Source organism: Callorhinchus milii, unplaced genomic scaffold (genome assembly GCF_018977255.1).
Source record: "Callorhinchus milii isolate IMCB2004 unplaced genomic scaffold, IMCB_Cmil_1.0 Scaffold17, whole genome shotgun sequence".
NCBI lineage: Eukaryota > Metazoa > Chordata > Chondrichthyes > Chimaeriformes > Callorhinchidae > Callorhinchus > Callorhinchus milii.
The window spans coordinates 3,083,540-3,195,821 of NW_024704758.1; the positions used below are offsets into that span (position 1 = coordinate 3,083,540).

Consider the following 112,282-nt stretch of genomic DNA (forward strand, 5'->3'; position numbering starts at 1 on the left):
ACCCAGCCCCTGCTGGATTCTGATCAATATCAAGATCTTCAGCCACACCCATTTGTGTCATTTTTTAGGACCCACTCTCTATTGGTCTCTAAATCATAGCGCATGAGCAAACAGTTTCCTCTCCTGTCCTCCCTCCCTGTGAAGTGAGTCATCCCCCTACGCGTAGGGCACTATATCAATACAAGTTTTGTTTTCAAACTTTTTACATTCATAGACACTGAGCATCTCTCAAGTCATCGCAACGATCTTAGATTAATGTTGCAAATGTACAATCTCATCCGCACCTCATAAAACTCCCCCTTGGTTTCCTGCCCTACAATTCCTGGAATTTTCTTTATTTTGGTTGCACATTTCAGTTGCCGCTCGCTCCAAAGCCTACTCTTCAATCATCAGCCAATGCAAAGCGCTCTCTTGTCAGATCCAATGAATCGTGTAAGGTGGTGTGCGGTTACTATAACTGTGGAAAATATCTGTAGAAAATGGTTTTCTGTAAGCCATTTGCCGCCCGCCTCGATTACGCAACATGTGAGAATGTGTCATCTGATTACGAATGGCTCTGTTAGGGATTGGAATACCGTATTGAGGGAATTTCTCGGTAGGAAATGCTTAAATGGTGCCTTTATTTGTGTGTAGTTAGACCAAAGAAAAGGATATTATAATAAACCTAGCTATAGACATGTCATAAATTTGACAGCTTGTTAGCTCTGGTGGACTGGGCCAGCATTGCTACAGAACAATAGCACAAATAACTTTCAAAGCCTTTTAACCTTGTGATTTATCGGAAGGAATTATTAGACTACATTAGCAGAAAGCTTTTCTGATCAAAATCGTAGAGCTCTGAAACCCTATCCTGCATAAAGGGCACTATATAAATGCAAGTAGCAATAAGTAAGAACCCAGTTGTTAGTCAATTGGTGGATCGCTTTCTGTGGGTAAGAATCCCTCAAAAAAAATTGAGTCACTCAATCCACGACTGTTTGTGGGACACTACTGTCCGCAATTGGCTGCTGCCTTTCGCCCACAAAATATACTGTCACTACACTTTACAGTATATTCTGCGAAGCACTTTGAGGCGCCTCAAAGATGTGATAATAATAATCCTTGCATTTGATACAGCGCCTTATTACGTCTTCTAGACGTCTCAAAGCGCTTCACAGAATATACTATAAAGTGAATTGGCTATATATTTTGTAGGCAAAATGCTGCAGCGAATTGCGCACAGCAATGCCTCAAAAATAGTCGTGGATTGAGTGACCAGTTTATTATTATTTTTTAAAAATGTTTACATTTTGTATAGTAAAGTAGTTTTGACACAGACAACACCTAACATGCCCAGAATTAAACAGATTACATAATAAAGCCAGTGTCTCAGTTTACATAGAGCCAACGCGCTGAGTAGTTAAACTACTGAACTAACAATCACTTACTGGGGTTCACAAGATCAGTCTGGATGAAGAAGGCTCTTCAGCTCATTTGATCTCATCGTTCCAAAATAACAACTCTACCATCATTCCAACACAGCATTGAGCTGCTTTTTTTTAAAAATGAGTCTCAGCGTCCTGGCCTCTTTCTGGCCAACTGTTCCAGTTGTTAATTACCTTCCAGGTAAAGAAAAGCTTCCTTTTCTGGTGTCTATCCTGAAATTGGTCCTTTCCAACTCGAAACCGGTGTCCTCTTGTTATCTTGTCTTGGTGGTTCCTAAACTAGTGTTCTGTTTTTTTTTCCAATTCCATTTAAAATCGCATTACACACCTCGGTAATGTTCCCCTGGAGACGTCTTCTCTCAGAACTGAAGAGCCCTGGACTGTCTAATCGCACTATACATGAAGAGAAACACGTACGAAGAGGGGATCAGAGGGCAGCCGGCCGGCACTATTGGACATTATCCCAGAACAGGCTTGCTGCCTGATAATCACTGCAGTGCTCGCTCTCTCCACTCATCCCTGTTTAGCACTCACAATAGGCAGTGGGTGATGATGGAAGGAGAGGTTTGGTGATGCAACAAATACATTTATAGCACAGGCTCGGAACACCGTGGGCAAATGTAAAGACACTGACAGGTTTCTCACAACCAACGCCTTTTTCCTGCCAACGTACCGGGGATCTGACAATGTGTGTGCGAATCAATGGGATTTCTCATTGTAAACGCAAACAGAAAGGTCTTTCGTTCTAACCAGAATTGAGCCAAGCCATTTCTTACATAAGTCCAATGTCTTCAAACACGACCACCCTTCTTCGTTAACCTGCCCTGGCCAACAATTCTTCAGATAAATTGTGTCATTCATCTCACAGCTGTTTGTGGAGATTTCTTGTGTGCAAATTAGCTGCTAGGAGCGGGATGGTGGAGGGTAGAAGGGTGGCCGAAGGCACGGTCGATGAGGATGGTCTTGAGACGTGCCTTGGAGGAGGCAAGGAATTTGCAGCAACACCAAAAGCCTTTGCAAAGCTCACTGCTGCTGTATATGGGAGCACTCAATCATAGTGGACTAACACTCAAGAAGAGTATCAGACATGACATTCAGATAACATCAGACTGGGTCCATTAGACCAGGTTTCCACCAGGGTTCCAGTGAGGAGGGGAGAGCCTAGTTTGTACTGCCTACACCATATCGTTCTCAATCAGGGCAAAAAAGAAAACAAACTGTCCTGCCTCGGGGGGTGCTCTGAATGCCAAACAAAATTGTTTTTTTTTGTTTGTTATAGCATTATTAAAGAGTCAGTCTTCAACAACATCGCAAATGTCCTGCTTATCCCGCAAAATGGCTCAGATCTTCAAACTCTCCCATCCAAACACTGGCGTTTACAGTGTAAAGGGGAGGTCACCCCCGAAAAGAAGTCTCAAAGCGCTTCACAAAATGAGAATCGTTTGAAATGAACTCAAGGTTAATTATAATAATAATCCTGGCATTTGATATAGCGCCTGATCACCTCGTTGAGATGTCTAAAGCGCTTCACAGGATTTACTGTAAAGTATAATGCAAACTATATGTTTTGTGGATGAAAGGTTTGTTCAGATAAAGAAGGCTCTTCAACCTAGCAGGTCTCATCTTCCGGAAACCATATCCACCCTACCGGAAAGTCTTCTTTCTGGTTTACTTTTTCAATCTCACTTAAAAATATTTTTTTGCCTGTCTGCATGTACGTACCCTCGAGATGGCAGCTTATTATTGTTGTCGGAAAAGGCAGCAGGTCATTTGCAAAATTCCACAAGTAGTCATCTAAACTGGGAGTGTTCTGGTCGAGGTTTGGGACAAGGGAGTTTTGGACATTATGCAGTGAAATTCCTATTGACCCTTTTCCATTGCCATGCAGATTTATCATGCGTGGCTTCATCTACTTGTTTTTGTTAGGAATAATCATTCATAATCCTTAAAGCGTTTCATGGAATATATTGTAAAATGGACTGACTGACTATGTGTTTTGTGGGAAAAACCCGGCAGCCACAGTCGTGGATTGAGTGAACACATTTGTTTTGAGCATTAATGGAGAAGAGCTATCCACCAATCAACTAACCGTTAAGTAAACATAGGCGTGTGGAGTAAGGAAACTTGCCTAAGGTTTCGCCCGGCCCGGGCAAACCCATGTCCCTCCCAAACCAAAGATTACACGTGTAAAGAAAATTGCGATTGCATTACCTCCTCCATGTCCCACCTTCCCCCCCCACCCCTCCCCTCCACTAACCCCAGCAAAACAAGATTATATGTTCCTCCATCCCCTATCCTGTTAGCCCCTGATTTATGCCTTTGTTCATTCTTATACTGTTCCACATTGAGCACAAGTCACTTATTTATTTCCAGTGTTATTCACTTGGGGTCCTTCTGCCTTGCGATTCAGCTGGTGGCAGATTCAGATTAATTTGCTGCTTGTCTCCTTGTTGTTTAAGGGATGTCGCTAACATGGATTAGCTGCCTTATGGTACCCTACGTAATAGATATAAAACCCCACTACTATGTATGTATAACAACAAGGTAGCGAATCTGCTAATATGTGATAGATAGGCAGACAGAAAGACAGCCAGATGGGCAGTTTCATTTCTGCAAATGAACAATTCTTGGCCATTATTTATGGGCTTTTGCCCGCGAACTACACAGTTACAACACCTTACAGTCAACTCCTGTGAAGCGCTTTGAGATGTCCTCCTGACATGACAAGCATTGTACCGAATGCATGGATCATCATCACTATCATTAATGCTGCTACAGCTAGGCTGACAGTAACATCTTAGTAACAATATCAGCCCGTATCGTAATATTTCTATGAGAGGAGTCTCTTCCTGTGAGATTAGAAAATGGGTTGTAACCAGACTGGATCGGTTCCTGCCTGTACCCTATATCTCTTCGTCCGTATTTCCTTTAAGAACATGAGGAGGCACAGAGCAAGAAAACAACATCATATCTTACCACAAATACTGCACAGAATCCTTTTTATAGTCCCCTCCTCCACACATGCTGTGCACACACACGCATGTACACTCCCAGTCCCCTGGGAAATGATAATTCCCCCACATTCCCTGTTGATGATCACAAGAAGTTTCAAATAAAGAAGACCCTTCAAAACCATTTATCCTCAGCTTTCCAAAGCAAAAACACCAGAATATTCATAGATTTACACAAACTGTACATGATGGAAACGAGCCCTTCGGCCCAACTAGTCCGGGTGAGTGTATTTATACTCCAGGAGTGGATCCTCACATCCCCACAATTCAACCCTGACTCTCTAGGCTCCATTCCCCGTTCTCTGTGGGGCTATTGAAGCCTATTTTGCAGATGATGGAGCAATTAACATGAACACGAGGATACTGGCATTTCCTTCTTCTTGGTTAACCATCAAGATTTTCGAAAAGAAAAGGGGGTTTGTCCCGGTGTCCTGGCCGGTATTCCCCGATAAACATAACGCAAAATACTGCACATGCTGGAAATCTGAAACAAAAATAGAAGTCGCTAGGATCACTCAGCAGGTCAGGCAGCATCTATGGAGAAAGGAAAGTCAACGTTTCGGGTCTATGACCCTTGCCCTGCCTACCCCTCCTTTGTTAGTCCTTAAAAGCCTCTCCCTGCCAACGTGCCCCAGGTTCTGATGAAACGTTGACTCACTTTCCTTTCTCCATAGATGCTGCCTGACCTGCTGAGCGTTCCCAGCGACTTCTGTTTTTATTCTCCAGATAAAATTGGTCAATGACTCCATGGCTGTTTGATAGGCATCGCTGAACACAAATTGGTTGCCGCATTCGTCTACAAAGCACACAGTTACTTTGCACGTTATCCCGTGAAGCACTTTGAGATGTTGCCACGACATGATAAGGCGAAACAGCAAATGCAAAGATTATTATAACAAGTCGACCTGTTATAATAATGCGGCCTCCCACACCCCCCCCTCGCTCCGAGCGCTGAAACTACTGTGTGTTGTGGAGCCTGTGTTCATGTCAATCTGAGCTCCATCTCTGTACCCTTCAATACTGTTCACTCCAAACATTTATCTGCCTCCTTTTGAATAGGGTTCAATCAAATGCTGCATTGTTTGCATTTGCTGGGAGTCTGCTTTCATCCTAGACTTTGCTGCACTAAAACATTCAGACCTTTCTAAATGCAACCCCATTATTAAGGGTTACCTGAGAGCGAGGGAACAAGGCCACGATTTTAGGTGGGATTCAAACCACCAAGTCGCTCACCAAAACTCCAGCACTTTAGGCTCAACCAACCCGGCTGGCAACACAACTCGCTCTCCTGCTGTTATAATTTCCCCAGTTTGCTGTTGTTATAAATCTGCACCGAGGAAGACTAATATTTTTATGGTTTGTATACATTTCTAGGATTGCTGCTGTGCTCGGGAGCATTCCACAGTTTCACTGCACTAAACCTCAGTCCACAGACATATTCTTGTTGACAACAGCCCTGCAGGTCTATTGGAGCCTACTTTGTGGTTGGCCAACGCATGGGTATATTGGATATATATCACACTGTAACAGCATCCCTAGTATTCAGCTGACACTTAACAAGTCGGCCTGTTAGATGCAGATAATGGGTGCTTTGTATTGAAATATCCGTGACCACACAGCAGAGCAAAAGCTTGATATTGGAGCAACTGCCTGAAATAGTTTATTTTACATCCGGGTGGGGGGTGGGGTTCTGGACCTCAAGTTATTTCTTGTGGTGGTGACACAGTGAGATAGTGACCACACTCCCTTCCCCACCCCCACCTGTGTTATACATATACAGATATATACTTAGATGGGAAAGAGTAATAAAAGGCCTTGTGTCCCAAGTGGAAGCCTCCACTCCCTGGGACTTTACAAATCATGTCAGGAATTCAGGATAATGGCAATCTTTGCGTTTGATGCAGCGCCTTTCACATTAGGAGGACGTCTCACAGCACTTCACAGGAATTACTGTAAAACACAATGACTATTTTGTAGGCCAAGTTAGCTGCCAATTTGTGCCGAGCAAAGTCCCACACACAGCTATAAAGTGAATGAACGATTTTTTCCGGGGGATTGATGGTCAGGACAGTGGGAGAGAGAAACTCCCTTCTTTATTCGAATAGTGGCGTGGGGGAATGTTTAGCATCTCGAACACGGAGACAGGACCTCGGTTTAACGTCTCATCCAAAGAGACGGAGGCCACCTTGAACCAATGCAGCACAACCACATCTCTGAATTGAAGCATCAGCCCAGACTGTACAAGTTCACAGGGCCCAATCTGGGGCTTGAACCCACAAGCCTTCTGACTAAGAGGCTAAGAGTGCTGAACCAGGCTGACCCTGTTGTATTCAACAAAACTGTACTTCCAACTGTAGCAGGCAAAGAAACGGACTCAAACCAGGGCTCTATCCACTCTTCAAACACTGGCAGTTTTCCGCCTGTGCTGGAAACATGAATAGAATGAGTCTAAAGAGATGGATACTATCCATGTCTATTTTTAAGCAGTTATTTCAAATAAAGAATGCACTTCGCACTCCAAAACATCCACATCTGAAATAATTAATTTGACACTTTAAATTCTTACTGAATGCAAATTCCATCATTGGAATTATAGCCATAACAGATATACTGCAACTCTTTTCCTTGCTAGGGAACCTGGCAGCCAGTAATGCACTGAATTAAGGTGATAGTGAGAAAGACAGCAAGGGATACAATAATAATAATAATTCTTGCATTTGATACAGCACCTTAACACATTGTTGAGACTTCTCAAAGCGCTTCATAGAATATATTGTAAAGTGGATTGCCTGTGTATTTTGTGGGCGAGATGTGTCAGTCAATTGTGCACAGCAGTGCCTCACAAACAGTCGTGGATTGAACAGTCATGAGGGATTAATACCAATCTGACAATCGATTTACAACCGGGTTCCTATTTACTGCTAGGTAAACAGGGAAGTGTGGAGTAAGGAAATGTTTCTAAGGTCTTGCCCCGCCCGGGATTCGAGCCCAGATCCTTTCAATTGCGAGTCGAGCGCGTTAACCACTATGCTATGCTACAGGAATCCCAATAGGGAAGGCAGATGATCCAGGCTTGAAGCTTCCCAGTTTTGGAACCCAGACAACATGCCTTCCTCGCAGTAGGGAAAGCATATTTTGTAAATCAAATCGAGGAACACACGGATATTAAAGAAAATTGAACTCACCACAAGTCCTGATGCCGGCAGTCACTGGAGATTAATAGGAAACTTGTTGGATTAATGACTGTGATGAGTGCATCTGTTTTAGAATTGCATTGTTCCTCACTCAAGTTTGCTGCTAAACTCAAGCCAGGACAAAATTTGTCCGGGGACTGTCCCCAGGAAATTAGGGACATATAGTGACACTACCTATCTGTATCCCTGGCAGAGGACTTGACATGCATCCCCTGCTGCAGGTCGATATTCAGATGCTTGTGTCAGCCAGGCAGCCAGGGCTTGGGGAAAATAACTGCTCTTACAATGCACGATCTTCCTTGCTTTACATCTCAGTGCTTTCTCTCTTCTCTCTCTCTTTTTTTTTTAAAAAACACAGGCACACATACAACTGACTTCCAGTTAGGTCATGGCATATCCCTCCAGGGAGGAGGAGGAGGAGGATAGAGAGTGGGGAGTGGGGAGAGAGGGAGAGAGAGAGAGAGAGAAACCCACAAAACTGGCTTCCCCAATGTAAGCAACCACTGAACGAATAGAGAAAACACAACTCTTGGTTTTTTTTTTGCTGCTACATTCACTCTATGCATAGTTTACCAGCTGTTGAGGCAAGCTGCTTGATTTGCAATCAGGCAAGTCTCTCTCCTCTACAAGTTTCCTTGCACTGACCAACGACAACAGTACTATACCTTTATAGGGACCAAAGTTTCAGAAGGAGCCTTGTCTCCAATGCAGCCCCCACCGGCAGATCAAACACTGGGATGGATCCCCTGCTTATTCACATCAAAACCCCTACCTACAACCGACTGACTTAATTCCTGCTATTCTGAGAAACAGCCTCTCTCTCACTCCTGGGAGCTTTTACCATTTAAGGTCATTGTTCCATCTGAAACTTTTGGCTGACTGAAGCGACACAAACCAAACGTCTAAGAAGAAGAAGAAAAAAAAACTGTTAAACTTTATATAACAAGCATCTGCTTCTCTCTCTCTCTCTCTCTCTCTCACCCCCCCCAACACACACACACACAGACTGAATCCTCTACCCCCACCCCCACCCTTCAATTTGAAGGATAAATAAGTTCCCACAAGTGAGATTCCTTCACATCCTCTTAACTTGTTCCTCTCAAAAAAAAATTAAGTTTAGCAAAGAATAGTTTGGATTAGCGCAGTCTATATTTAGCATTCGCTGTACATTTTGCCTCCTCTGCCTCTGAGTTGATGAAAGTTAAGTTGTGGCATTGAAAAATAATGTTTAAGGTGGATCCCTCACTGATCCCTCTTTGAAGCAAAAGGCACGGACAAGGAGCAGAGATTTCATCTTCAGTTTACTTTTTTTTAAACACAAAAGAAAGGGCTTTACTCCGTTACCTTTTGCAGACGAAAAAAAAAAAGGACAATTGGAGGATAAAATGTCTTTGAAAACAAAAACGGCAACAATAAAACACAACTTGACAACGCTATTCGCGAAAGAGAATGAATTACTGATAACAATCAAGCGGATTTTTACATCCCCAAGTTGGAAAGTGGATGAATCACATTTGGATAAATAAACAGTGAGGGAAAAGGCCGTGTGAGGAATGCACCATCTTGTGGGCCAATTCCACATTTTTCTCGTGCTTTGCAGTACCTTTTGAAATATCTGGTTTGGGAACCTGGTGCGCTGGGCGAGGAGAGGAGAGAAGCTCAGCCATGTGAGCGTTCAGAATCCAGAGAAATGCGATTTAGAGGATGAATATTATTATTATTATATTATTATTATGGAATCCCTCGGCGTAGCGGTTAACGCGCTCGCCTAGCAAGCGAGAAGACCTGAGAGGGTTCGATTCCCAGGCAGGGCAAAACCTTAGGCCAGTTTCCTTACTCCACGCGCCTCTGTTTACCTGGTAATAAGTAGGAGTTGTTAGTTGATTGGCGGACGCTTTATGGGGGCGGTGGGGGGGGTTGGGGTGGGAGGTCACTCAATGCACGACTGTTTGTGGTACACGGTTGTGCGCAATTGGCAGCCATGTTTTACCCACAAAAGGTAGAGTCAATTCACTTAACAGGATATTTTGTGAAGTGCCTTGAGAGTCTCAGTGACGTGATAAATCTCTATATCAAATGCAAGGATTATGCAATGTAATAAGGCACTGCATTTAGGGAGCAACAACGAGGAGGCACTCCATGGATGGGATAGAACTTGATCATCTAGAGGTGTCAGTTAACATCCCTCACTGCTGAGGGTCAGGATGCAAAGCTGGTGAACTCTGAAGGATGAAAGGAAAGGTCTTGAGGGTACATTGGAGGGGGAAAATCGTGAAATAGAGTGTGTCCGAGCTGATGTCTTTAAAAAGAAGACAGCAACAGCAACGGAACAAACTTGACAATGCTATTAGCAAAACAGAATGAATTACTGCGACGTATCAAGTGGATTTTTTTTGCAAGTGCATGAATCACAGCGTGGGAAAGGCCGGGCACGCAATCAGATGAGGTTGAGGGAATGGGGCTAAGGTGTTGATTCAGGACAGTTTTAACACTGAAAGGCTGTTTCATCACATAAATGCTTTATAATGGTGAATGTTCGGCATAACATTTAAAAGCCACATTCGTGCTTTAAAGTTCAGGGAAAACTGATGTCAAGTTATGAGGATATTGAGAAACTTTATCTCAATTATTCCATCATGCTTTTCCCCCCACCCCACAAGTTTACAAACTTTTCTCCCTCCATACGTATTATTAGAGAGTCAAGATTATTTTGTGAGTGTTCACAAATAATGATGTTTTTATCTTGTAAATGTTTCACGGAAACAGTTTAATGGAGTTGGCTTGGATCTCAATGGAAACAAGTACAGGGTGTTCACAAAGTCCCATTTTTTTCTCACAATGAATTTTTATTTTCTGTTGTAGATGAATCTGATGTGCAATAATGTCTGATACCAGTATTTTCCTCGTCACTGACTCCATCCAATTCACGGAAAATGTGGCACCGAACATGGCGACAGATCATTATTTGCCATGAAAATGATGGCGCCCACACACACCGATCCTCTGGACGTCTAACTAAATAAGTTTTCAATTGAGGACTTGGTGATACAGATGGTGATCAGACTGTCCTATCACCTCTCAGGATCCAGATAGCAATCCTCAGTCTTTCTGGTGGCAAAATGGGTTCTGTGGAATGTGAATTTGGATGCTCCTAGTGAACATAGGCAGACAGCACAAAGTGACCACAATTCCCTGCAGTCTCTTGGCCGTCTCACTTGGACACTCAACAGGGATGGTTGTTGTAGAAATGGAATGGAAACATTAGCAGGAAGAAGTGACCAGTTGTCTACAGGGAAAAGGCTGGTCAGCAATGTGCACATGCGAATAACTCAAGTCAACCTGGCTCAGTCAGTAGCACTGATGCCTCAGAGTCAGGAAATTGCGAGTTCCAGCTCCACGTCAGGAATTTGGACTTGCCCAATCTAGGTTGACATTCCAGTGCAGTGCTGGGGAATGCTGCATTGTCAGAGGTGCTGTGCTTCTGATGAGATGTTAAGAATCGAGGTCCCCCGTCTGCCTTTTGGGAGTGGAGATCCTAAGTGGAGCCGAACTGGACTGGAATCCATTTTCTGCTGCAATTTCATAACTGACCAACAGTGTCACTGTCAAGCCCCTAACTCTCACATGTTTCACAAGATCACAAGATAGGTTTGGATGAAGAAGGCCCTTCGGGCCAATCAATCTCATCCTTCACTCACCTTACCATCTCCCCCCCACCACCCCCCTCTCCCATCACGACATCAAACTGCTTTTTAAATGAGTCTCAGTGCCCTGGCCTCAACAAGGCTTCCTGGCAACCCTGTCCCAGTTGCAAATTTCCCTCTTACTTTCACAATTTGGGAAAAAAGCCACTTTCAAAAACCTTTTGACATGCGCGTTAGTTTGTTGGCATAGTTTGCTTGGTGAATCAGGGCTGCTGGATTATACAGGGTGACCCAAAATGTCAGGATACCATTACAAAGTCTTCAAGAAATGATGATATTTGTTTTTTTTTGGTAATAGGGTAGTTATCAGGACTTTTTGGTGACATTGGAAATATGGGAATTCTGATTGTTATTAGTGATGCCCAAATACAATTCCTCTTCTTCCTGCGCTCCCAGGAAATGCCAACTCCCAGAAAGAAACAAGGTCAATTTCAGAGCCGGGAAACATGTTTTATTCCCACTGTTGCCTCTAACTGTGTCACTTAATGTTCTTCTTTGAACAGCAAAGCCCTTTGAACATTGCTGTGCCTGTATCCATCTACAAGATACTCTAGGCACTGCGCTTTACAGTAAAATTCTGTCAAGCGGTTTGAGAAGTCCTAATGATGTGAAGAGAGCTAGATCAAATGTTAGAAATAATAATAATCCTTGCATTCGATATGGTGCCTGATCAGGTCACTGAGACGTCTCAAAACGCTTCACGGGATATACTGCAAAGTGGATTGTTTGTGTATTTGTGGGCGAAATACTAATAGTAGTTATAGTAATATATACAATGGGCATCTGCAGCCTATACAAATAAGGATAGGAATTCCAGTTGGGTCCCGTTTACTCTGTTGGTTTAATTTCTGAGAATTCATCATTCACTTTGAAGGTCAAGTTTCTTATGTGCTTATAAGAAATTCACAGAGTTTAAAATGAAGACCAAATTCATCATTCATTAGAATTTGTCAAATTCTGATGAATGATGAATTCGGTCTTCATTTTAAACTCTGTGAATTTCTTATAAGCACATAAGAAACTTGACCTTCAAAGTGAACGATGAATTCATCAATTCGCCAGAATGCCCCCCTAAATGAATAGAGTAAATCTAGACCTGGGTGGAATTCTTTCTGCCCCAAGTTGTCAAACGCAAACTAATAGTTGTCATTAGTGCATGATAGCATCTGTAATTCATGCCTCCAACTCTGCATTTTTACCCCATTATCTTCATCATCAACAACCTCTCCTAACTTCCATAACATATTTAATAAATACTTCTTTCTGTGATTGCAAAGCTCGAGAAAACTGTGACGCACACATCATTTTTTTTCGTTGTTTGCAGAAGGAACCATATGGGTTGAGTGAAAGGACCTGTTGGCGAGGCCTGTGCTCTCATGTCTGTCCAGACAGAGAGTCAGTCAAACAGCGATGGGTCTACATGACCTGCAAATGGCAGATCTAATAACATTTAATTAAATTCAATTCGGGAACGGCCTTGGAACAGGTTTTTCTCATAACTAAGCACATCGCTCTCGATAAACCGGCCCGGCTTGTCAACTCGAGCTCAAGCCCCCCAACCCCCCCCACCCCATTGGTTGATGGGGAGTAATAAGAAGCACTAGGAGAGACCACACAAGGTGTAACCAGGAGATGGGGTCGCAGATCCAATCAGATTTTTTTTTTGCTGCTGCTCCCCCTTCGAAAGTTATTTGAAAGCACAGTTGGAGCCACATCACACTGACAGTTCCAGCCATTTTCAATAAGAAATACTAGGGGTCAATTTTGCTGTATTTCCTAGCAAGATTTCCTTCTCCTTCTCTGATTTTTCCTCCCCCACCGTAGAAAAAACTGGCTGGTCTGCAATCAGGTTCTCTCCCGATGACTCAACCCACACCTGGAACATGCCAATGACGCATGACCCAACTTTGGGGTTAATGAGCCCATAGCAGCACTAAACAGGGAATTATAATAATAATGTATTTGATATAGCACCTTATAACGTTATTGAGATATCTCAAAACGCTTCACAGAATATACTGTAAAGTCAATTGACTGTGTATCTTGTGGCGAAAAAACATGGCAGCCAATTGCACCCAGCAGTGTCCCCCAAGCAGTTGTGAATTGAGTACCAATTTTCTTTTTTTTAGGGATTATTACACCCAGAAAGCAATCTGCCAATCGACTAACGACTGGGTTCCTACTTACTGATAGGTAAACAGAAGCATGAGGACTAAGGAAACTTGCCTAACGTTTCTTCCTGTCTGAGAATGAAACCCAGGTCCTCTTGCTTGCGAGGTGAGTACTCTAGCCACTATGCTACAGGGCTCCACTTAAAGCCTTGATAAAGATTGGAAGAAAAAATATGAAAGGGCATGAGGATAGAGCAGGGGAATAGGATTAGAATAGGTAGCTCCAGTAGGGAAGTTTGCACTAACACCGGTTTAATAGACCAAACGGCCTTCCTTTGTGTTGGGAACATTTTAGGAATGCACAATGGTTGAGAGAATCAGGGCTTTAACATGCTGCACTAATCACTCTGTATTTCTCTTGTGGGGATACATCCAGGGTCATAGCAATTCCAGCTATCAAAAGGGTACAGCAAATTGGCATTATATTTAGATGCAAGTCAACAAAAGCCTAGATCGTATCTGTAAATCATTGGCATGGCAATGTCCAAACAGAAGATTGCCTGGTAACTGTTAACTCCTGGTTTGGCCACAAAATCTCTCGGATAAATTGATCATCCATTTCATTGAAGTTAGCGGGACATTGCTGTAATCTAATTGCCTGCTGCATTCGCCTACAAATATGCAGTCACTCCACTTGGCAGCAATCACAGGCTAAGCATTTGCAGAGTGAAGGACATTATAGGTGCTCTGCATCGAACGTTAATAAAGATTGTAACTCTTCATTAAAATTCTCTTGCTCTTAGGCACGCTCCCCCTCTCGGCAGCACGCAATCTCTCATGAAATCGTTTTGCTGAATTCCAACATGTGCTCTGATTGTTATCAGCCTCAGAGAACTGGAAGCCCAGCCCGCCACAGATGCCTGAGCAGTGAGCTGCACACTACCAAGTGTGTGCACAATGCAACCCTGTCTTATTCCTTTGGAAACCACATCACTCCAATGCAACTCAATTCACGGGTGCCTGCAATAACGGCCAATCCCACACAACGCAACTTGAGATACCAGAGAGGTGGGTATATTTGAAGACACTATTGGGAAGAAATTTCCACCTGGTTCCAGATTCACTCTATTTAAGTAGCATTTTTCAGAGAGTCCAGAATTTGTCAAATGTCACACATGAAATCTCATGAAATCGTTCTGCTGAATTCCAACATGATAATTTTTTATTATCAAGTCATGATAATTTTTTATTTGCTGGATTGTCAGCAAGTTCACCGGGAGAATCTCCCTTATCTTTTTGAATAGTGCCACGGGTTCTTCAACGTCCACCTGAACAGTTTAATGTCTCATCTGAAGGACGGTACCTCCGACAAAGCAGCATATCCCAAGCACTGCATTAGAACATCAGCCTGGACTATAATAATAAAAATACTTGCATTTGATATAGCGCCTTATCGAGATGTCTCAAAACGCTTTACAGACTATAGAATTGACTGTATATTTTGTGTGCGGAACGCGGCAGCCATTTGTGCACAGCAGTGTCCCACAAACAGTCGTGGATTGAGTGACCACATGTTTTTTTTAACATTTATTTTTTGAAGGGATTATTACCCCTGGAAAAGCAATCCACCAATCGATTAACATGCGGGTTCTTACTTACTGCTAGATAAACAGAGGTGTGTGGAGTAAGGAAAACTTGCCCAACGTTTTGCCCTGCCGGGAATCAAATCCAGGTCCTTCGCTTGCGAGGCGAGTGCTCTAACCACTGAACTACAGGACTCCACCTATTACAGGGTGGACTAGGCTCAAAGGGCCCACATGGGATGTGAACCTTTTGACTCAAAGGCAACAGTACTACCAATTGAGCAAGGCTGAGCTAGGTGCTTGATTTTAATGGAGATTTAGCCAGTTGTTAAAGGGCTTGTCATGGAGTTTCTGATCACTGCAAATTCATTCATTTGGGGAATCCAGGGTAAAATATTCATTAAGCTTTTCTGCTGCACAGTTTCTTACATACGTCGGACTGTAATGCAGAAGGCTATTTTTCCCAGAATGTAAAATGTTACTTTCACTGCGTGTGCAGAGCTTCTTTGCACAAGTTTGCATAAAGGGTGGTGCATAGCCTGGTGAAACCTGCAACACGCTCTGTCATACTAGTAACACACACCCAACAGGTACATTATCCTGTCTGTAACATGATCTGGGCATTCCACGTGCTATTCTATAATCACTCTAATCTTTATTTATCCACAAAACACACAGTCAATCCACTTTACAGTATATTCTTTGAAGCGCTTTGAGATGTCTCAACGACGGGATAAGGTGCTGTATCAAATGTAAGGATTATTGCTATTTATTACGATGAGTCTCTGTTATCTCCATTGAATTGCATTGAAGTGGTTAACATTCACCAAAACAAGATGAATCAATGAAGCAACATTCATAAGACATGACGAATGTTATCTCTCTGGACATGTACAAAGTTAACAGAGTGCGGCAGGAAGCTGCGCACACACTTTTCAAAGCTATAAGCTGGAAGGTCGTGGGAGGGATCACTATAATGATCAAATAGTTGAAGGCTGCTGCCAAAGCTCTAAGATCCAGGCCCTGTGTAGTGAGGGTTCAGTCAGCTGAGCACAATTCAGTCTGAGATCGGAACACACAGCCAGCTTGTTTTCCTTTCCTTCCAACCTCTCGAAGCAAAATGGGCAATCATTCCCCCGAACCCCCACCCCCCCACACCCCCCCCCCCCAAAAAGAAAAATCATCAATGAATCAGAACCGAAGACATGGCAAATATTACTTCCCTCGTGTGAACGCATTCAGTGTTTCAAGAGTACAAAATGCCACTGAGAGCAACAAAGAAATCCAGACCACTGGATCCCAAGAGATCAGAGGAGAGGTTCAGATAAAGAAGTCTCTTTGGCTCATTTGATCTCATCCTTCTCTGAATACCCACTTCGCCTCGAGACTCTGAAACTCTGCCTGAATCCCTTTGTCTCTCCCCCTCCTTATCTGTCTTCAGATCATACCTGAAGACTTTCCTCTTCGACCGTGCCTACTGCCACATCCCTTCTTTCCCTGGCTTGGGGTCAAATTCCGTCACAGTTTAGCGCTCTGTGATGCTACGGTACGTGAAGGGTGCTAATATAAATGCAAGTTGTTGTTGTATCCACTCTACCGTTCTTGCATTATCACAGCTAACTGTTGCCAGAAACAGGAGACGCTTCCTACGTGAATCTGAAAGCATTACACATTGTAAACAGCAGACACCGTGGATTGATTTCAAGACTTTAATCTAATCTCTGGTTTGAGATAAAGTGTCTAAACTTCTTGAGCAGACACTTGTACTTTATACACCATCTGAGTCCCTCGATCAGATTACAACCTTGTAATCACTCCCATATACGCCTGGTTCTCTCTAATCTACCCAAACCTTTCAATCAGATTGTTGCATCCAAGTGACTCCCACATAATGCCTAATTCTGTCTATAATCCATTTGAACCACTGGGTGAGTAAATCACTGCCAAACCTCACTTATTCTCTGTACGATTTAAACATTAAGAACAGATGAAAGCATGAAACAAAGCAAGGCAGCTTGGTACCTCAATCATTTCTCTACTGGAAATGGAAGAATTTGGGAAGGAATTTCAATCCTTCAAAAATGTTCCTCCTACCATGAGTCTCCAACTCACAAATCTTTTTCTCTCTGAACCCACTCCAACTTTCAATGTCTCTTGGACGGTAGGGTGACCAAAACAGCACATACTACTCAAAATGTGGTCTCACCGATGACACACAGTCAAATGTCTTCAAGATGCAACCCAGCACTTAATCAGCTTTGGACTATAAAGCTTCAGGAAATGGTCAATAATAGCCAATAATAGTCACTGAACCCAGGGCCCAGGTAATTTGGTGGAGTGCTATCTGCCCTGTGTGTGTACCCCCACACACGCAAACCCACACACGTCACTGCCCTCAGGAGAGCAAGAGCAAGGGAGAAAAATGGTTCCACAGATTTGAGCTCCCGAAATCAGGCGGTCCCGTTATATTTCCGTGCATTTTTTTCTTTTGTACCTTGACTTTGCTGTTGTCATTCCTTTCTCCACCAACCCCCTCCTGTTGTCTGGGTTCCGCTCTTCCTGTCGGAAATCACAAACTCCAGGTCAGCACCAACGCCAAGGATGAACCACGGCACTCACACACACACACACACTCATACACATCGCAGACTCATTTAGCAAAACACTTCAGCAGCCTGGGCAGAGGAGCAATTTCAAAGCATGACGCACAAGGCAGAGGTGTGTGCGGGGGGGAATGGGCCCACACACTGTATGACAACATCTGACTACTGAACCACCATGTTTTTATCATCTGCACCCCTCTGTTCCCATTACTCAGGGCAACAATAACCAAGCAACCAGCTCCGCACACGGCCAATCAAAGGGATGCTAATTAATTACATCCAACAAGAGATTCTTCCTTTCTCTTTTCTCTTCCTTCATTCTCTTTCTATTGTTTCTCTCTCTTTCTCTCTCTCTCTTATTTCTTTCCCTCTCTCATTCTCTATCATTTTTACGGGATCGACATCTTTATTTCTTTTTCTCCCATTCTCAGTGCAACTTTACAAGACTGGTATCTTTCTTTTTTTCTTTCTCTCTCTTTCTCACTCTGTCCAATTCTTAATCCACCTTTTTTCTCTTGTTTCAGCTCTATTTGATTTTCGTGCAGGGCTGATAGTATTCCAGGTCCCTTATTTCTCCTCTCTATCTGTCCATTTCTCAACTTTATACAGGACTGACAGGCATAGGAGCACAAAATAATCAGTCAATGGCCTTAAAGCCGTATCCCTCCCATTGATGTGAACTGCATCATTTCAATTTACGTTCTTAATTAAGCATGCTATAAAATAACTAAGATGCATAAGTGTTAGCCTGGCTCAGTTGGTACCATCTCGACTCTGAGTCAGAAGATCTTAGGTTTAAGTGAACTCACGAGAGCAAAGAGTTAAGATGGACCTTTGGTTTCTTGCACTTCCTTAGCTCCTTCTAAAATTGTGCCTGCATTCTTTAATCCTCTATAGTCATTGCCCTCTTCAGAGCAGAAATTTTTGATTCGATAGCAGAGCCTGACGAGATCAAAATCAGAACTTTTTTTTCTCATGAAACCAATTATTTTTAGAAATGGTTCTTTATCCTCAAGTGGTACAAAAAGGATGTGGTTAGTGAATCCAATGGCCGAGTGAATAGGTCATGGTTTTCGTCTTATATCTTGGATCTCCAAATATTTACAGTAGATGCTACCTCCCCCACCCCCTTCCTCCACACAAATAGAAACACTGAATATTTCACAATGATCCAGAGGAACAGAGAATGATTCATCTTACAATGGGGTTCCTTCCAGCAACAGCTGGGGCCAACGGCTGCCACATTTGGGGGTGGTGGGATGGGGAGGATTTGTTGCTGTTTTGCTCACCGTCCGTTATGTTACCTTCTGATTGCTGGCTGCTGGTCGCTAGCGGTGGGTCCCGCTTGTGCGTGGTTGAGGGCTCCTCCCGGAGGGTTTCGACCGACTTCGCCGTGGAGCCCTGGGTGCCGACCACCAAGGACGGACCACTTCCCACAGACTGCGATGTTGGGCCAAGAGAAGAAGATCATTTAGAGCTCATAGCACGAACCTGTCTACACACAGCATAAAAAACGAGAAAGATGAAAACATGCGGTCATTCGTTGTCACCAACTTGGCTCAGTCGGTAGCGCCCTGGCCTTTGAGTTAGAAGGTTGTGGGTTCAAGCCCCACAACTCACCATCCAGGCGGACACTCCAATGCAATGTTGAAGGTGCTGGATGCACTGTCCTTCAGATGAGACAGTAAACTGTGGTCCCCTCTGCCTGTTCAGGTGAAGGTTAAAGATCCCTTGCCTCCTGAGAAAAGAGTTTCTCCTCCACGTCCTGGTCGACAATCCTCAATATATTCATTCACTCAACGGCTGTTTGTGCGACATTGCTGCACTCGATTTGACGAGTTTCAATGTATTTCAACATCTAAATCTTTCAACACAACAGCACGGCACAGCTTAGAGGATAACCAATGCCCAAAATCATAATTTTGAGCAGTAAAACTAAGCAACGGTATTAGTTACAACGATCACTTTGCCTTCGTTGCTAAGTTACCAGCACTCCAAAATGACAATTGACATTTTTTGAGGTTTCAAATGATGATATTATCAAACCAACATCTTTCTGCAAACATTTGTACATTTCTGGTACATGAGGGTGCAGCGGAGATGACTGTAGTGAAGGAGAGATTATCTGGTGATGCTTTGACCCAACTTGCTTGGAAGAGCCGAGGACAGCCATTAAGATTAATAATAATAATAATACTCCTTGCATTTGACATAGCAACTTTCACGTCAGGAAAACGTCTCAAAGCCCAAGATGAACTTGCACATAGATCTTGCATATCCTTCACGCAGGATGATAGTGCACCCTGGAATGTCTTTCCGCCATGAAGGGCGCTATACAAGTGTAATTTGTTGCGTCTCGGAGTGCCGCACTGTTGTGAGATTGGACACCAAGCAAGGATATTTTCCCATGATTTTGCATGTACACTCGCAAAACGTTATGATATAAATTTAGTGCAATATATATATATTATTCCTTGCATTTGATTTAGGGCCTTATCACATCGTCCTGACGTCTCAAAGCGCTTCACAGAATATACTGCAAAGTGAATTGACTGTATACTTTGTGGGCGAAACACGGCAGACAATTGCACACAGCAGTGACCCATCATGGATTGAGTAAACAAATTATTATTTAAAAACAATTTTTGCACGCCACAAATTTTTTTACCCCCAGAAAAGCAATCTGCCAACCAGGTTCCTACTTGCTGCTAGATGAACAAAGACATGTGGATTAAGGAAACTTGCCCAACGTTTCACCCTGCCAAACCCAAGGCTTCTCGCTTGCGAGGCGAGTGCTCTAACCACTGAGCAATAGGTACGCTGCACAGTGGAATTCATGTGAGCGGGGGGAGGAGGAAGAAAATCCGTGACTTAACAAAAAAAAACTCGTGGATATTTATCGTGGGTTAATCTCCCAAATAAAGTTTTTGGTTACATTTAAAATGTTGAAAACAAACAGGAAGCTATGAGTAATAAAACACACAGGCTTTATTAGCTCAGAGCTTCCAAACACTGTTTGTAGAATGTGATAAATGTTTTCATGAACTTTGACAACAACAGACATTATTTATCCTCGAGTTCAAATAATAAATGTTTTCTTTTTAAATGAACTCTGCAGTTTTGTGCTCACTCCATCGCAAACATTTCACTTCAACGACCTTCAAAGGTTAAAAAAAAGCCTTATGTTTCTTATAGAAGGGAATAAAACACATTTAATAATTTTTCTTCTTTAAAAACAAAATTCTAATGCAAATCACGTCAGCAAATCACAAATGCAGTTTCAATGTTTAGTCAATGACTAAACTGAACTGCAAATACAAATAATATCAATTTAATTTTCTCATGTTATGAAAACAAACACGTTGCTCAGTGTTGCTTATAAAACAATAATAACCCTTGCATTTGACATAGTTCCTTTCATGTCAAGAGGATGTTTCAAAGCGCTTCACAGGATTAACTGTAAATCCTGAAAGTACAAAGGCAGAGCCAATTTTGTGCACAACATCATCCCACAAACAATCAATTAAATCAATGACCAGTTTTATTTGGGGTAATGTTAATCAGGATACCAAGAAAGAGAAATTCCCTTCTCTTTTCAATTCAGATTCCACTGGACTGTTGATAAGTTAAATGTCAAAAGGTCGTTAAATTGGATTGAATTGAATCCATGTTACTTAACACCATAGGTTTTAATTAACCTGTCATAACATAAACCTTTGCCAAATATTTTTCTTCTGAAAATTATGTTTAACACTGAAATATGTAAATTGAATATAAATGCAGTGCCTTCATTTTGTATTGAGGGTACATTGATACAGAAACTCTACTGTGCTTGGCTGGATGGCATAGGGATTGGATATCTCCCCCTTCCTAACTCTTATCAGTCATTTGACTGTTTCTGGGACATTGCTGTGCGCAAATTAGCTGCCTCGATTCACCTCTGAAATACACAATCACTGCACTTTACAGTAAATACTATACATAATCAGTTACATTTATATAACTCCTTTCACGTCAGGAAGATGCCTCAAATCGCTTCACAGCGCTAATTCCCACGAAGCGCTTTGAGACTCCTTCCTGATGTGAAAGTCGCCATTATTAAATGCAAATGCAAGGATTGTACACAACTGCAAAATCCTACAATAATTCCATACTTCACTTCTTCCCTAATTCCGGTGGGGGCTCCTACACTCTAAACATCAGGAGGGGGAAAGCTCAGTATGGGGATCCTATGGCACATACAAGGCCTGGTTATTTATTGGGGAAATGGACTTGGGTTCAGAGTTTGCAGTGTGACTGAACAACTGAGCAATTGAAATCACAACTACTGTTTGCTACCATCAGTTTATGTTGCAAATGACTTCTCTTATTGGCAGGATCCCATGCTATGACATTCTGTAGTGTGCTGTTAGGAAACAGTCTATTTCAGTCCTCATTGTGTTTCTTTACTGGAAATTAAAATGTAACCTTAACCCACACGAAAAACTAAGCCCAAACAGTTTGAATGCAGCGCCTAAAAGACTTCAGAGCTCTTCCCAGATACAGTGATTGTTACCACATGCAGTGACTCTGTATTTGTAGGCAAACAAGGCAGTCAATTTGCATTCAGTAAAGTCCCACAAACAGAGTGAGGATGGAATGGGTTAATGTACCTGTTAATGTTAATGCTAATGTTTCACTCACAAAATATATAGTCAATCCATTTTACAATCTATTCTGTGAAGCGCTTTGAGCCGACTCAACAAAATGATCAGGCACTTTATCAAATACAAGGATTATTAGTATTATTATTACTATTTTTATTACCTAGAGGGGGACGCATTGCTGGCTGGGGCAGGCGCCGGGAGAAACTCTCTTCTCTTTTCGATCCGATCAGAGGACAGACAACTCTCAGCTTAATTTTTCATCTGAAGGACTTATCTCTGACCATTCCTGTTCTCGCATCACTGCACCAGAATGTTAGCGTGGACTCTAAACTCAACTTGACATTGCCAGTGAGGGATACAGGTTTTGAGCGACAGGCGACATTCAGACCTGAACATGGAGCCTCTGTGATGAGAGGAGTTGGGCTCTCTTCGCACTTCCACTCCCATCACTGTGAAACGTTAAAAGCGCGCCACGCACCTGCTTTCCTTCTCCCACGTTTCCCGCTGGGGTTTTCTTCCCACTCTCTGAGCTCGCAGCTTTGCCCAACAGGCTTTCATCTGTTGCGCCCACTGTACCTCTGCCCGCAGACACCGTACAATAGGGTGAGCTGACCATCCGTTCCATCCCAGCATCTTTGTGTTCCATTTCGATTACTTTCTCACTGGTCTCCAACAGGTTCTGCCTGGCTCCTTCCTTCACCCTCTCCATTTCTTCCATCGGGGCCCCATCCTCTTTCCTCCCTTCCTCCCCTGCCCACCAAGCCTCTGCCGTCGGTCTCGCCGCCCCATCGGCCCAGTCCCCAGGCTGGGCGCTCCCCTCAGGCCCCTCCGGAGCAGCCGCCATACTCTCCTCCATCCTTCTTGCCAGTTTCTCGGCTTCACCCACTTTCAGCCTGGCCTCCAGCGACGCACACTCCGAGTGCAGTGACTCTTTCTTGGTCTCGGCCACTATCCCGCCCGACTCCTTGACCGTCTCCTCTATCACCGAGATGGCTGCCTCGTCCTTAACTTTCTTCGCGTCTTCCATACTCTTCCTGGCCTGCTGGTCCTGGCTGGTTCTGAGAACCTCTTTAGCCTCCTCTGCCCTGCGCTGGGCATCAGCAGCTTTATCTTCCACCTCTACCTTCAGCCTTTTCTGAAGTTCCAATTCTTTCGTCCTAAGCAACAACAAACAACAACAACTTGTCAAGAAGAATAACAACTGCCGGGGCTAGTGGTGGGTACGGAGCAAGGGGGGAAACAGGGAGGTGAAAACAGGCATGTTTGAAGAGTTAGGGCAGGACTTGAAGCTAGATAGAGATAGAGAGGGGTTGAGGGAGGGAGTTCCAAAGTTAGGGGTGTAGAATTGGAAGCTTAGCCACTAATTTTGAGGAGGAATGTGGAGCAAGGTGAGGCGAGGGTGGGGGGGGGGGGGGGGGGGGGTGGAGCTGGGGGTAGGATAGGAGGCTAAAATCATGAGGAAAGTTTAGACAAAGAAAGCTCTTCAGGCCATTTGATCTCAAATGATACTAAATGGCAATGAGAAAATAAACCCAGAACACTATTTCCAGATACCCCAAGGCAGCAGAAGAAGAGCTTTGGGTTTCAAAGGGGCAATTTCAACACAGACATCAGATTCCTACTTACTGCAAGGTGAACAGAAGTGTGTGGAGTAATGAAACTTGCCTAAGGTTTCATCCTGCCTGGGAATCAAACCTTGGTCCTCTCGTTTGCGAGGCGAATGCGCTAACCACTACGCCTCAGGACTCCACCTATTGTCGGTCCCTGGTGTATTACAGTAAATCACTCAGTTAGATGATTTAGTAGGAATTCACATACATGTTTGTCAGGTTGTGCTTGGCGTTGAGGTACTGCTGGTGGCATTGCAGACATGCCTGTTCCAGTTTGCCGACTGTTTTATCCCAAGACTCTTTAATTGGCGACAAGCGATGAAGCTTCTGCACAACACTCAGCATCAGCTGCTTGAGCTCCTTCTTCAGCTCCTTAAGATGGTCAAACAAAAGAGGGTAAAGGTCATGATACACCTCACCACTTAAAACTCGAAACCAAGTCACGTGTGGTTGTCAGGTACTCGAGGGCTGTCTGCTGAGCAATAGGCAAAGGCGATGGGCGAGTCTCCTTTCTGGAGAGACAATTATGGCTGTGCAAAGATTTCTGAAAAGCACAGGCCCTTCATTTGAGCTCAAATTTCCACCTGATCCTCGGCTATTTGAGACCATTTTGCCACCAAGCAAGATTGAACATAAGAACATCGGAATTTGCTAGACAATAAAAGACCAAGGTCCATCCAGTTCGCCTTCCACCATCCTGCCAATCGGCTGTCATGTCATGTCCCAAATTATATATTATATCCCGAGATAATATTTCCTAACAAAAATCTATCTACACAGATTGCACAGAATCATGGAAGATTCTTACGTTCAGCCTCAACTTGGAAACTCTTTAAGAACTGCAGGCAAAAAAACAACAGCCTCTGACCAGGAGCAGGTGGAGACTCGTGCGGAATATAAATACTAGTGTGGACTGGTCGGGCCCAGTGTCCTGTTTGCGTGCTCCGCAGTGTGCGTCTAAGACTTAAAACCGAACATTCTGCAGTTCTGGGAGACCAACATTTTAAGTCAAAATGGTATGGTCTGAGTAAGCAGGCTTAGGACTAGATGGAATTTTGGGCCAATTGTTGCCATGGATTATTACAAGGCATCTCATAAGGCCTCATGAACATTGAATATTAATTTACAACCGTCGAAAGAGGCCTGGCAATCTGATTGAATCTAAAATGAGCAGATAATAATCCCTCCAAAACCAAAAACAATAATAAATTGGTCATTTTCAATCTACGACTGTCTGTGGGACATTGCTGTGCGCAATTGGCTGCCGCGTTCGCCCACAAATATACAGTCAATTCACTTTACAGTGTGTTCTGTGAAGCGCTTTGGGACGTCCTCCCGACGTGAAAAGCGCTATATCAAATGCAAGGATTATTATTATTATACGACAGACTGCTGGCTTATTTCTGACCCCCTCAATGAGCTGCAAACATCATCGAATCCTGCTAGCTTCTCCATTGAGTCCTTCAGAATGCTACTGCACTCTTGTTCCACAGTAAAACAATTCAAGGCACAAAACAACACGTTGGAAATCAGCAGCTTCTATTTAACGCGGAAATAATTTGCCCTAGAATAAAGCATTATATTAGCAACAGGTTTATTATTATTATTCATAATAATACTGTAACGTACAACTCACCTCTGAATGTTCACATCACTGCCTGTGAAACTGAGTGGATGAATCATGCTTTTGGGTGGGACTAGTACAGGCTGTGAAGTAAGGGGTTTATTGGTGCCTGTGACCTCCATCTGCTCTGCCGTCATCATGAAGGTCACAGGTATGACTTTTGCACCGCATTTCGTGAACGTGTTTTCAAAAGGAATGGTCCAACACAGTCTGGAGTTCCATCACCAGTGCGTCACCTCCAACCATGTTCAGTGAGGACTGCACACTGCCTTGTTATTACAAGACACCGGGGAGAGTGGGGAGGGGGCCGAGAAGGGAAGGGGGTGGGTGGGGGTGTGCGGGTGGGTGGGAAACGGCCCATATTCAAAATTCTGTTGCCGTGACAGCAATCTCGACTGTCACGTCTCCAGAACGGTGGTGTCACCTCCAAAACGCGATTAGTATTTCTTTTGTTCCTCTCTGCCAAGTGGAATGCAAAAGAAAGAAGGAAAGAACGAAAGAAAGAAAGAAAGAAAGAAAGAAAGAAAGAAAGAAAGAAAGAAAGAAAGAAAGAAAGAAAGAAAGAAAGAAAGAAAGAAAGAAAGAAAGAAAGAAAGAAAGAAACAAACCAACAAACGACGGCTTTGACATCTTGCCTTGTCACATTTCACAGCATCGCTCTGAACGGGGCAGGTTTTAACAACCGTCCGTTGCCATGACAGCAATCCGCCACTTCTAAAGCCAGTGAATGCTGCCAGAGTGGTCCCTGCAAGACGACTGACAGGTATTAAAGCAACCATGAAATTGCTGTTGTTGACGATGCTGCGGAACTGTATGGAACCTCATCCTTGCGTTAAGCGAATAACTTCAGGAACGCAGTGACCGTAGGTGACGGTAACAAGACGTAAGTGAGGCACTGCATTGCAGTGATTAATACCAACACTCTGCCTTTTAAAGGTCCGCTCTTCAAAGGGTGAACGTGGCAACCAATTTGCACACGGCAATGTCCCATTAACATCCACAAAGCGGGCGACCGATTTTATTTTTTCTGGGACCAAACGGACGGGCATCTGAGGTGGCATCTGTCGCCTCCTGTAGCCAAAGCAGTCGACGTTATACTTCACAGGTTACTGATCGGGGTGCTAACAGCGGAAAGTTGTTGCAAAGTTCAAAGCTCAAGCACTCACTCCTTGCATCGATGAGCACAAAATTGCATGCCCCCGCGCACAGACACGCGCACACATAAAAGCGAAAAAATAATAATCTTTGTATTTGATATAGCGCCTCGTCACATCGTTGAGAAATCTCAAAGCTCTTCACAGAATCTGCTGCAAATGAATTGACTGTGCATTTTGTGGGCAAAATGCATCAGCCAATTGCACAGCGCAGTGTCCCACACACGGTAGTGGATTGACACCACATTTTTTTTAAAAAAAAAGGAAACTTGCCTAAGGCACCCTGCCCAGGAATCGAACCCGGGTCCTCTTGTTTGCGAGGCAAGTGAGCTAACCACTCCTCTAGATGTCCCAAGATGGTTCATACAAACATCAAAGCAGATGAAAAGTGTACTGGATTCTGGAAATGTACCCCTTAGGACTTGGAGAATGTGGGATAGTTCATTGGGGTCTGCTATTTTCAAAGTGGTTTTGTTGGTTGCCATGGAGCCAGGCAGTCCGGGGACTATCTGATGTGACAGTTCAGATCGTAGTTTGCACAATGATGACGCGATTGCAAAACAATGTTGTCTTTGTTGTAAATGCGGCCTTTATTTTATCAGCTGAGAAAAATAATATAACGTTTAATTAGTGCATTCGATATAGCGCCACTTAACGGTTGTTGAGTCTGTAACAGCAATCGAGAAGGAAATAGCGTAAATACTTGGAGAAAAATAATATTGAACAGCCAGGGAATTGGATTAATGTGAATAGTTCCAGTGGAGAAGAGAGCACCCACGCAGGCTTAACGGGCCAAATGGCCTATTCCTGCGCTAACAATAATAATCCTTACATTTGTTACAGCGCTTTTCATGTGGGGAGGACGTCTCTAAGCGCTTCATGGGATCTGCTGCAAAGTAGAGCGGCCGTGTGTTTAACATTCTCAGTTCGATGTAAAATAAATTTGGGAGGTTCGTTATTTCATAATTCTGTGTGATCTCAAACGTTTAAGGCAAAATGTTCCCACCAGACTCACAATTGTTGTGCTAACTGCTAATTCCCAGAACTAACAGTTAGCACAACAACCGTGCAATCCACTTTAAGCAAATATATCCTAAAATTGTCACTGAGTGTTGCAACGGACACCATTATATTTGTAAAACAGGCTTTGAGTTTACAGATCACCCCACTTTGGCAGTTCTTAAAATCATAGAATATTACAGCACAGAAGGAGGTCATTCGGCCCATCGTGCTGTGCTGACTCTTCGGACGAGCTACTAACTAGTCCCACTGCCCCGCTCCTTCCCCATAGCCCTGCAAATTTTTCCTTTTCAAATATCTATCTAATTACCTTTTGAAAATTGTTATTGAATCTGTTTCTAGGCAGTGCATTTCAGACCGTAACAACTCTCTGTGTAAAATTTCTCCTCATTTCCCCTCTGGTTCTTTTGCCAATTATCTTAAATCTGCGTGCCTTGGTTACCAACCCACCGGCCAGTGGAAACAGTTTCTTCCAATTGACTCTATCAAAACCCCTCATAATTTTGAACACTTCTATTAAATCTCCCCTCAACCGTCTCTGCTCTTTTCAACTTTCAACTTTGCTTAAACTTTTGACTCTAAAGCTCCCACTGTCATCGCAGACAGCCTCAATTCTCCGGGGGTGGTTTTCTTTTGAACTGAATCAAACCTGTGTCCTCCACTGCCCTCTGCTGTCCTTTACCTTAAGGTTAATTGCCGTCGGCTGTTCGCTGCCGCTGTATGCTGAATCCACTCTCTGAAGAGATGACATGAATGCCTCGGCTTGCACGTTTAATTGGTTCACCTTAAAGAAAAGTCACGCACACGATACATTAGTGGACCGGGAATATAAACGGAGAATCTTCATTTAAAGCTTAAAGCGAGAGAAACACCAAGAGAAAGGAAAGGAAAGTTCCTTGTGAACCCCCTGAACATCATTATTGTGGTTCATCATGCCACCAACGTTATTCGATTCACTTTACAGTATATTCTGTGAAGCGCTTTGAGATGTCTTCAATGAGGTGAAAAGGCGCTATATTAAATGCGAGGATTATTATTATTAATATTATTCAACAGGAGGAATAACACCATGTCAGTGTGGCCCTTTACCTGACAAAACAATATTTGCATGAATTGGCATATGTATTTTAAAATAAATAAATAATAATTTGCTTTCTCAATCCATGACTGTTTGTGGGACACTGCCGCGATTTGCTCATAAAGTATACATTCAATTCACTTTACAGTATCTACTGTGAAGCACTTTGAGATGTCTCGAAAACGTGATAAGGCGTTAAATCAAATGTAAGCAATATTATTATTACATGTCCCTAAACAATGCACAATTACTTAAAGCAACTAATATAAGCGAGTGCTATCATGGGCTTTGGCTATGGATTCATCCCTCACCCCCTTACCATCTCTTCGATAGTCGTCTGGAAGAGTGTACTGTTCCTCTCAATTTTAATGTGACTCAGGGCTTGTTGGAAAAGATCTTCTTGCTCTTCACTGAGCAGCAGTCCACAAACAGGGCTGGACAGCCCTTCGACACTCTCTATCTGCTGACACAACAGGATCAAAATACCAGTAAGTAACCAGTCATTGCCAAATGGTGACAAAACTTTGGTGTGTAGATGTCATTGGGTGAAGGAGTGTTGACACTCACTGTGTTGGCTTGGGGAGGTATGTGTGGGGTTAGTGGGTGGTCAGTTTGTGTCTTTCATCTGTAGCTCTCAAAAGTGTTGATTAATACACTCCTGGATCGCTGTTCATGACCCACCCAGTTGTTGGCACATTGATCAGCCTGGGACTCAATGCCGTTCCCTTTTCTTGATCTTGATCAGCACCTTGGGATGTCCTTCCGATGTGAAAGGCGCTATACAAATGTAATTTTGTAATGTACAGCAATAAGAAGGCCAAGGAGTGGTATCAAGATCCAGGATCCACAAAGTGGGTGAAAGGGCTTAAAACCATCCAACTCAGGCTCAACAATAATTATTGTCAAGCGCTTTGAGCCATCTTGACATGATGAGTTGCTATTAAAATGCAAGTTCACTCCCAAAATATAGTCAATCCACTCTACAATATATCCCGTAAAGCGCTTTGAGATGTCTCAACGACGTGATAAGGTCCTATATCATTATTATTATCATCAATATTACAAGGATTATTGTAAGACTTTTTTCTCAATGGTAAACCCAGTTAACCTTGCGCTTATGTTGTTGGATGTCAGCTATGCTGTTGTGTAACAGCCGTTATGGAAGCCCATACTGGGTCCTGTATCAACCTTAGAGAAGAAGGATTTGTGACCCTCGTTAGAATGGCCTGAAAGATTTACCTGAACTGCTTGTATTTCGGACTGAAGCGAGCTCCGTGGCCATGCAGGGAAGACGTTAGAGATTCCAGCTGAGGGTTTTCCCAGACCGATTTTACATCTGTTCCCAAAGGTGAAAACAATATTTTTTTTAAGTGCACATGTGACAACGATAACAACAACTTGCATTTATATAATGCCCTTCTCACGGGGTAGCGTCCCAGAGCACTTGTCAGTGACGAAGTCTGATGCCGAGTCAGGGGGAGAGAGAGGGGGGAACGTAATTGTAAACACGATCAAAAAGGAAGGTGTTCAGGCGGGATTTTAAGGTAGGGAGGGAGAAGCTTCCAGTGCTTCTGTTAACAGCCCATCTAAGCCTGCAGTCGGTGTGGACAAGAAAGTGGCACATTGTCAAAGTTGGGGTGATATATTCATTAACAGTAGCCAATTTCTCATTCAAACCATGAAGGTAGATATCCTGCATTGTGAGGAATAATCTCCCCATCTTTTTCTTTCTGTTTGAAAAATTCCCCTCCGTCCATTGTGAAGTGCTCTTTGAGATGTTCATCTTATGTAAAAAGGCGTTATGTAAGGGTAAGTAGTTGCTCAGAGGTGTACGGCTCGTGAGCTCTGACAAAGAGGCCCCTGCAGTTCACACAACCCGTCTGATATCTGTGCTTGCTGGGAGACTGTCACCTGCATCTGTTTTGAAAAAGTAAGAGTCAATCTCTGAAAGCTGTCTGCGTCAATCACCGTTTGTTTTCTGTGGTACCTCGACATAAAAACCACAGCGACAGAAGCAAAGCTACCACAGCAACACCATGTATCTAACCATTACCCTGCTCATTGGAATAAGAGCATTTTTGTCTTGTGCAGAATCCCAACCTTCTTTCCTTACCTCACACATGTACGATTGGCGGAAGGTCACTGTTTAAAACCTGAATATTTCAAGCGCCAGAGCTCATTTGAAAGGCGGAATGGACGAGAAAATAATAAGAATCCTTACATTTGATATATTGTCTTATTACGTCGTTGATACATCTCAAAGCGCTTCACAGAATATACTGTAATTGACTGTATATTTTGTGGGCGAAATCAAAATGCATTGATTCTGCGCGTCCGTTGGTCTAGACTCTGTGACTTGCAATTTTCTCAGTTCAATAAGTTTGATGTGTTGTATGACACCCAATTTTGTTATTTTTCCCTTTCTCTCTCGGCAATACAATTTACATGGGGGTGGGGGGGTTTTCGGATCGAGAGGACGTCTTAAAGCGATTTACGCAAATATTGGCAAATTTAGTGGGAAACTAGGGTATGGGTGGGGTGCGGAGTGGGAAAGACGACCAAAAGCACAGTCAGAGGTTGTGTCGAGACTGGCTTTGAGAGTGGGGTGGGAGGCAGTGTTACTCTGTACATCATGAGAAGGTGAGGTGAAGGTGTGTGTGTGCGGGGTGGGGGGAGGCAAGAGGAGTGAGAAAAATGATTAAAAACACTAATGGATTACTTGACAAAACTCGACAGTGCGGAATTGTGTTTCTTGGCATTGCAGCTGCTGTCAGACTTACGTAAAGAAATCTTGACAAATCTTTCCTCGTGACCTCTCAACTCAGTACGCAATCCCTGAAAGCAATAAGCGTAGAGTTATTCCTTTCGTGAATTACTCGTGGATAACAGATGAAACAACAATGCTAACTCGTTTATTGTTGGCTTATACATGGAGTCCTGTAGCACAGTGGTTAGCACACTAGCCCCGCAAGCGAGAGGAACTGGGTTCGATTCCCGGGCAGGGCGAAACCTTAGGCAAGTTTCCTTATTCCACACTCCTCTGTTTGCCTAGCCCTAGGTAGGAGGCCGGTTGTTAGTCAATTGGAGGATCTCTTTCTGTGGCAAAATTCCTTAAAAAAAATGTTATCATTCAGTCCACGACTGCTTGTGGGATCCTGCTATGTGCAATTGGCTGCTGTGTTTTGCCCACAAAAAATACACAGTCAATCGACTTTACAATATATTCTGTGAAGCCCTTTGAGATGTCTCTGTGACGTGATAAGGTGCTATATCAAATACAAGGATTATTATTATTTTTATTGTTGGCTTAGACATGTAAGACATTCCTTTTCATATGGGAACAGACTATTAACAGTCGTTCAGGCTTAACTAGAAGAAAGAAGGCAGCCTTATTTAAAGACAGCTGCATCTGTTACAAAACCCTGGCACAAGCTCTGTCCAAAACTACTCCACTTACCTCGATTACTCTGGAGCTTTCTGAAATGGAAACCTTCAGTTCTTCGTTCAGAATGGTTTTCTGCAACATCGTAAAGGAGAGAAATTGCTATTTAATAGTGACGTTAATGGGTGAGTCTCACATAAGGCGCCACCAACAAAGAAACAGATCAGAAGGGGGCTGGTGGCATCCACTTGATCAGGTCATCCATTTCTGCTTGGGTCAGCAGAAACTGATCGAGAGTTGCAAACCCCGCCCCCCCACCCCTTCTTAGCCAGGGAATGTTAAAGCAAAACCCCTTTCTGTACTGGTTAACTCTGGCTATTTAACATAGGGTCTCCTTGGCTCCCCCAGCCTTCCACAAGCCACAGCTTCAATCAGCTGAACCATTGGGGGGGAGGGTCCAGTACCCACTTACCTGTAAAAGGCTGAAAAAATTAAGGCATTACATTCCATGCATACCTCGAAAATCAGAGCGTCTTTTGAAATCAGCAGGCTCTGTGCTTCGTGGATCTGCTTCTGTAAAAGATCCCAAGTGAAACTTGCTTATTAATCTGAATATTAATTGCTTATCGAGTCACAGCTTTTGAAACGTCCTCCCAAGGTGAAAGGCGCTATATCAAATGTAAGGATTATTCTTAATTGATATTGGATACATTCATTCCCAGTATTTTCTTTCTTCACACAATCAGTAAAACCCAGGCTCAAACCCTGCAAAGATTTCCTTACTGTGAGCTCTGCGTTGACTGTTAATAGTTCGTCTACCCGATACTTCAGCTGCCGTTTCCCCCTCATGGCCTTTTCATTCTGCAACGGAAAGAAAGTACGATTGTTTTATAACAAATAGAATTAATTGGCCAAAGACTTTACCCGATAGCAGACAAAGAATCCCTTGCATCTGATGTAGCACCTTATCACATTGACGGAACATCTCTGAGTCTTTCACCGGATTTTTACTGTCAAGCAGTGACTGTGTATTTGTAGGTGAATGTTGCAGCTGATTTGCACACAGCAGCAATAATAATAATAATAATCCTTGCATTTGATATAGCACCTTATCAAGTCTGCGAGATGTCTCAAAGCGCTTGAAGGATATACTGTAATGTGTAGTGACTGTATGTTTTGTGGGTGAAAGGTGGCAGCCAATTGCGCACAGCAATGTCCCAATGAAACCTAACCGAAAAGTTAAGTCTTAAGGTAGGTTTTTTAATAGCAAAGAGGGAGGGGGTGAGGCAGAGGGACTCTGGGAGGGAGATACAGAGAGTGGGGCAGAATAGCAATTCAAGCGGGAGGCGTGAAGCAGGCCAGTGTTAGCTGAGCAGAGGGCTAAGTAGGTACATAGGAACAGGACGAGGCCATTCAGCCCTTCTAGCCTGTTCTGCAATTTAGTAGATCATGGCTGATCTGGACCTCAACTAATCCTTTCATTTCCAATTTCCTGCTTTCTCCCCATATCCCTTAATCCCCTGACCTACCAAAAATCTATCAACCTCTTGAAGGTGTGGATGGATCCAGGATCCACGACCTTTTGCGTGAGAGAATTCCAGATTTTTACCATCCTTTGAGTGAAAAAATGCTTCCTGATTTCACTCTTAAATGGCCAGGTTCTAATTCTAAGACTAGACCCCCCCTGTTTTGGATTCCCCCACCAGAAGAAATAGCTTCTCTGTATCTATCCTATCGAATCCCTTTGTCTTCTTAAACACCTCAATCAAATCACCCCTCAACCTTCTAAACTCAAGGGAATACGATCCAAGTTTACGCAGCCTTTCCTCGTAACTTAACTCTTTTAGGCCTGGTAACATTCTGGTGAATCTGCGCTGCACCCCCTCCAAGGCCAATATATCTTTCCTGAGGTGTGGTGCTCAAAACTGAACTCAGTACTCCAGATGGGGTCTGACTAATGCTCTATACAGCCGAAGCATCATTTCTTCCCCTTTATATTCCATGGCCTCTTGAGTTAAAGGCCAACATTCCATTCGCTTTTTTGATTACTTTAGGAACAGATGGCAGTTTTTCTTAATACTGTAAATTCCTGGTAATTCATCACTCCGAGGGAAACAGGCACAGGGACGAGTTATCCAGAGTGACGAGTTAGGCATATTTCATAAATACATAAGTAAACAAGGCCGTGATATTGACAGCATGATGACTTAAGTGGTAGTGACAAGTTAAACCAGGATCGAGTTATCAGCAATTTATTGCCTGCATTAGGGATTGGATTAGAGTCCTACTCCTTTTACTGCTCATATTAACAGCAGGCTGACCCCACTGATGTAGAAACAGTACCCACCTCTTCACACAGTAAACACATTTTGGCAACCAGAGTCTCATTCTCCTTTTTCTAAAACAAATGAGAACATGATTATCCACAGCATGCACGCACTTTATTAACACACCGCTTTTACTAAACCAATAGGGATTTCAAACTAAAAGCTAGCTGGCTTCCCTATGATTCAACAGCTCAACAACTACTTGAATTTATATAGCACCCTTCGCGCCAGGCAGCATCTAGCAGTACACCCCTCTCCCGTTCGTATCTTATTAGCCCTCTGGGATGCTACTCCGCATGAAGGGCGCTGTATAAATGCAAGCTGCTTTTGTTGTATTCAAAAAAATTTGTATTGCAGTTAAACGCTGATGTCGGTATTGTACTTTGCTGCTTGGGGCCGAGTCGGAGGGGTAGAGAGAGTTCCAGAGGTGACTAGCGTAGCAGCTAATCATTTTAATGTGACATTAGTGAGCATCTCTCCCTATGTATCTATTGTGTCCAAAGACATCCCCACTATGACGTGGGTTAGGCAGGCAGGACTATCCACAGTCTTTGTCTGGGACTCGTACCAGTTCTTTGCAGCACGTCTGCAGGTGGTAAGCTTTCTCTTGTGCTTCCCTTGCTGTGCTCTTTACATCTTCCAACTCTTCCGCCATGGACCTTATACTGCGCAGCGTCTGATGAGAGCTGAAAGGTATAAGTCACACCTTTACCTCGGTAGTGAGTGAAAAAACCCAATTCTCTCCCTTTCCCCCACTTTACTTCTCTCCCGAAAACTGTGACATATTGCGACACGCTTCCCAAAGCAGGTTTCCAGCTGAAACTAGACAGTGGGGCTATTTTTGGGGTCCATGACAGATGTCAGTCAATGTTTGCACAGCAATGTCCCTCAAACTTCAGGTTTGAAGAGGAAGATCATTTGATGCAGGGATGCATTAGTCCTGTGAGACCCAGAAGGTGAGGAAGCTGATCTGAACACAGCTGGGCCTGCCTCTACTCATTTTCAGGCCGGGGCAATAGTGTCACAGTGTCCGATACGACAGGATATCTATTGCATCTGTCACTCCCACTGATACAGAGAGGCAGTGGGAACAAAAAACTGAGATAAATCACTATTTTTGTAAGATTGTTGCGCGCGCACACAAACACACACAAACACACACACAAACAACAAAAGTACGCATCTTCTGGAAAACTAAAAGTACAATTTACTCGCGAGTGGCTTTGTATTTTTTCTTTGCAGAATGTTGGCGACGTTTCACACCACTTTCCTTTACGCTAATTACAAGACGCGAAAAGAAAGCCCCAATTTCAGCCCAACAACAAAAACAACAACAACTGGATCTGGTCAGGGTCAGTAGGAAACAAAATAAAACCAGACACGAGTATCATTGTCGTCAAGGTACCTGGTCAGCTGGTTCTTCAGCTTTGCAAGTTCCTCGGTCAGTTGTAAATTGGCCTCATCGGACATCTCCATCGCTTTCTGAAGGCTTCGGTTTTGCTCCGTCAGTTTCTGCTTTGCAAATTGCAGATCTGCAACACTGTTCATCAATTCATTCCTTTCTCTATAAAGAGAATGAGAGATTGCTCGAAGGAGAGGCAAATTACACTCTGCGTGTAATAGTTATTTCTGTGAGAGCATCGGGAGATATAGAGAGAGGGATCTATCTACGACAGCAATAACAACTTGCATTTATATAGCGCCCCTTGTGCAGGAGAGCGTCTCGGAGCGCTGAACAGTGGCGGGATTGGACACCGAGTGAGGGGGAAGGGTGAGGTGACCATAGACACGGTCAAAGAGGTAGGTCTCTTAAAGATTTAAAGATGGACAAACAGGGAACGAGGCTAAGGGATTGAGGCAGGAGTATTAAAACGAGAAGTTCATTCGTGATCAGAACAAAACAGAATAAAAACCTTAACTTCAGCCAGCGATGACAAAAACTTTATAAAGTTTAAATTGTTCCCACCCAAAAAATATGATGTCAGAACAAGAAGTTGCAGATTGAATGCCTCTTTACTAATGTAGAACCAGATAGCACAGAAGACGAAGACGAAGAAGAAGAAGAAGAAGAAGAAGACATTTGGCTCATCTTGTCTGTGTGGTCACTTTTTAAAAGAGCAATCCTTTCAGTCCCATTTTCCCCCAGACCTCATGCCTGCCTCCCTGCAATCTTAAACCTGGCATTTGGACGCTGCTCAGCAAATAGTTAGCAGAGCCAGCAGAAGTCAACACCAGTTTGACATGACATCTTGCTATATAAATGAGCCACGAGTGAATTGAGAGTCAGCAGTTAACACACATAGATTGAATGCAACAGCTTTCCGTACGCAACTGACGTGCACTGACTTCTGGGGTCTGTCTGCTCACCTGGTGGATAAGCATCTGGGGATTCTCTTGGGGTAGTTCTGAGCGGTTTGTAAGAATCTACAAAAGCAGAGCAAAAAAGCGCCAGAGTTAAGTGAACAGTTAGAAACACAACAGCCTTACGACTCACTGGCCGTAGATGATCAACAGATAATTTAGCAACCGAGCGTTTAGCAGGAGATTTACGTTTTTTGTTTGTTTGTTTGTTTGTTTTGATTTTGCTGCTGGTGTTTCCTTCCCCAAAAAAAGGAGTTCTCGAAATAATACGACCACAGCAACTTATATTTCACGCAGGGCAGTGTCTTGGAGAGCTTAACAGTGGCAAAGCCTGACGCTGAGCTGGGGTGGGTGGGGGAAGGAGGAAGTGACCGTAAGTGCGGTCAAAGAGGAAGGTCTTCAGTCGTGATCTAAAGGATGGAGCAAGATGGTCAACCAATGCCCCCTAGTTTGTAGAATTGATATTAAGTTGCTCTCGTCCCCACGTGTCGTGCTTGCTCACTGGCACTGATACGCGTTTCAGAGTCACTTTTGGCGTGTGATTGAAGTAACACACTCAATGTGACTCAACCGCTGGCATTTCTGCCTCTGCTTGGAAGGTGTCCTGCCAAGCAACTGTGGCTCTTAATGATAATAATAATAAACACCACAGTGAGTGTGTGAACTGCTGTTAATGTAGCCAGAAAGCAAAAGCTAATCTGCACCAAAAACATCCCACAACTTCCCTCAGCAACCTAGGATACATGCATCCGGACTAGGTGACTTTTCTACTTTGAACAATGCTAACCTGTCAAGTACCTTCTCTCCATCTATTTTTATCCTATCCAATTTCTCTACCTCCTCCTCCTTTACTTTGACATTGGCAGCATCCTACCAATGGAAAATACTCATTCGGTACCTCATCCATGCTCTCTGCCTCCACAAGAAGTTTTCCTTTTTGGTCCCTAATTGGTACCCACCCTTGCTTTGACCATCCTTTCACTCTTTATGTGTTTATAGACGACTTTAACGTTCCTTTTTATACTCTCTCTTTGCCCCTCTTATTTCCTTTTTCAGTTCTCCTGAACACTCTGTATTCTGCTTGATTCTCTAGTGTATTTTGAACCTGACATTTATCATAAGCCTCTTTTTTCTGTTTCATTTTAACCCCAATTTTCTTTGTCATCCAGGAAGATCTAGCTTTGAATGCCCTACCTTTCCCCCTCATAGGAATGTGTTGGTCTGTACCCTAACTATCTCCTTCTTGAAGACGTCACATTGCTCATTTACCATTTTACCCGACAATCTTTGCTTCCAATCCACCTTGGCCAGCTCTCTTTTCAACTCACTGAAATTAGCCCTCTTCCAGTTGAGTATCTTCACCTTTGATTGTTCATTGTTCCTTTCCCTTAGTAATCTAAACCTATTATGTACTGGAATCCTCATGCAGGGCTCGAACCCATAACCTTCTGGCATAGAGGCAAGCATGCTACCAACATCAACAGAAATAAAACTCTTCTTGTTTGTTTGCAAACACATGACACTCTGCCGCCAAAACATTGGAACAAAACTGAGACTCAGCTCCTCCGCTTCTTCTCCCATAACAACAACAAGGCTTTTTGATAAATGAATTTTTACCGGTCCCTTTAACAAGAAAGTTTTCGGTCACATCGATCTCAGATAATAATAATAATAACAATATAATAATAATGATGACAATATAAATTTACAATATATTCTGTGAAGCACTTTGAGATGTCTCAATGAAGTGATAAGGCATTACATTAAATCCAAGGATGATTCCTTGCATTTAATATAGCTCCTGATCATGTCTTCGAAATATCTTAAAACACTTCACAGGATTTACTGTAAAGTGTAGCACCACGGATTTGTGGGTGACAGGACAGCCAATTTGCGCACAGCAATGTTCCACAAAGAGCCATGAAGTGAGTGACCAATTTATCTGGGAGATCATTGGCTTGGCCAGGATACTGGTAGAAAACTCTCCTCAAAAACTCCTTTCAGAAATAAATACATACAGGTTTGTTCCATCGATTCCTTCTTGAACTGCCTGCGTCATTGCACTAGGTATGTTCACTGCTGTTAAAAAATATATACAAAAGTTAGAGAAGACTTTGGAACGAAATAAAGGAAATACCCTTCAATAATGTGATGTAAAATAGTTCCTCATATTATTGTGAAATCTGTAAATCTAAAGCAGAGATTTACCAACTAATTTTGTGAAATCCTACTTTCTAAGACAGAACGACACACCAATAAGATTCCCTAATGTAAATGTTTCCATTTCCTGTACAGGCTCTTTTAACGGTCTCTCAAAGTAAGCTTCACAAATTATTCCCTGTAATATAATAATGAATAATCCTTGCATTTGACATAACGCCTTATCATGTCTTCGAGATGTCTCAAAGGGCTTCACAGATGTACTGCAAAGCGAATAAACTGTATTTGTGGGCAAAACGCGACAGCTAATATCACACAGCAGTGTCCCACAAAAACGATCCACCAATTGACTAACTAATAACCGGGTTCCTACTTACTGCTGGGTAAACAGAGGCACGTGGACAAAGGAAATTTGCCCAACGTTTCGCTCTGCCCGGGAATCGAACCCAGATTCTCTCACTAATAATAATAATCCTTGCATTTGATATACTGCCTTATCATGTTTTCAAGACATCTCAAAACATCTCACAGAATGTACTGTAAAGTGAATTGACTGTATATCTCATGGGTGAAACACGGGAGCCAATTGCGCACAGCAGTGTCCCACAAACAGTCGTGGATTGAGTAACCAATTTATTATTACGTTTTTTCGAAGGAATTATTATCCCCGGAAAAGCATTCCGCCAATCGACTAACAACCGACTACAGTAATCGACAATTTACTGTTACATAAACAGAGTCGTTTGGAGTAAGGAAACTTGCCCTACCGGGAATCGAACCCAGGTCTCTCATGAGTGCTCTAACCACTCAGCTACAGGACTCCAAATGATGGGTATGATTGGTAGGTTAATGCTGAGATCCTACATCTTCTGGTAATGGGATTGAGACTGACCCCCAAACCCGTTTCATTTAGGGCTGTGTAGAGAAGAACATTTCATCCTATTTATCTGAGCTGGATTCAACCCCAGGTTCCAGAGGTCAAAGGACAGCGTTACTCCCCAGTCCCTTTGTTAACTGAGTCTAAAATTTCACTTACTATCCGTCCGTGCGATACAAGGATTTTCTCTGAGATCTGCAGGTTCTTCGTCCTCGGCAAGCCTGCAAAATACAGGCAAAAAAGCACCAATAAACAACTGTAAACATAGCCGCGGGTAGTTTATGACTTATATGCATTCCAGATTATAAAGAGAGATTTAGAAAGATTACCCATCCTGAGAACATTTGACAATCCATCTTTTCATTGTGGAGTGGAAACTTTGCCTGTCAATCGATATGTCCCTTCTCTCGGGGTCAAGCATATTGTGTAGCGAGTGCAGCCGGCCGTGCTCAGTGCTCTGCCCTGTCATGTCATGCAAGTACTGAACGATCACCGATGCGGGCACTTTACCTGCAGTGAAAAGAACAACAAAAAGAAAAGAAAAGCCACCTTCAGCTCAGCAGGACGCAAGCGTTTCGACCACAAAATACACAGTCAATTCACTTTAAGGTATATTCTGTGAAGTGCTTTGATACGTCTCGAGGACATGACAAAGAGCTATATCAAATGCAAGGATTATTATCCTGTCCAAAAAGTATCAGAGTAATTTTAAAGATGTACTGTACGGTGCAAGATGAGATATAACTCTTCCCGGATGGACATAAGATGCAATATATTCTAGTTATAAATTTTAGCTTAATGTTTAATGTGGGGGTTTATATGTGTGTAGAGACTGGTTACTTTTGTGCTTGTAAAACTGAAGAATAATGACTATCAGGACTAGATATTTTCCTTTTTGGATACCTTTGGAGTGAAATTTTTCCTGCTCCCCAATTCCCGAGGGTCAATGGAGAGATATTCAATTTATGTCAGTATCAGCTACTCCAAGGTCAGATTTCGCCCAGAAAATATACAGTCAATTCACTTTACAGTATATTCTATGAAGTGTTTTGAGTCATCTCAAAGACTTGATAAGGCGCTATATCAAATGCAAGGATTATTATTATAGATCAGCATCGTTAGATTCCCTATTTCATAAATGAGTCCAGCATCCTACCCTCAACCCCTTACAACTGTAATTACTTGTGCAATTCATTGAACAGGTCATCTGAATGTTTCAAACCAGCTGCATGCGATGAAAACAGTCTCACTCAGAGCCTCAATACCTGTTCCCTCGGTGTCGCACACCTTGAAGGTAATATTCAGTACATCCTCTTCTGAGCATATCCCAATCTCCTCACAGCCATCCACGGAATCTTCTGAAGGGCAGCTCTCAAAACTACCTGTTCAAAGTTTTAGCCACAAGTAGGACAGAAAAATAGGTGTTATTTATAATAATATAATAATGCTTGTATTTGATATAGCGCCTTATCACGTCGTTGAGATGTCTCAAGGCGCTTCGAACAGTGTAGAAAGGAAGTATCTGCTTTCACTCAATTATATCTTAATCTATGGAGCATGGCTTCTTGGGACTGCCTCAAAATTGTACCATGCAGGAAGTCACCGTGAACAATAAAGTAATGGTCAGCATAACAGTGAAAGCACCGGTGGTTTTTATTGTATCTATCTATGTGATATAATAAAATAATAATAATCTTTGCATTTGACATACATCATTGAGACGTCTCAAAGCGCTTCACAGAATTTCCACTGTAAAGTGGATTGACTGGGTATTTTGTGGGTGAAACGAGGCAGCCAATTGTGCACAGCAGTTTCCCATAAACAGTCCTTTTTTGGAGGGATTATTATATCCGGAAAGCAATCTGCCAATCGACTAACAACCGGGTTCCTACTCACTACGAGGTAAACAGAGGCGTGTGGAATAAAGAATATTATCCAAGGTTTCACCACACGCAGGAATCGAACCTGGATGCTCTTGTTTGTGAGGCGAGTGCTCTGTACTATGCTACGGGACTTAGTGTAGACCGGATCACTTACAGCTGGCACTGATGAATTCCACACGTCTTGCAAAGACGTTGCGATGGCCGGTCAACTCCTCGTGTTCGTTCAGCCCAGCTGCAGAGGATGCACATTCAGCCACGCTTCCGACTTCGCTTCCATCCACAGACAAACAAATCGTGCCGCTGTCCATTCTCGAGTCTATTTGCCAGAGAGAACGGGAGCCTGCAATCTCCACGCCCTCGTGGTCCACTGTCTGGCTCCTCTGGAGCACGGGGACATTGTCACCACGTTCAGCACACTGGTCTGTTGCCAAACTCATTGTCTCCCCAGTAAGCCTGCAACGGGGTGAATCAGCAAAGAATATGGTGTAAAAACAGCTATGGTCATGATGGGCCATGGAGTCTCAGATTGCCAGGCAGTCAGTCACCCAACACGGCCTGAACCGGACGTGCAGTTACAGGAGTCGACGGCAACAAAGTCGAATTGGAATAAAAAGCTCAGTGACACCAAACGTCAGGCGGTATCACTGTCCGGTGACACTGATTTCCCTGTTAATGTGCCAACTCATCTCTCAACACCAGAGCTTCACCTGTTGATCTCCAGCGCATTGGTTGCAAACTCGCTCCAAATTCATTTAACGTGTGTGCTTATCTGTACTGCAGCAAATGTATCGATCTGATATCCCCCAAACTCTGCACAGGGGGTAGTTTTTATCAATACTGTACTGCTTTGGCCCATCATCCTTTAAATTCATTTTGATTAGTGCGGTCTTTTAACCCCTCCCTCCCCACCACCCGCTCTCACACATACACATTGATCTTAAAAATTTATACACTGGGAGCTGAAGTTTACATCAATAATTAAGTGCTATTCTTACCCACCGCCGTAACGTCACTCAACATTTTATATAAACATTTTTTTAAAAGGTGCGGAAAGACAAAACAATGGTTTATGAGTTGAGTAAAGCAATGAAGCGCAAATATATTATATATAATGCTAATAATAATAATCCTTGCATTTAATATAACGCCTTTTCACGTTGTTGAAAGGTGTCAAAGCGCTTGATAGAATATATTGCAAAATAGATTGACTGTGTATTTTATATAAAATATATATTTTATATATATCTGTGCTTCACACTTACAGGACTGGATAATAATATTAATGCTTCCATTTGACACAGCGCCTTATCACATCTTTGAGACGTCTCAAAGGCTTCACAGAATATACTGTAAATTGAATTGACTGTATATTTTGTGGGTGAAACGCGGCAGCCAATTCCGCACAGCTGTGTCCCACAAACAGTTGTGGAAAGAGTTACCAATTTATGATTATTATTAATTTTTTTTTAAGGAATTATTACTCCGGAAAAGCTATCCACCAATCGACTAATAACTGGGTTCTGACTTACTGCTAGGTAAACAGAGGCTTGTGGAGTAAGGAAACTTACCCATCATTTCGCCCTGCCTGGGAATCGAACCCAGGTCTCTCGCCTGCGAGTCGAGTGCTCTAACCACTGAGCTACAGGACTGCACCAAGGATTATTATTATTATTATTAATCAGGACAAGTACTCGGGAAGTAAGTTAATTAAAGGGGAATGGGGTTCAAGGCAAGGTGGTGAAATCAGATTAAAAGATTTGCCACAATCTAATAAACTGGCTTGAGAAAGCTGGATGCACCCTGTGACCTATATTGATCCTCTATGTGAAACAAGGGGAGATATATATATATATATATACCTACATAGATAGTTCACAATTTCCAAGATTCACGGGTTGGTTTTAGCTCCATATGGGAATTAGATACTTGGTACTTATAAAAGAAAGATTTGCAGGGCTATGGGGTAAGAGCAGGGGAGTGGGACTAGTTAATAACTCTTTCAAAGAGCCAGCACGGACAAGGTGGGCCGAATGACTTCCTTCTGTGCTGCAAGATGCTACGATTCTATGATATAATAATAATAATCCTTGCATTTGATACAAATGTCCTCGAGACGTCTCAAAGCGCTTCACAGAATACACTGCACACACTTGTACCTCTATGCACAGCCTATCAGTGCAGAACAAGCCTGTACATACAAGCAAAAATACCTGTAGGTACAATATTCTGGTGAGCAGTGCACTTTGCACTGTACAAGCCACCCATGTGGAGGTTACGCGACCACATCACTCCCACCCTCGCTCGCCTCCACTGGCTCCCCATCCCCCAGAGGATCGAATTCAAGATCCTCATCCTCACCTACAAGGCCATTCACGGCCTCGCTCCCTCCTACCTCTCCGACCTACTATCCCCCTACCTACCTGCCCATACCCTCCGTTCCTCTGGCTCCGGTCTGCTCCACATCCCCCGCCCCAACCGCCCTACCATCGGTGGCCGGGCCTTCAGCCTCTCAGCCCGAGGCTCTGGAACTCCATCCCCCAGTGCCTTCGCCGCCTCCTCCCTTTCCTCCTTCAAGGCCGGTCTCAAGACCTTTCTCTTTGACCGTGCCTTCAGCTCCCTCTCGACTCTCTACCCCCTCCTCGCTCCCTCCCTTCCCTCCCCTCACCCTGACCATTTCCCCCCTGCTCGGGTCCTGACCCAACTGTACAGCGCCTTGGGACGTCCTCCCGACGTGAAAGGCGCTCAATAAATGGAATCTTGTTGTTGTTGTTACCTGCCCATGTAATGTACCTCCCTCACGTAAAAAATCGCGCACTCCCCACAAGACAAGTGTGTTTCATACACAGATAATAATAGCAACACATAATAAAGCCACAATAAAGCATTCTGCCACCTTTGGAGCAACCCAACTGCACAGGGCTCAGCACGCCTTCATTGGAATTGCTTGTTTATTATTCATCAGGGTGTCCTTGTTACTGCAAAACTGGTGATTAAAATAGTCTTAACATGTTCGGAAACGCTGGAAAAAACGCGATCAGCCCTTTTACCTTGTGGATTCCCCCCCAAAAAATACACACACACATACACACACACACACAACAAACACACACACTTTACGCTTTATCTATAAACTATTTGAAATGACAATACTAAAAAAAAATCACAAACTGTAACACTGCCTACCTTTAGACAGCATTTCGAGGCCAGAAAACAGATCTGCTGTAAATTGCATGATCTGTGCTGTAATTCCGGATTGGGGAAAGCGATGATGGTTTCAGCTTGAAGTGACTTTGCACCTTAACACAAAAGGTGCGCATATTATTTTGGCACAATGCAAATTTCACCTACTCGGTCACGGAGCATAAAGCTCTCTGGCTGTAACATGTAATATGTAATATAGTATTCCTGAAACGTCGAGGCTTCGGCAATGTATTCGCCTGGGCTATGGATGTAAATTTCGCCTGTTGAATGAACTAAACTGAAGCTCACTTCAAAACCAGCTGACGAGAGGAGAAAGCTCCCACTTTCTAAAAAAAAGCCACCTTTGAAAGCTCCCACTTTCTCCTGTGAGGGTTGATTTACCCTTTAACATCACAAGCAAGGAATTGATCCAAACCAGGCATACCATACCGTAACTGCACCATCGCTGACTTTACCGGTGTCAAATAAATAAGTCTGCACCTTTTTACTCACTGGATTCACGCCTTTGCACGTTGCAACTCGAGATCAAACGATACTAGAATCGATATCTGATGCAGTGTTTACAATGGAATTTTTTTTAATGCAACCACATTAAACGGTTAAAGCGTTTCATGTCTCCCTACCCAAGGATGATATTTTATATACATGGAGATCTCCTCGTTTTCAGAGACGTGAACGAAACTGCCCATTTTAATTTTAATCCACCACTGTTTGTGGGACACTGCTGCCACGTTTGGCCCACAAAATATAGTCAATTCCTTTTACAGTATATTCTGTGAAGCACTTTTGAGATGGTTCGAAGATGCGATAAGGCGCTGTACCAAATGCAAGAATTATTATTTTGATATTATTATTTTCCACCTGTTCAGTTACGCTTTCACTAGGACACTAAATACCTTGGTAGTAGATTATTTCTGCATTTTCTTTAGAAGACAAATCAGTTGGAAACGGAACGGGACGTGAATCGATTCGATCAGCAAGCTCTCGAGAAATTGACTTGCCCAAAAGACTGCTCAAGACCTTTAACGGTCAAGATTTATAATCAGTATTTAGTACTGTCCCTTGAATCTTTCCAAATTGGGAGTCTTACTGCAGTGACATCTAGAGCTAAACACAGTGCATTTCGTTTGAATCCATTGCCTGAATTCAAAGGTAGCACCTTGGACGATGGGAAGATTTTATCCTAAGTTGTCCTGTTCAGCCCATTGTTATCTCCCTCCTTGTTCTGCCTTTGGACGTCCGGTGCCCATAATCGGGTGCGATAGTTTGATAATAACAATAGTCCTTGCATTTGATGTAGCGCCTTATCACACCGTCGAGATGTCTCAAAGCGCTTCACAGGATATACTGTGAAGATTGACTGTTTGCGCACAGCAAGTCCCACAGACATTGTAGCTGGTGTGTGAGGGGCAGTAAGTGGTGTGTGAGGGAGTGGCTGGTGAGTGAAGGGCAGGGGCTGGTGTGTCAGGGGCAGGGGCTGGTGTGTGAGGGGCAGGGGCTGGTGTGTGAGGGGCAGTAAGTGGTGTGTGAGGGGCAGGGGCTGGTGTGTCAGGGGCAGGGGCTGGTGTGTGAGGGGTAGGGGCTGGTGTGTCAGGGGCAGGGGCTGGTGTGTGAGGGGCAGGGGCTGGTGTGTCAGGGGCAGGGGCTGGTGTGTGTGTGTGTGTAGGGGGGGGCTGGTGTGTGTGTGTGTGGGGGGGGGGGGCTGGTGTGTGTGTGGGGGCTGGTGTGTGTGTGTGTGGGGGGGGGGCTGGTGTGTGTGTGGGGGCTGGTGTGTGTGTGGGGGGGGGCTGGTGTGTGTGTGTGTGTGTGGGGGGCTGGTGTGTGTGTGGGGGCTGGTGTGTGTGTGTGTGGGGGGGGGGTTGGTGTGTGTGTGTGGGGGGGGGGTTGGTGTGTGTGTGTGGGGGGGCTGGTGTGTGTGTGTGTGGGGGGGGGTGGTGTGTGTGTGTGTGGGGGGGGGTTGGTGTGTGTGTGTGTGGGGGGGCTGGTGTGTGTGTGTGTGGGGGGGGGGTTGGTGTGTGTGTGTGTGGGGGGGGGGGTTGGTGTGTGTGTGTGGGGGGGGCTGGTGTGTGTGTGTGTGGAGGGGGGGGTTGGTGTGTGTGTGTGTGGGGGGGGGGGGTTGGTGTGTGTGTGTGGGGGGGGTTGGTGTGTGTGTGGGGGGGGCTGGTGTGTGTGTGTGGGGGGGGGCTGGTGTGTGTGTGTGGGGGGGGGGCTGGTGTGTGTGTGTGTGGGGGGGTTGGTGTGTGTGTGTGGGGGGGCTGGTGTGTGTGTGTGTGTGTGGGGGGGGGTTGGTGTGTGTGTGGGGGGGGGCTGGTGTGTGTGTGTGGGGGGGGGGGCTGGTGTGTGTGTGTGTGTGGGGGGGGGGGCTGGTGTGTGTGTGTGTGGGGGGGGGGTTGGTGTGTGTGTGTGTGGGGGGGGGGTTGGTGTGTGTGTGTGGGGGGGGTTGGTGTGTGTGTGTGTGTGGGGGGGGGGGGCGGGGCTGGGGTGGAGGGGGCGGGACCTGGTGCCCCGGAAGCACTCACTCCCCGGCGCTGGGGGACGCCTCGCGCGGTGGCGGTGGGGGGGGAGCGGGAGCCATGTTGTCCCGCGGCTCCATCGAGATCCCTCTGCGGGACACGGACGAGGTGAGCGGGGGTTTGGTGAGGAGGGGGCGGCGGGCGGGGGGGGGAGTGGGGGACCTGCCCGGGGGGAGGGTTGGGTGTGAGAGAGACACAGACACACAGACAGACAGACAGACAGCGCCGCTGCCGAGGCCCCGCCACTCGGGCCTGACTTCCTCCCGCCGGTCGGTGCCGCTCCGGCCCTCACAGCAAAGTCACTGCGTTAGTTTGAACACTGAAAACAAATGGCACAACAACAACGACCATCCCCCCCCCCCCCCACACACACACACACACCACATACACAACTACACAACACACCCCCACACACTCCCACACACACACACCACATACACCACATACACAACTACACAACACACACACACACCACATACACAACCCCCCACATACACACACGCACACATACACCACATACACACACACACGCGCGCATACACACACCACATACACAACCCCCCCACACACACACACACACACCACATACACAACCCCCCACATACACACACGCACACATACACCACATACACACACAAACCCCACACACACGCGCGCATACACACACCACATACACAACCCCCCACATACACACACGCACACATACACCACATACACACACACACGCGCGCATACACACACCACATACACAACCCCCCCCACACACACACACACACACCACATACACAACCCCCCACATACACACACGCACACATACACCACATACACACACAAACCCCACACACACGCGCGCATACACACACCACATACACAACCCCCCACATACACACACGCACACATACACCACATACACACACAAACCCCACACACACGCGCGCATACACACACCACATACACAACCCCCCACATACACACACGCACACATACACCACATACACACACAAACCCCACACACGCGCGCATACACACACCACATACACAACCCCCCCCCCCCCCACACACACACACACCACATACACAAACCCCCACATACACACACGTACACATACACCACATACACAACCCCCCCACACACAAACCACAACACAACCCCCCCCCCGCCACACATACATACACACACACCACATCCACTCCCCCCCACACACATACACACACACCACATACACAACCCCCCCCACACATTCACAACCCCCCCCATGCACACACATACACCACATACACAACCCCCCCACACACGCATACCACCCCCCCCCCACACACACATACTACACACAACTCCCCACACACACACACCCACACCACACACACAACCGCCCTCCACACACACATCACACACTCAACACCCCCCCCCCCACACATGTACACACACACCACATACAACCCCTCCCACACACACACACACACACACACATACAACCCCCCTCCACACACACACAACCCCCCCCCCACACACACCTCTCTACCTCTCACCCCACACACACACTTCCGTTCTCCACACACACACCCATTAACAACGCAGCCCCCAGTGGGGTGAGGGGTCACAGCAACACTTGCTGCTGTATTATATATGTCGGTGTATTTAGTGTAAATAGTTTCGCTGCAGAGTTTGTCAGACAAAAGTCCTCAGTAACATGTCCTCTGGGTCCATCGCTTGTCCCCTCACTCACTCCCTCCCTTGTCCTCTCACTCCCTCCCTCCCTTGTCCCTTCACTCACTCACTCCCTCCCTCGTCCCCTCCCTCCCTTGTCTGTACAGGTTTCTTCCTCCTTGTTGGGAGAGAGAGAGGCGCAGGTAGACTCTTCCTTTCCCTCCCTTCACTTTCCTCAACTGCGGGGCTCAGACACTCACTCACCACAAACTTTTTTAAACCCACCTCCCTTCAGCTCCCACCCCCCTCCTCCGTAAAGAAAAGTTGTTGCTCTCTCTTCAATAATGATAACAGTAACAACTTTTATAGTAATAGTAATAATAATAATCCTTGCATTTGATATAGCGCCTTATCATTTTTTCGAGACGTCTCAAAGCGCTTCACAGAAGTACTGTAAACCGAATTGGATGTATATTTTGTGGGCGAAACTTGCATTCATATATTGCGCCCTTCATATGGGGGTAGGCTAGGGTCTCGGAGCACTTAAACGGTGGCCGACCCAAGGAGAGAGGGGATGTGACCATTTGGCACGGTCAGTCGGTCAAGCTTCCAACCATACATCATTATTTCTCCTTCTTGTGAGGAACACTATATTAAAGTGAGAAACGATTTGTTTTAAATGTGGTTTAAGATGCGTTAAACCTATCAGTCTTCTCAATGCAGATACTCGTGTACCTTCTAGCAGATGTCAACGTATAGTCGATGAAAAAGTGAACTTGGGGTGAATTTTACCCCATTTTTTGGCTTGGGAGTCCCAACTCAATAGCACTCCTTCAGATGCCCCAATTGAAGTTATTAACTCAACGCAGACCAAAGGTTGAATTATAATGTAGTTTGTGTATAGCTCAGTATCACGTCATGCGAGCTATTGACCCACTGAGTCACTGAGATTGTTGTATTATTGCTATATCTGGGAAACGGAATGAGTTTGCAAGTAACCGTGGAATGCGTAACCACAACCTTCTACCCATCCACCTGCAAAGTGGGGGGATAGCAAGAATTCTTGGAAATGGACTTATTGGTTATGTTCACATTGGTAATAGAATACTAATATTGAGTGGTCATTACACGAGCAATTCCAAATTAAGGTATATCATGTTTTCGACAATACTGGAAGCAATACTATCACAGATTTAGCAGGTCCGGTGGGTGGATTTTACCCATCAAGAGGTGGCTTTGAGAAATGAAACTTAGATCCTTTCTAGGTCTGAATGCTGACCGGGATAGTGCTAAATGTTCTACCTTTAAGATCAGCATCCATGATGTTGGATTGGCTTTCGTCTTTGAAATTTGCCTTTTGTGAACATTTTTTGGTGGGGGGGAGTTGTAAAATAAATTATGCTTGGAATCAATGTAGCACCTCATTACCTTGACTCAAAGCAATTTGCACAATGACAGCCTTGTTTATCAATGAAAACGTAGCAGCTCGTCTCCTGTCTCATGTCTCATCTCAAGTGGCAATGAGATGAATAACTAATTCATCTGTTTTGGAGTGAATTTGGATGAGAGCGGAATCCTGGTATGGGCACTGGGAGAACTTCCTGCTCCTTCTTGAAATAATTTAATTTGATCTTTAATATTCACCTGAACCATTAGAACCACTATGTTCAGTTGAAAGGCAATTAGCTAATTCACCAATGCACTGAATCTTTGACTTAGTTATGAACTCAAGTCCTGGTTTGGGGCTTGAACCCACACACGTTGGACCCAGAGGTGAGTTGTTACCAAACGAGCCGAAGAACACAAAAAGTAGCATTAAGTCAATAAAACTGAGAAGGAGCTACTGTTGCATCTATCTGTAAATATGCAAAATCCTCTAAAATGGTAACTTTTGTACTGAGTGAGGAGTGCACAGCTAAACACATAATTGAACCACCTGAAATGTTTGTTGTTTGTGTAATCATTGTCCTTAAGCGCTCCGAGATGCTGCCACGCGTGAACTGCGGGATATAAATGCAAGTTGTTGTTGTCCTGTCCTAATGCTCACCTGCTAATTTAGAGCTCTTGAGTTTTGGGCAGTTTTTCGGACAGTCGACTTGTGAGCATTTTTTGACTCTTCCAAGAATCAAAAGTGCATGCGAAGGTACTACTGGATCTTAACCAAGAAAAATCTCGGCGCTTACTAATACAACAACAACTTGCATTTATATAGTGCCCCTCGCCCAGGGCAGTGTTCCAGAACACTTGACAGTACTGTACAAAGTACTGATAAGCTTCCTGCTGCTTGTCTAGCAAGGACTATCCATCCAATGTGTTTGCAGGGTTATTGGGAACCATTTGGGACGAAAGTTCCATTTTGTTTTGAAGTTGCTCAGCTGCTTAGATAGCTGATTATCAATATATTCTGGATTAATTAAAGCCAAAGTCAACAAGCATTTTACCGTCTGTTTTTTTTCTACTTTTCAGGTCATTGAACTTGACTTCGATCAGCTACCAGAGGGAGATGAAGTTATCAGTATCCTTAAGCAGGAACATACCCAGCTTCACATATGGATGGCCTTGGCGGTTAGTATTTTGTTGTCTCCTATGAACGTGCAAAACAGTTGGCCTAAGTGCTTCTGCGCTTGGGATGGAAGCATCAGCCTTGTTCGAGTTGATCGCTCCCCAGCAAATCCACTGGATCACTTCTTCTCGACCGCTCAAAGAACTCCACAGAATAGACTGTAAAGTGAATTGACCGTATATTTGTGGGTGAAAGACTAGGAGGACCCAGAGAAAAAGGGGGAAATGCAAAAGATCATAATATTTTTTAAAGAAGTCTTACATATAAATTCTATGTGATTTGGCACTGCTGCTGACAGTTTGATTTGAGCTCCATTTAATGACCTAAGAAATGGGATGAATAGATCAGTTTGATGGTTGGGTACTTAAATAATGTGTTTATAAATCTTGCAGTAGTCGTTTTTTTCGTTCTCTTTAATAGCAAACAACTGTAATGAACAATAGTGCTTATAAAATGATATTGCGCCTTGTCTTGAGCAATAAGTTACTTTGAAGTTTTTTTTGTGTAGACAAATACGGTAGTGTATGGCTTGTCTACTTGTCACAGTGTAAGGTACCTATCTTGGCCATAAAATTGAAGGATGTTAAAAATGGATCTAGCCTAGCACAACACAAGGTGACGAGAGGTTTGGAAAAAGAAGGCATTTTTAAGCCAATTTGATTTCACCCTTTCAGAATGCCCAGCATACCATCTTCCTATTATAGAATCAAGCTGTTCCTTAAAGTAGCCCCGTATCCTGACCTCAGCCATTCTCTTAACATTTATTTTAAAGCTTGAATACTTCAAGCAAGGAAAGACAGAAGATTTTGTGAAACTGCTTGAAGCTGCCCGCATAGATGGCAACTTGGATTACAGAGACCATGAGAAGGATCAGATGACCTGCCTGGACACCTTGGCCGCTTACTATGTGCAACAAGCTCGTAAAGAAAAGAACAAAGATGCCAAGAAAGAGCTTATTACGCAGGCCACCCTGCTCTACACCATGGCTGACAAAATCATCATGTATGATCAGGTGAGGCAAGCAGCGTGTTTTCTTAAAAAAAATGCGTGGTTAACCAAGATTCTGCCATATTGTGGCATCGTGCTTTATTATAATACTTGTCAACTGGCTCTGTATGTGCACAAGCATCCATCCTCTTTGGTATCATGTTGGTTGAATTTTCCTGCCAACCAAAGCTTTGTGGTGTATCTTGCACAAACTGCCCGCTCTATTATACCTCTGCCCACATAGGCTGATTTGCGCTGGTTTGCCAGTCCAGCTGTTCAGTTTGGGAGTTACCTGCACAAAAGGCAAGGGAAGGGGTTAACACCTGCTAACACTGGTAGAAGATTGAACCATTTGAGAGAATTCTGAAGTTTAAGTGTCGACGCTGCCGTTTTCTACTTGAAAGGCAGTGTGGTTAATGGTGTGTTGTTCTTCATTGTTGTGCTTTTCATTTGCACTTAGAACCACTTGTTGGGAAGAGCCTGCTTCTGCCTGCTCGAGGGCGATAAGATGGACCAAGCCGAAGCACAGTTCAACTTTGTGCTCAACCAATCCCCTAATAATATCCCAGCACTTTTGGGTAAGAACTTGTATTTATATAAAGAATGAGAGAGCTTTAGTGGCTTTGACCCAAAGAAATCGCTGTGTAGTTGATATTTATCTTCCGTCGACGCTAGGCACCACTACAAACTTTATATGGATTTTATCCTCATTTCCTTCACAGGCAAAGCTTGTATCTCTTTTAATAAGAAGGATTATAGAGGTGCACTGGCGTATTACAAGAAAGCACTTCGAACCAACCCTGGATGCCCAGGTAAGGATTCATCAATAGCATCTGATTATAGATTTAGTAATTCACTGAGCACTCTTTTTCACTTGATGGATAGCAAAGAATTCCCTGAAAACATACTTCCACATTTTAGTTATATTTGGAAAAGCTCCAAATGCAACTTAAGAAAAATTTAAATCTGCAAGCATTTCTTTAGTTGTCCACTTCAGAAAAACTTTTTGGCTGTAAAGTTTGCGTATTGTGTAACAGCTTGTTTGCGTATTGTGTAACAGCTTGTTAAAAAAACTATTAAAATATGCATTTTATACTTTGTGTAGATGTATTGAGGTGCTATATAGCAGATGTTGGCAATGCTGTACAGAGCTCATTTAAATGATCAAATGCCAATCGTGTATATTAAATTCACTGTAGTCTGTCTTCTAAATTGTCTTAATAGCTGAAGTGCGGTTAGGTATGGGCCATTGCTTCGTCAAGCTGAATAAACTGGAAAAAGCTCGCCTGGCATTTGGAAGGGCTCTGGAGCTTAATCCTAAATGTGTCGGAGCATTGGTGGGATTGTCTGTCCTGGAACTGAATAACAAAGAGGTAAATGGCTGCTCATTTCTGTCACCTACAAAGATGGATAAAACGAATCTCAGACATTGCTGCTTTTCAGACCCCACCAATTCATCGCTGAACATTATTTAATTTAATTATTTATATCAACAAGATATTGATTAATTAAAGATGACTCCGTTTAGCACATTTGAGGTAATATACCACAGCTGCTTTACAAGCTTTGGCAAGTGGTTAGTTGTAAAATTATTTATGGAAAAGCAAATGGTGAATTTGCAAAGATTTACTGCATGAACAGTTGCAGTATCTCTTGAAACTGGGAATTACTCTGACAATATTTTACAGTGTACCTATGGAGCTGCATTTAGTCTTGTTTCACAGAAGAACTTGCAAGTGTAGCAGTTCATTCATGAAACTGAACTAAACACCACGACTGAACTAAGCACTGCAAACAAAAGTGTCTGACAACATCAGCCGTGGTAATCTAGCTGTATGCCAATGAAGTGGCTGGGTTAACCCCATGCACATTTATTATGTACCAAAGTCCGATATTTAAATAATAAAATAATAATCCTTAAATTTGATATAGAGTGCTTCACAGAATTATAGTGCAAAGTGTAGTGACTGTGTATCCTGGAGATGAATAATGAAGTGTTAATAAATTATCCATAATTATTTTTCCAGGCTGACTCTATCAAAAATGGTGTGCAGCTATTGTCCAGAGCCTACACCATAGATCCCAGCAACCCTATGGTGTTGAATCACCTCGCCAACCACTTTTTCTTCAAAAAGGTAGGACAAGTTCAATTTGCAGGGTTCAGTTTTATTGATCTGGATGCTGATGAACAAGGAGGGACCCTCTGTTATACGCTCAAAAAGTTTCCCATCCTGTGTGGGTCAACAAGGTCTCCGTCAAGCAACTCGTTCTTGTTTTTTTTTACCCAGATCAACTTTGTTTTTTTAAAAAGGAATTGTGCTTCATATTTCGTGAGTCTTTGTGCGACATGTATTTCTTAAAATTAGAAGTCAAAAGTGACTTTTTAAGAAACAATTGACTTTGTCAGGCTACAGCTGAACAGAAACATTCATTGTTAATTCAGATTCCTCATGTTGGAAATTATGGCTTTTTTTTAGCTTAGCAGAATGCGAGTAATATTTAAGATGTGTGTAATATTTTGCTACATAATATTTTGCTACATGAATTTAAAAGGCATATATATTTGGCTATAGTATTATAATAGTATATCAGTGGTTAACCACCAAAGTATGAATATTCTTTAACAACTCCAATTGGAAAAGATAATTCCCACCCCCCCCCCCAATTGAACCAGGAATGATTTATAACACCTATACTTTCATGTAAATACACGTCATTTATTAGTTCTGTCCGGTTCAGTGTGTTACATCTAATCCCACTTTTTCTATCCATTTTTAGGATTACAGTAAAGTGCAACACTTGGCTCTTCATGCCTTCCATAACACCGAGGTGGAAGCCATGCAAGCAGAAAGCTGTTACCAGCTAGCTCGGTCCTTTCATGTACAGGTTAGTGATCAAAGTCTCTTCATCCAAATCTTGTATCCGGTTCTGTCCCTACATTCAAGGAGGCCATTGTTCTTTTGGATTCAATTTACAGTTTTGGGGGGAAAACTATGATCTTCATGGTTACCTGCTGAGGTGAGTTATCTCAATGAGAATGAGGGTAGACAAACTCTCACATTGGATTACATTTTAAGAGTCTAGATGTCATGCAGAAACATAATCTTGAGGGCAAATTTGCCTCCTAACCCTTTCTAAACTACATTAGTTTGTTCTTTAAAAATATAGCTGTCGTAAATAAGTTAAGTTCTGATTTGGAATGAGCATCCTTTTTGCAGATAGTTTGCACGAACATATTTGAAAATCGTACTTAATATTTTCAGTTTGTATTTAGAAGAGCCCACGCTTACCTAGAACGTGACTATCTCAGAATATGATCGTTCTCTGTTGGCTGGAGGAAAATAACATCTATTCCCACAAAAAATAGATAATCCTTGCATTTGATACAACGCCTTATCGAGTTGTCAAGATGTCCCAAAGCGTTTCACACTACGTCCTGTAAAGTGGTGTGACTATTTTATCTTCTAACTTCAGGGTGACTACGACCAAGCTTTTCAGTACTACTACCAAGCCACTCAGTTTGCGTCCACCACCTTCGTCCTGCCTTTCTTTGGCCTGGGACAGATGTATATATACCGAGGGGACAAGGAGAACGCAGCGCAGTGCTTTGAGAAGGTCCTCAAGGCTTACCCCAACAATTATGAAACAATGAAGATTCTCGGTTCACTGTATGCCACCTCTGAGGAACAGGAGAAGCGAGAAGTTGCCAAGGTGACTGACTTTGCCGGTCTCTGAATTGTTGCCAGTCAGCATTTATCATTTGTGGAGATTCCAGGTTACATCACCTGTGATTTACCCACGTGTTGTTGTAGTAGTTGTATTTAAAAAGTAAAACATATTCTCTTTTTCAAAGGGGCATCTCAAAAAAGTGACTGAACAATACCCAGATGATGTAGAAGCCTGGATTGAGCTGGCTCAGATCCTTGAACAGTCAGATATACAGGTACTTACAATACAATACAAAGTTACTCACAGGTCCCTGAAATTTTTTTGTTGAGTTCCAGTGAAGGTTCAGGCTCGCGAAGGATCAAATTCAGTCTGACACCAGGAAGTATTTGTCTCCACAGAAGCTAAACAACTGCTGGGTCTAGTGACTGGGTTGTTGGCGAGGGGGGTCGAGGCCAGGATACTCATTTAAGAACTGGCTTGATGGGAAGATATTAGATTATTTTGGAAGGATGAGATCATGTGACCAAAGGCCCTTCTTCATCTGAACATCTCTCGTAATCTTGATGTCAACTCAGGTCGTAAAGTAAGATATTGTGGATTGTTTGCAGGGTGCCTTATCGGCCTATGGCACAGCAACGCGTATTCTTCAAGAGAAAGTGCAGGCTGATGTCCCTCCTGAGATTCTGAACAATGTGGGCGCACTTCACTTCAGACTGGGCAACCTGGGAGAAGCCAAGGTAATCGATCCTCTTCACAAATTTGAAGAAGTTTCATGTTGATCATTGGTCTTGTGGGCAAAGTGCACTCAAATATCACATTCAACACAATGCAGAGGGATTCTGTGGAAGTTGCACTTTTCTCACACTGTTGGGAGAATATTTTGTTTAGGTTTAGGCCGTGTTACCTGTGAATAACTTCATAGTAGTCTTTAAACAATAATAAGTTAGTCACTTCAACTTTAATCCACGACTGTTTGTGGGACGCTGCTGTGCGCAATTGGCTGCCACGTTTCGTCCACAAATATACAGTCGATTCACTTTACAGAATATTCTGTGAAGCGCTTTGAGACGTCTAGAAGACATGAAAAGCGCTATATTAACTGCATGGATTATTATTATTGTGTAGCGACCAGGGAGTGGACGGGAAGGGTTGTAACCAAATAGGGTACTTTTTAACGGTGGATGTATGACTATATTTCCCAGGTCGAGGACAGAACCGTGAGCACATTTGTATGGGTTTTGTAACGGGAACATTATTATGAAGTACAGTGTAGATAGAGATTAGGAAACTAAGTAGCTTTTGTAGGGGAACCAGCACCAGCATAGGTACAATGGGCTGATTCTGGTTAGAGCATTAAATACATAGAATACATAATGTGCACAGACAGAAACTGCTTGGTGCTAGAGTCAAGGCATTGCAAAATTTAAAAGAAACTTATCTTTTTTTCAGAAATACTTCTTGGCTTCTCTCGATCGTGCCAAGGCAGAAGCTGAGCATGATGAACATTACTACAATGCTATCTCGGTGACAACCTCATATAACCTGGCCAGACTGTACGAAGCCATGTGTGAATATCATGAAGCAGAAATTCTGTACAAGAATGTTTTAAGAGAACATCCAAATTATGTGGACTGTAAGCAATTACTTTGGAACTCATGCTTTGTGGACAGTTATGTAGGACTAAAGACTTGGCTCTTCATGTTGTTTCATAGGTTTATTATCCCAGAGACGGAGGAAGGACAGATGGAGTGTAGATTCTTCTGTCTGCACTGTTTTATATGCCCATCAAACTGCAAATGTGAGCAGGGAGCTTTTCAGTTCAGGTGCCCAGCTAGCTGTGTAAAGTGCTTTTGAGACATTCTTCCAAAGTGAAACGTGCTGTATAAATGTAAATTGTATTGTGTTTCATCCTCTTAGAATTATAGAAAGTTTACAGCTCAAACGGGCCATTTCACCAATAATGTCTACTGGTGCAGGTTTCCTCACTGGAGCTATCTGCTCTTTAGCTTATTTCCCCACTCACTTTAATATTTTCCCTCGAGTATTTATTCTGTTCCCTTTCGAATGATGTCTTGGGGACTCTTGTAGTTCATCCATTCTATAAGCAGGCACTTTGTTTGCAGATCATCTTTACAGTATACAACAGGAAAATAATTTTGTTTCCGACTCTTCACACAGGCTACTTACGCTTGGGCTGCATGGCAAGGGACAAAGGAAACTTTTATGAAGCCTCCGATTGGTTTAAAGAAGCTCTACAAATCAATCAGGTCAGTGGTTGAACTACAAACCACAGACAAATGTTCTGAGCATCACAGGGTTTTAACATCAATAGCACTGAGCTATTATCTGGCGGGAGGTAGTCTTTTTTGTCCTTTTATTGTTGTTCCCTCCTCCCTGATATTGTAAATCATTGGGTGGAGGGGGTTGAAAAAAGAACTTTTCAAAAATTTAATTAGCATTGGGAAGAAAATCTCAAGCAGTGAATGCGCATGAAAGTACTCACAAAAGTGTACAATTATAGACTATTTCCCATAGCGACATTAGGCCAGTTTCCTTATTTCACAAGCCTGTTCACCTCGCAGTAAATAGCAACTCAGTTGCTAGTCAATTGCCGGATCGCTTTCCAGGAGATAAGCGGGGTCTCCTTGGATCTGAACTGGCTCCAAGGTGACAAGCCTGGCAATAGAATTTCAGAATCGAGCCTGCCCTCTGTGATGGTTTCGGTAGGCCTGTTCCTGAGCCAGGCGGGTCCGCAGTATTCCAGGACACTGCTGGTTACAGCACAGCCAGCCTGGCTCATCGGCATGATCTGGAAAGGCAAACCAATCACTTGGGGCAGAGAATCATCCAACTCAGCTCTGTTAACCGTGCAAACCAAAGCCCTAACGGGTAGGGTGCTCCTAGCTGGATAAGCAGCGGGAAAGCTTGCCTGACAGAAATATCAATGGCAAGCTATGCAGTTTTAGCTGGTTAGACTCCAGCAGTTCCCCAACGCACACTCTTGGGTCCCCCAAGCCTTAGCTCTTGCCAACTTGCGCCTTTTACTTTCTGGAATTAGGTAAACAGGATACATGCTTCCAGGGAGAGAATGTGCATTCCATTCCAACAATCTATCTGGGATTGCCGTGTGTAGGTGGGAAGCATGGAAATCTCAGCTTGGTTTGGATAGTCTTAAGCAGAGTGATGGGTTTGTTTCCGCAATGTGTCAGACACCCGGCTGACCGAACAAAAAAAAAACGATAATAATCCCTTCAAATAATGAAATAAATAATTTGGTCTCTCAATCCATGACTGTTCGTGGTGCATTGTGTGCAATTGGCCGCGTTTCGCTCACAATCTACACAATTGATCCACTTTACACTATATCCTGTGAGCGCTTTGGGAGTTCTCAACAACGTGATAAGGCGCTATATCAAGTGCAAGGATTCTTATATTAACTTTAATTTACATGGACCTTCAGGATCATCCAGACGCGTGGTCCTTGATTGGGAACCTTCACTTAGCCAAACAGGAATGGGGTCCAGGACAAAAGAAGTTTGAGCGGATCTTGAAGCAGCCATCAACGCAGAATGACACCTACTCCATGCTGGCCTTGGGCAATGTTTGGCTTCAGACCTGCACCAGCCAACTAGGGACCGAGAGAAGGTAACGCACTTTTTGAGGTAGAATAGTGTATTGTAAATGGTTGGCATTAATAGTGATGAGTATCCTATTAAAGAGCTGTTTATGGCATTCCATACAAATGTACTCTGGTATGTGGGAGAAAGGCATGTCTGCTCTTATGCTTCGTGTGTTAAATTGAAACTGTGATGGCTCCTTAGTAATTATACCTGTACCTTTTCATATTCATTGTTCTGCTATGGATTTGCCATCAAATCACATTTCTGGAGTAGAGTTTCCCATCATTTATCCTTAAATAATATTTTGGATGGATTAGATCTGGTGCACTGGAGCAAAAGTCTAGTGTGTGATAAACTGTAGTATCCAGTAGGATAGACCACACCAGTTCTGGAATCTGTTTGTAGCAGCATTTTGAAACATTTAATTGAAATGGTTTTAAAACAACCATGTGCACTTGTGTTGCACCTTTCACGTAGCATGACCACCTCGAAGCGATTAACAAATATGATGGGGAGCAGGAAGAAGGAAGGGAAAATTAAGGATGTTGAACCAAAAGCACAGTCGAAAAGATGATTTTTGAAGGGTTTTGAAGGCAGGGAGAGAGGGACGCAAAGCCAAGAGAACTGTACTGAAATGGTAAGCTGGAAAAAATGTATCGAGTTTCTCAGCTGAAAGAAAGGGCTGTTTTTACTCTGATTAAGCAGAGCCATTTACTTCTGGTTTGTTGATGCTTTTCTGTTTTGCCATATGTCAGGAGAAACGCCACCAGGATCGAGCATTGGCCATTTACAAACAAGTGTTGAGGAACGACCCAAAGAACCTGTATGCTGCTAATGGCATAGGTATGGGCTGACATGACAGTACGCAACGAATGGTCTCATGTTAAAGACAGAACTCCTTTCACATTCTTATCTAAAGCCATCTCGTTGGGGACTAGGATCATTTCCCCAACTGTACAGCGCCTTGGGACGTCCTCCCGACGTGAAAGGCGCTCAATAAATGGAATCTTGTTGTTGTTGTTGTTGTTTCAATCACAACAGTGCATTCAACACGGTCCAATTCCATTCTCACATCTGTAGGAAGTGATGCTGCTTCCAATTTGTTAAGCCCGATAGTAAATTTTTAGTAATTTGGTGCAAGATTTTCACATTTTTTAAAAGATTTTTAGGACACTTGCAGTCTGTGTAAGGCGAGGTGAAAATCTGTACAAGTTTATTTATCTGCTCAAACAGTGGCTTGAGTGACTTCACTGCATTGACAGGTTGATTAGATTTTTTTAAACATTTTTAAAAGTTCACTGTGCCAGGACTTCCTTGATGAGTTAGTGGGAGGTGGCAATCGTTCTCTCCCCTTGAGCCGATGGGGGTGGGGGGAAGGATCAGGATTCCTATTCCAAACCGCCTCCAGCAATCCCAAATGGGAGGGAGAAAATATAAGACACAACAGGCACTTATGTGTGATTCCTTTGATATTCTCCAGGAGCTGTATTGGCACACAAGGGCTACGTCCGAGAGGCTCGGGATGTGTTTGCCCAGGTCAGAGAGGCTACAGCAGAAATCAGCGACGTCTGGCTAAACCTTGCACATATCTACGTGGAACAGAAGCAGTATATTAGTGCTGTACAAATGGTGTGTATGAGCTTCATATTTCATACTTCAAATACAGTGTTTTGATATCCGCTTATTAATTTGCTGTAAATAAATATAATTGCACTGAATGTCATTTAGCGCCCATATTTTCCCAGAAGAAATCAAATCATTGAAGAAGATCACCAACCGTCCAGCATTCCTGAATCGTAGGCAGTCTTTGAGAGTTGTACGTGTTTCTTTAGGAATGAGGTCCTTCCATACTATAGACTGAATATTGTGGACGTGTACCTTCCAATGCAATGTTCCTGATTAATTTGTCTTCACCCTACCTCAGAGGACAAACTCCTTGATGTGCACCAGCCCTATTTGCGTTTCCCTTTGACTTCTCAGAGTTTTAAAAAAAATACTGAATCCAAGCCAGTTTAGTGTTCGGCAATTAAGTTAATAGTAACGCCAATGCCAAATTCGTTTTGTTTTGTTCCCTCAATAGGCAGCAGAGAGAATAAGTTTTCTTCCATTCCTTCAGTCATTGTTGGATACAAACTCAAATCCCAGAGGAAGGGCACTAATCTGTGTATTTTTTTCCCCAGTATGAGAATTGTTTGAAGAAGTTCTACAAACACCAGAACACCGATGTGCTGCTGTTCTTAGCCAGAGCTTATTTCAAATGCAGCAAACTTCAGGAGTGCAAACAGACTTTGCTGAAGGTAAATGTGGAGCCGACAAGTATTTGTCGTTTGGGTTCTTTTTGCTGACTAACCAGTGTATCGCCTGCTGCTTTTGGCCCAAGCCTCACGGTTGCATTCACGTACAAGTGCAAAACTAAACCAGGTTGGAAGCGCATTGTCTGCAATTAGCACACTGAATGTTACTTCAAAATTACTGATCTATTGAGAAATTATTTCACACCATTGTTTTCCCCCACTTTTGTTTTGAGCCGTTGGGGAACATGAAAACTAAGAACACGGGAGGGTTCATAAAAGCAAATCACTTCTCTTCGCAGGCCAGACACGCAGCTCCTAATGACACCGTGCTCATGTTTAATGTGGCCTTAGTGCTGCAGAGACTCGCTACCTCTGTGCTGCGAGATGAAAAGAGCAACCTGAAGGCCGTGTTGAACGCTGTCAAAGAGCTGGAACTTGCTCATAGGTAAGAAGCGGTGTTCGGAATTAGCAATACAATACAGAATTACATTTGTATAGCGCCTTTCATGTCGGGAGGACGTCTCAATGCGCTGGGACTTTGTAAGACACGTTGAAAGTGGGGAAGCGTTCCTTGTTGTGCTGCTGTTAAATAAAAATTAACTATAACGCTGCATGTTCCCCGTTGCAGGTATTTCAAGTATCTGAGCAACGCTGGAGATAAAATGAAATTTGATTTGGCGCAAGCTGCTGCTGAGGCCAGGTATGTACTTTCCAAGCCCCCAGAAACGCTAAACCTTCACTGCTGTTAATTATTTAGTTAAACTCGCTCGTCCTCTCGGCTTCTCAGATACTTTTACAGTAAGGTAATCCACACTCCCACCGCCGTTCTGCATATAGCCAGTCCTAGTTACTAGCATCTTGTGGGCAGGGGTGAATGTTCTGTTAAGATACCCACTTGATTGAGGTTTGGCCAGTGTTGTTGAAGGTTTAGCCACAATCTAGAGGTGTTTTCAGACAGCTGATCCCCATCTTATTGTAGTAACAGATTTGCATTGTAGTTTTAAAAAAAAGTCTAGAGACTCTGGATCGTTTAAAATTGTATTTATTCAGTGCTTTACAGCTAATAACAATAAAGCTATCCCGATATCTGTGCAGCTTTGTCACTGTAATATTAGCATTTACACTGTCTCATGATGGAATCTACTTACAAGAGTGTCTTCCTATCCCTGTGGTCCTTCAGTGTAGATGCAGCCAGCTCGCCTCACTGCTTACTAACGTTACTAATGTTTCACAAAACAGGCAAAGATGGTTTACCTGGGGTGATGGCAATGCACGTTTTGTGTGTGATTCCAAAATGCGTGGAGTGGCATGTCTCATGTTTATACTGTTCCAAACCCGGGCGGTATTCAACTGCACGGCCATTGGATAGCTGCCTCTTTGCTGACTGCCTGCTGTGTATTTTAGGCAGTGTTCTGATTTAATGAGCCAGGCTCAGTACCACGTGGCCCGTGCTCGCAAACAGGACGAAGAAGATCGGGAGCTGCGCTCCAAACAGGAACAGCAGAAGGAACAACTCCGAATGCAGATGGTTAAAGAACAGGTAAGTACACAACACACAGTCTCTACGCTTTACAGTTAATCCTGGGAAACACTTTAAGGTGTCCTCCCGACATGAAAGGGGCTATATCAAATGCAATGATTATTATCTTAGTATTCTTAGTCATCTGTTTCCCGGCTGGAAGTTTCAGTGGTTGCAGCAGCATTATACAGTCATCTTCACGTTTGTGGCAAGTCTGTTAAAATGACTTTGTCTTGTTTTACATCTATTAATGGCCAGAATTGACCTAAGCAGAAGTGTCTGCTCTTTTTGTTCGGACCCAGCATGATTCAATGATTCAACAGTATGAGCTTACAGCTGATGTGCAAATTTGGTCAAAGTAGCACTTAAACATTCTTTCACGGTAGTTAAGTACAAAACTAAGTTTCGTTATGGTGCAATGGAGGGGTCTGTATTTTAGTTGCTATTTGCTGCTTTTCTTTGTGGAGTAGATTTCCAAGCTGCGTTCTCTAAAACCCTGAGGCTGTACTGGTGACCCAAGTCTTATTTCGCCAATGAAATTCACCTCTTCCTTATCCTATGGTTTATAGGAGGACAAGAAGCAGAAGGAGCTGGACGAACAGCGCAAGCTGCTGGAGCAGCGCAGTCAGTTCTTGGAGAAAACCAAAAGCCTTCTGGTGTTCAACGACGAAATGGACACTCCAAAGGAGAAGAAGAAAGGCGGCAAGGTAACATCCCACCTTCCTTCAATATCTCTACCCCCACCCTCCCCCCCCCCCACCCCCAGGTTACCTGGAAGCTTACAACATGTCCTGGAAACACTACTACACAATATACAGTCAACTCTTGATAACTCGTCACTCCAAAGGAAATAGGCTCAGGGATGAGTTGTAAGGAATGGTGAGTTAGGCACGTGCACAAAAAATGTGGCCGGGATATTGACTTAAGTCATATTGATATGATGACTTAAGTGTTAGTGATAGGTTAAGCCAGGGTTGAGTTATTGGTATTACCAGTCCCTACGTATCCAGGCCTTGCTGATGAGTCAGACTATCTGGTCAACCATGGTTAGGGTCTTAGATTACCACATGACGTACTCTTTAACATCCCCATCCCTAGGATATTTTATCCCTAGTACTTGTTTCATTGACTTTGACAGGGTGAAAGATCCACTGGGAGTTGAATTAAGGGACTGAGCTTCCTGTGTCAAGTGTCAGTAAAATTTTCTTTATGGGGGAAAAAAAATCCTATGCATCGGCATAGCAAGTCATTTTCCACCTGAGAACTCAGCATTCCCAGGACGCTACCCCACGTGAAGGGCACTGTCTAAATACAAATTGCTGTTGTTGACTTACCGTCTGCTTCTGATTTGAATGCTTACAGCGGGTGAAGAAGGGGGAGTTCGAAGAGTTTGTCAATGACGACTCGGACGAAGACCTTCCCATGCCCAAAAAGAAGAAGAGGGTCCGAGGTAGTGGTAGCGAACAGGAGGGAGGCGAGGAGGACGGCGATCAAAAGAGAAAGAAGAAAAAGAGGAGAAGGTTTGTAAAGGGATCGTTTGGGGAAAGAGTATGGGCGGCGCAGGGAGCAGAGAGAAAATTAAATGATGCAGTGGAACATTTAACAATAAAAATAATAATCCTTGCATTTGATATAGCGCCTTATTACGTCTTCGAGATGTCTCAAAGGACTTCACAGAATATACTGTAAAGCGAATTGACTATATTTTGTGGGTAAAACGCGGTAGACGATTCTGCACAGCAGTGTCCCACAAACAGTCGTGGAGTGGGTGAAAAATTATTTTTTTGAAGGGATCCCCGGTAAAGAGATCTGCCAATTGACAATCAACTAGGTTCCTGCTTACTGCTGGATGAAGAGAGTTGTGTGGAGTACGCAAACTTGCCCAATGTTTTGCCCTGACCGGGAAATGAACTGAGGTCCTCTCGCTTGTGAGGCGAGTGCTCTAACTGCTAAGATACAGGACTCCATGTATCAAGGGATATGCGGCATAGATGGGTATTTGGAGTTGAGGTACAAATCAGCCACGATCTAATAGAATTGCGGAACAGGCGCAAGGTTTGGAACCAGATGTCTTGTACGTGGCTATTGAAGTAGAGATGACAGTAATTTAAAAGGGAAGTGGATAAACATTCGAAGGGGAAGAGTCCTGAAATGTTCCATGTTTTGACAGACCACAGAGGGGTGCGGAGGAGGGCAGCGATGACGAAGGTGGCACCAAACCTAAGAAACCACGGCGACCAAAAGCAGGAGAGCGCAAGAAGAAAGAGAAGGTGTGTGTCTCTCGAACACATTGAGGACTGCTTGTGTAGCACTTGATTTTGAAAGACACGTTATTAATAACAGAATCTGGAACTTGGGTTTAGAAGTCACTAAATTGCTGGAGATAACTATTATACTGTGGATATCTTACAATGTAACGCCTTGTTAGAGCACTTGCCAACTTGTAGTTTAATCGTGCTGTTACGATTCACAAGGAATAAGGTACACCACATAGTGTGGATGTCTTCCAAGTTATTTAATTAGAGTCTCAATCCAACATACAACTCTGCAATCTAACTCTCAACACCTTCCCCGACCTCAGTGTCAGCTCATGCTTTTATACTCTTTAAGAGTTCAGTCAGTCAGTTAAGTGATTAACACCTGACTAAGCCTCATAATAATTGGTACCTGACTTCAGTGAGTCTAACAAGTGGATCCATATTATTCAAAACTGTTGTTGTGTGAAGTACAGCACAGCTGAATTCTCTCTTGTCTTCCTCTGTTTCAACCCTAGCCTGAGCGCCCTCCTATGAAGGGCAAAATCAAGTCCAAAGCGATCATTTCTTCCAGCGATGACTCTTCTGATGAAGGAGCTCTGAAAATAGCTGAAGGGTAAGGAAATGACCCACCTATTGGGACTTAATCACAGTTAAACTTTTGGTTTACATCTAGGAAAAACTAAGTTATTCAGATGCTGATGAGAGTCCTACTCCTTTAGAGGGAACGCTTTCATTTACTCAGTTGGAGGTAGGTGGGGTGGGGGTGTCATTAATTCATAGATATGGTGTGTCAGTGTGGTTTCCTCCAAATTTTCACAGAATACTAGTATTCCATTGTTGTATGACAGGATACCTAAAGCATGTAGTCAGCCAGTGAGTGTGTGTGCGTGTATGGGTGCTTGATCTACTCTGGTAGCTAAACATTTCCAGGGAAACCACCAATTGAGGAAGAAGCTACCAGAAAGCTACACCCCTTGATCTACATAATCCTGGCCGGCCACACATTCAGAGTCAAACACTGCGTAGAACGGCTCAGCACATTGGAAGTTTATAGCCAGTGCTGTAAGCTTCCTCTTATAATCGCAGCCTAGACTTAATCCTCATCTTATGCCATTGCACCTCCAGTGCCCTTATAGGGGGCTGGTCAGAGACCTATCAAAATACTTTTTTACAAGGGCAGAGTTAAATCTGTGCCAGTTTGGATTGGGGAACACAATAAATAATAATAATAATCCTTGCATTTAATGTAGCGCCTTATCGTGCCTTCAAGACATCTTAAAGTGCTTCGCAGGATATACTGTGAAGTGAATTGACTATCTTGTGGGCGAAACGAAACGGGTTTCCTGCGAGTNAAAAACGCACGTTTCCTTTCAGAAACGCACGAGACAGTGGATCAGATGGAGAGGAATCCGCAGACAAGGCTAGGAAACGCCTTGTTTCCGAGAGCGAGTCTGAGGAGGATCGACGCCGCAACAAGTCAGACAGCGACGCGGGCAGCCGGTCTGGAAGCCAGCACTCCGAGAGCGGGAGGTCAGCCAACGGGCGGCTACAGTCCAGCGGCTCAGAGCAGTCTGACAACGAGTCCGTGCGCTCCAGGAAAAGCCACTCCGGCAGCTCGCGGGGAAACGAGTCGCCCGCGGCTTCCCAAACCGCCAACGACTCGGACCAGCAGGGATCCGACAGGGCGTCCGACAACCAGGCCTCGGCCCCGGCATCGCCCGCGGGATCCGAACAGGGATCCGACGTGGAAGCCCCCTACCGTGGGTCACCGCCTCCTGCCAGATCGGACGACGACAGCGAATAATCTCAATAGACTTTACTTCCACTTTCTTCTCACCGGTTCACAGAGCGTCTGTCTGGCTGAGCCTGGCCCCGTCAGACAGGAAAGCCGAGAGAAATAACTTTGTTTTTATAGCTGTGAACATTTTCGGTTTCATTTTTTTCTTTACACTTTTTTTTTCCTCGCAACGGATGTACGTGACACCTACTTGTGAGACCTCGCTTCCATTTGTTTTTTGTTTGTTTGTTGTCGCTGTTGGTGCGTTTTGCACCAGGGATAACGGCGGCTGCATCAGCGGTGGTTTTCCAACCCGAGTACCACTCTTAACGTCCTGAAATTATGTTGTCTTAAGAGATAAAAAAAAAAGTGGTACAGACTGGAGGCTGGTTCGTGGGGACGGAAGCGAGTAAATCTTTTTAGGAAACATGGACTTCTGGAGTTCTTGAGAAATGTGATCTATGACACTTGAACTCCACCCCCCCACCCCACCCTCTGTAAAACCAGCTGATGCAGCATTTGTTAAATAAAAGTTCACACTAAAACAGGTGTTGCTTTAAATGCCTAGTTACGGGCCTCAGAGCTTCACACCTTTAACAAATTAACATTCAAAGAGCGCAAAATGACCATTAAAAAGAAAGCCATTGGAAAGAAAAATGATCTCTTTAAAATAACTGTTGTTAAAATGTACTGTAATATCCACAACTAATTACTATTGAATGACATGCAGGAGCAGTAAATGACACCGATCGAGAGCTGGGTATAGGCATTGTTGTATCAGGTTTTTGTGATGGGCCACTAAGCTTTGTTGTGGGTTCAAGCCCTCCACTTCGGAACTTCAAGCGTATATATTCCAGGTCGACACTCCCAACGCAGCTCTGGAGGGGGTGGGGGGGGGGTGCTGCATTGTCGAAGAGTGCTGCCCTTCAGATGAGACGTTAAACCGATGTCTCGACTCATATGCAGGGGGACATTAAAAGTCCTGTGGTATTCAAAAAGAAAGAAGGGAGTTTCTCCCGGTGTTCTCGCTTCACAATCTTTCCTAGAATTCCCATTACAGGTTAGTGCTTTTTCTTAAATAAGTCAGCCCAGTGACCTAGCCTCCCACATTTTATGATAAGTCCTGTCGCTCAGTGGTTAGAGCACTTGCCTCGCAAGCGAAAGACCTGGGTTCGAGACCCTGCCTCGGCAGGGCAAAACCTTAGGCAAGTTTCCTTACTCCGCACACCTGATAATAATAATAATAATCCTTGCATTTAATATAGCGCTTTTCACGTCTTCTAGATGTCTCAAAGTGCTTAATCCCTCAAAAAAAACTAATAAATCGGTCACTTTAATCCACGACTGTTTGTGGGACACTGCTGTGCCCAGTTGGCTGCTGCGTTTCGCCCACAAAATATATAGTCAATTCACTTTACAGTATACTCTGAAGCGCTTTGAGATGTCTCGAAGATGTGATAAAACGCTATATTAATTGCAAGGATTATTATTATTATAAGATGACCCATCTGAGGATTATCTTCTGGGTAAAGAAACACTTTCTGGCATCTGAACTGACATTTCCCATCACAGCCTGTGCCTGTGCCTCTTGTCCTGCTGCCTTTGCAGTCTGAAAGTATTCAGGGTTTCCATCTCTGTGCCAGTTACTGACCAGTACCTGTGAGGTTCAAGTCAAGGCTGAAGAGCCCCATTCTTTGTACTCTGGATAAAAGGGGATCTTCCGCTCTCTTTAGAGAGCGAGAGGGCAGCGAAGGTAGTTATCAAATACGGCTTTATTCTAATGACAGACGAGGGCCTTTTTTCAGATCACTCTGCGTGTTTATTGTATTGTCTGGTTGATTCCAATTCAAACAAAGCCAGTCTTGATCTGATAGGAGAGAACTTTATCCCAAGATGTTCAAGTTTCTAATGCGCAGCTTAAATTTCCAATCCCGTCTTTTAGAGGCTTTCTCGGATGACACGTAAATCATTCATAAATTTGGCCAGAAACCATTGTCTCTCGTTGGGAGTCTGTCACTCGCTTTGCTGTGCGCTGGATGCCCACCTGCTGCGATGTCCCTGAGGATGCCTTTGGACGTTGATCTGGCTATTTACACTCTGACCAAAATTCCCGAGAGTGGACTGGCTCACAGGACCATCAGCGTCAGCAGCAGCAACTTAAACGGCGGCTTCCAGCCTTACGATCCCAGGTCAATTCTGGACGTGAACAGCTCGATGGGTTCACAGTCTAACAAGGTCCAGGTTCAGGGTCTGAGAGCGCTGGTCCGACCAGCCAGTGCATTCAGCCCAGGAGGAATGGTCACCCGTTTCGGACAAATACAGGGTGAGCTTGTGCGTAAAAGGAAGGTGAGTTCTATTTGTTAAATGTATGTGCTATTTATGTAACATCTTTGGAGGGTAGAAAATACACAGCTTTCACTGCTCCGAGACTTGCATAGAATCATTGAATTATACAGCACAGAAGGAGGCCATTCGGCCCATGGTGTCTGTGCCGGCTCTTTGAAAAGAGCTGTCCAAATCAATCCCACTCCCCCACGCTCTCCCCACAGCCGCTGCAAACTTGTCCTCCCCAAATATCTATCCACTTCTCTCTTAAAAGTTGCAATCGAATCGGCTTCCACCAGCCTTTCAAGGCAATGTGTTCCAGATCCTAACAACTCGCTGTGTGAAAATTATTTCTCCTCACCTCCCCTCTGTTTCTCTTAACAACTATTTTAAATCAGTGTCCTTGGGTTACCGACCCACCCACCAGCGGAAATAGTTTCCCCTTGTTCACCCTATCGAACCCCCTCATAATTTTGAAAACTTCTATTAAGTCTCCTCTTAACCTTCTCTGCTCCAAGGAAACAATCCCAGCTTCTCTTGCCTCTCCTGGTAACTGAAGTCCCTCATTCCTGGTACCATCCTGGGAAATCTCCTTTGCACCCTCTCTAATGCTTTGACATCTTTCCGAAAGTGTGAGGCCCAGACCTGAACACAGATCTCTCGCTGAGACCTAACTAGTGTTTTATAAAGGCGCATCATAACTTCCTGACTTTTGTATTCTATGCCCCTGTTTATAAAGCATGCTTTTTTAACAACTTTATGTACCTGTCCTGCCACCTTCAAAGATTTATTTACATGAGCCCCAAGTCTCTCCTCATTCTTCCTCCCAATGCATCACTTTGCAGTTCTTCACAATAAACTTCATCTGCCATGTGTCTGCCCATTTTACCAATCTGTCTATGTCAGTTTGCAGTCTGCTACTATCCTCCCCACTGCTTACTGCTTTTCCAAGCTTAGTATCATCTGAAAACTTGGAAATTGTACACCCTTTGCTCAAGTCCAGGTCATTTATTTAGATCAAAAACAGCAGTGGTCCCAATACTGATCCCTGGGGGGACACTATTGAACACTTCCCTCCAGTCACAGAAACAACCGTTCACCACCACTCTCTGCTTTCTGTCTCCCAGCCAGTTCTGTATCCATGCTGCCACTGTCCCTTTAATACTGTGGGCCTTCTATTTTAAGTCTGTTATGTGGCACTTTATCAAATGCCTTTTGAAAATCCATATAAACTACATCAACTGCACTACCGTCATCCACCCTCTCCGTTACTTCATCAAAAAACTCTATCAGGTTTGTTAGACATGATTTGCTTTTAACAAATCCGGGTTGGTTGTCCTTTATTAACCCATATTTTTCTAAGTGAACATTTATTTAGTCCCGGATTATAGTCTCTAGAAGTTTTCCCACAACCAACATTAGGCTGACTGGCCTGCAGTTCCTGGGTTTATCCTTCTGCCCCTTTTTGTAAAGGGGAGTAACATTTGCAATCCTCAAGTTCTCTGGCACCACTCTGGTGTCCAAGGATTGACAGATTGTGGCCAGAGCCTTCGTTATTTCCATCCTTATTTCTCTCAGTGACCTAGGATGCATCCCGTCCGGACTGGGTGTCCGGACCGGGTGAGTTATCTACCTTGAGCACTGACAACCTTTTTAGTACCTCTTCTCAGTTTACTTTTATCTTATCCAATTTCTCTACCCTCTCCTCCGATACTGTGGCATTGACTGCATCCTCTTCTTTTGTGAAGACAAATGCCAAGTACTCATTCAGTACGTCAGCCATGCCCTCTGCCTCCACAAGAAGATTTCCTCTTTGTCCCTAATTGGACCCAATATACCCTACCTTTGACTAACCTTTTATTCTTCATATTGTTATAAATACCTTAGGGTTCTCTTTTATGTTAACCACTAATCTTTTCTCATACAATCTCTTTGCCCCTCTTTCTTTTTCAGTTCTCCTCTGTACTTTCTATATTCTATTTGATTATCTTCTGTATTTTGGACCTGACATTTATCATGAGCCTCCTTTTTCTGTTTTATTTGATCCCAATTTCCTTATTTATCCAGGGAGGTTTGGATGCCCTACCTTTCCCCTTTGTGGGAATATATTTGTTCTGTCCCCGAACTACCTGCTCCTTGAAGGCTTCCCATTGCTCGTTAGCTGTTTTACCTGACAATCTTTCTTTCCAGTCCACCTTGGCTAAGTACCTTCAGTACCTTTCATTGAAATTATCCCTCTTCCAGTTGTATATCTTCACCTTTGAATGTCCCCTGTTCCTTTCCATAAGTACCCTAAACCTAATGATGTTGTGATCACTGTTGTCCAGATGCTCTCCTACTGAAACCTGCTCCACTTGCCCCACTTCATTCCCCAGAGCTAGATCCAGCACTGCTTCCTTCCTCGTTGGCCTGGAAACATACTGATCCAGAAAGTTATCCTGCACACATTTCAGGAATCCTTCCCCCTCCTTGCCCTTTACACTGTTATTTTACCAGTCTATGTTAGGATAATTGAAGTCCCCCATTATCACTACTCTATTGGTTTTGCACCTTTCTGAAATCTGCTTGCAGATTTGCTCGTCTATCTCCTTCCCACTATTTGATGGTCTATGGTATATACCTAACGCTCCTATCTTACAGGAAACTTTGTTGCATTTTATGGCTGACATGAGATTGCTCCACTCGTTATCCATCAGGCGAGAGTTATTAACACATGAACTGGTGCGGGTGATAGTTTTACATTTAAATCACTTGAAAGCCCAGGGACATGGGAGATCTCCCTGAAATATCGCTCTTGATGTAAATCCTCAGGAATGCGAGGAACTGAAACAGAGAAACAAGTGGCTGGCAAATGAATTGCACCTGGAGAAGATTGTTCTCCGATCCGAAAATGAACGAACAATGAGGACTCTGAGGAGCTTGAATCTGGAAAAGCAAAGCACTGTTAAAGAGGTAATGAAGTTACCTTTTCTACATTGCAAACATTGTCATGTAAAAGATTCCTTTGGATGAGCGTCAAACTGAGGTCCTGTCTGCCAGTTCAGATGGACGTTAAGTATCCCATAAGTACTATTCAAAACAGAAGGGAGTTTCTTTCTCCCGTTGTCCTGACCAACAAAGTCCCCAACTAAAATTGGTCACTCACTCTTCGGCTGTTTGTGGAACACTGTTGTGCGCAACTGGCTACCTCCTAGTTCACAAGATACATTCACTCCACTTTACAGTAAATCCTGTGAAGCCCTTTGAGACGTCTCGACGATGTGATAGGGCACTATATCAAATGCAAGGATTATTAGTATTATAAACAGAATTTTGCAGCACAGGAGATAGTGGATCATTGCTGTGCACAAATTGACTGCTGCATTTGCCTCGAAAATACATGAGCACTACATAGTAATTCCTGTGAAGCGCTTTGAGATACCATCCTGACGTGAAAGGTGCTACAGTATATAAAATCAAGGATTATCTTTTAAATTGAGTCTCAGTTCCAAAGCCGCTCTACCCTTATCAGCGCCTCCAGTTGTCACAATAACTAACTACCTTGTATTATAGAGATCACCTATAGTAAAAGTTACATTCCACATCATTGCTTGCATTGAGTGTATGAGTTGGAAGAGGGAAGGAGGGAATTGGTTGCTGTATTAGCTTGGAGGAACCCTCATTTAAATCATACAAATGTCAGAAGCCTTTCACTTCATTCCTGTTATAACTTAAGACGGGAGATCATTTGTCTTCATAAAAGAAGTGGATGCACCAAATGCCGCAGTATCGGAGGAGAGGGTAGAGGAAATGGATAGGATAAGTATAAACAAAGAGGAAGTACTGAAAAGGTTGACTGCGCTGAAGGTAGATACGTCGCCCGGTCCAGACGGAATGCAACCGAGGTTACTATGGGAGGCACAAGTACAAATAGCGGAGGCTTTGGCTACAATTTTTCAATCTTCGTTGGACACAGAAGTGGTGCCAGAGGACTGGAGAGTGGCCAATGTGACTCTCCTGTACAAAAAGGGACAGAAGGACAAACCTGGGAACTCCAGGCCAGTCAGCCTAACATCAGTAGTCGGGGAAACTCCTGGAGACTATAATCCAGGACAGAATAAACCTTCACTTAGAAAAATATAGATTAATTAGGAACATCCAGCACGGATTTGTTAAAGGCAAATCTTGTCTAACAAATCTAATAGAATTTTTCGATGAGGTAACGGAGAGGGTGGATAAAGGTAGTGCAGTTGATGTAGTTTATATGGACTTTCAAAAGGCATTTGACAAAGTGCCACATGAAAGACTTGTAAGAAAGATAGAAGCCCATGGTATAAAAGGGACAGTGGCAGCGGATCCAGAACTGTCTGGGAGACAGAAAGCAGAGAGTTGTGGTGAACGGCTGCTTTTCTGACTGGAGGGAAGTGTACAGTGGTGTTAGGACCACTGCTCTTCTTAATATACATAAATGATCTGGACTTGGGTATAGCAAGCACCATTTCCAAGTTTGCAGACGACACAAAGTTAGGTTGGGTGGTAAACAGTGAGAAGGATAGGAGCCAACTGCAGGAAGACATAGACAGAATGGTAAAATGGGCAGACACATGGCAGATGAGTTTCAATATGGAGAAATGCGAAGTAATGCATTTTGGTAGAAAGAATGAGGGGCAATATAGGCTGGTAATACAATCTTAAGAACAGAGAGACCTGGGGGTGCAGGTAAATGAATCGTTGAAGGTGGCAGGACAGGTAGATAAGCTGTCAAAAGAGCAAATGGGATTCTAGGCTTTATAAATAGGGGCATAGAGTATAAGAGTCAGGAGGTTATGATTAGCCTACATAAAACACTGGTTAGGCCTCAGTAAGAATACTGCGCCCAGTTCTGGGCACCACATTATAGGAAGGATGTAAAGGCATTGGAAAAGGTGCAGAGGAGTTTTACGAGGATGGTACCAGGAATGAGGGACCTTGATTATGAGGAAAGGCAGAGAGGCAGGAATTATTCTCATTGGAGCAGAGAAGGTTACGAGGAGACTTAATAGAGGTCTTCAAAATCATGAGGGTATTTGATAGGTTAGAAAGGGAAAAACTATTTCCTCTAGTGGGTGTGTCAGTGACTCGAGGTCACAGATTCAAAATAGTATCTAAAAGAAGCAGAGGGGAGGTGAGAAGAAATGTTTTCATGCAGCGAGTTGTTCGAATCTGGAACGCATTGCCTGAAAGGGTGGTCGAGGCCGATTCGATAACTACTTTCAAAAACGCGGTGGATGGGTATTTGAGGAGGACGGGTTTACAGGGTTATGGGGAAAGGGCTGGGGAGTGGGATTGACATTAATTGCTCTATTCAAAGAGCCGCACAGACTCAATGGGCCGAATGGCCTCTTTTTGTGCTGTACAATTCTATGATTCTATTCTATGACTGAATTGGTTTCCCCTTCAACATGTCTGGCTGACAATGTATTAATTTCATAATTGTCAAAGCACAGCAAAGTAATCTTCAGGTAGGGAGGTGAATAACATAGCGAACGGCAGCAGCATTTTTTTTTGAACCACAGAAAACCCAAAGAAACTAGTTGGCATCAAGAGTTCCTCATTTCCCCTTTCAGAGCGCAAATGGGTTCCATAGATCAGCTACTCCCCTTTCAATCACTGATAATGGCCATTTCTTCCTCATAAAATCACTCGGAAAAGAGACGTACACTTGGTTTGCTGCCTTGAAAGTCCAATAAGGTTTCTTTAATCATCAAGAACTTTAGATTTAATATTGGAAAAATCACTCAACACTCAAATAAAGTCCACCTCGCCGGTGATTTACACTTTGTTCAAGCTTGAAGCAGTAAACTATCATATTTCTCTACAGTTCATGCATAAAGTTGCCCTTCTCCCTTCTGTCTGGCTTCAGTTCCGCCCAACCCCAGCCACTTATTTTTTATTGCCTTCCACCATCCGCAGACAATCAAGATCAGGCCTGTGCCAGTGTAGTTTTTGACCCTGGCCACTAGGTGGGGCACGAAGACCTTCCAATCCTCTACCTCCCTTCTGGAAACAAGTCTAATCTTCGCTTTACACAGTTGCCCCAACGGAACGGCTGAGATTGGGCACTGGCAGTCTGGTGGTGGTAGTGAGGGAACCCTAGGGAGTCTGTGTATGAATCTGTACGCCAACTCCTGCACAGCTGATTTACATAAAAATAAAGGAATTTGCTAGGTGATCCATTCAGTTTGCCTTCCATCATCCTGGCAGTTGTATGTGCATGTCATGTCCCAAACTACATACTGTATCCTGAGATATTGTTTTCTAACAGAAATCTATCTCATTTGTCCTTGAAAGAATCAACACTTTCTGCTTCCACCGTCTCCCTAGGGAGCCTGCTTCATTTACAAAATCAGATTTAACCCGTGTTAATTATACACAAATCATTGCTTTGGAAGAACGTAGAGGAAAAAAGGCTTTCTTCCCAATACTGACCGTGAACTGTAACGTAGTGGTTAGAGCACTCACCTTGCAAGCGAGAAGACCTGGGTTTAATTCCCATACAAGGCAAAACCTTAGGCAAGTTTCCTAACTCCACACGCAGAAGGTAAGTAGTAATTCGGCTGTTCGTCAATTGGCAGATCACTTTCTGGGGGTAATAATCCCCTCAAAAAAAAGAAGAATTTGGTCACTTAATCCACAATCGTTTGTGGGACACTGCTGTGCGCAATTGGCTGACCACGTTTTGCCCACATAATGCTGTCAATTCATTTTACAGTATATTCTCTGAAGCGCTTTGAGACATCTCAACGATGTGATAAGGCTCTGTAGCAAATGCAAGGATTATTATTATTATTTGTCCATTAACCTCTTCCCTCTCACCTCCACCCGCAACTTCATGTAGTTAAAACAGAAAAACTTTGCTGCCCAAGAAAAGTTGGTGACTGCCAACAGGCTGGCAGAGGAGGCTGGCACTGCCCGGGAGGAGGCTGACCGTGCCCGGACACAAGCCGAGTCGCAGACAAAGCAGATCAACGAGGAGAGAGATAACCTGAGGGCTCTTAACATCAGACTGCAGGAGGAGATCGTGCAACTGAAGGACAAGGTAAACAACAACAGGGAGACACTGTATCAAATGCAAAAATTATTATTATAGGTGCTATATCAAATGCAAACATTTTTTAAATGGCATTGTATCTTATCCTTTTATGGGTTAATTGCATAATTGAAGTAACCATGGGCTATTATCCCAACATGCATTGTAGACCCGAACATACGTTAGAAAATAGCATACATGGAGGCTAATTGAACTCTATGGTACTCAGAAACTATGTTTACTGATCTTTAGCTCACTGAGGTACAGCACCAGCTGACCCTAGTGCAGAAGAATTACTTTGAAAGCAAATTGAACCTGGATCGGATTATCACGGAAAAACAATTGATCTCGGATGAAAATAGGGATCTGGAGCACGAGAAGAATGAGCAGAAGGTTATCGTGAAGGAACTGAAGGAAAAGGTTTCCAAACTCAATGACAAGTATGTGGATTGCCTGGTGATTGCACATTCATGTCACTAAAGAGAGATTGTATGCATCTATGTTCACTGAACAATCCCTGATCTTTAGCTCACTCAGGTACAGCACCAACTGACCCCAGCGCAAGGAGCAAATGGTGGCGCTCTTACCTCCGAGTCAGAATGTAGTTAGCTCATAGTCCAGGCTCTGACATTCCAGAACTCCAATTTCCATAGAAATCATCCTTTGAATGAGATGTTAAACTGAGATTCTGTCCTGTTATAGGTGAACATGACACTCTCTGGAAAGAGAAGAGAATTTTTTCCCCCAGTGTCCTGACTTACAGTGCCCCAGAAATCTTGGTCATTCCCTTTATGGGCTGTTTGCAGAACAAATTTGCCTACAAATACACAATAGCAAATAACAAATAACCATGAAGCACTTTGAGGCATTGCAATGTAATAGGGAGCCTTATCAAATGTAACGATTATCATTAATATTGGGTTATTTGAATGGATGTAATGACCTGTATTTTATAGGCGAATTATTGCATTTCCCTAACAAAATATAGGTCATTGCACGACTGTAACTCTGGTAGAATGCTTCGATACATCCTCCCCACATGAAAGGCGCACTAAGAAATGCAATGATTATTAAATAATAATAATATTCCTGTTACAATGCTGTAAAACCTTTGCGGCAAATGTGTGCAATGTGTGTGTGTGTGTTTGTCTGCTGGCGATTCCCCTTCTGCCCGGCAGGGAGGCTGCATCGAGGCATAGAGCCTCAGCGGCTGAAGAGGCGTGGGAGAGGTGTGCCCAGCTACAGTGCGAGTCCGAGCGGGGCAGGATGCTGGCCGAGCACCACAGGGAGGTCAGGGAGAGCGAGTGCGATCTGTGGCGTCGCAAGCACGACTCGCTCAGCGACATCCTCAGGGGGCAGGAGGAAGAAAAGTCCAAAAGACAGAGTAAAGCCGTGAGTACAGTATTGACTTCTCCTCCATCTCCTCCCAAAGACGGCGATTCACACCGTGGATCTCCAATGCCATGGCTTTAGTCAGTCCATGCTCTCCAGGCATAGGCAATAGCAAGTTCTCAGGCAGCACAGTTGCCAGTTTTGCCCAGAAAGGACAGTCACTGCACTTGAGAGTAATTACTAGTGAAGTACTTTGAAAAGTGACAAGGCTCTATAAAATGTAAGTTCTTTCTGTATCTTTCTGGCAGTACAGGTAGTACTCCCACAAAATATACAGTCAATTCACTTTATAGTATATTCTGTGAAGGGCTTTGAGACATCTCGAAGATGTGATAAGGCGCTATGTCAAATGAAAGGATTGTCATTATTATTACTGAACCTGTAATTGCTTCAATGGTGGAATTTGGGTTTTTTCTTTTCTTGGCTCTTTTGTTGTCGTCCACACTCGCCCCCCGGTAACCACTGTCTCTGTCTCCCAGTGCCAGGTTAAATTCCAGACCTATTTCTTGTGCATGAGTGAAATTGACCAGCGGATAAGCATCGCAAAAAAGCACGATGGGACTCCAAATAGCTTTGTGGTAAGCGAACGACTTTGACTTTAAGACTAGATAACAATTTGTTTTCAAGAGACCCGGGAAATGGCTGAAAGGGGTTTCAAGTGCGAGTGAACTCTCTGTAAATCATTTCAGGGAGGAGAGCGAGTGGAGGTATCTTTGCCTGTTGATGAAACGGATGAACACGGCCATGGCTCTTTAAGGTATCGCAGCGACAACGTAGAGATGTTTTCTGTTAGAATGTCAGGACATTCCTACTCCCTTCAAGTTATAACATGGTGTGGTGTTTGGGTCCATATAATGAGAATCTGTGGTTAAAAACTGGTCAGGTTATCGTCGTGTTCTGGCCAACAACGACAACAACTTAGATTTATATAGCGCCCTCTATGCCGGACGGACGGCGTCTCAACAGCTCCTACAACAATCCCCCAGAGAAAATTTGTCATGAAGTTTCAAAGCTGTGGCCACTTTGTAGAGTGCGAATTGGCTGCCATTCACCAACAAATAAGACATTGCACTTGACAGAACTTACACATGAAGCACTTGATGTTATAGGCTCTGTATGAAATGCATGAATTATTCTGACATAAGTTAAAAGATATTTCCTTTTTCACAGGGTAGTATATCAAATAGCGGCACCTGACTGTACAGCCCGGGCATACTTCAGTGAAGTTGCCTCTGTTGGACACACAGAGACTCTCGCTTCAAAGAAAGGCAGGAAGCTCATCGATTATTTCTGGCTTCCAGCTGGTGATGGCGAAGAGTAACAAGACAGGATATTTTAAACTGAAGCTAGAGAAGCCAAAAAACAGCTTACAAGCACAGCACATCCGCATTCTGGAACTTCTTCAAAGCGTTTTCACCATTGATAGCCTTCTGAAATCAGTGGAACCTCAGGTGACTGGGCGCAGGCAGGAGAAGCTGTTTGAAGAGACAAAGTGAAAGAGGTGTGTTATGTAGGACTCAAGCCAGGCTAGTGTGGTCCCATGAAAGTGGATGAGAGGTGGTGGGAATGGTTGGTTTGACAGTGACTGTCTGATCAGTGTTTGGTGTGACATAGGGTGACGGCCATGTGGGAGTGGTTGGTGTGACACATGGTGACTTTCAGTTGGTGAAACATGGTGACTGTAAGTTCAGTGTCTTGCGTGACATTGACTGGCAGTTCAGAATATGATAAGAGTGGTGAGAATTTTGGTACGATTTGGGTGTAGAGCCAGGGACGAGTGAAGCAGAGACTAGTGTCATAAGGTGAGTGTGGTGATGGAGGCACAATGCTGATGTGGAGCAATGAGACAAATCATGTGTGGAGGTTACAGAGGTAGGGTGGGGGTACGTGTAAGTGCTCAATGATTTCACCCTATTTTAGAGACAAATGGTTGACCAATAACTGAAGACATTACCAGTTCCTGGGCTTGTTCTTTTCACCTTTTGTGAAAAGGCGTCAATTTTCCCACCCCGATATGTCAAAAGTTGTAATGTTTCACCGGTTGTCAATGAAGTGTAAAAGTGTTGCAATAAATTTGGTTTAAAATGTTTTTCATGGGTTTGGTGGTAAATGAACCTTTATTTTTCAACATTAATTCACAAAAACAATAGCAAATTAAAACTTATAACCAAGAACCACAACTAACAGCAAACAAACTACCTTTCAACAGATTTCTAAATATTGTGAGCACGCTCACACACCGTCACAATGGGTGTTTCTGGCACAGCTACTCTGTGTGTGTGTGTGTGTGTGTGTGAGTAAAGTGGGGCAGGAGGAAGGGAAGAGAGTCAAAACTAGAGACATAAAGCAAGTGTGGAAACAGAAACCAGTGTTACAAGACAGATTAATGTGTCAGGCACGAGTGACACCAGATGGGAGTGGAGGAAATAAAGAGACAAAACATGAGTGCGAAGGCAAACCAGTGACACAAGGCAGGTGTGAAGACCTGCACAAGGTGTCTATAGTAACACAAGGTGTGGAGATAGATTGGACACAACTGTACATATGGATTATTGAGTGGGCATTTTAACACAAAGTGAGCCAGGGACCATTGAAGCAGAGGGTAGTAGCATAGGATGGAGATGGAAGCACAATGCTCATGTGGAGCAGACAATATTGCATGTATGCAGTGAGAAATGGGGGCAAAAGGTGTATGTGGAGACTTCAGACGGTTGTGAAAAGAGAAGAATTAATTCAAGTGGGTGCAGAGATATTTGTGGCACAAGGCTAAACTGGAGATAAGTGTAATTCCTTCAATTGCATTCCAGAGACAGTTAATAGGGACACAGATGGGTGTGAAGGTGAGGGACACAAAAATGCTGGTATGAAGAAGTAATTAGTGGCATTAGTGTGGAGATGCTGACTCAATGACACAAGGCAGACAGGTAACCCAAAGCGAGTGTACAGACAGGTGACACACCTGAGGAGACAAAACTCGTGCTGCAAATTGAAGACTTCTCTTTCATTCAAGTGGTGTAGGGAATTTGTGTCACGAGTTTATCTTCACATCTGCCTTGCACACTGGTCTGCCTTCACACCCATGTTTTGTCACTTATCTCCTTCTGCACTCCCACCTTGCCCATGTGAAGGATACTATATGTATGCAAGTTGTTGTTGTTGCGTGTTCGTAGAGTTTTGCTATTAACACAAAAGTTAAGCTTGGAGGCAGATGAATGACACAAGATTGGAGTAAAATCAGGTAAATGTTCGACAGTCCTTCCTCCTAAATCGCTATCTCAAAAGAGATGTTATCCTATGTGAAGGGCATTGTCTAAAAGCAAACGTTTGTTATTATAATGCAGATATGAAAACAGAAATTAGGTGTGGAGTCAGACTCGTGATACAAGGCTGGAGGGAGGAGTGGAGCAGCTTTCCTTTTATTGTGTAGTCTGTGACTGTGCTCATGACGCTAATGACAATTGTACAGCATTTCTGCATCATGTGACTCTGGGTAATTTACATAGGCTTGAATTTATACTGGTGGTTTTCCAATTAATGTGTCTGTGGGGGCGCCAATTACAGTCTGTGGCACTCAAATTATGCTTTGATCCTGGATTGCTCCTGAAATTTCTTGGGTGCTTCAATGGAACTTTCTGGCAAAATTTAAATGTTATTAAAGAATTATTTGTGTGATAGCTCTTAAACACATTACATATCTAACAATTGATTTTAATATCCTACAGACAAACACTACATTGAACAAGCACAAACTATGAAATTAGGTTCTGGAACATTTAAACAGCTTCAGCAAGAAGTACAAACCAGGTGTTTTGAACCACAAACAATATTTACACAATCTTTCTCCCATTTTTCCAATAAATTATATAGGTAAGTCCTGGGACACTCGCATGGGCTTCAATGTTGTGTTTACTCTGCAGGTTTTCCAACGAATTCACATGTGCAAACATAAGTAGTGCCACATTCAGAGTGTATCTTTCTCTCGCTTCATCACTGCCGCAATAAGTGCCGCACCCTTGCCTGAGCCATCATGTGATTGCAGGTGATTAACCACACACTTTGGGGCCAACATCTTCACTGTATCCTCCACAATCTTGGAAAAACTGACGAAAAGCAGAATGAGATAAATGGCAGCACAACATTGAACAAACCTCAACTTCCAGATCTGAGTCACATTTAAGAGTCAAATGACATTGATGTTTTGCTCCTGGGAGGGTGGGCATGGAAACTGTTGGTCTGCAAGTACCGGGTTCAATATGAGGTAGGCGTGGAAAACTAATTTCTTACCCAGCAGCTGGTAAGTGTGGTATTGGCGTTATGAGTTAATAATAATAATCCTTGCATTTGATATAGCGCTTTTCACGTCGGGAGGACGTCCCAAAGCGCTTCACAGAACACACTGTAAAGTGAATTGACTGTATATTTGTGGGCGAACGCGGCAGCCAATTGCGCACAGCAATGTCCCACAAACAGTCGTAGATTGAAAATGACCAATTTATTATTGTTTTTGGTTTTGGAGGATTATTATTAGGCGTGTGGAGTAAGGAAACTTGCCCAAGGTTTCGCCCTCTGCCTGGATTGAACTCAGGTCTCTCACTTGCAAAGCGAGTGCTCTAACCACTGAGCTACAGGACTCCACTGTGCTATTGTTAAGGTGACGAGTGCAAATAAATTTAAGTGGCTTTAATAGATTCAAGAGGACTTGGGTAGATGTACCAATTAGGTAATTATATGATTTTTACAGATCAGCAAGTTTTACTGTATATCCTTTCTCACATGTGGTGTTTGAAACTCAACACTAGCTCCAAGGTGACATGCTTGACAAAAAAATGTCAGAATCAAGTCACTTTGGTGGTGTCAGGAGATCAGTTCCGGAGCCAGACAGGTCCACAGTACATCAGAGCACTGCTAATGACAGCACAGCCAGCCTGGCTCATCGGTAGGACTTGGAGCGACAGGCCAATCACTGGGAGGCAGGAATTCTCTTTTTATCACTGCAAGCCAAAGTCTAGCGGGTAGGGTGGTCCTAGGTTCGCTGTCTGGAAGCCAGCCAGACAGTGAAAGCAATTTTAACAGGTTAGACTCAAGCAGTTACTCTGAACACACACATTTGGCTTTTGTCAACCTGCATCTAATATTCTCTGGAATTAGATAAGCAGATGTGTCCCTCCAGGAAGAGAGTGTAGTGTGTGTGTTACATGCCAGATACAGGGAAAATTTTCTCATGTAAGTGGAATTCTCAATCTGTTTGGATACTCTTAAGCATGGTAATGGGGTTTCTGCATGTCAAACATAAAATTCCGAGGCTTGATTTGACTTAGATCTCCCAGGTTCTTTCCAGTAAACCTAGCTGCTGTGTTAGAGGAGGAAGTTTGGGGTCAAAAGAAGCCTCCAGAATGCCTCTGGATATGAAAAACAAACTGAACCTTTGATGGAAGGTTTGATTAGGGTTAAAGTGGAAGAATTGCTAAAAAAAATATGAAACCAGTCAGCGAAATCCAACTGGCTAATTAGTGGTTCTAGCACACAATTTACATTTATCTCACACCTTTCATATCAGTAGGTAAAAGTGAAAACAAGGTAGGACAAAACCATAGAGGTGGAGCTGAGAACAGAGGTATTGGAGAAGGATTGGTGGCAGTGTCTTAAGCGGCAGAGAGATCAAGGAGAAGGCGGAGGCAGAGTTCACAGATGAAGAGAATGTCATTGGTTACTTTGACCAGAATTTCAGTATTGGGGGCAGGGTGGAAACTGAATTGGAGGGATTCATGCAGGGAGTGCTAGGAAGAGGAGGAGCAAAGCTGGAAAGCAATGACTCATTCTAGTACCTTTCAAAGTAAAGGCATAGAGATAGGACGGTAATTTCAGAACATGGAAGGGTCATGGGAGGATTTTTTGTAAATGACAGCAGTTTTGAAGAAATGAATCAGTGGAAAGGGAGATGTTCACAATATCCATTATAGCAGGGGTGCAAGGACGTGGAGCTGGGAGGTCAGGAGAGGGGGTAGTTTATAACGGATCGACTTCAAGAACCTCTCCCGTTTTCAGATTCCTTCATGCCCTCTCACCTCCCTAGCTCTCCGACTCGTTCATAAGATCCACTCCACCACCCGCTGTCTCCGCTCGGTGGGCTCCAGCCTTCTGTTCGTCCCTCGCTCCACCATCGGATGCCATGCTTTCAGTTACTACGCCTCAAAGCTCTGGAACTCTCTTCCGCAATCCCTCCGCCTTTCCCCCTCCCTCCCCACTTTTAAAGCCCACCTGAAGACCTTGCTTTTTCATCATGCTTACGATCACCTACCCCACCCCTGGCTCGGGGTCAGACTCCACCACTGTCAAGCGTTCTGGGACACTACCCGGCTTGAAGGGTGCTACATAAATGCAAGCTGTTGTTGTTGAGGTTGAGATTTTTAAAGTAATAAAGGGATTCAATAGGGTAGTGCCTTTGGTCACCTTCTTCCCACTCCCCCTGGCTCGGTCCCGGGATCCGTTACTGTAAAGCACTCCAAGACGCCTTCCGGCGTGGATGGCGCTATATAAATCCAAGTTGTTGTTGTTGTTGTAGCTACAGAGAAATGATTTCCTCTGGTAGGGGAATCCAGAACAAAGGGGCTAGGCGATTTAGGTGTGAGATTAGGAGAAAGTTTTTTACCTAAAGGGTAGTGGAAATCCAGAACTCTCTCCCCAAAAGGCTGTGGATGCACATTTGTTAGGTTGGGGTATTAAGGGATATGGGGCAAGGGCAATTAACTGGAATTGATGTACAGATCAGCCACCGTCTTATAAAATGGCGGATCAGGCTTGATGAGCTGAAATAACCTAATCCTGTTTCTATGTAAGCAGATTGGTAGGGAGATGCGAGGACATAAAGGGATTTGAAAACGAGTGAGAGGATCTTGAAATTGATCCGTTCAGTAATTGAGAGCCAGTGGAGCTTGGCGAGGACTGGTGTGATGGGGGTATGTAATTTTGCACGGGTGAGTGAGTATCTGTGTGGCAGAGTTTTGATTCATTGAATGTTGTGTTTGGTAGACTGGCGAGGAGGGTATTGGAATAATCCAATTGGGAACTGACGAAGACGTGGACGAGGGCTTTGGCTGCTTTGGTTGTGAGGTATGGTCAGAGGTGGGCAATGTGATGTAGGTGGAAGAAAGCATTCCTGGTCAGGGAACAGATGTGGGGTACAATGGAAAGCTGGGGATCAAACCTGACCCCTAAGTTGCGCAAGGGTTTGGAGAGTCTGAAAGAGAGCCAGGAGAGTTTGAGGAGTTCAGACCCGCAGGAGAGAAAACGTTGATGGAAGCCAAAGAGTATGGATTCCGACTTGCCGACATTCAACTGCAGGAAATTTGCACTCATCCAAGCCTTGTTTCAGTCCCCGAAAATAACTAAAGGTAGCAACATCCCAAGTGGGAATTAAACTTATAGCTGCTTACTGTGGGTGTAACTTGTACAAAGTGCCATCCACCCCGACAGTGACTGTCAGTTCTTCCAGTCCTCGGTTTTCTCTTATTTTCTCCACGATAGCAGCAATGCCAACTCCGCAGAGATTAGCTGCTCGTTTAGAGATGGTCTGACACACCTCCTTCACAATGATGCTGTCGTCACACGTGCTTTCCAATCCCAGGTCTTGAAGGATTGAACGGACTTCCAACAGCTGGAGGCTATCACTGATAATACAAAGAGGAGACATCAAGCAGCCTGGCAGAATCACTTCTTTTTTTTTGGTCAGCCAGGTGTCTGATACCCTGATTAAAAGTATCCAAATCCAAAATGAACATTCCATTTATCCTACCTACAGATGGAAATATCAGAGATAGATTGTTGGAATGGAATGCACCCTCTCTCCCTGGAGGGACACATCCTGCTTACCTAATTCCGGAAAGTATTAACAATAATAATAGTATTAATAATACTTGCATTTGATATAGTGCCTTACCACATCTTCGAGACATCTCAAAGTGCTTCACAAAACATACTGTAAAGTGAATTGACTGTATATTTTGTGGGTGAAATGCAGCTGCCAATTGTACACGCAGCTGCCAAGTGTTCCACAAACAGTTACGCGGTGAGTGACCAAATTATTATTGTTATTCATTTCATTTTCCTTACTCCACACGCCTATAATCCCTCCAAAGCCAAAAACCATAATAAATTGGTCATTTTAAATCTACGACTGTTTGTGGGACATTGCTGTGCGCAATTGACTGCCACGTTCGCCCACAAATATACAGTCAATTCTCTTTACAGTGTGTTCTGTGAAGCGCTTTGGGACGTCCTCCCGACGTGAAAAGCGCTATATCAAATGCAAGGATTATTATTATTATTTTATGAACGGATTATTACCCCCGGAAAAACAATACTCTAATCAGGTTTAACAACCGGGTTCCTACGTACTACTAGGTAAAGAGGCATGTAGAGTAAGGGAACTCGCCCAACTTTTGCCTTGCCTGAGAATTGAACATAGAACTCTCGTTTGCGAGGCGAGCCTGATGGAGGTTGACTCTATTGTGTTTCAAGAGGAACATACAGGTAAAACCCAGTAAACTGTGGTATTAGAGCCAGGACAAGGTAGAAACATAATATAAAACCCAACAAAAGACAGGTATATGGAAGTTTGAGACTTGAAGGGGTATGGGGATAAGACAGGACAACAGATTGATAATACAGCTTGCTTTAAGAGTGGGTGTAGACTGGATGGGCCAGTTGGCCTCCTTCTGGCTGCCAATTTCTATGATTCTAATGTTGGTGAAATTGAGAGAAACCGTATGGGGCCCAGCGAGAGACTGCAGGACACAAAATATCTGCAGGATTCTGCTATGTGTTTAAGGAGACTCCTATTTGATTATTTTCAGGACAATTACCCTTAAATGTGCAGTGAAGGGACTGAGTTCAATTACCTTTCAATCTGTGTGAGGAAGGTTGTCGTAAAGATGTCTCGTGTTTTTAGACGTTCAGAGACCTTGCCACGGAAGAGGATTCTTTTTTCAGTCAATTCGATGAGAATATTTCGGGTAATTTCACCCAAGTACATACCACTGATCATCTTTTCATACCTGTGGAGAGGAAAGAGCAGTCAAGATACAGCAGCCTCGCAAACAAGCTACTTTGCCAAAGTGCAGTTTCCTATTGGTTTTCTGGAGACCAACACAAGGTTAGAACTACAGTATCACATCCAGAGTGTGAGATGTAGTTTAAACACCAGCCAGGCTGATTCAGGCTTGCCATAGATAGATCGCTGTGCGGTTACACCAGAAAATATTTAGACAGTAACGACTGGAACAATTTCCAGGTTAGGTGCTTTTTAAACGGCAGACTCATTTGAGTGAATGACCAACGGGTCTTCTTTATCCAGACGAATCTTGTGATCTTTTCAGAGCTGCCCCAGAAACATCTATAGAATAATAGTCCTTGCATTAGAATGTATCGGTTCCCAATTGATCAGGACAAATTTTATCTGGTAGTTCGTAACCATGACAAGTTCTTACGTCTGCAGTCCTGTATTCAGAGACTGACTATCCACATTTTTGTCAAATGATGTGATCAAGTCTTCCAGACAACCGTTGTCCCCAAATGCTCCCCACTCCATATTGATGCACATTTGTCCTTCGTCACCAGACACCAACTCAATGTTCCTCATTTCCTCCATGTAACATGCATTGGTGCCGGTTCCTGCAGACACAGAGAGAACTGTGAGAGAACTGCCAGAATCAATGCTCTACGCAAGGGTGGTCCAACATTTTTGGCTGATGGGTGTGGGAAGAGGACTGGAGTGTTAGCAGGTTGAAAAAGTAGGAAGGTGCCAGGACATGAAGTGATTTGTAGTTGAGTGTAAGGATCTTCAAATCGATCTGTGTGGTGACATACATATATACGCATGTCACCTACCCATGGGAATTCTGGAGATAGATTATTGGATGGGAAGCACACTCTCTCCGTGGAGGGACACATCCCGCTTATCTAATTTTGGATAGCATTAGGTGCAGGTTCGTAGGAGCCAAAGCTTTGTGACCCCAGAGTGTGCATTGGGGTATTACTGGAGTCTAACCAACTAAAAACGAACAGCTTGCCATTGATAGCACTGTCTGGCAAGTTCTGAAAAGCCTACAGAATGAAATTCCACAATCAATGACCTGTTCAATGGAGTACTCACCCACAATCAGGCCAATTTCACACTTTGGGTCTTCGTAAGCACAAGCCATCATCGTTCCAACTGTGTCATTAACGAGGGCAATAACGTCCAAACCAAAGGTCTGGAAAAACATAATAATAAATAATAATAATAATCTTGCATTTGATATCACGTCATTGAGAGCCCTCAAAGAGCTTCAAATGATATACTACAAAGTGGATTGACTGTATTATTTTGTGGGCAGCAGCAGCCAGTTGTGCACAGCAATGTCCCACAAACAGCCAGAGTGAGTGAACAATTTTATTTGGGGGATTGTTGGCGAGGACACTGGGAGAAACTTTCTTCTCTTTTAGAATGGTGCTATTGGATCTTTAACATCAACAACAAGAAGATTGCATTTGTACAGCGCCTTTCACGTTGGAAGGACATCCCAAGGCGCTGGACAGTGCACAGCATTTCAGACCCAAGCTGGGGTCAGGGAGGGAGAAGGGAGGGGAGGGGAAGGGGGAGTGACCGATGGCATGGTCGAAGAGGAGGGTTTTGAGGCAGGACTTGAAGGAGGGTAAGGAGGGGGCGAAGCCGAGTGATTGGGGGATGGAATTCCAGAGGCTGGGACAGAGTGGCTGAAGGCTCTCCCGCCAATGGTGGGGAGAATGGGTCGGGGGACGTGGAGCAGGCCAGAGCTGGCTGAGTGGAGGGAGTGGGCGGGTTCGTAGGGGTTTAGGAGTTCGCAAAAGGTAGGGTGGGGCGAGGCCATGGAAGGGTTTGTAGGTGAGGACAGGATTTTGAACTGTATCCTCTGAAGGATAGGGAGCCAATGGAGTCGGGCGAGAATGGGGGAGATGGGGTCACGGAGTTTGGTGTGGGAGAGGACACAGGCTGCAGAGTTCTGGATTATCTGCAGCCTATGGAGGGAGGAGTTTGGAAGGTCAACAAGCAGGGCGTTTACATAGTCGAGCCTGGATGTGATCAAGGCATGAATAAGAGTTTCAGCGGCCTGATGAGTGAGGTAGCGATGTTATGGAGGTGAGGGAAGGCAGAATGAGTCATGGCTTGGATGTGGGGAAGAAAAGACAGTTGAGGGTCGAACAAGACACCTAGGTTCCTGACTGGCTTGGTGAGTTGTAGTGTGCAACCATGAAGGTTGATACTTCCAGAGCCTGAGGTGCAGAGGCGCTGACTTGAGCCAATCAGGAGGGCCTCAGTCTTGTTCACATTCAACTGAAGAAAATTTGCCCTCATTCAGGACTTGATGTCCAACAGGCAGTCTGTCAGGACTGCAGTGGTCCTGGAATTGAGGTTGGAGCCCTGATCATAGATGTTCAGAATGTTATTAGTGACTTTGATCAGGGCTGTTTCCGTGCTGTGGGCAGCACGGAAGCCAGATTGGAGGGGTTCAAAGAGGGAACGGTGAGAAAGAAAGGAGCGGAGCCAGGACGCGACGATTCGTTCCAGGATCTTGGAGAGGAATGGGAAGTTAGAGATGGAGCGGTAGCTGGAGAGTGAACAGGCAGACAGGACCATGGTTTATCATCTCATACAAAGGATGGCACCCAACAATGCAACACTTCCCCAGCACTGCATTGAAATGTTAGCTTAGACTATGAGATTCTAAGACCCAATGTAGGCTTCAACCCACTGCGCCAGGCTGACACCCAATATAATAATAACACAGTATCCTTTCATTAGATAATAATAATAAATAGGCTGTCACCCTCTATGATAATAATAAATAAAAATTCTTTCATTTGCTTAATAATAAAAAATAAGAATCCTTTAATTTGATATTTTGCATTTCACATCGGGCGTATATATCAAATCTCCACTCAGAACTTACTGCAAAGTGGATTTTGTAGGTGAATGCAACAGCCAAGTTAATTATAATACTTGCATTTAACATACCATCTTATCACGTAATTGAGGCGTTTTGAAGTGTTTCACAGAATATACTGTAAAGTGAATTGACTGTATATTGTGGGCAAAACGTTCATTTGATCAGGCAGACAGGACCGAGGTTTAACAACTTATCTGAAGCACAGCACCTCCAGCAATGTAGGGCTCCAACACTCCAACACTGCATTAGAGTGTTAGCCTAAACTAGATGCATCTCACTTGAACCACCAATTCTACTCAGAGTGCTGAGCTCTGGCCTCAGTTGGTGCTCAGCTCTCAGTGAAGCAGGTTTGCTTCAATTTTTCAAATTAAGTTATTTACCTGTTTGCGAGAAATGGCCATTCGCAGCAGTTCTACCACATTATTTCCTACAACGTCTGTCGCACTGAATCCCTTGGTCCAATGCATGAGATAGCCCTGCAGAGTAGAGAATAATAACTCGAAAACTGAGCACAATCTTTGTTTTTTGAGAATACCCTGTATCTTGAATGGAATGCACACTCTCTCTCAAGAGGCACTTGGGCTTACCTAACTCCTGAGATTGCATGTTTAAAAGAGCCAAGGCTTGGGGATTCCAGTGCCTTATCACGCCATTGAGACATCTCAAAATGCTTCACAGTGTATATTGGGAGTAGAGTGACTGTGTTTTGTGAATAACAGCACTGAGAGGAACTGTTTGGCCATGAACAGAGGATGCTTACGACAGTGACTTTTGTCTCTGTCTGGTCCATTCATGATTGTTAAGTCAGTCTAAGTTTATCATCTAACATGGGGTAACAAATTACAGAAAAATGAGAAAGAGAGCGAAACGAATTGGGCTTTGTAACATCCATGCGCAGCCTCACCTCATCCAGTCTGGTCTGTTTACAGGGGAAAGAGAACGTGAATCCCAGTGGCAGAGATCCTTCCTCCATGTTCAACTTCTGCAGAAAGTCAATGATGCAATCCACAATATGATCAAAAAGCTGGAAAATAAAGATGTTAGAAGCCTGAGCTGAAAATGAGACCATTGTGAACTGGCAGTTAAGCAGTAAGATCTGAGTGATTTTCCATCTACCTTTCAGAGCAGTGGACATTGGCAGAGTTTGTTGCTGAGCCAAAGGGGAAGGTGCTGTGACCATAGCCAAGACTGAACAAAACCTCTTCATGGGGAATCTGAAGGTAGGCAAAGAGGGAGCAGGGTGGAAGAATTGAGGCAGACAGATTTAGAGGGTTGAGGCAAAATGGCTGAAGGTACTGGTGCTGATGGTGGAGCGGGGATGAGATAGTTGTCTCCTTATTTTCACAAAAATTTCTGAGCTCATCCACTTTAAACATTATCAGTATTGTTCCTCTTCTCTGCCTCCTTTCCAGCATTGTATATTTATTTGTAGTGCAATAATTCTCAACTGGACACTAGATCAATACCTGCTCTCCAGCACCTTGCATCACGTTCTGAGGAATGCTGTAGATCTCACTCTTCATCTCAATTCCTCCCTCTTCAGGACTGGAAATGTTCACCATTAAGACACGGAAATTAGTGCCTCCTAGATCCAGCGCTAGGAAGTTGCCTCGCTCTGCAAATCAATGTGCACATAAGTAACAAGAGTAAACTCAGCATGCAGAGCTCACAAAATCACAAGACTGGTCTTGATTAGGAAGGCCCTTTGGCCCATTGGATCTCATGCCTCCAGAACCACCCCTCATCACTCTATCAAGCTGCTTTTTAAATTAGTCCACTGTCCAGGGGATTTGTTGATTTTAAGCCCTTTGAGGTCCTCCTGATTGGCTCCCATCAGCGCCTCCACACATCAGGCCCACTCGCCAACGATGGGGTGGGCAAGGCAGAGGACATGAAGCAGGATGGAGCCAGCTGAGCGGAGAGAGCGGGCAGGTTGTATTGGGTTAGGAGGACGCAGAGGTAGGGGGGAGCAAAGCCATGGAGGGCTTTGAAGGTGAGGACCAGGATTTTGAATTGTATCCTTTGTGTGATGGGAAGCCAATGAAATTGGGTGAGGATGGGGTGATAGGGTCACAGATCCTGGTGCGCGAGAGGACATTGTTTGCAGAGTTCTGGATGAAAGGATAGTTGACGGTCAGTCAAACAAAACGCCAAAGTTCCAGACTGGCTTAGTAAGGTGGAGTTTGCCAATCAGTTGTTGACGTTCAAATGAAGAAAGTTAGCTCTCATCCAGGACTTAAAGTCCGACAGCTATGTCTTTCAAGACAACAATGGTCCTGGAGTCAAGGTGGAGGTTGAGAGATAGAGTTGGGTGTCATCCACATACATGTGGAAGTTGACCCCATGTCTTCAGATGATGTCACCAAGAGGGGAGATAAGGAGAAATTGTTTTACTCAGAGAGTTGTTATGGTTTGGAATGTACTGCCTGAAAGGGTGGATTTGATAACAAGCTTTCAAAAGGGAATTGGATAGGTATTTAAAAAGGAAAATATTGCAGAGGGGTGAGTGGGACCAGTTAGTAGCTCTTTCAAAGAGCTGACACAGGCATAATGGGCAGAATTGCTTCCTTCTGTGCTGTAAGATTCTATGATTCTAAATCTTCCTCCATACTGCTTGTCAGGAACAAACATTTGCCTATTTTAAAGCATTACCCCCCATCCCCTCTGTTGCAATCTTTACTCACACCCATGAGATATAAGACTTATTAACCTAACAATAACACTATTAAGATTCCAAATATAATGGTTAAAATCTGATTTTTTTGGAATGAAACACAAACCATATTAACATCCAAACATCAATTTGATGTTCCACAAGTGTAAAGGAATTACAGAGGTTAACTAACAATTTCCCACAATATCTGAAAGTAGCTCACCTGAACCATCAGGTAAAGCGCGTACAAATGATGGCAACATAGCAATCGAGCTCATTTCATGGGTCTCAGCCTTTAGACCCATTTCCATCTCCTTCCTCATCCTGTTCTGTATATCAACGAGCTGTTCTTCGCTTATTATGAATGGGCTGAGGACTTTGTTGATCTGAACACGCTGTGCAGCCAATCGGGAGGCCACAGCTGTAAGCATGGCTGCACCCTTACCACTGCCATCTTTAGAGAGAAGAAACTTGACCTCAGCATCTGGAACACTCAATTTAACAGTAGAATGCAACTTCTCTCGGAACCTGACACAGTGACAAGCGACAAAACATTTCAAAGGTTAAACAATTATCTCTGGAAATACAGATCTTTTCACAGCAGGTCTAGCACTTATTTATTTGACTCAGCAATTTGGGACGTGATTTGCCGAAGGTGACATTTAGAACCGAGGGAACATTTAATCGACAATAAGATGCAAAGGAAAGATATCTGTGGGGACAACTAAAGGAAAGGGAATTGGGATCAGAGTGGATGGCTTCTTTGAGGAGTAAGCGCTGACACAGAATAATGGGCCAAATGGCCTCTTATTGTGTCGCCGATTTTTATGGTTCTCTATAGAGAGAGTTGTTGTAGATTATGGGCTCATGTGGTGAAAATCACTAGCGCAGGCTTCACAAGACAGGTGGGATAATAAAAGCCTTTTGGCCCACCTTCAATCTCATCCTTCCAGAATACCCAACCTCTGCTGGGCCAAATTAACTTTGTCAGTGCTTTAACAATCCGTGACTCCAGGCTATTAGGAACAAACATGCCTTGCCCCCATTCTTCAGGTTGATACTTTTTTCACTGTCTTTTAATGATTTGTATCATCCTATTCATCATTTCCCTTTATTTCTTCACAACATTTCTTTTTCACCCTGTGGAATGCCTCTAACCTCTACCTTCCCCCTCACTGCCAGTGGCACATTATGACAATATACAATAATAATAATCCTTGCATTTGATATAAAACAACTTGCATTTATATAGCGCCCTAGAGTCCCAGGGCGCTTCTCGAATATATCGCCTTATCACATGAATCTGCTATTTGAGGAAGTCACTTACATTGCATTTATTTTGTAGAGCGTTCCATCCACGCCAACGGTGATCTTGAACTGAGGAAGACCCCTGTTTTTTTTTATTTTGATTAAGACTGCTATGAGACTGGCAGCACATAAGCTGGCAGAGCGATCGCAAATTGCATGGCAGATCTTCTTCACAGTCACATAGTCGTGCTCACTGGGATCTTCCCCATATTTCCTCAGATAGTTCATCACTTTTTCAAATTGCCCTGTCTCACTGTAAATAGAACAAAAAAAAATAACCTGGTGAGTATCCAATCCAATTATGATAACATCAAATACAAACAGTAAGAAAGAAATACATTGTCATTTTAGAATACATTATCACATTGCAATATCTCAGAGTACTTCCTGTCAAGTGTGAGACTTTACATAGCGCCCCTCACCCAGGGTAGCATCCCAGAACTTGACTGTGGCAGAGCACGACACCAAGTCCGGGGGAGGTGACTGTAGGCATGGTTGAAGAGGAAGGTCTTCAGGCTTGATCTGTATATGGGGTAGGATGGGGCAAAGCAGGGGGATTGAGGGAGAATTTTCCAAGTTTCGGGTAGGAAGGACAGTTGTGGGTCAAATCTTATGCCTAGGTTCGGTGAGTCTGAGGGATAGGCTGGGGAGGTTGAGGAGGTCAGAGCCGCAGAACAGAAGACTTTGACGGGAGCCAAAGAATTTGACTTTCGTCTTGACAACATTCAGCCGCAGGAAGTACACTCATCCAGGTCCTGAGTCTGCCAAACAAGCTGCCAGTACATTGGTGGACCTGGAGTCGCAGCTGGAGGAGGAGAAATAGATTTGGGCATCATCCACATAGATGTGGAAGTTAACCTCCTATCTGCAAATGACATCGACAAGAGGGAGCAATGTTGATGAGGAAGTGGAGAGGGCCAAGGATATAGCCTTGGGGTATGCACACAGGTGACCGGGCAGGGATGGGAGGAGAAATCATTTTCAGAGATGAAGTGAAGGCAGTTTGTTAAGTAGGACTCGAATCGTGAAGTGTGGTCTCACTAATGTGGATGAGAGAGACGAGGCGGTGGATGAAAATGGCAGGCTGTGTCAAACGCAGTGGAGAGGTCCAGGAAGACGAGGAGGCAGAGGGAGCCCTGGTCACAGAGAGAGAGAGGATGTTGTTTGTGACTCTGGCAAGTTCTATCTCTGTGCTGTGGGTAGAGCGGAATTCAGACTGGAGGTGCTCGAGGAGGCAATGCAGGGAGAGATGTGAGCAAAGCTGGTTAGCGACAGAGCGTTCCAGAGTTTTGACAAGAAAGGGCAGGTTAGAAATAGGATGGTTGTTTGCAAGGTTAGAGGTGTCAAGCGTGTTTTTTTAGCAGGGGATTCATGACAGCTGTTTTAAAGGGGGAGAGGAACAAAGCCTGAGGTTGACTGTTGGCCTTGGAAGATAGGGGAAGCTTGAGGGGGTGTGCAGAGGAGATGGTGAATAGCGGAGAACAGTACCTTTGGATTTCACAAATCAGCTCGCTTTCAAGATTCCAACTGTTCATCAGGTATGGTGTTGCCTTTCCACCAAAAAGAACATTTTCATTGACCAATTTCACCATAACGAGGCGGACAAGCTCACACAAATACTTATGGCTTACCATCTTCTCAAATCTGTGTCAATGAGAGAAAAATAAAAGTGTAAGCATCAGCAGTCAATAGGGCCAAAGGTAAAACAATATCAAGCAGCATCAGAGCAGTTAACAACAAATTACATTTACACAGTGCCTTTCATGTCGGGAGGATGTCCCAAGGTGCTGGACAGTCAAGGATTTGCACCTGAGCTGAGGGTTGGGATCTCGAGTGGTGGAGGGCAGGGAGGGTTGGGTAGGAGGGTGATGAAGGCACAGTTGCAGTCTTGATACTGGCCATGCTTTCAAAACAAGGGAGAGGGAGATGCAGAGACTGTGGGGTGGAGCTAAGGTTAGTTAGCTCTATTGGCTAGCTTGTGGCGCTAATAATGCTAAGGTTCATTCCCCTGGAGGGTGCTTCCTGCTGCTTACCTTATTCTGCAAAGTATTAGATGCAGGTTGGCAAAAGCCAAGGGTGGGAAAAAAGTGTGTTGGCGTACTGCGGGAGTCTAACCAGTTAAACCCACATAGCTTACCATTGATATTGCTGGGGGAGGGAGACATGGAGGAGAGAAGGGGAGAGTGGGGGAAGAGAGAGAGGGGGAGGGGGAAAGAAAAAGGGGAGAGGAAAAGAGAGCGGGTGGAGGGGGAGAGAGGGGGGAGGGGGAGAGAGGGGCGGGCTTAGAGAGAGAGAGAGGAAGTGCACCCTTCATATTGGTTAATGTCTTAGATCACAGTACAGTAGCGGGTTGGATGTCAAGAAGGGATAAGAGACCATAGTGGTTGAAGAGGTTGGTTTTTAGGTGGGATTTAAATGTAGATAGCAAAGGGAATTAGCAAAGGGAATGGACAAAAGGAGAGGTGCACGAGCAGGTTAGAGGTGAAGGGATTTGTAGGTGAGAATCTTGACATCGATCCCTTTGTAGACAGGGAGCCAGTGGAGCCTGGAGAGAATTATGTGATGGCTGAAACAGAGACCTTTGTTTAAAATCAAGGTGAAATAATTTATCTGGCAACTTATTGAGTAATCCCATTTGCACTGCCCCTATGACGAGACTCACACTGAGCAACCCCTATCCTGAGGTTAACCAGAAATACACAGTTAAATTGGCTGTCTGGTGATAGTGATCACTCACATCTGAGCTCCAGGTACCACGGAAATACTGTCCAGCTCCAGATCAAACTCTGTCCGGATGTCATTCAGAAAGCCATCCGATCCGAACGCCCCCCACTCTATATTCACGCACATCCGTCCTTCGTCCCCTTCAACGATCTCAATGTTCCGCATTTCCTCCATGTAACAAGCATTTGTGCCTGTCCCTGGAATTGAAGACACAAATAATTTGAGGAACAATGCTGGGAAGTCAGTGGGCAGAACAGCTTTGAGAAGTACTCAAGTCACTTTTCACTCTTGAGATCACATGGTTTAAAAAGCACTGATGTTCTTATCAGTTTGTAAAAATAGTGGCCAACATACAGATATGACAAAGTCCCACGTTTAGTCTAGTTTGGTTGAGAAAGAGGGATCTGCAGGGAAAAGTAGGGAAATGGTTTAAACAGTCCTGGATTAGGGTTTCAATGTAGTGTACTGTGAAAGTACTTCATTGTCAGAGACGCCAATCTTCAGATGAGACATTAAACTGAGGGCTCATCTGCCATTCTATATACCTGGAATAACCTTTCCGTGGTTGCTTTTATACTCAAGGCTCCATTTTAAAAATCATTTTTTTTGTTCAGTTGATCCAATCTGAAATGTATCCAAACCTTGCAGAATTCTACTTATGTATTCTACCTCCATATGGAAATTTCCCAGTGTCTGGAATGGATGGTACGCTCTCTGGAGTACCTTCCATTCCACTCCAATCACCAGTCCTTACCAGGGTCCACTGGCTCCCTATTGCAGAATGGATTAATTTCAAGATCCTCACTTTCTCGTACAATCACTTCATACCCTGACACCTCCCTACCTCTCCCACTTGGTTACACCCACTCCTCTCCTCGCCATCACCCAGCTGCTTTATTAAAGTCCCTCATCCCCTCCATTCCACCATTGGCAGCTTTGCTTTCATCGCTCTTTGCCCCACAACTTTAGAACTCTCTGCCTCAATCCCTCTGCCATCCCCTTGCTCGCTCAACTTCAGATTGCACCTTCCAATTGTGCCTACGGTGATCTCCACTCTCCCACCAGCTTAGCGTCAAACTCCACCAGTATTAAGCGCATCAAATCTCTACCACACAGGAACGGTGCTTGTAAATGGGAAACAAGAGCTCCAGGATAGTTTTGGAAAATGAGTAAAATGCACCTTGTGATGGAATGTGTAACAGAAGCAGTTACAAGGGACTGGCATGTACCAGCCGAGCAACGCTTCCCAGTTTCAAACAACTCTGAATGATGGATAACACTAACAGGCATTCTGGTCCTTCTCCTCAGCATTTGATCAGTCCCGGAGTTTAGGTCTTACCCACAATGAGTCCAATCTCACAGTTCGAATCTTCGTAGGCACAGCTCATCATAGCTCCGACAGTGTCATTGAGCACAGCCACTGGACCAATTTTGTAATCCTGTCACAGAGAAACAGAACCTTGGTCACAGAATCAGCTCCTCTTTATTCCTCATATATTGCCTGTCCTCCTGCAGCATCTGCACACCCTCCAACTGCAGGAACACTTATAATGTGCATCATTAATGAGTTATAAAAAGAGACTCTGTATGGGTTTTTTTGTTACATAATATAATCCTTGTATTTGATTTTAGCACTTTATCAAGTCTTAGAGATGTTTCAAGCGCTTCACAGAATGTACTGTAAAGTGAATAGACTTGTAAATTTTGTGCAGTTGCAGAAGTGCCTGTCTATCACCCTGACTATTATATTTTCACACGTACAACAACAACAACAAGATTCCATTTATAAAGCGCCTTTCACGTCAGGAGGACGTCCCAAGGCGCTGCACAGTTGGGTCATGACCCGAGCAGGGGGGAAATGGTCAGGGTGAGGGAAGGGAGGGAGCAAGGAGGGGGGAAATGGTCAGGGTGAGGGGAGGGAAGGGAGGTCGGTAGGAGACACGTAGGTGTCCTCCACAGAAGACTGAGGAAACGTGCATCAAACTTAAGCGCAGAAAATCTAGAGTAAGAATCAGGAGCATGGACCTGGTTATATTTACTCTCTCTTGTCCAGAGATAATGAAGCAAACTGTAGTGGGAATGTGATTGGCCAAACTGAGATTAGATGACAGCACAAGGATTGAATCTGACACCTTCTGTCCTGTGCAACACACACGGCTGCAGTGAGCTATGGGGATGTCTCAGGGCAGGATTACACGCCGCTCTCAGTCTCTTACCCCTCTGCGTTGAATGGAGTCTTGCAGGAGTTGCACAACATCCTTGCCTTCAACTCCACTGATTTTGAAACCTTTGGTCCAGCTGATCAGAATCGCCTGAAAAATAAAAATAAATCCATTTTTTTATGAGGTTCGAAATATCAGTTATTTTGGTCTTGGAAGGCACAGTCTCCCGGGAATCCCAAGAGACATGGGAGAATGGCTCGGGGTAAATGTCCTCTCAGTTCTGCTAGTAAGTATCAGGGAAAATATATAGCCGCACACACAAAGATACAGCAAGTGTTCATAATTGATGCAGATGAAATGACTAGAGGTTAAAGTTTAAATTCGGTAAATTTGCAGTTCAGTTCTCCCACACCAATAATGAATATTCACTTTCAATTCAGATAGAAATTACTGTCACAGGAATCCAATTTATCTCAGACTCCAGCAAGCTGTGAACGCTGATGCAGCATCTCGACTAACTGGAATTGCTGCATTTAGTTAGTATATTTCAGCAAGAAGGCACTGGATGATTATACAATCAGTACGCAGAGCGTTAGTTGGGCATCTTTGTCTAAAAGCAGATATGGACAAAAAGAGGAAGCTGGCCAAGAAAGAAAGCACTATCGAATTTCAGGAGATAACCCAGACTTGAAAAAAATCAGCAGTATTACAATACAAAATTACATTTGTATAGAGTCTTTCAGGTCGGGAGGACTTCCCAAGGCTCTGGGCGGTCAGAAATTTGGACCCGAGCAAGGGGGTTTGGATCAGGGAGGGTGGAGGTCAGGGAGGGTAGGAGGTTTTAATATTCAAAATATTATTATTAATTTATAATAATCCTTGCATAGTGCTTTTCAAGTCTTCTAGACGTCTCAAAGCGCTTCACAGAATAATAATAATAATAATGCTTGCATTTGATATAGCGCTTTTCACGTCGGAGGACGTCCAAAGCGCTTCACAGAATAGACTGTAAAGTGAATTAACTGTATATTTGTGGGCGAAACGGGCAGCCAATTGTGCACAGCAGTGTCCCACAAACAGTCGTGGATTGAAAATGACCAATTTATTATTGTTTTGTTTTGGAGGGATTATTATTAGGCTCTGTGTGGAGTAAGGAAACTTGCTCAAGGTTTCTCCCTGCCTGGAATTGAATCCATGTATCTCGCTTGCAAGGCGAATGCTCTAACCACTGAGCTACAGGACTCTACATAAAGGCATCCAAAATTACTAGGGATTTTGAGAAAGTAGATAAGGAGAAACTATTTCCTCTGGTGTGTGGGTTGGTAACCAGAGGACACAGATTTAAAATAATTGACAAAAGAATCAGAGGGGAGACGAGGAGAATTTATTTTACCCAGAGTTGTTGCGGTCTAGAATGCACTGCCTGAAAGGGTGATGGAAACAGATTTGATATTCAATTAGATAGGTACTTAAAAAGGAAGAATATGCAGGGCTATGGGGTAAGAGCCCCAGAACTGGTCCCAATGCCCCAGGAATTCAGCCACATCTTGCTGTTCCTATACTCACTAGCAAATAGCATTGGGAGTAATCCAGAGATTACCACCTTTGCAGTCCTGCTCTGTAGTCTCCTCCCAAGTTCCTGAAACTCTGTCTGCAGCATTGGTTCCAATATGGATCACAACTTCTCGCTGTTCTCTTTTCCCCTGCAGAATGTTCTGCACCTGTTCCATGACATCCTCCACCCTGGCACCAAGGGGGCAACAACATTATGCAAAATTCACAACTGCAGTTGCAGAAACACCTGTCTATCACCCTGACTATCGAATCCCCTTTGACAACTGAATTGCGACACCCTGGCCCCATGTGCAGTCATTTGGCTCATGACGCTGTGAATTTGCTTTAGACTGCCCTCCCCAAGGTTTGTTTGGTGCAGTAAAGATTGCTGACCTCATCAAGTTTTGTCTGTTTGCAGGGAAATGAGAAAGTAAATCCAAGGGGCAGTATCATTTCCTTGATTTTCTGTTTCTCCATGAATTTGGCAAGACAGGCAGCGATGTAGTCAAAGAGCTGTAAATGGATATTGAGGTTAATAGGTGAAACAGTAACAGCATGCACACAGCAACGGTTGTTAACTGTCTTCTCTGTAGTAGTCAATAACGTAGGCTGAAGCATGCTCAGTACATACTTAATATACACTTATTTCAGTACATATCAATGTACACTTTTCAGATATCGGTATATCACAATTTTATAGATTATTTTACATAACTTTGTTTGCACTGAATTACAAAGCGTTATCTTATTGGTTACCTAAATATTATTAGCTTTCAATTATTTATATATAAATATCATATGCTCTGCTCTGTACATTGCATTAACCAACTAGCTTAAACACTCCCAAGACACTACTTGTGTGAAGAATACTATATAAATGCAAGTTGTGTTGTAGTGACTATCCTCTTTGGGTGGGACACAGGCAGGATAATAATAGTAATAATAATAATAATCCTTGCATTTGATATAGCGCTTTTCATGTCTTCTAGACGTCTCAAAGACACTTCACAGAATATACTGTAAAGTGAATTGACTGTATATTTGTGGGCGAAACACGGCAGCCAATTGCGCACAGCAATGTCCCACAAACAGTTGTGGATTGAAAATGACCAATTTATTATTGTTTTTGTTTTTTGGAGGGATTATTATTAGGCGTGTGGAGTAAGGAAACCTGCCCAAGGTTTCGTTCTGGCTGGAATTGAACCCAGGTGTCTCGCTTGCAAGGCGAGTGCTCGAACCACTGAGCTACAGGACTCCACAGCATCTCCTTAGAGCTGAGCTGAATCAAAAGTGATATGTTTGACAAAGGAATGTTGGAATCAAATCAACCCTAGGTGGGGGTCTTGGTAGTCTGACTTGTCAGCAGGCTTGAAGGACCAGGAAAGTGAAGAGAGATGTCAACGAGGAAGGAGTTGGGTGGTTTGAGGTGGATGGTGGCAACAGATTATTACGATCTTGAATGAAAGGAGGATAATGGAGGGTGTCATGTTTTAAGGAAGAAAAAGGAGATAGACCAAGAGAGGTTAAGATGATGGGAGCCTCATCACCATTGCGGTGTAGACAGGGAGTGTGGTGAAAATTGTACCCAGTACCCAATGAGAGATGGGGATTAAACTGAGTCAACGTGCTAATCCATTAAAAGGTCATGGCAGGCAAGAGTTTTGTTGTAGAGGCAGCAGACATTTTCTAGAGCAATGTAGATGAGCTACTTACACATGTTAATTTCCCTCAATCTGGAATAGAATGCACTCTCTCTCCAGGCAGATGTACCCTGTTTACCTAATTCCAGAGGGATTTACGCGCAGTTGGCAAGAGCCAAGGCTTGGGGACCACAAAGTGTGCGTTAGGATAATTGCTTGAATCTAACCAGCTAAAACCGCATAGCTTGCCTTTGAAAGTACTGTCCAGCTAGCTTCCTGCTGCTTGTCTAGCTGAGACCACCCTATTTGTTACGGTATGAATTGAAGGGTTAACAGGAGCTGTGTGGGAAGAGTTCCTGCCCACAGTGACAGGACTGCTCCTCTTGAATCCTGCCAATGAGCCAGGCTGGTTGGGCTGTCATCAGCAGTGACCTGCAGGTCTGCAGACCTGCTTGGCTCGGGAACCCAGACTACAGGTATCCAGTTCCATCTCAATCTGTCCTTCCTATCCCACATCCCTGAACCAGTACTACTTTCCTTCACCTCTATGACGTTGACAGCCCCCTCCCTTCATCACCACAAATGGCATTGAAACCCTCAACCTCGCTAGACTCACAAGTTTCACCATCTACAATGTCCAGCTCATCGAAAACACTGTCGCCTGTGTCTTTACCAAATTCCATAGCCCATCATCCTCAATCCACGACTGTTTGTGGGACACTACTGTGCACAACTGGCTGCCGCGTTTCACCCACAAAATATAGTCAATTCACTTTGCAGTATATCCTTTGAAGCGCTTTGTGGCATCTCAAAGATATGATAAGGCGCTATATAAAATGCAAGGATTATTATTATACCTCAATCCTCACCAGGCTCCACTGGCTCCCTGTTTGAGAAAGGATTGATTTCAAGATCCTCAATCTCATACGAGTCCCCTCACACCCCAGCACCACCCTACATCTCTTGACCTTCTCGTACCCCACTCCTCTGCCTGACTCCTCGTTCAGCTGACACAGGCCTACCTGCTCATGACTAAACCCTCCAAGCCACCATTGGCTGCAGTGCCTTCAGTCGCTACACTCCTGACCTTGAATTACATGGCTCAATCACGCTGCTTCCCCCCTCTTTATCTTTAAATTCCACCATACGACCCACCTCTTTGACCATGCCTATGGTCACCTCTCCCATCCCTTGTTTGGCATTCAACTCTGCTACTGGAAATGCAGTTTGCTGGTGAGCAGCTCAGCATTAAATCCGTAGCAGCATTGCACCATCTTCCTGCCTAGAATCAAGGTGGATTCCGAGCCTTGAAAATATGAACACATGTTCACAAACTCGGACTCCAGGTAACCCCTTTCAGCAGCTGTTGTCCTGTTCCTCAAGAGTTTCCTCACCAGCTATCTGACAGACATCTGCCTTGAGCATGGTGGGAGGACCTTTACAGGACAGCTGGTGATGGACCAGCCACCTTGATATTCTCAAGATCTAAGTCCAATGCATTGCTGGTGCCTGGGTGGGCACAAGCATGGTAAAGATCAAAGCATGACCACAACATCTAACAGACAAAGTATGCTAACTACCAACACCTATCTCTCTGACTACACCAACCTCACTAAATATACCAACTACCAACAACTCTCACTACCATGACTAAATTTACTAACTACCATAATCTCTCTCATACCACCACCTAAATAGGCTCATGTAAACTACAGCTTTCTAAACCTAAGAGTTTACAAGTTCAAGGGAAGCAGCTATGAGCATGGATGGGAGGGAACAAGAATGGAGCACGTGTTGGCGTAGTGTGTAGGTATCCAATCAAGTGTTGGCAAATGAGAACACGAGGAGGTCACTCAGTCCATCTATCATCCAACAACAACAACTTGCATTTATATAAGCGCCCTTCCCACAGGGTGGTGTCCCAGAGTGCTCGACAGTGGCGGAACACCACGTTCCAAGTTTATTAGGTCATGGTAGATTGTTTAATCCCAATATTCTGTCCTTTCGCCATATTCCTTTATGCCTCCACTAGCAGTCTAACTGTCATTGAAACATCCCTTGTGATTCCATCTGTACTGCATTCTGTGGGCAGGGCAATTCTACATCTGCACCTCCAGCGTTGATATCAAACTGATGCACAGCACCGAGTAGGGATCAGATTGAGGATCCGAGAATTTCCTTAACAGAACACAACCAAGGTGAGAATCAGAGCAACCGCAAGGTGGCTCAGGATCCCCCTCTACACAGGATGCAGAGGGGGATTTCTCATAGCTGCTCAACAATCTTTCCAACCTGTTCTTACATAGTTCACATTATTGCTTTTGGTGACGATGTTTATTTCTGCTTGGAGTTTAGCTTTAGTCCAAAACTATCTTCCATTAATCTCACCCAAATTCTCTCACAGTAGCACGTCTCTATATTTGTTTGGGGTAACAAGCGCTCATACCTGCACTTCTGTGCCCTGCGTGATTTCATGTGAGACTGTAAAGACCTCTGGTTTGATTAACAGTTTACATTTTTTATCGACACCCAATCTCACCAACAAGATACGGAAACTGGCTCCACCAAAGTCAAGCACAACAAATTCTCCTTTTTCTGTGAAAAACAGAGAGCAAGGCACAGGTCTTAATGTGCAGCACAACTCGGACTGAAGAGTTCTACAGACATAATAAGCCATTTAGCAACAAGACAGAAAGTGGAAAGGAGAAGATTGTAATTCCAAGAGAACTTAAGAACTATCTTGTACAGTATTACCATTCATTGAATTTGGTATCTTGTTGGGTTTACCCAGCCACAGATTTGGAACATGGAAAAAACTCACTACAGAAAACAGCAGGAAAGAACGCAGGATACAGTAACCTGTATATTAATAATAAGTCACTTAATAAATCTCATCCAACTAAAATCCTTACAATACATAATTATACTAATCCCTACATTTGATATAGCACCTAATCACATTGTCAAGACATCAGTTCACTTTACAATATCTTCTGTGAAGCGCTTTGAGATGCCTCAAAGACATGATAAGGTGCTATATCAAATGCAACGATTATTATTATCTCAAAGCGCTTCACGGGATATACGCGAAATGTATATTTTGTGGCCGCACATGGCAGCCAATTTGTACACAGTAATGTCTCCCAAATAGCTGCAAAGTAAATAACCAATTTTTTGGAGGGATTGTTGGCCAGGACAAAGTGATAAATTTCCTTTTCTTTTTAAATAGTGCAACAAGAGCTTTAATGTCAACCTAAATAGGCAGTTTAATGTCTAATCCAAAGAACGGAATTTCCAACACTGCAGCATACCTCCAGCACTGCACTGGAGTGATAGCCTAGGCCAATAGAAAAGAGCGCTGCAATTTTTCCACGTAATCTGCAAAATCCAACATTCTCTGTTAAAACTAGCAACCATCATGTGCAAGCGTGCTGAGTGCCAGGTTAAAGTTTGATTAGCAACAAGATCCATTTTTTGAAAGCTTTCACGGATAATCAGGATTCCAGACAAATTATACAAGCCACAATTGGAGTTTATAGCTGAGAATTGTGAGCCTTCGTATCCTCTCCTTCCTCCTCAAAAAGTTCTCAAATACAGTCAAGTTTTCAGTGGCGGCTGAATGTGATCACCTGAGCAGAACTGTGCAAATTGCAGAATGAACAGTTCTTCTTGTATTCACGTTGACATTAGCTGAACAGGAGGCTGACAAGGGAGTTCCAATAATTATTGAGGAGAATGAACGTCTACAGCCTGTAATATATCCTCTCAGGTGTTCAACACTAAATTCTCATTCAGGAAAGTGATTGTGTTGTTTGATCAATTTCAAAATGCTCACTCGCCTGCAAATCACGTCATGCCCTATTACTACCTCTCCAAGCTGCTTACACCTCACTCCTCTAACCAACCGCTGCGTTCAGCAGGCTCAGGCCTTCTGTATGTCCCTGAACCCTCCACCCCACTATGAAGTTGTGATTTTAGCCCCTACGCTCTGAACCTCTGGAGCTTCCAGCCTCAATTACTCTGCCTTGCCCGCTCTTTACCTGTCTTTCTCTATGTTAAATTCCTGCTATTGCTCCGAAACACTACCCTCAGCGAGGGGTGCATTACAAATGCAAGTCAATATTGTTGATCAGTGGATGGAGATAGAAGTAGAACACAAGTGACATGTGGGACCTGCAAGCTGTGGGAATTTCTGGACAATGAGTGACCTGGATGATAACACATGCGGGCAGTGACTCTTGAAACGCCCTGGCTCAGTCACATAAGGGAGGGGAGAGACATCTGGATGATTTCATTAAGTGAGGAGTCACACCAGTCAGAAGGAAAAGGAAGAATGTGTAACTGTCATAGAATCTTAACAGCACAGGAGGCCATTTGGCCCATCTTGCTGTGCCGGCTCTTTGAAAGAGCTACCAACTAGACCCCCCTCCCTGCTCTTAACCCATAGACCTGGAAATTTTTCTTTTTTAAGTACCTAGCCAAATCCCCTTTGAAAGCTTTCACCGAATCTGCATCCACCACCCTTTCTGGCACTGAATTCCAGTAATAACTCTGTTAAATTATGTTAAATTCTCTGTCGCTTGAGAAGGCATAGGGAAACAGAGACGTAGGGAAAGAAGAACTGATGAAACTGGTCCTATCCAACAGGTACAATAAAATACAATGGAAGCTGGTTAAGATGGATGCATCGTGGGACATACATTTTGTCTGACTTAAGCGATGTCCAAGGTTAACTGAAACACCGTTCCCGCCCAGCAGAGGAGTTGCAGTGGCCCTGTATGATTAAAAGCAAATTGTCCAATAATGGGACTCAACTTGCCAAAGAGGAAGCTAAAAGAGATCTGGAAGTGTTAGTTGACTTGTCCCTCACTATGTCAAAACAGTGTGAAACAGCAATAATCATTGCAAACAGGATGCTGGGCTTCGTTGCTAAATCAATTTGGCTTAGACGTCAAAAGTCATTCTCAAGTGTAGTGCTCTGCATATAGTCACTCTGACGTAAGAGGCCTGCCCAGGTGCAAGAGGCTATGAAGAGGAGAACAATGATGGTGAGCCTCAGTGTTAGAGGAATGAGCTGTGAGCAACAGTTAGACATGTTAGGGCTCTTCAGTCTCAAAAGACGACAAGTCAGAGTGGACCTTTGTAAAGGGATATGTTTTAAATGGGATTGAAAAAGTAAACCCAGAGTAATACGTCGGATGCACCAAGACAGTGGAACGAGAGGACAAATTCATCCAAATCAATTTTGTGATCTTGTGATGTTTCAGAAAAGAGCATTCTTCTCTGTAACACACAGGAAATAAAAACAAACTAATTACAGTGACACATATAAGTTTATTTGGCGCAGAGGAATTCCATCTGTTAAGTCCCTCATGCTCTTTCACATTTCTTAAATAGGCTTGAGTTTTTTTCTGTGCTCGTAGACTGCAGGCAGACAAGGAGATTCCAAACCACACACAATGATCTAGTCAACAAATTAAAATGGAGTCACTTAGGGATGTTGAGAATGGATAAACAGTGGGAAAAGCAGCACCTACCCGTGCCATCTGGTAAAGCCCGGACGAATGTTGGTAGCATCTTCACAGTAGAAGCACTGTGTAATTCTCTACTCAGTCCATTCTCCATTTCCTGTGATATCTGACTACTAATTTCCAACATCTTGTCTTCAGAAATAAACAAGGCATTGACGTATTCTTCAACCTGGAAAGGAAACATTCAGATCACTAATATTTTAACAAGGTTCCTAATAATTCAATGCAGTCAGCAAGGGTACATGTGGTAGTTTGTCACTATAGTCGATACGTGACTGGTCAAGAATATATTTCCTATGATTCAATGCGTCTTGACCAGTTGCCGCATGTGCACTTACCAAGCATTGGAATCGCACTGAATCGTGGGAAATGATGTTCTTCTGTGCATGCGTTGACGGATCAGAACTTTGTTTCCTGCGATTCAATGCAGCCGGTAAGTACAGAGGGTAGGGGAGTGCCATTACGAGTTAGGAGATGATTAATGTAGCTCCACCATGCACAGAGAGAAATTGCCCCACATACGCAGAAACCACATATTCTCCGTGCACAGCAAGAGGCCTCCAGTAGACAGAGGGCAACGCCCCAGCACATGGAGGGCAGTACACAGTGCTTTTGCCTGAACACTGTCCTCCCAAACGCCGGCTCCTGCCACTGCCATGAGAGGACAGTTCCCCGGGGATGGAGGGAGCAGGTGCCCCAAAGTTGGAAATGGTCTTGGGCTGGATGAAATAAAGTGCAAGTTATTTGTGACCAGTAAATGTTTCATGGGATCATTGAGCTTGAATGTTGCTTCACAACCCATCATTACACAATATAAATTAAGAATTCTGAATTGAATTAATTTGTATAACTCCCAGCAAGTCCTCCTGAGATGCTCCCAGGTGTGCTGTACAGCAGCTAGTAGCAAGGAATTAAATGCTAGAATTATTGAGTTATTGAATTATTGAGCTGAAACGTGTGAGCTGAACGATATAGGGAATGCTTTACCTGTTTGGGGATTTCATAGGAACTCATTCTCCTTAGACCACACTCTTCAGCAGCTCCACAAACTGAAGACACAGAATGTGCATGGATTCTGAATTAAAGCAAAACCTACATCACCATCACAGAAAAGCTGAGTTTTAAAATGCCCAGTGAATTAATGCCCATTTAGACCCCCATATTGTCTCAACCATGTGATAACATGCTATATCAAAGGATAATTGTATATTATCATATTACCTCAACGCTTCACTATCTCAAAATACATTTTTCCAATATTATTTTCCAAGAAACTCTCTAGAAGCTTCAACATCTTCCATTACCCATCAATTTGCTCCCATTCCTTCAGTGGATCAACTTTAAGATCACTGTTTTTTTTCAAATCTCTCCATGGTCTAACATAATCTTCTCCAGACAATATGTGCTCGCTCATTACTCCCTTTGCTCCACCAACAGAATTAATGGGTTACATTACTCCACAAGGGTATGCAACTACAGTCAGCAATACTCCAATTAACACCTGAAACAAGTCAAAGGGACCTCATTTTCACATCTCATCTGAAGGGATGGCACCTTACACAATGCAACAAACTTCCAGCACTGCATTGGAATGTCAGCCTAGACAAGGAGTTCAAAGTCCTACCATCTGAAAATGGTGTCTGTTTGATTAGGGCATACGGCAGTTAATTCTCGGAGCAATGTGAGGTTAAATGATTCTGCATTACACCTTATCATGCTCACATGAATGGATAGAATCAGAATTATACAGCACAGGAGGCCATTCGGCCCATCGTTTCTGTGCTGACTCTTTGAAAAAAACAGCCATGCAAATCAATCCCACTCCCCCGCTCTCTCCCCATAGCCCCGCAAACTTGTCCTCCCCAAATAAATATCTACTTCTCTCTTAAAAGCTGTTATCAAATCGGCTTCCACCACCTTTTCAGGCAATGTAGTCCAGTTCCGAACATCTCGCTTCTGTTTCTTTTAACAACTATTTTAAATCAGTTTCCTCGGGTTACTGACCCACCTGCCTGTGGAAAGTTTCTCCTTGTTCACCCTATCAAATCCCCTCATAATTTTGAAAACTTCTATTTAGTCTCCTCTTAACTTTCTCTGCTCCAAAGAGAATAAGCCTAGCTTTTCTAGCCTCTTGCGATAACTGAAGTCCCTCATTCCTACCTGTCCCGCCACCTTCAAAGATTTACTTATATGAACCCGCAGATCTCTCTGTTCCTTCACCCCCTTTAAGATTGTACCATCAGCTTATATCGCCTCTCCTCATTCTTCTTCCCAAAATGCATCACTTCGCATTTATCCATATTAAACTTTATCCGCCACGTGTCTGCCCATTTTACCAGTCTGTCTATGTCCATTTGCCATTTGCTATTATCCTCCTCATTATTTACTACTTTTCCAGCTTAGTATCATCTGCAAACTTGGAAATTGTACTCCCCATACCCAAGTCCAGGTCATTTAGAGATCAAAAATAACAGAAAAGTTTAACAGGACTTTGAATGCTGCCCTCACGTACCCACTTAAGTGGGACAAGAAGCTGCCGCATCTTTTGTTTGTGGGCGAAGAGGTCGACAGACCCCTGTGGTACATCTCGCGTTTGATATAGCGCCTGATCACGTCGTTGAGAGACTTCGCCAAGCGCTTCACAGAATATACTGTAAAGCGAATTGAATTTGGCAGCCAATTGTGCACAGCAGTTTCCCAAGTCGTGGACCGAGTGACTAAATTATTATTTTTTTTGGAACCATCAGGCAGGACAAGCGGAAAGCTCACTGGCAAGGGCCTCGCAGGCCGGTTGATAGAATCAATAAGGAAAATGTTGTGGTCAAAGTACTCCCTGGCCGACACAAACGCGGAGTTTGTCACGTCAACATGACGACAAAGCCAATTCACATTGCAGTGTGCTCCGTGAAGGGCTTTGAGACGTTTCGAGGACGTGCTAAGGCGCTGTCTCAAACGCCCGGATTATTATATATAGACGGTGGAAGTGGCGCCGTATGTCGTTTCGTCTTCGGAGGAGGAAGGAAAACGGCACCTGCGGTCGCCCCCGCGCAGGGACAGCCGAGTCCCAGCAGCCACTGAGAAAGTGGCACTGGGTGAAAGGTCGAAACACTGAAGAGCGAGAACAAGTCAGCGATTTGCTTCAGGCATTTCGGCCACTATTTTCTGAGAGACCAGTCAGGCTGTCCCAGGTCAGCAGTGAATGGACTACCCGGTGCCATCGTGGGTCGGGGGGGGGGGGGTCACCTGCAAACAGCCGACACGGGTGGGGGAAAGGGAGGGGCGGGTGCGTTGACAACAATATCAGCGGCCAAATAGCAGCGGCTCCAAGACATCGGGAGGAACGCTAAAGGGACGTCGAAAGCCTTCCGAGCCGCTCACCCTCACTCAGATCCCGGGCAGAGACACGTCGGAGTCGGCTTTCGGGGCTCGCGAGGCTCTTACCCGCCACTTTCCACTGGAGAAATTTCTCGAAGCAAACCGCCGCGTGTTCTGGGCCGGCGTTTGAATGCACCAATCGTAGCGCCGGACCAGCTCATGTGATCACCGACGATCACCGGTCCGGAGGCAAGAGGGGACCAGTCGTCGAGGAGTGTGAAGCGTGAGCGGCGCTGCTGTTAGGAGGACCAAGTACCAGGCTTTGTTCCCAGCCGTGAGGAGCCTGGTATTGGTGTGAGAGGTCTCCCCCCCCCCCCCCACCCCCCACTTTCCAACCACCACAAGGTTTGCATTTGTACAGACAAGTGCAGAGCTGTCCAGTGCATCGCTTTCAACAATCATGATAATCCTTGCATTTGTAACAGCGCCTTATCACGTCTTCGCCACGTCCAAAAGCGCGTCACGGAATAATAGCTCAGTGGTTAGAGCGCTCGCCTCGCAAGCGAGAGACCCGGGTCCTGTTCCCGACAGGACGAGAAAAAGTTTCCTCCCTCCACGCGCCTCTGTTTACCCAGTAGTCAGTAGGAACCCGTTTGTTAGTTGATTGGCGGATCGCTTTTCCGGGGGTAATAATCCCGCAAAAAAAAACGCTAATAGTTTGGTCGCTGTTGGTGGGGACGCTGCCGGGCGCGATTGGCTGCCCCGTTTCACCCACAAATGTACAATCGATTCACTTTACGGTATATTCTGTGAAGCGCCTTTGAGACGTCTAGAAGACGTGAAAAACGCTATATCAAACACAAGGA

At 43.9% G+C, this 112,282-nt stretch overlaps 3 protein-coding genes and 1 long non-coding RNA gene across 9 annotated transcripts; 1 reads left to right on the plus strand and 3 right to left on the minus strand.

The window, feature by feature from the left end:
• Window positions 1-17,136: 17,136 nt before the first annotated feature.
• Window positions 17,137-36,019, minus strand: LOC121850336 (inositol 1,4,5-triphosphate receptor associated 2-like). The gene is made up of 14 exons (XM_042341558.1): window positions 35,877-36,019; window positions 35,040-35,157; window positions 34,492-34,542; window positions 32,928-33,005; window positions 32,661-32,717; window positions 32,220-32,279; window positions 31,482-31,597; window positions 30,002-30,098; window positions 29,082-29,222; window positions 28,367-28,468; window positions 24,095-24,258; window positions 22,755-23,433; window positions 18,920-19,070; window positions 17,137-17,586 (listed from the first exon to the last, which is right to left on the minus strand). The coding sequence occupies exons 1-14, from the start codon at window positions 36,017-36,019 to the stop codon at window positions 17,423-17,425; spliced, it is 2,121 nt and encodes a 706-aa protein (XP_042197492.1). The 3' UTR covers window positions 17,137-17,422.
• An 820-nt stretch (window positions 36,020-36,839) lies between these two features.
• LOC103189074 lies at window positions 36,840-40,136 on the minus strand. Its single transcript, XR_489033.2, has 3 exons — window positions 40,029-40,136; window positions 38,851-38,911; window positions 36,840-36,895 (listed from the first exon to the last, which is right to left on the minus strand). It is a non-coding gene; the product is annotated as an uncharacterized LOC103189074 (long non-coding RNA).
• Window positions 40,137-47,483: 7,347 nt separating this feature from the next.
• On the plus strand, window positions 47,484-68,458 carry ctr9 (CTR9 homolog, Paf1/RNA polymerase II complex component). The gene is given in 26 exon segments (XM_042341498.1): window positions 47,484-47,574; window positions 51,581-51,679; window positions 52,450-52,689; window positions 53,125-53,242; window positions 53,387-53,476; window positions 53,889-54,037; window positions 54,692-54,799; window positions 55,443-55,550; window positions 56,139-56,375; window positions 56,518-56,607; window positions 56,942-57,070; window positions 57,783-57,966; window positions 58,512-58,600; window positions 59,794-59,947; window positions 59,950-59,978; window positions 60,709-60,796; window positions 61,434-61,582; window positions 62,134-62,250; window positions 62,547-62,692; window positions 62,876-62,947; window positions 63,652-63,787; window positions 64,336-64,473; window positions 65,129-65,286; window positions 65,937-66,036; window positions 66,540-66,637; window positions 67,399-68,458. Coding segments are annotated over 26 exon segments (3,504 nt in total). The 5' UTR covers window positions 47,484-47,526; the 3' UTR covers window positions 67,829-68,458.
• Window positions 68,459-80,666: 12,208 nt separating this feature from the next.
• Window positions 80,667-111,601, minus strand: LOC103190174 (hexokinase-2-like). 6 transcript variants are annotated; one of them, XM_042341651.1, is made up of 20 exons: window positions 111,543-111,601; window positions 109,089-109,176; window positions 108,440-108,515; window positions 108,108-108,270; window positions 105,017-105,165; window positions 101,324-101,443; window positions 99,431-99,526; window positions 98,554-98,653; window positions 97,228-97,411; window positions 95,979-96,134; window positions 94,510-94,743; window positions 93,406-93,710; window positions 91,996-92,144; window positions 91,434-91,553; window positions 90,910-91,005; window positions 88,717-88,816; window positions 88,052-88,235; window positions 87,464-87,619; window positions 86,000-86,233; window positions 80,667-82,666 (listed from the first exon to the last, which is right to left on the minus strand). In XM_042341651.1, exons 2-20 carry the CDS (start codon window positions 109,103-109,105, stop codon window positions 82,528-82,530), a joined length of 2,778 nt encoding a protein of 925 aa, XP_042197585.1. In that variant the 5' UTR covers window positions 109,106-109,176; window positions 111,543-111,601; the 3' UTR covers window positions 80,667-82,527. The 6 variants fall into 6 exon arrangements, with proteins under 6 accessions (XP_042197585.1, XP_042197586.1, XP_042197587.1 ...); XM_042341652.1 differs by lacking the exon at window positions 111,543-111,601 and adding an exon at window positions 111,480-111,523; XM_042341653.1 differs by lacking the exon at window positions 111,543-111,601 and adding an exon at window positions 111,480-111,507 and having other exon boundaries at window positions 109,089-109,150.
• Window positions 111,602-112,282: the final 681 nt, after the last annotated feature.

Excerpts from the sequence above, each read along its gene's own strand:
- LOC121850336 (XM_042341558.1), bottom strand. The coding sequence starts at position 36,019 with ATGAACAGTGTTGCAGATCTGCAATTTGCAAAGCAGAAACTGACGGAG. Across the intron at positions 30,099-31,481 it reads GCACTGTCGAGTTTTGTCAA|ATGTAAAATCGGTCTGGGAA; the intron begins GTAATCCATTAG and ends CTTTGGGAACAG. Across the intron at positions 19,071-22,754 it reads ACGTGGGAGAAGGAAAGCAG|TCTGTGGGAAGTGGTCCGTC; the intron begins GTGCGTGGCGCG and ends CCAACATCGCAG.
- LOC103190174 (XM_042341651.1), bottom strand. Across the intron at positions 93,711-94,509 it reads CTCTACAAAATAAATGCAAT|GTTCCGAGAGAAGTTGCATT; the intron begins GTAAGTGACTTC and ends TCACTGTGTCAG. Across the intron at positions 92,145-93,405 it reads CGCTTTACCTGATGGTTCAG|AGCGAGGCAACTTCCTAGCG; the intron begins GTGAGCTACTTT and ends ATTGATTTGCAG.